Source organism: Rhinolophus sinicus, linkage group LG07 (assembly GCF_036562045.2).
Source record: "Rhinolophus sinicus isolate RSC01 linkage group LG07, ASM3656204v1, whole genome shotgun sequence".
NCBI lineage: Eukaryota > Metazoa > Chordata > Mammalia > Chiroptera > Rhinolophidae > Rhinolophus > Rhinolophus sinicus.
In genome coordinates, this window is record NC_133757.1 from 83,244,563 (window position 1) to 83,354,927 (window position 110,365).

At 39.2% G+C, this 110,365-nt stretch overlaps 4 protein-coding genes and 1 pseudogene across 6 annotated transcripts; 2 read left to right on the forward strand and 3 right to left on the reverse strand.

The window, feature by feature from the left end:
• Positions 1–1,486: 1,486 nt before the first annotated feature.
• On the reverse strand, positions 1,487–17,670 carry LOC109454324 (uncharacterized). The gene is made up of 5 exons (XM_074338128.1): positions 17,486–17,670; positions 17,129–17,413; positions 8,010–8,136; positions 7,753–7,813; positions 1,487–7,357 (listed from the first exon to the last, which is right to left on the reverse strand). The coding sequence occupies exons 2-5, from the start codon at positions 17,129–17,131 to the stop codon at positions 6,601–6,603; spliced, it is 948 nt and encodes a 315-aa protein (XP_074194229.1). The 5' UTR covers positions 17,132–17,413; positions 17,486–17,670; the 3' UTR covers positions 1,487–6,600.
• Positions 17,671–27,830: 10,160 nt separating this feature from the next.
• LOC109454323 (putative methyl-CpG-binding domain protein 3-like 3) lies at positions 27,831–28,427 on the reverse strand. Its single transcript, XM_019744821.2, has one exon. The coding sequence runs from the start codon at positions 28,425–28,427 to the stop codon at positions 27,831–27,833; it is 597 nt and encodes a 198-aa protein (XP_019600380.2).
• Positions 28,428–38,897: 10,470 nt separating this feature from the next.
• On the reverse strand, positions 38,898–39,472 carry LOC109454338 (WASH complex subunit 3; annotated as a pseudogene).
• A 3,067-nt stretch (positions 39,473–42,539) lies between these two features.
• On the forward strand, positions 42,540–57,876 carry LOC109454329 (uncharacterized). The gene is given in 5 exon segments (XM_019744830.2): positions 42,540–42,700; positions 53,361–53,487; positions 53,704–53,764; positions 54,149–56,146; positions 56,148–57,876. Coding segments are annotated over 5 exon segments (2,319 nt in total). The 5' UTR covers positions 42,540–42,697; the 3' UTR covers positions 56,278–57,876.
• A 30,483-nt stretch (positions 57,877–88,359) lies between these two features.
• On the forward strand, positions 88,360–105,924 carry LOC109454330 (uncharacterized). Of its 3 annotated transcripts, none has more exons than XM_019744832.2 (5): positions 88,360–88,545; positions 102,033–102,098; positions 103,041–103,167; positions 103,366–103,423; positions 103,802–105,924. In XM_019744832.2, exons 1-5 carry the CDS (start codon positions 88,543–88,545, stop codon positions 105,462–105,464), a joined length of 1,917 nt encoding a protein of 638 aa, XP_019600391.2. In that variant the 5' UTR covers positions 88,360–88,542; the 3' UTR covers positions 105,465–105,924. The 3 variants fall into 3 exon arrangements, with proteins under 3 accessions (XP_019600391.2, XP_074194231.1, XP_074194230.1); XM_074338130.1 differs by lacking the exon at positions 102,033–102,098 and adding an exon at positions 92,842–92,875 and having other exon boundaries at positions 88,361–88,545; XM_074338129.1 differs by lacking the exon at positions 102,033–102,098 and having other exon boundaries at positions 88,361–88,545.
• The last annotated feature ends 4,441 nt before the right edge of the window (positions 105,925–110,365 follow it).

The window sequence follows — 110,365 nt, forward strand, 5'->3', positions numbered from 1 at the left end:
ATTACTTTTGTTTCCCATTCTTATATGACATGTGCTGAAAGTCAAAGCATATGGAAATGAAACCTTTGAAAAGCAAAATGGGCTGTGGGCTGTGTGGATCAACATAAAAGACTTCCAGCCATTCCTGCAACAAAAACACTGAAAATCTCTCATATCTCCTTTTATACTCAGTTAGGATGTTACTCAAAATGACATCTTCTCTACAGCTCACCTCAATTATTCCTTGGATGACTGCTCTACACATCCATAGCTCCTTGTGGTGTTTCCACTGGGAAATCACAGTAGACTTGCATAGATGTCACCCTACTCATAGATTAAACTCAGGATGGGCTAGAATGGTGCATGTGAACTTAGGTGTTTCCATGAATGGGAGGAACTCCATGGTGTAATGAGAGATACACTGTGTCACTCAGTGTGTACAGCAGCAGAGTGAAAATGTCAAATACTGTAACATTTTTTAAATTTAAAGCTTGATGAAAATCCTGTCAGAAATGATGATACACTCTAAAAGACACAACAAATATCTTTGGTCCAGATCAATAGCAAATCCCAATCAAACATAACAATGCCCAAACTCTTTATTCTTTATACAAAATATTCTTAATACAAAATGTTTCACAATTGCAAAAATAAAGACAAACCAAATATATATCTCTATCTTTATGGGTAATCTTTACTGTTAATCACAGAAATGCAGGAATCTGTTGCTTTTTGTATTTACTTCCACACCCAAGCAGTTCCTAAAACAATGTTTAGATATATTACATGGTAAAAATTCTAATTATCAATAATCACCAAGGCCCATACCCTGATAGCAAGGATATATACACACACAGCCTCCCTATTGATGTCACATCAATTTTTACTTTCCTTCAATGCCCTTATTTCCAACCTATCAACTAGAGCTTTACCACCTGTTAACCATCTCTTTTCCCACAAAAATATAAGCACCAGGACTGCAAGAACAAGTTCGTCTTCATGTCACTACATCCAAATACTGCAGTGCCTTGATTATTTCTGCTAAATTGGGTTCAATGACTATAAAGTGTCTGGGAATGAGGGGCGTTGAAATATTAGCATCAAGAGCATAATCTCGAAGCAGGAAATGCTTGATTGGACCTGTGGTCCTGTCTTTCTCCCTTGCTAGGCTTGTGTTCTCTCACAATTTACTAAACATATAAACCTCAGTTGAGTCAAATAGAAGATATTAAAAATATAATTTAGTATATTAAGAAGCAACTTTATATATTTTAACTGAGGTACTTTATGGTAAACTGTGTCACCATAGGAAACACACCATAAGGTGGAAATGCAAACGCTTTTCCAAAGGACCAGGAGCTGGCCTTGCACTCATTGCAAGGTCAACTCTTTTCCTGTTGAAGAAAAAAATGTCACACACCTCCTTCATTAAAAATAAGCAGTGACCATAATGAACTAAGATATTTATAGGGGTATTTTTTAACCATATATTTAAAAATGATTTAAAAAAAAGTTCTAAATTATAAAAATGACCAATATTCCCCTCTTCTTGATAATATGACTAACTGGGGCTTCATACTAATTAAGTTTAGCTCCAGAAGGCAAAATCATGTAAGTCATTTTCAGCACCCTGTTAACTGTTACACACAGTTTGTGGTCATTCTTATTAGAATTCATTATTTCCCACTTTTTGAGTACAGGCTGTGGGTCACTGGCACAGGGCAATGATGAAAACCATGAATTGAGTTTTTGGTATTAATGAATGAGAAATGAAATTCATGACAAAATTGTAACTATAAAAGAATACAAAATAAAATTTGCCTGAAAAAAACCACCTGAACTTGTATGCATGTAATACTGACTCATCATATACGATGATTAAATGAAGAAAACTGCAAAGTTTATCTCAGAATTCATAATTATAATGGAACGTTTTCATATATCCTTCCAACATGTGAAAACACAATATTAGTTAGCATTTGATCACTTACTGTGTCTCCCAGCAAATAAGACCTAGCCAGACCATCATCTCTAATGCGTTTTTTGGAGCAAAAATTAATATAAGACCCGGTCTTATTTTAATATAAGACCGGATCAATATAATGTAATATAATAATAGGACAGGACAGGACAGGACAGGACAGAATACCTGGTCTTATATAATGTAATATAAGACCAGGTCTTATATTAATTTTTGCTCCAAAAGACGCATTAGAGGTGATAGTCCAGCTAGGTCTTATTTTTGGGGAAACATGGTAGAAAACAATTAAAAATATTTCTATGAAATAACTGGAAAAGTTTTCCTTTGACAGAAAAATGTACATTTAATCACATACAATCAAACAAGTGAAAACATACTGAGGGATTACATTCGGCTACAAGTAACAGGAAACACCCACAGGCTTCCGACAGGAGGAAGGTGCTTGTTCTCACATGCAAATACCAGACAAAGGCAGCCAGGATACAATGCACCACAGAAACAACCTCCCATGTTCTTTTTGAATGAATCGTTGTAGATGTCAAGAAAACCTACTGAAACTATTAACAGCATAAGGCATTTCCTGCACAAATTTGACCTTATATGGATCTATTAACAATTTAGAAAAGAAGGGGATCAGACAGTACTTCCAAGGAAGAAAGTCTGAATCAGTTTCCTGGTGGACACAAGAGACCTTATAGAAAAATCCAAACTCTGATGGATCTTTGATGTGGATCTTTTGAAGACATCAGTGAAAACACACACCTCTAAAAAGATGGAAATCAAAAACTTGGTGGTGGTTTTGAGGATACTTTTGATAAGAAAAGCAAAGAATCTGGAAAATGGGCTGAAAGATGATTTCCTCAAAGCTCCTATGTATCTATCTGTCGCCTGGTTTGGTGGCTTCAAAATCTGACTAATGCTTTTATTTTTTAAGATTTTTATTAAAATGCAGCTAACATACAATATTATATTAGTTTCAGGTGTACATGATAGTTATTCAAAAGTACGCACATAGTTATTACCATATTATTGATTATATTCCCTATGCTAAAGAAGTGATCACCATGGTAAGTCCAGCAACCATACCACGCTATCACCATGTTATTGACTGTATTTCCTATGCTGTATATTATATCCCCAAGACTTATTTGCTTTATATCTGGAGTTTTGAACCTCTTATTCCCCTTTATCTCCACCCCCATTTTAATTTTTAAATTATAGTTGACATTCAATGTTATTTTACATTAATTTGAGGTGTACAGCATAGTGGTTAGACATTTGTATAATTTATGATTTCCCCTGACTAGTCTAGTACCCACCTGGCACTATAGTTATTATATTATTATTTATATTCCCTATGCTTTATTTTACATCTCCATGACTATTTTATAACTACCAATTTGTATTCCTTAATCCCTTCAACATTTATCACCCTGCAGCCAACCCCCCTCCCATCTATCACCCTGCTTAATTTAGTACCTATCTGATACCATATGTAGTCATTACAATATGATTGACTGTATTCCTTATGCTAGACCCTACATCTCTATAACTACTGTGTAACAACCAATTTGTACTTCTTAATTCCTTCCTCTTTTTCACCCACCCTCAACACTTCTCCCATCTGGCAACCATCAAAATGTTCTCTGTATCTATGCCTTTGTTTCTTTTGTTCTTTAGATTCCACTTCTAAGTGAAATATGACATTTGCTTTTGCTGACTTAATACACTCAGCACCTTACCGTCCAGATCCATCCATGTTGTCACAGATGGCAAGATTTTATTCTTTTTTTCATTGTATACACTCGTATGTACCACCTCTTCTTTATCCATTCATCCACTCAGGGACACCAAGGTTGCCTTCATGTCTGGGCTATTGTAAATAATGCTACATTGAACGCGTGGATCAGCACATGCCCCTCAAAGTAGTGTTTTAGATTTCTGTGAAATAATACCCAGAAGTAGGATTACTAGGTCTTTCTTTGTCTCTTGTTATACTCTTTGTTTTAAAGTCTATTTTGCCTGGTATTTGTACCCTAGCTTTTTGTTTGTTTCAATTTTCGTATCTTTTTGTATCCTTTTACTTTCAGTCTGTATGGGTCTTTCAATCTGAAGTGAGTCTCTTGTAGGCAGCATATATAAGGGTCTTGTTTTCTAATCCATTCAGCCACCTATCTTTTGATTGGAGCATTTAACCCATTTATATTGAAAGTAATTGTTGATAGGTATGTAGTTTGCCATTTCATTATTCATATATATATTTTTTTCTATCTTGAAGTAATCCCTCTAAGATTCCTTGTAATACTGGTTTGGTGGTGAAAAACTCCTTTAGCTTTTTCTTGTCTGGGAAGCTCTTTATCTGTCCTTTGATTCTAAATGATAGCCTTGCTGGGTAGATTAATCTTGGTTGCAGGTTCTTGTTTTCCATCACTTTGAATATTTCCTGCCATCACTTTGAATATTTCCTGCCAATTCCTTCTGGCCTGCAAAGTTTCTATTGAGAAATCAGCTGGTACTCTTATGGGAGTTCCCTTGTAGGTAACTACATTTCTCTTGCTGCTTTTAAGATTCTTCCTTTTCTTTAACCTATGGCATTTTAATTATGATGTGTCTTGGTGTGGGCCTATTGGGATCATCTTGTTTGGGACTCTTTGTGTTTTCTGGGCTTGTATATTTCCTTCACCCGTTTAGGCAAGTTTTCCGTCACTGAGTCTTTAAATAAGTTTTTAATTCCTTTCTCTCGCTCTTCTCCTTCTGGTATGCCTACGATGTGAATGTTGTTATACTTGATGTTGTTGCAGAGGCCCCATAAATTCTCATTTTAGGGGATTTTTTTTTCCCCGCTGTTCTGATTGGGTGTTTTCTACTACATTATCTTCTAAATCACTGATTCAATCCTCTGCTTCATCTAATTTACTGTTGATTCCCGCTAATGTATTCTTCATTTCAGTTATTGCAGTCTTTATTTCTGATTGGTTCTTTTTTATGTTTTGTATCTCCATTTTTATGTTTCCTATCTCTTTGTTAAAGTTCTCCCTGAGATTAGTGAGCATCCTTATAACCGGTGTTTCGAAGTCTGCATCTTGTCTCCATTTTGTTTGGTTCTTTTTCTGGAGCTTTGTTCTGTTCTTTCATTTGGGACATGTTTCTTTGTCTCCCCATGACTAATGCTTTCTTAACTTCTGCCTTCCAAATGCATGCAAGGCTATTGGTGAATTCTAACATGACACCATAAAGGGAATGGTTCTGAAAAACCTAATTCCTAATATTACCCATGAGGGGGGATATCTACAACTCTAGTTTTATCCTATGACAAGTCTCTTTTCTTAAAGTCTATTCACCATATCTAGGCAAAAGGAAAACAAACAATAAAGGCCCACATAGGAAAACAATAATTTACCTGACAGTATATTCTTTATATTATACAAAATAGTCTATTCCAACTAATTATTAACATGGAAAATAAAAAAATGTTCTTATACTTGCCACCCCCCTATGTCCCCCCCTCCCAAAAAAATACTTTTTCAGTAAGAAAGTTAGGATATATACAATGAACTAGACATATCCAGGAACTGTCACTAGACTAGTAGGAAAACCCCAACAAATAACCAAACTGTCATTTTTTAAATAATGCCTTAACATATAACAAATAAAATTTTATACAAAAATTAACTTCATATTACAAATGCACATCAATTAATTTCTGGATCCAACAGTTCAAAATGGATAGAGAAAATATTTTTAACTGATTTAAGGAAAAAGCACTACCTATTAATCTTGTGTACTATTGTTGAAAGATGACTCACAAAATCATCTCATCATAATATTCGTTTCATAAATTAGTAAAACTCCACATCCCAATGATGTACTTTTGGAAAGAAGCTTGATAAACACAATATATTTACAAATTTAATAACAACTCTTTCCTGTGGAAAGTTTTTTGGAACATTATACATGGTTTAATTTCCATGAAGCTTTCTCATGATACTCCATTTATATCTGTTTTGGTAAAAGTTTTCACTTGTAAGGAAGGATATGAACCAATTGAAGTCTTTCACACACTGTTTACATTCAAGAGATTTTATCCAGTGAGCACTTTCATACCTTCAGAAAAAACGGGGATTAAAGGCTTTCCCACGTTGTGAATATTCATATAGTGTTTCTACAATGTGTATTCTCCTGTGTCTTCAAATGGTTTTGTGACAAATGAAGGCTATACTAATGTTCATATTCATCTGATTCTCTCCAGTGTGTTCTTTAATGTATTCCAAAGTAACTGGGATAAATGAATGCATCACTACTTTTTTTTTGCACTCAGTTTTTCTCCACTGAGATTTCTTTCATGAATTTGGAAACTTAGAAGTGAAAGCTTTACCACATTTTTTATCTTCACAGGGTCTCTTCTGTGTGAGTCCTTGTGTGTGTGTGTTTAGTAAGAAACTGTAACATCCTCAGACTTTATTGCATTCTTTACATTAATAGTCTTTCTCTCCAGCACGAGTTCTTTTGGGTGTTTGTAAGCAACAGTAATCTCTATAGGTTTTACCACTTTTTTCTTCATTTATAGAATCTCTCTAGTGTGATTTTGCATGTTTCTGAAAATAGCTAAAACATTTGACTGTTTTATTACATTTTTACATTCACAGGGTTTCTGTCCTGTGAGTCATTTTGTGTCTTCGTAAGGAACTCTGATCTGTGTAGGCTTTCCTACATTGCTTACATTCATAGGGCTTCTCTCTAGTATGGATACTTTCATGTCTTTGAAGATGTCTGAGACAACCGAAAGCTTTTCCACATTCCTTACATTTATAGGATTTCTCTCCTTCTTGAGTCCTTTCATGTGCTTTCAAATTTTTATAATATCTGAAAGTTTTACCACATTGTTCACATTCATAAGGTTTCTCTCCAGTGTGAGTCCTTTCATGTATTCGAAATGAACTGGGAGAAAGGAATGCTTTCTCACATGCCTTACATTTATAAGGTCCTTCTCCAGTGTGAGTGATCATGTGTGCTCGAAGGCTTGAGAGTTCACATAAGGCTTTCCCACATTCCTTACATTTGTAGGGTTTTCCCCTAGTATGAGTTCTTTCATGTCTTCGAAGATAATGAAGACAACTGAAGGCTTTACTACATTTTTTACATTCATAGCGTTTCTCTCCAGTGTGAGGCCTTTCATGTATTTGAAATGAACTGGGATAAATGTATGCTTTCCCACATTTCTTACATTCATGTGGCTTCTCTCCATATTTCTGATACTCACAGGGATTGTGCCCAGTGTGACATCTGATGTACCTCTCACCAGATGACTGCTGCATGAAGACTCTTCCACTCATACTGTATTCCCATGGTTTTACTCCACTTTCTTCACTTTCACAGATTTTCTCTTCCATGTGACTTCTGTAAAAACCAAGATGCATATTAGTAATGATTTATTTACTAATAATTTTATATTTTGTAGTATATTTGAACTATATTTTTATGATTTATAGCAACAGTGTAAGTTTTCTGCTTTGTTTAAATTGTTTGGATTAAAGATACTGAATTTTCCACAAGAGAACTTCACCTTTACTGTTATCAAAACAGTGATATCACATATAGAGATTATTAATATTGTTTCCTAGTGAACTATTTTGTAAACACTGACCATCTATGTCATATATAAGTAATTTGGTAAAAATTTTCTAAGAAGTAATAAATTTGAAGAAGGGGTACTTTTATTTTCTTCTTTTTAAAATTTGGAACATAGCAGGATTCTCAAGTGTAAACTGCTTTCTATTGTGAGTGTGACTCACCCCGGTTTTCTCCCCTGGTTTTTGTACTGATCTTCAATGTCATAATCTTCCAATTCTTTCCCTAAAAGCAGACCCCAAAAGATAATTCCGAAGTATTAGAAAGTATAGAAAAATTATTAGATTCTAGTTCTATGATGAGCTGTGACTATCCCCAGTTTATTTATCAATGTCCTTCCTCCATTTCCACCATTCTTGCTGATGGGCAAGAAACACCTGGCCTCTAATTAACAAGGTGAAGATTAAGTTGTCATCCTTACCTACTGAGGCCAGGTCCCTGAAGATTTCCCACATCACATCTCTATAGAATTTCTTCTGTGAAGAATCCAGTAAGGCCAACTCCTCCAAGGTGAAGGTCACAGCTACATCCTCAACGGCCACTGAGTCCTAAAACATCCCAATATATGTGATTCATGGGACTGACAGCACTGGGCATCTAGACTCCATTTGTAGGAAGGTTACACATGATTCTGTCATCACCAAACATTTATCCTATGATTTGATCATCAGAAACTTACTCTCAGCCCACACTTCCTCATTAATTTAATAGCATCATGAACATAGGGAAATTATACATTTTTACTGTGATCACATTATATCCTGTTTTTTCCTAATGGCAGGGTGCTTAGCATGTTGAGAAATGACAGAAATGCTATATAGATGAAACAAATATTATCATTTTAAGACCGTCATTCCGTGTGATAAAAATTATTTCATCTCTTTCCATATTCCTTACTATTTACAGCACTCCATGAAGCAGTGGGTCACATCTACATGAGATTTCAGTGAATAAAAACATAGTGAAGGCCGGCCTGGTGGCTCAGGTGGTTGAGCTGTGTGCTCCTAACTCTGAAGGCTGCCAGTTCGATTCCCACATGGCCCAGTGGGCTCTCAACCACAAGGTTGCCAGTTCGATTCCTCGAGTCCCCAAGGGATGGTGTGCTCGGCCCCCTGCAACTAAGATTGAACACGGCACCTTGAGCTGAGCTCCCTCCCAGATGGCTCAGTTGGTTGGAGCACGTACTCTCAACCACAAGGTTGCCAGTTCGACTCCCGCAAGGGATGGTGTGCCGTGCCCCCTGCAACTAGCAACGGCAACTGGACCTGGAGCTGAGCTGCGCCCTCCACAACTAAGATTGAAAGAACAACAACTTGAAGCTGAACAGCACCCTCCAAAACTAAGACTGAAAGGACAACAACTTGACTTGGGGGAAAAAAAAGTTAAAAAAAAAAATATATAGTGAAGAACTGGAAGCTTTTTCTTCTATTCCTATCACCAAACATGAGAGTCCAGGAGGCCTGTGGAAATCCAACTTTTAATCAACTCCAGCTGACTATATCATCTTACAGTCATCTACACCGTTAGAAATATAACCATACTTTGTATTATTTTGCTTAGTTTTATAGTGCCGCAGATATTGCATTTTCATCAATATAGAGACAAGATCCTCCACCAGAAAAAGATTATGACTTATTGAAGTCTCAGGTGATGGTTAGCATTTTTTAGTAGTAAAGTATTTTTAAGTAAGGTATACACATTTGTTGTTTAAACATAATGCTATCTCACACTTAATAGACTGCAGTAGAGCATAAACATAACATTTATATACACTGGAAATCCAAAATATTGATGTGACTTGCTTTATTAATATTCGCTTTATTGTGATGGTCTGAAACCAAACCCACAATATCTCTGAGGTACGCCTGTAATCAGATGCAGCTGGCTGATGAAAATATTCTTGTGGGGAAGCACTGCTTTTACCTTGTGTAATATTTATCAGACTCAGTTCTTCCTTTTTCTCTCTGTCCAATTTGGTGGGCTAGAAAGTTATTTGGCACTTAGAACTCAGATATGAGGAAGAAGGCATGACACCTTAGACCACAAAATTCCTGTCTTCATGTGTCTCAGGGCTGCTGCCAATCCATTTTTGGTACATACAGACATGCACTGAGATAATAGTAAGCCAGAAGAGCTCTTTCCAACATAACCGTAACAGTTTATCCTGGATCATGCTGACAGTGAGGAACAAGTTAATCGCTGCAGAGTACAAGAAAGTTCATTGTTGTCCACAGTGGGTGGATGGTGAATGTGCTCATGATTATAAAATACATAAAGATGTCAGCAGTGCTTTCCTCCAAAAGGACATTAAAATGTTCACTCTCTAATCAGCTAAAAGTGTTTCCTGACCAGGCACCCTAGAGGCTGCCCGCCCTTCTTCTGTCATGTCCCAGCTCTCCCGTGGTGTAAAGGAGCATGAGAGCTCAGCCCCTGCGCATGGGAGGGCAGATGATGACACCACACTTGGCCACTAGGGTATGAAAGGGGTTACAGCTTCCATAACTGAGGTCTCTGGGGAGAGGAAGGCAGGCCTCTCAAGCAGGCATGAAATAGCCCGTGAGAGGAAGGAAAGGTGCATGGACTCTTTTTTTTTTTTTTTTAATTGAGGCTAGTGGGTGGGTTAGGGTGAGCATTCACACACAAGGGCAGGAGCTTGTGTGGTTTCCATCTCTGCTACCACAAAGGCAGGAGCACCAAGGTTTTCTTATCACCTGGGTGCACAAGAGGAAAGAGGGATGAGGCTTAAAAGCTGTCAGCAGTCAACGATGGAAAAATGGAGTCAGAGACTGCTGGTTTCTGGCTGGCATTTAAGTAACTTAGAAGCTGTCAATACCGACCCCACTAAAAAAAAAAGTGAAAAAAAACACTTATTTTCTTAGATCCATCAGATAATTCTGATCACAGGATAACCCACTATCTCCATAATTAAGAAAGAGAAAACAAACATGGCATTCTGAATTATGCCCCAGATATTCAATTCTTAACATGGCCTATATACAACCAAAAAATCTATTTCAGCAGTCTCATTGAAAAAAGAACAAAGACAGAACACAATATCCATGAACCCTAGGAAAACCTGCTTTACATAGAAGATTTAAATATACTTTATGGGAATACCTGAAGGAAAAGACAAAAAAGAACGGAAGAAAGCAGTGAAGTAACAATGACTAAGATTTTCCTAAAATTAATGCTAGATGGCACACTGTAGATGCAGGAAGCTCAGAGAACACTAAATATTAGAAACAAAAGTCCAGAACCAAGTATATCATATTCAAACTAGACAAACATCCAAGAGAAAGAATATATTGAAATAAGTGAGAAGAAAAAAACACCTTAGTCATTAAAAATCAAAGATTACAATTAAATCAGACTTTTTTCAGAAACCATGGAAACATGAAGAGTAAAGCGAAACATTTAAAGTTCTGAAAGATAAAACTACTTTCCTAGAATTCTATGTCAAGCAAAACTTTCCTTCAAAAATGAAGAAATAAAAACTTTCTGAGACAAAAATTGAATTTTTCATTAGTACACATACTTGGAAGACCATTCAAAAATTCATCAGAAAGAATGTAAATGGTAAAGGGGATTACAAGAAAAGGAAGGTAAAATATCTTTTGTATTTCTTAAAGTTAATATAATAGATGACACTTTGTTAAAAAATAACATTATCAACAATTTGGCAAATATAAGCTATGGACACGTGAAATAAATGACAACAATGTGACAGGTACAAAGAGGAGGAAATTGGGAATAGTGTGGTCTGAGGTACTTGTATGACCAGTGATGTGGTACAGACAGTGTTACTTGACAGAGGCAGTAGATTAGTTGTAAATGTATACTGCAAACTCAAGGGCAACCACCAAAATAGTTTTAAAATATGTGTAATTAATATCCTAAGGGGAGAAAAAAAGAACCAGGTGAAATGCTCAATTAAAGCCAAAGAAGGCAGAAAAAGGAGGAAAACAAAAAGAAAAAAAGAACAAGGCCAACATACAGAAACAGTAAAACGTATGGTAGATATTAATCCAACTGAATCAATTACCACTTTAATCACATTGTCTAGGAGAAAGTCACTTTAAATATAAGACAGAGATAGATGAAAGGTAAAGAGATTAAAAAAATGTACCATGCCAACACTAATGAAAAAAACATGCCATAGGTATATGTATTTCAGACAATGCAGATTTCAGACCAAGGAAAACTCAGAGATAAAGAGGTACATTACACAGTGATAAAAGGGACCATTCTTCAAAAAGGCATAACATCCTTCGTGTGTGTGCATAAAAGGAGGGGCAAAATACATGAGGTAAAACTGATAGAATGCAAAAAGAAACAGATGAATCCACTACTATCATTATACACTTCAATACCCCTTATCACGAATTATAAATTCCAGCAGGCAGAAAATCACCAAGGACAGAGGAACTCAACAGCCCGATACAACAACGGGATTTAATTGTAATCTATGAAACTTCATGAAACAAGAGCAGACTATACATTCTTCTCAAGTTTACATGGAACCTTCACCAACAAAGAACGTATTCTGGGACAAAAAGCACCCCTTAAAAATTTTGAAAGAACAGATATACAAAATCCCGTATGCTCTCACACCACATAGGCATTAATCTAGAAATCACTAACAGGATGATAGTTGGTAAAACCCCAAATATGTGGACATTCAACAACACATTTTTAATAGCACATGGGATCGAAAAAGTTTCAAGAGAAAGGAAAATTATTTTAACTACATGAAATGAAAATTAAATTTATCAATTGTTGTGAGATGCAGCAAAAGTAATGCCTACATAGAAATTTATGCCATCGAACATATATATAGTAGAAAAAAGTCTGTAATCAATAAAGTAGGCATCCATTTTAGGAAACATTTAGAGAGCAAATTAAACCTGAAGTAAGCAGAATAAAAGAAGTAATAAGAATTTTAAAAGAATTCAATGTAGTTATGAAAAATCAATGGATAAAAGTAAAACAAAAAAAGCTGGTTGTTGACAAGATTAATAAAATTGATAAACATCTAGTCAACATAATCAAGAGACAGAAATTACATCTTAAGGCCATCATGGGTAACTCCAGGTGTGAGAGATGGTCAATGAAGCCTCTATGGTGAAGACACTACCAGGTATACCCATTAACTGGCAATTTTAAGTCTAGAGACATTTATGGCAGGAGTGCCCATTCAAGGTGGGCCAATTTGCAAGTAACAGCATAAAGCAAAGTTTGTAAACAAGGAATATGTTGCCTCCCAAACATGAAAAGAATTTAGAGTGTTGTGGGTGTTGAGAAGGACTTGTAGCTATTTCTTCATGGTGTAAGGAAGGAAGTGACCTGTTTATTAAATAATTTTTTAAAATGTAACCAAGGTATCAGAGTCTTGTACTATGTCTGGGGCAATAGTTTGTCCACTTTTTGCGAGCCCCATTTTCCAATATATGTATGTCTTGAATGTCAAATGAGTGTCGAGCAAGAACATCATGAATGTCACGTCATACCTGTTCTCCTGGAGCAAGATAAACACAGCTCAGCCCCTGCCTGCAGAGACTGGGGGTGGTGGTAATGGTGCTGAGGTTCCCTGAGGGGAACCAGGTAAAGGCGTGTCATGTCCTTTCAGAGGTGAAGGTGAATGGCATTTGAGAGGCTGCTGACACAGGCACTGAGCAGACCAGACTTACCTAAATCTATGAGAGCAGAATGTGTACCCGTTGCTGAGTGGATGGAGTCCGTAGTTTCCATAATGTTGGGGACTGGGAATAGGGTTTTCCTTTGCTGTGACCACAGACTCAAGGTTGTGGAAATCCAGTGTGAGGTATCATTCATTTTTTCCAGGTTTAAGAACAGGTCACATTCAGATGTTCAAAGGACAAACACTGGGAGAATCACTTCTTCCTAATAGGTTTCTTATAATGGCTTTCAATCCTTCAGGGTCCTCTTTAATTTACACTAGACCATATTAACTAAATTAAGTCAGGAGTATAAACCATGGAGTCCCATTTTGTGAAGCCAATTTGGAAGTGAAAATTTAACTGAATTTTGAATTTCTGAATTATGGGTTCTGAACTTTCCTGCTCACTAGAGGATATTTTAGGAGAATGGGTGCTATGACTATGGGAAAAGGCAAGGATTTCTGATGGTTAAGGTGAAGTACACCCTATGTCCTCTATATTATATTCAGTAATTCCCCTAAGAACTTGGGGGACCTTGCTTTAATTTACCGAGATCCCAGGTAAACTGTAATTTGAGACTTAGCACTGAGTAATTGTGTGAGGGTTTGTCAATTACTGTTACAGGAGGTGGCAATATTCATTCAAAACCTGTTTTAGAGGCTCAAAAGCTAAGGAGTCCCCTTTTACCTTTTTTCATTATGTAAATTCCTTTAGTATATTTTGGATTTACCATTGGGTCAAATTGTGAACCCTTTTCAATACCCTTTTCCTTTTGTTCCCTCTCCTCGTGTCCTTTCCTATTTTGTATGTTAGGTCACTGGGTAAACATTGGCGGACTTTCTCAATGTGCACAAATTACACTGAGTGCACCTACACTGTGGATGTAAAACTCAAAAATAAGGTCTAAATATGTTGAGGCCTAAGAAGCCACAACCAGAACCTTAGGAAGGGCGGCATCATCATCATCATCATCATCATCGTCGTCGTCGTCGTCGTCGTCGTCCCCCACCCCCATGCAGGGGCCAGTCCACATTCCCAGGGCTCCGTAGTCTCTCACTATAAAGGGTACCCTCCACGGTTGGTGTGAGCAGGTAGGACACCTGCAGTTGAGGCTCCCCAGGAAGAACCACTGGGCCTTCAAGTACAGTTGACCTTTCATTGATGCAGAGCTTAGGAGCGCTGTGCAGCTGAAAATACTGTTAACTTTGACTTCCCAAAAACTTAACTGCTAATAACCTACTGTTGACCAGAAGCCTTAGCAATAATATAAACAACTACACGTATTATGTATTATATACTGTTTTCTTACAGTAAAGTAAGCTAGAGAAAGAAAATGTTAAGAAAATCATATGGAAAATACATTTATAATATTGATCGAAAAAAGTGCTATATGAGAGCCCACACAGTTCAAACCACTGTTGTTCAAGGGTCAACTGTACTTCCCTTTGTCGGCTAAAGGCGGCCTTATCTTGAGTCACGGACCTCAGGCCTCTGCTTTGCACTGGAGTTGCTTTGGAACACAGTTGATATTCTAAATAACAAACCCAGTGTTTGAACAATCCAGCAAAATCATATGAACCCAGCATTTATGTAAAAAAGGAGGGAAGAAAATATTAAGACACCTTTACAAGTTCAACAAGAAAACCCCAAGTATCTATTACTTTCAGAAAAGAAGCTGTTAGTTTTTATTTCCAAGTAAAGAAATTGGTTTGTAAATAATTAATCTGCTTGAAAACTTCTGCTCTGCAAGGCTAACCCAGGAATGTTAAGACGGAGGGATTGTAATAGTGGCACTAAATCTTCTATTTTTGAGATTGGGACCTCTGGTATAATTCAAATTAATAAGTGCAATTAGCTTGGGAATTTTTGAAAGCTTTCTTTTCTTTGGCTCTTAATGATTCTGCTTGCTATACGTTTACTACGCCGTTTCAATGTTTCTATTTACTTAGGCCCATTGCTAGCCAAGTGAGTTGGGAGAGGTTTTGCATCTGTATGGGACCCACTCTCCTGGCTCCAACTTAAATCTACATAACCTATGCAAAGGCTGTGATAACCAGCTTTATCACACCTCCCCCTACCCCCAACTACAGGAAAACATAAAACTTGAGACCAAACAAAGACTCAACGCAGTAGTTTGCAGCAGACTGCCCAGCCGACCCTCCTCTTACTTGAACAAATCTTCTATATTTCTGCCTGACTCGTGAATTCTTTCACGGCCCACGAGCCAGCAAACACAAGGAATTTTATTTGAAACCACCCAAAAGTAAAGAACAGGCCTCAGAAACTTACTACACCTCCTCAGGGGAAGAAAAGAGTGCAAGAATTCTATCCAAACGAATGTACTACGGGAATATTTTATTTCTTCTGAAATTTACTGCATTCTTGCCTGTCTGGAACTATTTACACTGTATTTTAACTTCTACTGATTACACACATTTTACTCCTATTGAGAAATTGAGATTTAAGTCAATAAATCTTTTCAAAGGTGACAAACCCAGGGAGGGACAGTGCTGACAGGAGAGATCACCCAGGAAAGGTTCCAAAGTGGAGGACTTCCCATAGGATGTCTGTGCCCAAGGCAGGTTCTGGGGGAGAGGAACTCGGATTTCATAAAGCGTATTCCAGGTGGTTATTCCGGCTTTCCTCTCCCGTAAAATATTTGCAAATGTAAATCTTTAAAAAAAAGAGTAGTGCTTTGAGGAGACAGGGGTATTGTAATGATGGCACTAAATCTTCTGAGATTTGGATCTCTGGTATAATTAACAAATGGAATTTAGCTTGGGACTTTTTGAAAGCTTTCTTTTCTTTCTTCGCTTCCTTTCCGCCAACTGTTAATGATTCTGCTTCCTATACATTTACTACGCATAGCAGTTTTAATGTTTTCATTTATTTCAGCTCAGTGTTAGCCCTGTGACTTGGGAAAGGTTTTGGCATCTGTGTGGGATCCACTCCTGACTCCAACTTAAACCTACATAACATATGCAAAGGTGGCGATAAGCGGCTTGGCTTAACTGCACCTTCCCCCACCCCAACGGACAAAGCCCAACTCAATAGAAAATTCCACTACAGGCGGAAGAAATTTATATCCTGATTAGAAAATATAAAACTTGAGACGAAACGAAGACTCGAGGCAGCAGTATCCAGCAGACTCTGCCCAGCCGACCCTTCTCGTACTTCAATAAATCTTCCTTTTATATTTCTACCTGACTCCTCCTCACCGCCTACAAGCCAAGCAGCCACAGCATGCATGGTTCTGCCGGGAAGAGATAAATAATTAAAATATTGGGTCTGTTTGAAATGCACCCAGAGGATAAAGAGTCAATAATGATGCTGTGAATTGGAGAGGGGAAGTTGGCTTTGGGAATGGAAGGAGTAATCTGTAAAATTTAGGGACCTATTGCCAGTCCCAGGAAGAGCTGGGGGGGAGCGGGGAGGGTGTCAAGGTCGTAGGTTTGAGACCCTGCTGCACGCCCTCTCCCCCCGAGAAAGGACGGATTGGGGACGCCACAGACCACAGCTCCTCCCAGGCACGAACTGCGGAGACCCAGTCAACATTCTACCCTGACATCCCTCCCCATGGTCACCGCACAATCTGGGGAGACTCGGGGCTGCCCAGAAAGTCTCCCGTCCGGGCGAAGTCGCCGCGCTCAGTGATTGGACAGGATGCCCAGGTTCCAGCTGCCTGCCCAGCCCCAATGCTGCATGTCAGAGGGGACCGAGGTAAAGCGGCGCCCCCTGGGGACTCGGGTCAACTCCGGAGTTGACCATGGGGGGTGGGGGGGACAGGTCGCAGCACAGCCGGTTCCAGCCGATTCCAACCAATCCCTCGTCGCAGTCTCCGCTCCCAGCCCGGCACACTCACCATTTCTAGGTTTCCTGGGTCTCTTGGAGTCCTGCCTATCCTCAGGACCAGTGCAGATCACAGCGAGACAGAGGCTGTGGCAGAGCCACCTGGGACTGTTTACAGCTAGTGATCCTGAGCTCCCCAGAAGCGATAAGGTACGTCCACACAAGTGTGATGCTTTGCCTCACCCACCTGCCCCAGTGGCGCTTCTGATTGGACCCTTTGTGCCTGATGGTCAGCTGGTGTGGGGAGGCGTGGCTCAGCCGAATCAGCTTCAGTCATCCCGCCGGAACTTGTCCCTGCCTAGGACATTTACATTTAGTTAGTTAGTTAGTTAGTTAGTTAGTTAGTTAGTTATTACATCCAAGTACTAACCAGGGACATTTGCATTTAAACATAACTTTTTTTCTAGCTTATGTCTGATTCCTTAGTCTTCCCGCAGCTTTTTTGGAAGGCGTGGTCACAGGGTACACAGGAAATTCCTGATTCAGTTTCCAGGCAAAAGAGTGGCCCAGGACAGGCCACACTGGAACAAGCGGATCTTATGTCCTGTAAGAGTCAAGTGCTTGGTGTGAGGCTGCGAGGCCACTCATGGAATTCTGATACTAGTTTAGAAACTCAAGACACTTAATATGTGACCTCACCATCAGTAATACAGAGTCTGCTGCATTTTGCTCTTTCATCCTTGCCAGCACTGAACTTTCCACCCATCCCTTCCACACCCCTCCTCACTTGGTCTTTAAAACAAAGAATCCAGAGCACTTGGCTTTGGTGGGACGTTGGAACCCTACTGCCCTAGCTGGGCTCAGGGACGCTTCTCAGACCAATCACAAGCTAAGACACGTGTCCATTAAATTCTCAAGTGTACGTTTTACAGCAGAAGAAAATTTATTTTACGTCCGTTTTTGCCTGTGTCCCTTATCAAAATAATATAAATGGAGCCACTTTAAAATAGAGCCGAAGCTGCCGTGCCAGAGGAACCACCTTGCGAGTCATACCTTAAACCTTACAAGGTGAAAAACGGCAAAATAATCTTTGGACTGAGCCTAGGGCAACATTATGTCTCGAAGAACTCTTTGTAAACGTAACAAGAAAGCATTTATTATGACTACAGGTCTGATGACTACCAGACTAAAAATTAACATTGTTTAGAATTAGCATCACGAGGTGTGTGAGCTTATCTGCACCAGTAGAAATGCCTTCCTTCTATTGATCTAATTGTTCCCCTTCCCTTTCTCATAAATACCCATTGCGTTTGTCTTGTAATCAGAATATTATTTGGGATTCTGCTTGAATTAATGATTCCTGAACAGCTATTCTTATTGATCTCAATAAATATTTGTTGCCTCTCACTTTTTCTTCTTCTTTTTTCTTTTTTTTAATTTATCTTTTTTTTTTTTTTTTGTCATTGCCTCTCATTTTGAAAGACACTTTTACTTTTAGGATAGCACCCTAGAGAACTTTGAAAGGTAAATGGCTACCATATCACTAGGGCAATTGATTCCTATTTTTCACTGATATAAGAAAAACAATAAATTGTTATGTAAATATGGGATGTACCTGGAAACTCCCTCCCTCAGCTTTATGGAGGTATAACTGATTTAAAAAATTGTGATATTTAAAGATTACTACGTGATGATTTGATACACACACGCACACGAAGATCTGACAATTAAGTTCGCAAACTCATCCTAGAAAAGGTGCTACATACCTCATTGCTGAATATCACTACAGCCACCTTCAGTTTTGACCTAACTTGTTAATGGTCCTATAATCTTTTTACTTGACTTTCTTTGAATATTTCATGATTCCCTTGCTCCTACTATAAACTTGCTAGTTATACATAAATTTCTGTGTAGTTGCATTAATGATTGAATCATGCATCTTTTGCTTAATATAGCTTAATACAAATAATTACTTTTATCACCTCCCCCCAAAAGCTAATAGATTAGAACATCTTTAATTGTTTTCACCTTTCCTGACTTTTGTATTACTGTTGTCATGTATTTTAATCTCCATGAAACATTTCTAGTGTAATTTCATAAAATAATACTCTTTAATATTTATCAATACATTAGCTTTTCCGTTGCTCTTCATTCTTTTCTGAATTTCCAGTTTTCTTTTTTTCCCCCCTTTCTTCCACCTCCCCCCACCCCCACACTCCGGTTCAAGCCGTAGTTTCTCAGTCTAGTGTAGGACAGCTCCCTGGCCCATGCTGGTATTATGAGCCTTGCACTCCCCCCAGGTGAGGCAGTCAGTTGCCAGTCTTCGGTTGGCAGCTCACAGCAGGAATTTCCATTTTTCAGTCTGGGATTATTTTACTTTGGACTGAAGAACTCACTCTAGTATTTTCTCTAACTCAGGACTGCTAACAATGTTTCAAAACATTTCAGTTTCTTTCTTAAGCATCTTTATTTGGGGGCAATATTGCTGCTCAGTATGGAAATCTACTTTGACAGGAGATTTCTTTAACACTTAAAAATTGTCTCCATTAATGTCTATCTCATTTTACTTATATTGAGATGTCAGTGGTCAAACATTTTCTTGCTTATTTGGCCTCAGTGTTCTCTAGAATCTTTCTCATTCTCTTTGGCTTTGAGATAGTGGTATGTAGCTGGCTATTCTTTTTTCTGTATTGACTTTGCTTAGGGGATGTTGGGTTAATTGAATCTGTGAATTGATGTCTTTCATCAAATTGAAACATACTTGTGTATTTTCACTTTTGATTTCATTTCCTCCCCAAGTTCTCTCTGCTTCCCTTTTGATCACATCCCACTTGTCTTTTAATTCTGTCCTGAGTTTTCCTATATGGTTCACCCTGTGCTTTTGTTGGGATATTTGCTGTAAACTGTCTTTCAGCTTAGTAACTTAGCCTTTTGCTGGATTCAATCTTGTCTTAACTTCTTATGCTTCAAATTTCAGATCTAAATATAAAACAATAGCTTTGATTTAAAAATATAGAAGAGCATCTTCACAATTGGTGAGAAATTTTTTCTTATGATACAATAAAACTTAAAATAGAAGAGAGAACATTATACCTTGGCGCATATTAAGATATACTAGGATCTAAGTTCATCAAAATTCATCAGTAAGAGAGAAGCATAGGAGAACCATAGAGTGGAATAGGAGATTTGCACTATTCAGCTGATAAAGTACAGCAAGCCAGAAAATATAACTTGTAATAAAAATATATATATTCAAAACCCAATAGAAAAATGTGTAAAAAACAAAACAACAACAAAAATAACTTGAATAGGCACTAAACAGAAGAAGATAAACAAATGGAAATAAAAAATGAAAAAAATATTTTTAACCTCTTTAACTTTAGAAAAATGCTAATAAAAATCACAATAAGAAACTATTATATACACACGACTTTGGGGAAGAGCTAGAAGTTGAATGGTGCCAGATCTGATGAATAAGGAGATGGGGACACACCTTAATGTTTTTATTTGACAGAAATTACCATATACCAGAAGTGATGTGTGACACAGAGCTTTGTCATGATGGAGGATGATTTATGGCACACTTTAAAACACACCTTCTCTCAACCATAGCTCACACCTAACTGACTGCACCAAACAAGTTGAAACTTGTCACAAACTATTCAACATGATGCTCCCCCTATTAAAGATCCCTACCTTTCTGTTGGATGTGACTCGGCAGCAGCATTCACCGTATTTTGTGATCACAATGGAACGGCTCTGTGTCACACATTGCTTCCAGTACAGCAATTTCTGTCAAATAAAAACATTATGGTGTGTCCTCATCCACCTTATTCAGTGGATCTGGCACTGTGCGACTTCTGGCTCTTCCCCCAAGTCAAAATGACCATGAAAGGTAAATGTTTTAAATTGATTCAGGGCATCGAGGCAGCCACGAGAGCACAACTAAAGAGACTCATGAAAGAGGACTTCCAGAACTGCTTCAGAAAGAGGCAAGAATGATGGGATAAGTATATTTAAAGCGTGGGGGAGTATTTTGAGGAGAATTAATGGCAATATGTCTTTTACTGTAATAATTTTTTTTATTTAAACATTCACCCTATGTTTTGATCATACTGCATAGCTCCATGCTGGAAACTAATCAAATGGTCTTCAGTGGAGAGTGGACAAATCCTATGCTCTCCGCACCCAGTGGAACAACAATCAGAATTCACAAATAACAACTGACACAAACTTAAGGAGTCACCCTACAAAGCTAATAGTAATGCACTCCCAACACAGTGAATCCACTCCCAACACTATGTGGTTCCCTTCCATGCATGTAAAACACTAAAACTGGTGTAATAACGAGTGGGGAAAAGAAAAAGGAGCACATGCTAGAGAGGGACTAATTAATTCATTTAGCTATAGCCAATCAATTTTTTTCAGCAATACACAGTAGCAAAAGACAAAGGCACTTAAAGGAATGTGTGAATGACAGAAAATAAAGGTGGTTAAGAGTAAACTATATACATTGATAGCAATGTCATGTCAAAAGGAGTATACATACATACAAGTTTAAGAGATCCCAACATATGTTTACTATTGATCAAAAATCACTTGGCTAAATACACAAATAACATCAATAAGGAGTATCTAAAAGCAGTAATAAATTTTATAGGATAGTAACTATTACAGTAGATGCCAAAAGTTCACCAAACTGTGGGGAAACAACAGTGAAAAGGTCCGGAATCAAAACCTTGCCAGGTCCACGGCTGGAAGTCAGGGCATCTCCTGATGTTGTAAGCTCCATGTTGTACACAAGTTTTCAAAATATTAGAATGATGAAGAATGACCAATGACAAAATGATGAAAATTACACTGCCAACTGAGGTCTGTCTTATATATTTTTTCAGATGTACCTTAGAACTAAGCTCCTTGTTCCAGTTCCGGAGGGTTCGACAGTTACTGTGATAAAAATATTGCTTATCCAGCTAAAGGGCCAGTTCCATTCGGACAAACAATACTTACTGTTCTCGCCTGGGACCATTGGCCCAAGGCCTTCTAAAGCCTGGCAACGTGCCTGTCATGTCATTCTTATATAACTTAGTTACTTCATCTCATCTGTTGATGTGGGTGAAACAGACAAAAAGACTCTTCATCACCTCATATCTCCCCCGCTGGAAATGAGACAAGGGAGAATTTTCTTAACCCTAAGCTAACCATCACCTCACATGCAGTCTCTCATGTGAGGGAACAAAAAGCTAACCAGCACCTCACATGCAGTCTCTCAGGTGAGGGACAAGGGAACAAAAAAGTTAACAGACAAAAGCTAAAATTATCCAATGAAGGCACATTTTCCTAACATCTTTCCCACAACTGGCAAAACTTCTCTGTGGTCCTGTTACAGCAGAGGAGGCCATTTTGGCAGCCAGAGCAGGATGGCAGCAGAAAGCACCTCTGGGAGGAAGCTGACAATCTGTTCATTGATTTCAGTGCTGGCACATGAGTGTGTTTAGTTTGTGAAAGTTCATGGTGATGTGTCTGACTTGTACTTTTCTCTATGTAAGTTATATTTCAATAGTAATTTAGAAAAAACCTGAGGTAGAAATATATACCATGATCTAGCATGCATCCATCAGCAAACAATATTGTTAAGCATAAAGGAAGAGCAGAATCATGTCTGTGATAATAATCACGTATTTGTTAAAAATTTGCAATTACATACATTAAAATTAGGAATAATAGAAAAGTTTTAGGTGGCTACACACCAAAATATATATTAAAGTTTGGAAAGGAATATATGATAGGAGGATTGAAACACAAATGTTACATTTGATTATACATACTTGTCTTTCTGGAATACTTCATCGAATGTGTATTTACTTGAAATTACATGGCCAAATATACTTAAAAAAATGTGTGCACTGTTTTTAAAAAAATGTATATTTCAAGTGATTCACTTCTGCCAATAGCTTATAGCATTTTTAAAGCTGATTTTCAACATTTTTACTCCTTAGGGTGCCATTCTGAGTGACTTTTTAAATATTGTATAAACATTTCATTTTAAAAGTAATTATGTGAATTTTTAAAACAATACATATAAAGACTTATTAACAAATATTTTAATAGAAACTGTCATTTGATCTTTGCAAACCCCCCTGAGTTCCATGGTATGAGCAACCCTAGTCTGTGGATCACAGAGCAATTCAGAATGATTATGCCATTTCTTCTAATACATCAATCACCTCTCCTACACACTCTACTGTGTTTCCCTGAAAATAAGACCTAGCCAATCAGCTCTAATGCGTCTTTTGGAGCAAAAATTAATATAAGACCCAGTCTTATTTTACTATAATATAAGACCAGGTCTTGTCTAACATAATAGAATATGAGACTGGGTCTTATATTAACTTTTGATGCATTAGAGCTGATGGTCCGGCCAGATCCTATTTTCGGGGAAACACGATACTAATACTTACCTAATGGGTTTGTCTACTTCAGGCCCATATAATCATTCTGCACAATGCAAACATTCTTCCTTAAAGATATCAATGAAACACTACAAATATGTCGTGTCTAGTGCAACACGGGCAGTGAGGGAATGAGAAGGTGCGGTGAAGGGTTAAGAAAGAAACAGAAATCAAGAAAATTATGCACTAGGAGCCAAGGGTCTCACAGCCACAAAGGACTGAGAGCCCCGAATCAGGCCACCTTGTGGCTTTTATTGATGTACACACAAGGAAGTAGCATTGCTTTCTCCACGGTCTGTGAGTCTCATACATCGTACCAGAAAACTGATTCAAACCAATCACCCTTGCCTGCAAGCAGCCAGAACCGAAAGTCCCATGATGTCTTAATAATTGTGGTATGTGCCTCCCAAGGGACAAAATCTTTATGCTGAAACTTATTGATAAGAATAGAAGGAGAACTGATGTTATCACATCACTGAATCACTTCCCAAGCGGTTGTGGGAAGGAATATATCCACAAAGGCAGAAGCTCTCCTTAGACGGGGGAAGGTGGAGGGCTGTGCCCACCTCTATCGACCCCGTGAGTTCTCCAGGGGGTCCCCACGTGACTGTGCCTGGTTTAAGTCATTCCCCCTGTGGGGAGTCTTACCCGTCATTGACTATCCAGCCATCTTTTGGGGCCAAACAGGGAGACATAAGGTGTAAGCTCAAAGGTGAAGCAAAGTCCCTGAGAGGATCAGTCTCACAGACTCTTCTTTCTTTAGGGATAGGCAAGAGGGGACAGACGCTTAGGCTGCTGCATGACAACACAAATATAATTATCCCCTTCCCAACTTCAGATATACTGATTAGTGCTTAACACCTAAGGCAAAAATGAAACTCCTTTTCCTTATGCTCACAAGTCTGGTTAGCATTTGTCGGTTTAACTACACAGCCTCACCAGGCAATCCCAGGAATTAAGCGAGTGCAAAGGCTGTGTTTTCAACCAGCAAGCAAAGAGGTGAGGAGAGACTTCCTCTCTGGTCTCAGGCAGCTAAAGGGGGCGCACAAGATGAGGCTGCCCAGAGACTCCCCCAACTTTACCTGAGACACGTGGAGTAAAGCAGGGGAATGGGATTCCTTAGATAATATCTGTGCTGGTTCTGATAATCTAAAGAACTCTGCATCACGGCTTTGAGAATCCAGGGGCCAGCAGCAACCTTACTAGAAGTGGAGGGCCCCAGAAGCCTACATACCCAGGGGGTTTTCTCAGAGCTCCCTCTGCCTCCCTTTTATGTGGGAGGCAGGATAGATAGCCTAGTAAATTGACAACCCCCTTCAGGGTACAAGTGAGGTGCCTCGCTGGTTACACAAGTAACAAGTGACTGTATCCAGTACCTACAGCTGGAGAAAAACAAGAACCAGTTTCTTCTAGGTAGGCTGATGCCTAGGACCAGGACCTGACCTTTAGCAAATTATAATGCAATTATAATCTCATTTGCATTGTGGTTACTGGGACTCCCATCATGCATCTGACACCATGACAGTTCCAGAGGAACCAAATAAGGAATAAAAAGTTGAAAAAGGAGGGTACCGCCCAGGGGGAGGATATGAACGAACGACATCAGTGGGACATCACCGGTTTCCTGCCCAGGAAGGGATAAAAACTCCTGATCATGATTTCCTCTGGCACAACTAAGTTCTCTGAGTTTGCCTGCACGTTCCTCTCAAGTGTCTACTTTAATTTTAAATAAATCATTTTCGCTTTCCTGCATCTACCTCACTTCTGAATTATTTTGTGCTTGGAGACAAGAACCCAGTCACTGCTGCTCCAGGTTGAGTCCTCTCTTGGACATCCCAGTGAGCCTCCTGCGACAGGAGAACGACTACTGTGCTCTGCATTCATGGTACTTACTTTCTGATCTCTGAACCTGTTCTCCAGAATTCCTCTTCCCTCCAAAAACAGCCCCAATGCCTGGGTGTACACTGCTTTACCCGGAGGTAAAACAAACTTCGTGACTGTTGCAGACCAATGCCCCAGAGGAAGAGGGGGAATCCAGAGTTAGCATCTGGCATCACCAGATTTCAATTGTGATTAAAGTCAGGCAATTCTACTTGAATTGTTCTCAACCTGGATGTACACTGGAATCACCTGGAGAATTTTAAAAACTACTAATGGCTGTGTCCAGACGCAGAAATTCTTACCTACTGACATGGGGGCATCCTGGTGTACAGGAATTTCACAACTCCCCAGAATCTGAAGAACAGCCGAGGGTGTCCTCTAGCTGTTTTGGAGGCTGTGATTCTGGATCTTTGTTTGCAGGAAACACACCAGGGGAGCTTTTAACAACTGTGAGGCCTGGGCACATTCTCACCAAGTGCATCACAATGGCTGTGGGAGGAGCCAGGACATCAGAATTTATTTTGTAAGAACTCAAAGATTTTTATTTTTATTTTTAAGATTTTATTGGGGAAGGGGAACAGGACTTTATTGGGGAACAGTGTGTATTTCCAGGCCTTTTTTCCAAGTCAAGTTGTTGTCCTTTCAGTCTTAGTTGTGGAGGGCGCAGCTCAGCTCCAGGTCCAGTTGCTGTTTTCTAGTTGCAGGGGGCACAGCCCACCATCCCTTGCGGGAGTCGAACCGGCAACCTTGTGGTTGAGAGGACGCATTCCAACCAACTGAGCCATCCAGGAGCTCAGCGGCAGCTCAACTCAAGGTGCCGTGTTCAATCTTAGTTGCAGGGCGAACACTTACAATTTTTAATGTAACTCATTGAAATCATGGTCTACATCTGGGAATCAGTCAGAAATTATTTAAATACATGAGATAGAAAACCCAATTAAAATTAACATAAGATAAAATAATGTAACAGATTACAGGAAGAGGGAAGAAAAGATTACTGAGAAGAAGTCCGCTCATGTTAGCAGGACTTGAGCACTAGATGTGTCCAGGCACAGACACATGCAGTATTCAAATGAGGGGGCAGGTCTTGTCGGGACCATCTCCACACCCACCCACTATGCTCTCCTCCCAGGTGGGTCAAACCCTGTCAGCTGCTCCTACACTGTGACTTCACACAGCCCTATTCCCCAGATAAAGCCCCAGGTCTCACAGGTAAGAGCCCTGTGTATACCCAGCTCTACCTCCTGTTCCATAAAGGGGCCTGTGCCTGAATCCTGTAGGACCAGAGAGGGCCATGTGACACTCCCTGTCCCAGGACTGGGATGTGGGGTTATGCAGATTAGCTCACATTCAAGAGTTAGAACCCCCTAGTCCTGGGGTGGAGTCAGCCTCACATCAAAGTTGTGGGCTCTGGGAGGGAGCCATCATGTTAAGTCCAGAGACCTTTATCAGGAGGTACACGTCATAGCTGTACACCTCAGAGCACTCTACACTTGTGTTTCTCAGTTTGACCCTCTGAAATCAGCCTTCCTTCCACCTCTGCTAGAACTGCTCTATCAAAAATTAAAAGAAGTCCAGAAAATGCCCTATCATTCCAAACTCACACCACTCCTTTTCCATCTTGACCTAGTGAAAGAATCCCCTACTCATGTCTGTGACTTGACACTTTTTTCCACCAAATATTGTTCATCACATGTTGACTGAATAATTACGATGTGCCAACGCTGTAAGCAGGTGGGCAAGTTCCCTCCACTCGGGACTATGAGCGATAAGCCTGCTGCCAAGTTTCTCTCCGTGTAGAATGTTCCTAAACAACATTTCCTTGTTAGGATTCTAAGGTTAACTCCATTAAAGACTCACCCAGGTAATTTTTAGGTAACAGATAAGGATGTAACAGGTGGCATAAGTGCTAATTAAATTGTAAGAAAATGTCTCGTTTGAGTTAGCATTTGGCCCAAAAAATAATAATAAAATTTATGTTAGAATGAAATGTAAAAGCAAACTCAATAAAATTGGAATTTATGGAATCAAATTAATTTACCATTAAAAAAATAATTACCTAGAGTGTCATCTTTTCCTTGGGTGTAAATATTATAAGAAACTATTATGGCTAAGCACACTAAACCATTCCTCAGGCTGAGTTACCTCTGTAGAATTTACTATAACAGTGAATGAAAGTCACGGTAAAGAGAAAGGTGTAAAGACAAGATCTCCTTTCTTGTCACATGAAACCCAATCTCTCACCCACAAAACCACCTACTCTTCATATTTTTGTCTCTCAAAAGAGTTTAATAAAGTACAATTTTACTATAACACAGCATCACAGTCCAGAGCAAGAAACTGACGTTAAAGGAGGCAGGTAAAACCAAGCGCGCTCTCACGGTGAACCACTTCCCGAGGGCCACACCACTCAGCTTCTTCAGCACGATCTTCTGCTGTTTTTCATCCAGTTTTCACATCATTCTGGCTCTCTGCTTCCTTGGCCAGCCTGTCTGCCCTCAAGGCCATGGCCAGCCTCTCTCTTGCTTTTTTCACTTTCCGGGTCTGTCTCCGGATGTCTCCAGGTGTTACCGGTTGTCTGCGGAGAAGCTGTGGGAGACAGAGACCTGCTCCTGGGATCATCTCTGCCCAGTCTGATGACTGTGCAGCGTTGGGCTCAGGGCTGGTGTGCAGAGACCCCGCACTGGCACTGCCCGGCGCAATTATTTTTTCGGTGTTTGTGATATGCAAAGGACTCATAAGTCCTTCCCTGCTGGGGGCCTGGAGTCCCTGCAGTCTCCTGTATGCACAGACTTGCTGGGGCTTCTCCAGGGTCTCCTCCTGGCGCCTGCGCCAGACCTCCTGGCCAGGATGGGAAGTTATCCTTGTGACCGGCCTGTGGAAAATGCAGCTGGTCAGCCTCATAGGAAGTGCAGACTTTTCACCACGTCTCCGCTTGGTCTTTGATAAATAAACTTGTCTTTCCTTCTCTAAAGTCTGCGGCATCATATTTCTTTTGAGCTTCTCCTTTGAAAACAAAAGGAAATGTGAACTTGGCATAATGGGAGATGAAGCCTTTCAGTTCATTTGGATCTTCCACCCTCCTCTGTCCCCGGAGAAATGTGTCTCAGAGGGCACCGCGCATCAGTCATCTGGAGGGTTGTTAAAACTCAGTTCTCTGAACCTCAACCCAAGTAGGCCGGGGGTGGGGCCAAGAATTTGCATTTCTAAGTGTTCCCAGATGATGCTGTTAGCACAGGCACCACACATTGAGAACCCGATCCTGGGACACCAAGCACATGAGTCAAGGACAGAAAACTCAAGGTCACTACCCAGTGTCAGTTCCAGACAGTTTCCCTCCACCATCCTCCTCTGAGGATGCTTCCCTCTTCCCATCCTTGTCAATCTCAACTCCCACATGCTGGTTCTCCTAACCCACCCTCCTTTGGGCACAGCGATCACAGGTTTCATTGTATCCCAAGTCTTCAGGTGTTGCTTCACCTCTTTTTTACTATGCTGCAGGACACACTAGTTTCCAGTCCTTTAGTGCCTCATCTCCAGCGAAGTCAGGTACCTTTCACCCCTAGATAGCCACTTCCACTTGCACACCCAAGTCCCATCTTTATTCAGATATTCTCCGGTTCATAAATAAATAATTCCATATTCCCATCACAGCTTCTTTTTTACACACATACCTCCACTGTAAATAACCATTTTTACGCCCCTCTCTTCCTTCTCTCCTCCTACTCCTCCCTATTAATCTTGTCGCCTCTGTTTGATTTAACACAACAATTGATGCTTCTTAGAAGTCAATCCTGCTCTCACATTTGTTCTACATCTACACCCTTTCTAGGCAACTCCATCCATTTCCCTGGCTTCAAATACCATTTTAATGAACTAGGATCAGCGCAATGTGACTTCAACCCTGAGACTTAAATATCCATCCATCTGTCCACTCAACACATCAGTGATCATATTCATGACTCAACTCACAGTGACCAGGTGCCATGTTGAACCAACCAGTTTCCCAAATAATTCATCACTATCTCAATGTCTCCTGAAGTCAATTGTTAGTGCTAACACCCTATCACCCCACACTCATATCAATGATCCATCTACCCACCCTCCCGAATCCATGTAAAGATCCTGAAATTTTTTAATTCTTGGGTATATTTCAGATTTCCTACAAAATACCATTTCCACAGAGTGACATTTCCCGATCCAGCAATCAAAATTAATATTACGTTTTCTTTGTGTTTATTTTTCCATTTTTATTTGTATGTGCATTATTATCTATTTCTTTCACATTGTTTTTCTCACTAAATTGGATACTCCATGTCTAATGTGGATTTTAATGTTTAATATTGCCACATTCTCTTATTGCTCTGCCCTCAGATAGTGCTCAGGTTTCTTTATTGAAAGAAACTATTTGAATTCCAAAAACCGCTTTTAAACACTTCAAACAAATTCACTCAACCACAATCATACAATGACATAATCTCTTGAGTGTTATCACTGCCTAAGACTTCAAATCCTTTCCCTCTGTAATCCGTTATAAAACTAGTCGTAATGATCTATTGAAAATGTAAATCTAATCAGTGCGCCTTTCCTTTTAAATCCATCATGTCTTCAGAAGGTATTTTTTTAAAGAGAAACCAAGATCTCACTTTATTCCTGTTATGCTGCCATAATTATTACTACTACCCCTATTATATGCCAAGTTGTATGTAAAACCTGTGATTCCGAATGTAATTTAAAGCCAGTGCCCCTGTTTACTTTAATCTGGGTGAGAGGTAAGAGTTAATAGACCAATGAGTGTCCAATGTAGTGTTAGGTATAAGTAAGTGACGTGAGAAACAGTAAGGCCAACACAGAGACAGAGAAAGTGGGAGGGGTGGAGGAAGAGAGGTTAGGAGGGATAAAGAGAAAGAAAACAACTACAATTATTGATGATGAAGAGATTAGGGAAGGACTAACTAATGACGTATATTTGATTACAGAACTGAATTTAAAAAAAGCACATTGTGGGTAAAAAAATTTCCAGAGAACAATTTAAACAGTGCAGAGCCAAATACTATTTCCACTTTTTAGTGATAGTGTTGGTTAAAAAAAAAAAGAAAAAAACAAAAACATCTGACCTATTATCCCAAGAAACCTTCATATACAACGAAAGTACAATATCCTGAACATTATTTAATAAGCATTAACATCTTATTGAAATAAGATACCTTCTTGTTTTAAGAGCTATTGTCTGCTAATTTAAAGAGGTAAGACAGAAGAAAAAAGTATAAAAAAGGACACTTTTGCAGTCAATATGGATTCTGTACTCACCAGGAAAGGCTGGTTTGTAATCCAGGTGGATGCACGTTCCCCCATGGCTGCAGCGTTCGTTGTCCAGTTGACCCACTCCTGAGATGCACACAGTCTGTGGTTCCTGGAAAATGCAGTGGCTTCCTCCTCTGATTCCCCTTTTATAGTGGAAGGGAGTGGATAATTCAATCAGCAGAGGAGACATCCTGTCTCATGTCAATGGGATTTGACAGATTCCTAAATCTTTATACAGAAACACAAAAATACGAAGCTATTGACACTGTCTGACACTGTTGCAGATTTAAAAAAAAATTAATACATTTGTGGGTAGGGGTGATATTTGCAGTTTCTGTCAACATTTTAATGTTGTTTTTTTCTCCCACTATGGCTACATTCTATAAAAATGGGAATGGAAGTTTCTATGCACAAAAATGTCCACACAATTTATGTTTTAATAGGAAAAAAATTAGACTGTTTAAACATTTGTCAGTAAAATAATGTCCAAGATATTTATTAACAATTCTATAGAATATATCACTCAGCCATTAAAAATAAATTAATGTTTTGTACATTTGCATTTCATCTAATTAGCAGTAAATTTGAGATTATTTCAACAATCTTGCTCTTTCCTTTCCCTTTGACCTAGCTAGTATTAATGACTTTGATATTTCATTATTCCATTGTTCCCTCTATAAACTTGTTAGTTGCAATCATGTACAAATCTTTGCAAAACTATACTAATGATTACATCATGAGTCCTTTACTTAATGTAATCTAATAAAAATACTTCTATCACCTCCCCCAAATGCTAATATCTTAGAACACTTTCAATTTTATTTTTAACCTTCCTGACTTTTGCATGATTGCTGTTATGCATTCTATTTTATTTATTTATTTATTTTTTTCAATTACAGCTGTGCTGCCCTGTGTTGTATTGTGGACATACCGAGCCTGGGATCTATATACAAAGGACTCCTAGAAGGCAGTTTTAATCATTCCTTGTCCTTTGGGAGCAGGAGTATGGGAAGGGGGCCCTCCTTAAAGTGGTCCTGGGTAGATGTCTTGGCTGGAACCTCTCTGTGTCTTTAGCATGAAGATGTGACTAGACTGAGTTCTTTCCCACAGTAGGATGGGCCTATGGAAGAAGGAGGATGATTGTACCCCGTGAATGAGGTGAGCCCATCAGATGCCCACTCCTTAAAGAGCAGATATTTCAGAGAGAAAGAGAAGAGACAGGGAAGGCAGCCAGAGCTGGTTGGCTGAGTCCACTCTCCTGATACCAGAGGGCTCCCTGGGTTCTTTCAGTGCCCCTGCTGCTGCTGCCCCTGCCTCTACTGCAGCCCAGATCCTGACCCTCCGGGCTGTTGGGGACAACACCCATGGCTTCACCGGGGCACAGCGAAGGGGTTAGTTCAAACAGGACTTAAGCCCACGGTCCTTAAATCCTACACAGCAGCCATTTCCATGGGGGAGGCCTGTAACCCAGATGGCGCTGATTTGGGGCCCTCTATAGGAAGAAAATTATAAATACCAGGGTAGGAAGGACACCCACTCCTCAAAAGTTTACCCAGTGACCTAACATACAAATCAGGGATGGACACAAGAGAAAGAACAAGAGAAAAAAGGTATTGAAAAAGTTCCACAATTTGACCCAATGGGAAATAAAAAATATCCTAAAAGTATTTATATAACAAAAAATATAAAAGGGTGCTCTTTGGCTTTTCAGGCTCTGAAATATAAGTTTTGAATTAATGTTGCCAACTCCGAAACTTAGTAATTCACAAACTTTTGAGTAATTACTCAATGCTAGGTTAAATTACAGTTATACCTGGGATCTCAGTAAATTTAAGCAAGGTACCCAATGATCTTAGGGGACTTACAGAATATAATTTAGAGGACAAATTTTATACTTCACCTTAACCATCAGAAATCTTTGCCTTTTCTCACAGTCATAACACCCATTGTCCTAAAATACCCCATACTGAGCAGGACAGCTCTGAACCCATAATTCGTGAATATAAATTAAGTCTTTACCACTTCCTAATTGGCTTTATGAAATGTGATTCCATGGTCCCTACCTCTTATTTAAATTATAACTAATATAGCCCAGTAAATTAAACAGGGCCTTCAAGGATTGAAAACTATTATAAGAAACCTTTTAGGAAGAAGTGATTATTCCCATTGCTTCTCCTTTGAACATCTGAATGTGGCCTGTTTTTAAACCTGGAAAGAATAAGTGACACGTCACACTGGATTACTACAACCTTGAGGCTGTGGTCACACCAAACATATTCCTACACCCAGTCCCCAACATTATGGAACTTACTGCGTCCATCCACTCAGCAATGGGTACACATTCTGCTCTCATAGATTTAGGTAAGTCTGGTCTGCTCAGTGCCTATGTCAGCAGCCTCTCAGCTGCAGTTGGCTTCCCCTCTGAAGGGACAGGACACACCTTTACCTGGTTCCCCTCAGGGAACCTCAGCACCATTACCACCGCCCACAGTCTCTGCAGGCAGGGGCTGAGCTGCGTTTACCTTGCTCCAGGAGAACAGGTATGACATGACATTTATGACATTCTCCATGTGGACATTTGTTTGACATTCAGGACATACATATATTGGAAAAAGGAGCTTGCAGAAATGCATGCCTCAGATATATTATGAGGCCCTAAGATCTTGGATACATTTTTAAAAAAATTATTTAATAAACTGAAGGCCACTTCCTTCCTGAAACCATGAAGAAATAGCTAGAAATACCTCTCAGCACCCACAACATTGTCTGGATTCTTTTGTGTTTGGGAGGCAACATAGTCCTGGTTTACAAATTTTACTTGATTCCATTTATGCTGTTACTTGCACACCGCCCTACCTTGAATATTCACCCCTACGATAGAAGGTTATAGACTCTTTAATTGCCATACTACAGGCACACCTGGTAGTGTCCTCAGAGACTACTTCACTATAGAGGCTTCACTGACCACCTCCCAGAGTTACCCACAATGACTTTACATTGTGCTTCCTTACTTGGAAACTTCTGTAAAATTCCATGCGTACCCCAGTGTGGAAAATTTCTCTGAGCAGGGGGCTGTGAGCTGAGAGGGTGACAGCAGCAGATGGCAGAATCTCTGTCATAAGCACACTCCATCAGCCACAGCAACCAGAGCCATCGCATATTTTTATGAGACCTTCTTGCTTACTTTCACACAGTATTTAAAAATTTACTAAGTTTGGGGCCGGCCCGGTGGCTCAGGCAGTTAGAGCTCCACGGTCCTAACTCGGAAGGCTGCCGGTTCGATTCCCACATGGGCCAGTGGGCTCTCAACCACAAGGTTGCCGGTTCAACTCCTCGAGTCCCGTAAGGGATGGTGGGCTGTGCCCCCTGCAACTATAAAACGGCAACTGGACCTGGAGTTGAGCTGCACCCTCCACAACTAAGACTGAAAGGACAACAACTTGACTTGGAAAAAAGGCCTGGAAGTACATACTGTTCCCCAATAAAGTCCTGTTCCCCTTCCCCAATAAAATCTTATAAAAAAAAAAAAATTTACTGAATTTGAATGGGGAAACAAATCGCTCAAGAACTTGTGCAAGTAACAGTCACTCCCTTTTCGTCTCCTCCCTACACCCCTTTTTTATAGACGCTTTGGCAGCCTCCTATTATACATCCCAGTATCTTCAAACCACCCATGGTGGACTAAATTACCCAAGGCTTTCTTGTACCAGAGACTATTTTACTAAGCTGGTGCTCACACACACAATCAGAGAAGTGCTGCTGGCAACCGATAAAATCTTTTTGGAAGTGGAGGCCCTTCCACGGCCTGAGATGCTGACCCTCCACAGCCAACTTCCCATTTTGTTTTGGATCATGAATGCAAGACCCCTCAGGTTTGGAACAAGAGGTTCCTCATTGAAAAGGTATGGGTGCTTGTAGGATAGAGCATAATTGTGCCCTCTGGCATGTTCATCTTACAGGAGGGAGTGTGTTCCCCTCACATTGATGCAATCTGTTCTAGAAGAGGTCACCTCCTTTCTAGACACTTCGGCCTCTTCAGGTCACTTGGGAGCACATGAATGACCAGGGAGTTCATACACTTTGTAGACCGTGTGCCATCCCCACACCTGATGGAGTCCGTGGCACAGATGCTGCGTTCTGTCCCTAGATCAAGCAGGCCATCCCTGATCAAAGACTGGACCCAAGCATCAGATTGATTAGTTATTCTGCATGTAATCATGCCAGGATTAGAGAATTCCCTGGCCAAGAATAGAACCCATGTGCACATTTTTACAGATCCTTTGGCCAGTGACAATGATCTAGCTGTGTGGTCCCACCCATAGCAACAACCTCTTATCCAAAGTTGCCCCTTTGGCTAAAATATAACTTGCCTCACAATACCCAAGTACAAATCAAGGACAGTCCTTACTCTGCACATAATAACCTTAATCTGCAGAGGCTCATTTCATTGCTCAGGGAGATAAATTGAGTCAAATTTCTGACCACACACTCCACCTGAGATCTGATGATATTAGCCATGGCCCTGTGAGCCCTCACAATCTGTAATCATTTAGAGTCACTAAAGGTTAGGCAAAATTTAAGGGACATTTCCTTCCTCTGCCATGAATAACTTAGTGACAGATGAGTGCACCTGATGTGAAATAACTGGTCACTAGTAATACAGTCAATGGACATGTGTTCCATAGCAAGAAACCTGTTTCTACAGTAGATGGGAAACAAACATTTTAGGGCGCCTTATCCCCTCTGCTGGATACTTCCTATACTCTGAACATGGCAGACACTTATATAGAGAAATTACTCATCCTGTCATAATGAGCCTGCTGAAACCGTTATGCAGGGACTCACCAAGACAATGTAGAAATTATTGCTATTACCAACTCAGTTTTGAAAATACAAAGCATTAGGCCCTTTAAAAGGTCATTTGATGGATGTTCTACTTCTTTTGACCCAGTCTACAGCTTCCATAAGATGTCTTAATGGATTATTCAAAACTTGTTTTCATGGATACTTCTTCCAACTGTTCAAGTCATTAGTTAGATTCAATCTCCAGTCTTTAGGGTCCATTACTTTGCTCTGATCATCAGGTTTACTGACTTCTTGTAACTAGAGGCCTTTCTATACTGGACATTTCTGTCGGAATGGTCATTCTACAGTCTTTGGTGTATTGGAATAGTGCACCCAGCCACGACCCTTACATCCCACGCCTGGGTCTTCCTTGTAACATCACCTGTAGTGTGTATACCCTGTATGTCAATATTTCATTTTAGGCATTTTCTGTCATAACCCCTCCGCCCACCCAAAACAAATGTGGTTTTTCCTACCAATTGCGCTCATGCACTCATTGTCCTGGGAGTCACTAGTGCTGACCTGGTCACGTGATGTCATTCAACAAACATCATTAATTGCAATCAGGAAATGTCCAAAACACTCACATACATGTAGCACACTGCGAATGCTTCAAATGTTTTCCTTGAAGGAAAACCCTGCAGCCATGGGAGCTGATGACCACTTGGCTTTGGACTATTTATTAGCAGCCAGGGAGAGTCCTGTTCCTCTAAAGGAGCTGCTTGCTGCATGTGGGTAGGCTACACTGGCAAGGTACCACCAATAACACAACAAATGAGACAACAAATAAAAATAAACAGTAACATTACTAAAATATTTTAACAGAGTTCCAAAATCATACTGACACTTTCCTGAATCTCTCCCATACCGTGGCATGACTAAATTTAAATACTTTTGTGAGACTTTTTCATCTTAATTATAATACATTGCTTGTGCTTCTCACATAACTTTTTACTTAATGTTCAAATTTAAATTCATTTATTATGAGACGTGGCATCATTCACTCAACAAATCTAAAGGATGAATTTAATAAAGATACTGACCTCATTTTTGGTATTTAACTCATAATCAGCTTCATATATCTGCTCACCCTGCCTGGCCCACAATAGGTAACAAAGTTACAAAGGTTGACACATGTCTCTTTTTGTGTGTCAGCAGGTAAGAGGGTCAGACCTTGAAACCTAAACTTTTACCTCTACACGCCTGGAAGGGTGAACACATTCTCCTTTGCACAAGCCACCTGGACAAGCTTACCCTTTCCCTATTCTTCTTAGAAAGCACCTTTGATTAATAAACATTTGTTATTAATTTGATGAATGTGGTGACATCAATCTTGATATCAGATCCCTTTTTTTGGGGGGGGGGGGGGGAATGTTAATCCTGCCCACAAAAGGGCTTTGACAAAACAGAAGGTAATCCATCAAAATGTCTTTTGGGTGACAAACAGGTGTTCAGGGTAGGGAATTTTTATAAGGTGAGGGCAAGATTCGAATGCAGAAATCCCAGTATGATAATGTTTTTAGGTGCATTGGTCAGGAAAGAAAATCTTTGAAACCACCCACATGGTCCCTAGCAGTAGAATCAATAAGTGATGATGGTTTAGGTCACAAGGAAAAATACACAGCAACAGAAGTGAACGGATGGTTTCTGTTCCAATACGTAAACAGCTCTAAGTGATTATTCTCATCTTCACAACAAGAAAAATACTGAAAACCTGAAAAACTACAACTCTTCATAGATCATGAGATATTTGAGGTCACATGGCAAAGCAATGCCTACAGAACCAGAGACAGACAAATACATATAGGGAAATACCGCCGACCTGGAGGAGAAACGAGAGGAGCCAGAAACCTCTAGGAACACATAAACTGTTGATGACAAATTAGCTGGAGACACCATGTGGACTAGCTTGAATGTTTAAAGTTTTAGGGGGATCCAGTCTTGGGGTAACCCCCCCAAATTCATGAATTTTTCCTAGAGGAGCCCAAGTAGGTTCTCGCTGTGAAGACTAGAAAAGACTGCCTCATGCTCCATGTAGCAAACAAGAGGAAACATTTTGACATATACTCAAAGCACTCTGTTGTCTGTAACTTAGGCCATCCCTCAAAGAAAAACCATTTTGCCAAAACCTTATCTGATTGTGGAGAGAGCAGTCAGACATCTCCCAGACTCTTCTGGCTTCCCTCTAACGAAAGAGGCGGAATCAATGCTAAGAACCTGTTCTGCAGTTGACAGTCCACGGGTTCTGTCCCGGAAAATGCGACAGGCTTCATCATGACATAAGAACATTTTCCCACTCAAATACCTTCCTACCGTGTTCTAGATGAGAAACACAAATATCACATCTCTAGGTGAGAAACACATGTTTCCAGGTGTTCTCCCCAAACAAGTGGAAAAAAGTACAAGAACACTAGAGGATATTAAAGCCTCTGACACCTGTAGCTAAAGCACACATTAATAGTAATCTAATGCCTATTCAAGATCACATATAATCTCATACTAAAGGCTTATTTAGCTCAAGTCTTACTGAGAAAATTTTACAAATACGTGGAAATTAAATGAAATACTCTTGGACAACCACGGGATCAAATAGGAAATCAAAGGGAATTTTAAAAATATCTTCAGACAATAAAAAAATTAAAGCACAAAATATAAAAACTCGTTGAAGCAACATAAGGAGTAGTAAAAGGGAAGTTTATACTATAAACATCTATATTAAGAAATAAAGATATCAAAATAACAACTTAAAGTTACACCTCAAGGAACTACAAAACATCAAACAAAACTTAAGGTAGCAAAAATTTTTGAAATAATAAAGAGTAGAGCACAAATAAAGCAGAGTATAGAAAAACAATAGAAAAATATAAAAACTGTCTTGGTTTTTTGAAAAAACAAAATCAACAAACCCTTACCTGTCTAACTGAAAGGAAAACAGAAGACTCAAGTACATAAAATCAGAAATGAAAGAGAATGCATTACAACAAATATCTCAAAAAAAAAAAAAAAGGACCAATAGGGAATATTACGAAGGTTTATATTCAAACAAATTGGACAACCCAGAAGAAATGGTAACTTCTTAGAAACATACAGCTTGCCAAGAAGAATAAAAAACTAGAAATCCTGAGCAGATCAACAAGAAATAGCAATCATAAATTCAAAGAATTAACACCAATCTTTCTTCTTTTTTAAAAATACATGCTTTATTTATTTATTTTTAACATAAAAGAAGCTTAGTAGTGGATACATTTGGCCATTTGATGTTTTTATGACTAAGAGTTCAAGTTCAAGTTCTCTTTCTGATAGAATGTAAATGTACACCTACACATGTATACAAGTATGTCATCGTTAACAAAATCAACTTTAGTCACTAAAAGATTTACTGTCTGAACTTTCTTTTGTGTTTTTTTCATCTTCGCCATCAGGCACTGGAGCATCTGGCCTCTCAAGAAGATCCGGGTCTAGTCCTTCCCATGTCATTTTGTTTCTTATTTCCATTACTGGAACACCCGCTTGAGCCATTTTGAGATATCTGGCATATCTTGGATCCTTGGCTACAGTTAAGATATTTTCTGCTGTTACTTCACTTTCCTGTGGTCCAGTCTTGTAAATTTTTCTGCTGTGACTGAGCTGAAGTGGTTTCAGAACGTGATTCATTTGTGACATTAGTGACACCTCCAGGAGATAATTCAAATGTGACATCAACTAGGCCTGGGATAGATGATAACTTTGCATCTAAAATATTGACACTTGTTTCAATTTGTTGGATATGAAGAGAAAAGTCTGCCAGTTTTTCCTCACAAACTGTAGAAAAACAGTTGAGGAACTGTACCGTGAGTACCGTGGTTTAGAAATGACACCATTCTTTTCTGTTGAATAGCTGGCACCTCGGTCAGGTCTATCCCTGACTCCATGACAGGAAGCCCATCTTCATCCATCTCCTCAGCAAGCGGGGGACTCAGGGATCATCCCAATACCAATCTTTCTTAAACTACCCCCAAAACTGGAAGTAGAAAGAAATCTTCCAAACTTATTTTATGAGGCCAGCATCTCCCTGATACCAAAGCTGGACAAAGACACCACAAGGAGAGAAAACTCCAAGTCAATGTCTCTGTGTCAACTGCTCAGCAATAGTGTCCAGACATTTAACCAAATATTCTACTATACGTTTCTGTGCAGGTTTTTTCCATGAGATTTCCATTTCAATGGGTGGAGTTTTTTAATGGGTATAGAGTTTCAGTTTGGGAAGAGGAAATAAGTTCTGGAAATTGCTTTCACAATGTCAATGTACTTAACACTGAGCTATACACTTAAAAAGGTTGAAAATATAAATTTTGTGGCAGGCTCATATTGCCATTATTAATAAAAACTATAAAACAAAGGAGTAAAACACAATCCACAGAATGGAGGAGAATTTTGCAATTCATACAAGGTCTGACGATTAAGTTTGCGAACTTGTTGCAACGATGTTGCTAACCTTTTTTGATATTAGAGGGATTATTCATTATGAATTTGTACCAATTGGACAAACAGTTAACCAACTTGACTATTTGGAAGTTCTGAACATGCTACATGAAAAAATTAGACGGAAACAACCTGAACTTTTTGCCAACAGTTCATGGCTCTTGCATCACGACAATGCGCCAGCTCACATGGCACTGTCTGTAAGGGAGTTTTTAGTCAGTAAACAAATAACTGTATTGGAACACCCTCCCTACTCACCTGATCTGGCCCCCAATGACTTCTTTCTTTACCCAAAGATACAGGAAATATTGAAAGGAAGACATTTTGATGACATTCAGGACATCAAGGGTAATACGACACAGCTCTGATGGCCATTCCAGAAAGAGTTCCAAAATTGCTTTGAAGGGTGGACTAGGCACTGGCATTGGTGCACAGCTTCCCAACGGGAGTACTTCAAAGGTGACCATAGTAATATTCAGCAATGAGGTATGTAACACTTTTTCTAGGATGAGTTCGCGAACTTAATTGTCTGACCTTCGTATATCTGATAGGAAACTTGTAATGAATAGATCCAAAAGTCTCCTAAAACTAAAGTACTGAAAAATCAAATAAATCAACTTTAAAATAGCAAAAGATTGAATACACATAATCTTTAAATACGGACATTTTAAATGTTTATATTTAAATCTATAATTTTCCAAGAAAGATATGCAAATGACCAAGAGCACATGAAAAAGTGCTGGACATTATTAGTCATAAAGGAAATGCAAATCAAAACCCCAGTGAGACATGATTTCATAACCACCAAAATGGCTAAAATCAGTGAGATAAGAACAAACGTTGTCAAGGACATATGGAGAAATTTGAACCCTCGTACATGGGTGGTGCAAATATAAAATGGTGGAGCCACTCTGGAAACCAGTCTAGGAGTTCTTCAAAAACTAAACCTAGAATTATCATATGATTCATCAATTCTTCTCATAGCTACGTGTGTAAACACATATTCGAACAGAAATTTGTACTAATGTTATTCATATAGCCAAAAGATGGAAACAAGCCATATGTCCATGAACAGATCAACAAAACATAGTTTATGCATGCAATGGAATATTATCCATCCATGAAAACGAATGAAGTATGTGCTACAACATGGAAATCTTTAAAAAATTATGTTACGTCAGTGAAGTCAATCACAAAGACCATATATCATAGAATTCCTTTCTATTATGAAAAGGAATGAAAGCTCCAAGTAAAGAAATCTATAGAGACAGAAAGTAAATTAAGGGTTGCCAGAACTGAGGATTGGAGGAGGAAGATGGATAGATTGGGAGTTAGGGGTAAAAGCGGGAGAGTTTTTTTGTTTTTGTTTTTGAGGTGGACAAAATGTTCAAAAATGTACTGTGGTGATGACTGCACATATGTGTAAATACATCAAAAACTATTGAAACTTTGGTGAGGTGCAGAGTGTAGCAGGTGAATTGTATCTCAGTAAAGTTGTTCATATAAGTAAATGCATCAAGAATTAGTAGTGCAATTACAGGCATATCAGAGTTTCCCAGTTGATGAACACATCCATCACCTCACAGTTACTTTTTGTTTGTGTGTGTCGTGAGAATCCTTAACCCACTGCTTTAGCAAATTTCAAGTATACAATACAGTATAGGTGTCATGTTATAATCTTTAAATACAGACAAGCTTTTTTGTCAATTATACCTCGGTAAAACTGGTGGGAGAAAAGTTTCCAGGTGCATCCAATATTTACACAATTTTTTTTTTATGTCATTAAACATAGGAGTCAATTGCCTTAGGGATATTATAGTCATGTACATTTCAAAATTCTCTAGGGATGCAGAAGTGATGCTCTAAATTAAATTTCCTTCTAGTGTAAAATGTACACAAGAGAATGTAATGAACACATCTCACACTCTGTGGTTTGACTGAGAGGAGTCCTTGTACCCAGGCTGGGTCTGCGGGGTTCCACCTTCCTGCCAGATCCAAGTGCTCAGGAATTCTTTCCCTTAAGGACCAAAGGAGAGGGGGTGGGGAAGGGATGAGTGGAAGGTCAAGACGTGCAAAGATTAAAAGAGAGCCAGACTCTATTTCTGATGGTCAGGTCACATTTACGTGTATGCGTTTCTAAGTAAGGGTCACAGTTCCATGAGTGGACTCAGCATTATCTACCAACCCCTTGACCCGTAGAGGACCTAAAACCCTCTTGTTCCAGTCAGGCCTGGCCTGGGTCACCGTCTTGTCTGTATCTGCTCCATCTGGAAACTAAATCAGGAATTCCCAGTTCATAACGGTGCCCTTCAGTACACAAAGAGCTGGGGGGAAACAACAAAGGCAGCCCCGGAACTAGAAAAGAAATCCTCTTTATGCAAATATTCCAGGCTGGGTGGATTACCAGCCCACAGGCCTACGGGTTTCAGCTGAACCACGCGTCCTCCCCGTAGCTGTCATTCAGGCCCGAGGGGGCGCGGCCTTGTGAACTATCCACTCAGGGGCGCCGCTGGGGCAGGTGGGTGGGGTGACGCACAGCGATGGTGTAGACGTCACTACTCATTCCTGGGGCGCTCAGGATACTGTCTCGCCTTCACTTCGCCGTCACTGGTGGCTGTATCACAACCTCTGTCGCTTTGTGACCTGTACTGGTCGTGGGAGTCCTAGGAAGGGTTCAGGGACACCCAGGAAACCTAAAAATGGTGAGTGTGCTGCCCCGGGATGTGGAGACGGTGAGGAGGGGCTGGTTAGAACCGGCTGGAACCTGCCAGGGCGGGACTGGGCCTCCGTCCTCCCCGTGACCCCCCACCGCCACCCAAGCATGGAGTTTGCGGACCCGAGTCTCCGAGGGCGCCTCTGAGGACCTCAGTCCCCTCCGACACACAGCGTAGGGACTGGGCGGGCTGCCGGGTCCCCGGGCGTCCTGTCCCATCACTACTCTGCAGCGACTTCGGCCGGGGCCCCGAGCCTCTCAGGGCAGCTCTGCGCACGCAGCCCCGCTTCTCCCCGGATTGTGCAGTGACCATGGGAAGGGTCATCGGGACAGTCGTGACTCCGACTCTGGGGTTCGTGCGTGGAGGAGCTGTGGTCTGTGGGGTCCCCAGTCCCTCATTTTTCCCGAAGGGCAGCCGTTTTCTCCTGAGTTTTCCAATGTTGGGGGAGTAGGGAGTAAAATCCACCACGCTATCCTCCCAGCCTCGCTATTCCTGGCAATAAGTCCCTCAATTTCCAGATCCGTCCCTTTCTTCCCAAATGGCACTTCTCCTGCCTGAGTCGCAGCATCATTATCCACTATTTGTCATCCGTGTGCATCTGAAACACTCCCAATATTTTGCTTGTTTTTCCTTTTTTTCACATTACCATGGATGGCTATTTCTTAAAGATATTTTTTTGTCTATGAATAGTTTACGTGAGAGGAAAGCCGAGAATAACCACCTGGAAAACGTTGTATGAAATCCCCGTTCCTCTCCCCTGGGACCTTCCTGGGCACAGACGTCCTATGGAAAGTCCTTTGGGTGGAGGCTCCTCTTTGGAAATTTTCCTGGGTTATCTGTCCTGTCAACACTGCCCCTCCCTGGGTTTGTCACCCTGAAAAGATTTATTGACTTATTTAAGTTTCCGTTTTTCAATAGAGGTGAATAGTATTTAATCAATAGAGCTTGAAAGACACTATAAAATAGTTCCAGAGAGGCACGAGAGTGATGAATTTGGGGGGGAAAAATTCCAACATTGCGAATTCAATTGTTAAAAATTCTGGTTTCATTATTTGCTTCAGCATGTGTAGCAAGTTTCTGAGATCAGTTCTTTACTTTTGGGTGTTTTCAAATGAAATTCTAGAGCTTAGACTTGCAAACTCATCCAAGTGTGATTAATTTTTACAAAACAATGACTTGGCATGGAAAGAGTAATTAACAGACACTCTTTTTTCTGAATGGAACCCATACTTGGGCCTTTCTGGTTGAACTAGTAAAAGTGAGTTAAAGGTTTTTTTACCCTCTTTCCACATCATCACTGGGTTTCAGTGATTTTGCTGGGTTGTTCAAACGTTTAATTTATGTCGTTTAAATCAATGGTGGTACCAGGCTTCTAGAGGCGGTGGGGAAGGAATCCTGTGGTCAGTGACCCAGGCTAAGGCCCGTGAGCTGCAAAGGGAAGTACTTGAAGGCCCAGTGGTTCTTCCTGGGGAGCCTCCCCTGCAGGTGTCCTACCTGCTCACACCCACCGTGGAGGGGCCTTTACACTGAGAGAAGTCACAGACCTAGAAAGCTGGGGGTGCACATGTTGAGGGGGAGGAGGTGACAACCCCTCTGAGGTTGTGGTTTCTTAAATCTAGATATTTTCAGACTTACGTTTGAGTTTTGCATCCACAGTGTAGGTGCACTCAGTATAATTTATGAACATCAAGAAAGTCTGACGATCAGGTGTTCTGTCTTGTGGACGAAGGGTTTGTGAATTGGGGAGTTCATTTGGGTCAGAACCTTAACCTAAGTCAGGCTGCGAGTTTCCTCACTGTGAGAATGGAAGCCTGGGGGAGGGAGCGCTTCCATGCTTACAGGAGTTGGGGGGCTGTGTGTGGAGCTCCCAGAGTCCAATCCTGGGGCTGCTCAGGTGTTCCCTTCCCCCCACCTCCAGGGACTAACCCACTCCAGGGGTTGTGTCTCAATTGGAAGAGACTAGATCCTAAGTTTGGGAACATACTCAACTTTCTGAGTGTGGGTTTTCTTCTGAACTGTAGGGAAGCGAGCTGTGTAACTGTTTTCATTCCAATATTTGTGGGTACTTTTTCTTGAATTCCGTTCTCCATTGAATTGCCGCCCTTTGATTCTAGTTCCCATTAGCACTTGGGCTTTTAATACGTAGCTGAATGAGTGATACGATGTGAGTAAGGCAAGAAAATTGTGGAACCAAATAAATGTTTGTTTTATTTAAGCAAGAGAACATCAAGATCTGAGATGGGTGTATTTTAAGTTCTCTGGTACCTTTTTCATTTTTAGGTCAGTGTTTGTGAGTTTATGTCTCTAGAAAACTTTCCTATTTAGAAGCCTATACCATTCCTAATGCAAACAAATTCCTATTTTAATTGATATGAGGAAAACTCCTCCAGACTTATGGAAATCTCTCAAATTCCTTAATTACAAACAGCGTAATTACAAACATCTACCACATTATAATACCCTACTCCTTCCTGAAAACATTACCAGTGAGAAATACAGTGGAGGGACAGACTATAAACCCCTTGTCCTATTAGTTAGAAAGGGATTTGTAAATTTTGATGGTTTACAGTTATATCCGTTACGTTTAAAGGATTAAATCTTGGAATAGCTCCTATATGGAAAAGTTAAAATTAAGATTTTTCAATTGTATGGATATACCACATTTTGTTTATCCATTTATCTTTCCTTTTTTGTTTTTTAATTTTCCTTTTTTTTTAAAAAAAAGGGTGCATGGGCCGGCCCGGTGGCAGTTAGAGCTCTATGCTCCTAACTCCGAAGGCTGCCAGTTCGAGTCCCACATGGGCCAGTGGGCTCTCAACCACAAGGTTGCCGGTTCAACTCCTCGAGTCCCGCAAGGGATGGTGGGCTGTGCCCCCTGCAACTAGAAAATGGCAACTGGACCTGGAGCTGAGCTGCGCCCTACACAACTAAGACTGAAAGGACAACAACTTGAAGCTGAACGTGATTGAAAGGACAACAACTTGACTTGGAAAAAAGGCCTGGAAGTACCCACTGTTCCCCAATAAAGTCCTGTTCCCCTTCCCCAATTAAAAAAAAAAAAAAAGGGCACAGCTCTCAAGGGCCCATGGGGGGATCGAACCGGCAATTTTGGTGTTAGTAGCAACGCGCTCTAACCCACTGAGTTAACCGGCCACCCAAAATTAAGATTTTTATAAAACAAAAGTTAATTAAAAGTAACAGTTAAGCATAGGAAAATGTGATGTATGTAAGTTTCCACCTTTATTTTAAGTAAATAATACATGGAAAGGTTAAAAACATTCCTAAGCTAGGAAACTAACTTCAGAAGATGCCCTATCTGCATGTCCTGCTCCACTCCTGTGCTCTAATGCCCTCCACTGTCAGATGACCGGGTTTGATCACTCTGTTAGCGTTTCTTTATAAAAAAGCCAGTACAAATACATATGTTGCTTACCTGTTTGTTCTTGTCATGAGTGGACCCAAACATTCATTGCTTCCCAGCAGTTGTCCTCAGTTTGGCTCAAATAAAATCTTTAAAAAGTTCTCTACGGGTTTGGACATTTTTTATGTTGACAACACGTCCTTGTGATATGATGGAGCCAAACCATAGCTTTCTGGTTTATGCCACCTGTTTGTACACATCCACCCAGGGAAAAGCTCCAAGACTGAAAATCTACCTCCATAAGCAGCCAGCAGGGAAAGACCAAGGAAAGAGGCCACTTCAATCTGGCAATTAACAGAGTTTATTAGGGAAACTGACATAGGAGGTGCATCTTGAGGGGTTGCAAGACAAGGTGAATATCCTCCTCACCATTTGACAGGCTCTGAAGGATTATATAGAACAGGGCAGGGTGGAGAGAGTACTGGTGCTTGCTTAGTCCCAGATATGGAAAAATGCCTTACATGCTTGAGTGGGTCCTGATGACGGCCTGTTCCAGTGACCAGCATGCTGTGTGTGATACACAGAAGAGGTACTGATTTATGTCCAAAGGAAAACATTGATTATGAATAAGAAAGTCTCCGAGGGGCTTTACGGGGAACAACTCCGTCCTGGTCTAGGTCTAGCTCAAGGGTCCAGCAGGAGTCACATCATGGAACAGTCATTCTCCTTCCACATCGCCCACAGGAGGGATGACCTGCCTTACTCCTGTCCCTTGAAAGAAGCTCAAATGGGTGCTGGAGGAGGTCACCCATCTGCCAGACTTCTTGGTTCCCTGGGCTGTTCCCTGGGAGTCACTGAATGCACAGCGTGGGCAGCGCAGGCTTTCAGGAGGACAGTGCACATTCGTACATGATGGAGCTCCGTGGAGAGTTGCTGCTCTTCATCCCTGAATTGGGACGTTTCTGATGAAGGCCCAAGCCCAAGGGCCACAGCTCACCCAGCATCAGGCAATTGTCGTGCTGCCAGCCCGCAGTTGTCCCCGCCTGCATACGTTCACAGGCTCTTGGACTGTTGTCTAAGAGTTGCCACTTTGTGGTAAAAGAACTCTGGGAATCTCTTGACTCAGATCCCCAGAATATAAATGTAGGTGACACTTGTCTGTCCATTACTAAGTCTACATACCAGGACTCACCAGGACATGCCTCATCTACTTGGAGTTCCAGACACTGACAGTGACCATGGCACTTCTCAGAATATAGATGGCACGCTCTCCAACTTGGCGTTCCATGGACGTTCCACCTCCTTCCTGCTCTCAGGCTCCTAGAGCAGCAGGCTGGCTTATTGGTGTAAGGTCAGATCGGGTGAATGACACATGGCCTGTTTCACCCATCAGTCAGTCATTGGGGTGAATTATGTGAGTCTGCCTTCATCTTTTTTGGTTTTTGGTAGACTTCAGTATTTTAAAAGCTGTTTTAGGTTTACAGAAAAAACTGGGTTTCAGAGAGTACAGAGTTCCCACATAACCCCTGTGTATCCACACAGTTTGCACTATTTTTTACATCTTGTATGACTGTGGTACATTTATTACAATTGCTGAGCCAATATTGCTGCATTCAAGTGCACAATCTACCTTAGCATTGAGTTTGTGTCATAGGATCTGTGTGTTTGGGCAAATGTATGATGATATATACAGTGGTACCTCGATTTTCAAATGTAATCCGTCCGGAAGACCGTTCAAGTTCTGAAATGTTTGAAAACCGAGGCCCACTTTCCCCATAGAAAGTAATGCAAAATGGATTAATCTGTTCCAGACCTTTAAAATCAACCCCTAAAACTGCAAATTTAGCATGAATTTTACTATCTAATCATACCACAGATCCATAAAATTTACAACATTCGTAAACTGAAATGTTCGTCAACGGAGACGTTCGAAAACCAAGGTACCACTGTATGTATCATTTTTAATCATATATTGTAGTTTTATTTCCCGGATAACTTCTGTTCTCCACCTATTGATACATCCCTTCAACCCCTAAATCTTTCAAACCCGAAGATCTTTTATTGGCTCATGGTTTTGTCTGTTGCATGTTGTCATTACTTGGAATCATACCATGCGTAGCCTTGTCAGATTGGCTTCTTTGTCTTTGCAATGTACTTACTTGTTCCTCCGTGTGTTTTCATGGCTTAATCCCTCATTTCTTTTGATTGCTGCGAAGTATTTTGTCACATAGGTTTATCAATTGTCATTTGTCACTGATTGTCTGTTTGCCTCTTGAAGGACCTCCTGCTCAACTCTAACTCTTGGTGATTATGAATAAAGCACCAACAAGTATTCATGTATATGTTTGTATGTGAACATAAGGTTTTTAGTTCATTTAGGTCTATATCAAGGAGTGTGATTGCTGGATTCTACTATATGTAGTAAGAGTATATTTTATATTGAAAGAAAGGTGTGGTCTCCAATGTGGGCGTGCCCGATTCCATTCCCACAGCAATGAATGAAGATTGCCTGTACTTTAACATCACCAATATTTGGTCTTCTGAGTGTTTTGCGTTTTAACCATTTAATAAGTGGAGTAGTGATACCTCGTTGTTTTATTTGCACTTATGTTTTCTCATAGTTATCTTGGAGGGATTAGTTTTCATTTTACATTTAGATCTATGATGTGTTTTGAATTAATTCTTGTGAAATGTGTAAGGTTTATGTCTCCATTAGGGTTAGTTATCTTTTCTAGATGTTAACCAAATTTTACTCATAGTCACAAAAGCAGCTTTTTAAAAATTTGTTCTCTGTTGATTTTCCACAATATTTCTTTTCTAATTTTTATTTGTTTCATCTGCTTACTTTCAGTTTAATTTATTCTTTTTAAATTCTTATGGTAGATGCTTACTTACATTCTTGATTATATATAGATTTTTCATTTTTTAGTATCTCTGTCCAATGCCTTAAGTTTCCCTCTACGTATTGCTTTTGCCGCATCCCACAAACTTTGATACATTGTGTTTTTATTTTATTTACTTTAAAATAACTTTTTATTTTGCTTGAGACTTCTTTTGTAATCCCGTGTTTTTGAATCTCCACATATATTTGGGGGTTTTCGATTTATCTTCCTGTAACTGATTTCTAGGTGATCTAAGAGCATATTTTGTATCATTTCTGTTCTTTCACATTTTTAAGGTGTGCTTTATGTCCCAGGATAAGTTTTGTCTTGGTGAATGTTCTATGTGAACTTGAGAAGAATGTGTATTCTGTTGTTGCATGAAGTATTGCAGATTACAATTAAATGCAGTTGTTTCATAGTGCGCTCAATCCCACTCTGTCCTTTCTGATTTTCTGCTATGGAATTTATAATTCATGATAAGGGGATGTTGACCTCTCCAGCCATAGTAGTGGATTCATCCCTTTCTCCTTGCAGTCTATCAGCCCTTGACTTAGATATTTTGCCCCTGTGTTGCTGTGCACATACACCTAAAGGACTGCTAGACTTTCTTGCAGAATGGACCCCTTTATTTCCATGCCTCTCTTTATCTCTGAGTTTTCCTTAGTTTGAAATCTTTATTGTCTGTAAGTCATACACCTATGCCAGCTTTCCTTTGATTACTGTTAGTATGGTATATTTTCTTTCATCTGTTTACCTTTCATCTATCTACATCTTTATAGTTAAAGTGGGTTTCTTCTCGGGGCCGGCCCGGTGGCTCAGGCGGTTAGAACATAGTGGCTCCATGCTCCTAACTCCAAAGGCTGCTGGTTCGATTCCCACATGGGCCAGTGGGCTCTCAACCACAAGGTTGCCGGTTCAACTCCTCGAGTCCCACAAGGGATGGTGGGCAGCGCCCCCTGCAACTAAGATTGAACATGGCACCTTGAGCTGAGCTGCAGCTGAGCTCCCGGATGACTCAGTTAGTTGGAGTGCGTCCTCTCAACCACAAGGTTGCCAGTTCAACTCCCTCAAGGATGGTGGGCTGTGCCCCCTGCAACTGGACCTGGAGCTGAGCTGCACCCTCCACGACTAAGACTGAAAGGACAACAAGCTGAGCTGCACCCTCCACAACTAAGACTGAAAGGACAACAACTTGAAGCTGAACAGCACCCTCCACAACTAAGATTGAAAGGACAACAACTTGACTTAGAAAAAAGGCCTGGAAGTACACACTGTTCCCCAATAAAGTCCTGTTCCCCTTCCCTGATAAAATCTTTAAAAATAATAATAGTAAATAAAAATAAAGTGTGTTTTTTCTAGACAACATGTAAGTGTGATTTTTAAAAACCTGATACTGTTGTATCTGAATTGCATTGAGACAATTGATGATTAAAGTAATTATTGATACTGATAGATTAATATTTACCAAACCTTTTTAGTTTTCTATTTTTGCCATTGTTCTTTGTTCCTTTTTGTCTTCAACCTTTTCTTCTTCCTTTTTTGGCTTTAATTCAACATTTTACCTATTTTTAAAAATTTTTTATAGCATATCAGCCACACATTTTAAAAAGGAACTTTTTTCGTTTCCCTTGAATTTTGAGTATACAATTACAACTAATCCACATCTGTCAATTAACACAATATCACTTCGCTGTTTGTGCAAATACTTCATATCACACTATTCTCAGTCTCCCCCACTGTCCCTTGTCACATTGCTATCATTTATTTCAATTGCCTGTCAGCACTTTTACTAATATTATTATTGCTAATTTCAAACAAAGTGTCATGTGTTATATAAAAAATACGAAAGTTGTTTTACCTTTATTCCTTTTCTAATTCTCTACCTTTGTCATTTACATTCTTTCTGGTGTATTTTTGAACATTTCAAAATAGGTGTACTAAGGGAAATTTCCTTTATTTGTGTCTCAGTCCTTATTTCTCGTTTATTATTTTTTTCCCCTTTATTTCTAGCACTAGTGGTATCCTCATAGAGCATCCCAACTAGCTTTCTCATTTACAGGTGATGTAAGTGAGGCCCACAGAGGGGTAGTGGTTTCCCCAACATCAAAGAGAAAGTTAATATGCCATGATTAACCCCAAATTTCTTGCCTCTTTAATGCTTTCCCTTTGTATAATGGGGTGTCTTGTAAGCATAGAAAGAAGTGAGAATGGAAATTTAAATATAAACAGTTAAGAGTGGAAATTTGAACATAAATAGCTAAGAGAAAAGAACAAAAGAAAGGATATGGTTAAGATAGGGTGAAAGAGAAAAGAATACAAAGTAGGTACAGCTTAGCTTATATGTACTAAAACATATTCCAGCAAAGTATATTGAATGTTTAAAGAAAACTCTTGTCAGACTTAGATGAGCATAACAAAGAAGGGAAGAATTGAAACAGGAAAAGAATGCCAAATAGCACATGGTATTCCAAAAAAAGATGAAGACACAAAAGAGTACATGAAAAACTTACAGATATTATGGTGGGCCTCCTTTATTTTTAAGGATAATTTTGCTTGACATATAATTCTACAACTGTATTTTTTAAATTTCAAAATGTTTATTATTTCACTCCAGTCTGTTCTTCCTTTAATGTTTTTTCTTCTGAAAAGTTTGATTTAATTCAAATCTTTATTTCTGTATACCTGATGTCTGTTTTCCCTTCTGACTCTTTTAATAAATTCTGTCTTTGATTTTTGTCTAATTTGAATATGATGTACTTGAATATGCATTTTTGGTGTTTTGTGTTTTAGAGGTTTCTCTCTCTATGGTGTGCTGCATCTTATTAATTTTAGGAAATTTTAGTGATCATTCCTTCACTTATCTCTCCTGTTTATTTCTGTCTCTTATTTTTTTTTAGGTATTCCTATTATATGTATTTCAAACCTCATGTTAAAGAAGGTTGTCCTAGGATTCATGGATACTGTGTTCTGTCTGTTTTTGTTCTTTATCATCTTTGCATTAGACTCTGGTGAAATATTTTTTTTAGTACAGGCCTTGTGAAGAACCCAATGTTTGGGCCATATTTCAAAATACCTTCTCCCCCTCCACCTTTTTTTCCTATTGCAGAGATGCCAGTTTTCCCTGTGACCTCAAGACTCTGGTCTCAGAGTGGTTCATGTTTTTTTGTTTGGTTGTTTTTTTGTGGGATGGGGTTGTGTTTTTTGTGATCTGCTGTGTGTGTGTTTATGAGAGAGAGAGAGAGAGAGAGAGAGAGAGAGAGAGAGAGAGAAAGGGAGAGAGGGAGAGAGGGCGAGAGGAAGAGATTGAGAATGACAGCTCCTAAGTTTTTAAGTGCCACACTAGAAGTTGGCAGGGTAACCTCTAGAGTGACTTGGTGAACCCTTCTTCTGAAATTGGAGAGTGGAAATTCTGTGTTCTTTTGGAGGAAAGCACTGTTGAGTCTTTTATGTATTCTATACTCACGGGCAAACTCACCATTAACCCAATGTGGACTTCAGTGAACTTCCTTGCAAGCTGCAGCTCTTAACTTGTTCCTCAAGAGCAGTGAGGCCCAGGGTACCCTGTTACGGTTTGACCAGAAAGAGTTCTTCTGGCATAGTCTCTCACTATATGCTCTAACATTTGACTGGAAGCAGCCCTGAGCACATGAGTGAGTACAGAGTTCTTGTGGTCTCACTTGTCATGTCTTCTTCCTCGTGTCTGAGCTCTGAGTTCCAAATAACTTTCTATTTTTAAATTGGACAGAGAGAGAAAGGAAGAATTCAGTCTCTGATCAATATTACACAAGTTAAAAACAATGTTTCTCCACAAGCGTATTATCATTCAGCCAGCTGTACCTGATCACTGACTGATAGAGGCCTGGAGGACTTAAGGACGACATGGTCAGCTGGCTCTGTTGAAAGTTTGATTTCCACAGGCCTCCTGGACTCTTACATGTTTGGCGATGGGAATAGAAGGAAAAGCTTCCAGTTTTTCACTATATTTTATTCATTAAAACTTTATGAAGATTTTACCCTCTGCCTCCTTAAGTGCTGTAAATGGTGGTTAATAAGAATGAAGATGAAAAATATTGGTTTTTACAAAGAATTGATCATCTTAAATGATAATACATGTTACATCTCTACAGCATTTCAGTTATTTTCCTACGTGCTCAGGACCCTGACATTGGAGATAAATATGATGTAAAATGGTCATGGTAAAGATGTGTACCTAATTTCCATGTGTTAATGATGGTATTAGATTTATGAGAAAGTAAGTGTGGACAGAGTAAGTTTTTGATGATCAAATCATAGATGAGATGTTTGGAGATGAAAGAATCATATGTAACCTTCCTATAAATGGAGTCTAGATGCCACTACTGTCAGTTTCACTCATCCTACTGTACACATATTTGGGGTGTTGTAGGACTCAGTAGCCTTTGAGGATGTGGCTGTGACCTTCACCCTGGAGGAGTGGGCTCTGCTGGATCCTTCACAGAAGAAACTCTACAGAGATGTGATGCGGGAAACCTTAAGGAACCTGGCCTCAGTAGGTAAGGATGACGACATTCTTTCAATTAGAAAATACCTTGTTGATTAGAAAATAAGTGCTTATTTCTCATCAATATTGTTTAAAGATGTGGAACATGGAAAGGGAGGACAATGCTTAATAAATTATGCATAGTCACAGCTCATCATGGATCTAGAATTTAATAATTTTTCTATAATTCTAATGCTTTCAAATAATTTTTTCTGGATCTGCATTTTAGGAATAAAATGGGAAGATCCAGACATTGAAGATAAGTACAAAAATCGGGGGAGAAAACTAAGGTGAGTTACACAGTAGAAAGCAGTGTCTCATGTGAAGATTCTAATATGTTATGAAATTTTAAAAAACAAACAAAACTAATAAACTCCACTAAAAATGTCTTTCTTCTTAGAAAATGTTTGCCAAAAATACTTTCCTAAATGTACCATATATGATCGGTTTTTGCAAAATAGTTCATTTGGAAACAGTATTAATAAACTCTATATATGAATATCACAATTTGATAATAGAAAGATTGAAGTCTTTTTGAATAGCATTCAGTATATTTAATTTCAGACAACTTAGGCAAGAGAGAATACCTATGCTTTTTCTGTAAACAATAATAAATATAATGAATGTGAAGTCATTAATAAAGAAATAATATTGTGTTTCTCGTTTTTTTACAGAAGTCCAACAGTAGAGAGACTCTCTGAAAGTAAAGAGGTTGGTCAGTGTGGCGAAAACTTCAACTTTATTTCAAATTTCAATCTGAAGAAAACTACTGGAGTGAAACCCCGTGAGCGCAGTGCACGTGGAAAAGTCTTTGTGTATCATTCATCTTTTGATGGAAATATCAGATGTCACCCTGGACACAATCCGTCTGAGTATCCGAAATGTGGAGAGAAGCCATATAAATGTAAGGTATGTGGGAAAGCCTTTAGTTATCTCCAGTGTTTTAAACAACATGAAAGAAATCATAATGGGGAGAAAACTTATAAATGTAAAAAACGTGGGAAAGTCTTCATGTACCACAAAACCCTTCGAAAACACATGATGAAACACACTAGATATTCTCCTTATAAATGTAAGGGATGTGGGAAAGTCTTCAGTTGTTCAAATTCACTTCAGTTACATGAAAGAATGCACATTAGAGAGAAACCCTATGAATGTAAACAATGTGGAAAAGCCTTTAGAGGTTATCAAAGTCTGCAAATACATGAAAGAAGTCACAATGGAGCAAAACCCTATTCATGTAAAAAATGTAGGAAAGCGTTCAGGTGTCTCAGTTATCTTCAAAATCATGAAAAAAATCACAATGGAGAGAAGTCCTATGAATGTAAAATATGTAGTAAAGCATTTAAGTATCCCAGTCGTCTTAAAATACATGAAAGAACTCACACTGCAGAGAAACCGTATGGATGTAAGGAATGTGGAAAAACCTTTAGATATTATCAAAGTCTTCAAACACATGAAAGAAGTCACACTGGAGAAAAACCCTATGTATGTAAAACATGTAGTAAAGCATTCAGTTGTCTTGGTAATCTTCGAAAACATGAAAGAAATCACACTGGAGAGAAACCCTATGTATGTAAAAAATGTAATAAAGCATTTATTTGTCTCAGTTCTCTTCGAAATCATGAAAAAAATCACACTGGAGAGAAGCCCTATGAATGTAAAGAGTGTAGAAAAACCTTTAGATGTTATCAAAGTCTTCAAGTACATGAAAGAAATCACACTGGAGAGAAACCCTATATATGTAAAAAATGTAGTAAAGCATTCAGTTGTCTCCCTTATCTTCGAATACATGAAAGAACTCATACTGGAGAGAAACCATATCAATGTAAGGAATGTGGAAGAGCCTTCAGATATCATCAAAGTTTTCGTAAACATGAAAGAAAATTCATTGGAGAGAAACCCTATGAATGTAAGGAATGTGGAAAAGCTTTCAGATGTTATAAAAGTTTTCGAAGCCATGAAAGAACTCACACTGCAGAGAAACCCTATGAATGTAAAATATGTGGTAAAGCTTTTAGGTATCCCAGTCGCCTTCAAGAACATGAAAGAACTCACACTGCAGAGAAGCCCTATGAATGTAAGGAATGTAGAAAAGCCTTTAGATATTATCAAAGTCTTCAAACACATGAAAGAAGTCACACTGGAGAGAAACCCTATGTATGTAAAACATGTAGTAAAGCATTCAGTCGTCTCCGCTCTCTTAAAACACATGAAAGAAATCACACTGGAGAGAAACCCTATGTATGTAAAAAATGTAGTAAAGCATTTATTTGTCTCAGTTATCTTCGAAATCATGAGAAAAATCACACTGGGGAGAAGCCCTATGAGTGTAAGGAATGTAGAAAAGCCTTTAGATGTTATCAAAGTCTTCAAATACATGAAAGAAATCACACTGGAGAGAAACCATATGTATGTAAAAAATGTAGTAAAGCATTCAGTTGTGTCTCTTATCTTCGAAGTCATGAAAAAATTCACACTGTAGAGAAACCCTATGAATGTAAGGATTGTGGAAAAGCTTTCAGATATTATCGTAATTACCGAATACATGAAAGAAAATTCACTGGAGAGGAACCCTATGAATGTAAAGAATGTGGGAAAGCCTTTAGATGTTATAAAAGTTTTCGAAGACACAAAAGGACTCACACTGGAGAGAAACCCTATGAATGTAAAATGTAGTAAAGCATTTAGATATCCCAGTTATCTTCAATTGCATGAAAGAACTCATACTGAAGAGAAGCCCTATGAATATAAGGAATGTGGAAAAGCCCTTCAGACATTATCAAAGTCTTCAAACACATAAAATAACTCAAACTTGAGAGAAACCCTATGAATGTAAAACAAGTAATAAAGCATTTAAGTATTCCCATTATTTCCAAAGACATGAAGAAAATGACAGTGGAGAGAAACTATGAATGTAAATGGAAAACCCTTCAGATATTATAAAAGTTTTTGAAGACACAAAGGAGCCACTGGAGAGAAACCTTGGGAATGTAAACAATGCGGCAAAGCCTTCAAAGATTACTCTTGCTTGCAACCACATGAAAGAAGTTGTACTGGAGAGAAACCCTATGAATGCAAAGAATGTGGTAAAGCATGCAGAGATTACAGTTTCTTAGGAAAGCACAAAAGAACTTAGAAGCCCTATAAATGTAAGAAAGTTGAAAATCCTTCAAATGTTATCAAAGTGTCAAAAACAAAATCCAACAAAGTAAATCTGAAGACCTAATTGGCTTTCATTCAGAAATTTATGAATTTGGCAGCATCCCATCTAGCAACTAGAAGGATGCTCTGAGAGGTTGCACTAAATGGAATATTTTTATAGAGCGGGGCAAGGGGGCTATTGACAAGGAAAGAAAGGGTTATTTGGGGTCAGGATATCTTTCCTTTGGGAGAAGAGAATTATTATAATGCAGATTGCCTCTTTCTATGGGGGATGGGTAGGGCCCTTGTGACAGATCACCTTACAAGTGCTTGATCAGAATATTACATACTGGTTGATTATGTTTCTGAGAGGGGCTGAAACTGCTATTAGATCATGTGATATGAAAATCAAGATTTGGGGAGGGCAGGGTCAGTGCCTAGGAAACCTGTCCCCAGGTAACAGGTATGCAGTCCTTGGTGAGCCACTGATGATGGGAACAGGGCCAGGTTTCATGTCTCCTGGGGACTCTGAATTTCTCCTGCAGGAGAAGCCATTTGAACTTTTTCAACTGTATCAGTAGCACAGTTTTTTTTGTATGAAAAGTGAGAGACTTCTGAACCGTGCCTCATCTAATTGCAATATTTTGAAATAAAAAAATAAAAATCAAGGTTTGGTATCAAGAACTATTACTATGAGTGATACCATTTTGGGCCTGTGGTTTTTTAACATCTTTTTGAAGACATGAAAGGAAATCACACAGGAGAGATACCCAATGAATGTAAACTGTGGTAAAGCCTGCAGATACTACAGTTCCTTACAAACACACACAAAAAAGAGGAGAGAAACACCATGAATGTAAGCAATGTGGTAGAACTTTCATTTCTCATCTAGGTTTTTAAATACATGAAAGAACTCACACTGTAAAGATTCTATGGATGTAAACATTGTGGTAAAGCCTTCATTTGAAGATACATGAGAGTGCACACTAGAGAGACATTACATAAATGTAAAGATTGTGGAAAGACTTGAATTATACCAGTTCCTTCCAAAGGACTGAAAGGATTCACTGGGGAAAACTTCTTGAATGTAAACTATAGGAAGGACTTCAATTGGCTCACATTTTTTACTTGTGAAAACTTCCATGAAAAATAAATATAAATGTAACATGAGAAAGCTTGATGGAAATTGACTCATGTATATTGTCCCACTAAACTTTCAACATGAAAGAGTTGTTAATAAAGTTTTAAAAATATTGTTTATCAAGCCTCTTTTCTGAAAGTACATAATTGGAAAGTGGATTTCTAATTACTCAGAAATGAATATTGAGGTGAGATAATTCTGGGAGTCATCTTCACCCATAATAGCTAAGATTAATAGGTATTATTCTTTTTTCTTAAATCAGTTAATAGCATTTTTATAGTAAATATTTTAAATTAAATTTCAAACACCGAAGTATAAACATTAATATTTGATTGCTGGGAAATACAGTATTTTCCCCCTTGTGTTACCATATATTTGGCTTACCGAAATAATAACCAGTTAAGATGAAATCTTTTAGGCATTTAGGTGTAGAAAGTGCTAGATAATAAAACACAATTTTACTTTATTACTATTTATGAGAGAGCAACCAAAATTATGTTCAATTAAATATTCTTTTTTCAACACTGTTAGCATTACTGACCTCAGAAAAAATACTGTGACTGAATATATCCACATAACATTTTAAGTTCCAGTATATTTTAAATGGGAAGAATTTCACTGATGTTAGTTCTTAAGATTTCAAATTCCTTTTATTCTGTTCACTGAGAAGTTTCAGTAGACAGAATCCAAAGAAAGAATGAAATTTCTTTATATTTCCTTGGGCTTTGTTTTTTTTTAAACGGTCAAGAACTTTCTTGGTGGACATAGATAATAGTATTTTATTTTTCCATTTTGAAGCCTGTTGGATCCATGGGTGAGTTGAAGTGTATTTCTAATATGCAATTAGATTTAAATTTTTTAAGTGTGTGTGTGTGTGTGTGTGTTACAGGGCCATTGAAAAAAGACAGTGTTGTATTTGTTAGAATTTTCCTACTGGTCTTGTGGCAGTTCCTGTAAATCCTTAGTTCATTATATATATTCTACCTTTCTTACTGACAAAGCTCTTTTTTTAGATGCCAGGTAAAACAGCCTTTTCCCAATTTTCATACCTATAAACGGTGGGAATAATTGTTTTGTATGGGAAGATTATGAAAATATAGTTTCTTGTAAATTATTGTTTTCATATTTTGGGCCTTTGCATTTTTTTCTGACTGGTATTTGCTGAATAGACTTAGATTTAAGAGCCTTGTGATAAGGCAACAAAATCTAGAGCTGGAGATACTCCCCTAGGTGTAATTTTAGGAAGTAGATTTTCCAGAATCCACCCCCTTTATAGCGCTATGTTAGAATTCACGAGTAGCCTCACTTCCATGTGATTTGGGAGGCAGAAGGGAAAAAGGCATTAGTGAGATTTTGAAGCCACCACCATACAGCGGGAGAGAGATACATAGCGTCTTCGGGGGCACCATCTTCCAGCCCACTTTCCTCATTCTTTGCACTTCTAATCAAGAGTATCCTCACAGTCACCACCAACTGTTTTGAGAAGTGTAGATGTTCTCTGATGTCTTCACAAGATCCACACCAAAGATTGAACAGATTTGGATTTTTATATAAGCCCTCTTGTTTCCACCAGGAAACTGATTCAGATTTTCCTGCTTGGGAATATTGTCTGCTTCCCTCTTCTCTAGGATACCTGTATAGTGTCTAATTCATATAGGACGTGCCTTAAGCTGGTAAAAGTGCTGCTGAGTATGTTTTCTTGATTCCCCATAACATCTACAATGGTGCCACTGAAAAGAACAACATGGGAGTTTGTTTCTCTACTGCATTGTACACTGGCTGCCTTGACCCGGTCCTTCCATGTGAGAAAAACCACCTTCATGTCAGGAAGACTGGGTGTTTGCTGTTACTTGTAGCCGAATGTATTCCTTTAATGTGTTTTCAATTATGTTTGATTATATGTGATTAAAAGTATGTGCATTTTTTTGTCAAAGGAATGCTTCTGTTGTTCAATGGAAATATTAACTGTTTCTAAGTTATCACATGCTGCTTAATGATGGATACATTCTGAGAAATGCATCATAGGTGATTTTGTCATTTGTGTGAACATCATAGAGTGTGCTTACACAAAGCTAGATGGTGTTGCCTGCTACACACCTAAGTATAGCCTACTATATCTAAACCTATGTGCTGTAGCCTGTTAATCCTGGGCTACAAATCTGTACAGTATGTTACTGTACTGAATACTGTAGGCAATTTAACAACAATGGTAAGTATTTATATATCTAAACGTAGAAAAGGTACAATAAAAATACAGTACAAAAGAAAAAGTGGTACACGTATACAGAGCACTTAGCATGAATGGAGCTTTCAGGACTGGAAGGTGCTCTGGGTGAGTCAGTGAGTGAGTGGTGAGCGACTGGGAAGGCCTAGGACATACTGTACGTGGCTGGAAACTATAAACACTGGACACTTAGGCTACACTAAATTTATTTAAAATTTTTCTTAATACTAAATTAACTTTAGCTTACTGTAACCTTTTTAGTTTATAAACTTAGATTTTTTTAACTTTCAACTCTTACAACAAGAGCTTAAAACACAAACACATTGTGCAGTTCTACAGAAATACTTTTATTTATATCTTTGTTCTGTGAGCTCTTTTCTGTTTTATTAAAAAGTAAGCACACATTAGCCCAGGCCTTCACAGGGTCAGGATCACCAATATCACTGTCCCCACCTCCACATCCTGTCTCCCCAGAAGGTCTTCAGTGGCACTAACACGCATGGAGCTGTCGTCTCCTGTGATAACACTGCTTTCCTCTGGAACACGTGAAGGACCTGCCTGAAGCTCTTGAGAAGGTGTGAATCTTTTCACAAATATGTCCGTGGTGGTTTGCTTGGTTGGTTTTTGTTTTTTGTTTTCGGGTATTTTTTTTTAATCATAGTTTTGCTTATAAGCAAGTAACACACCATGAACAGTTTTCTCTGTTACTGAAAAACTCGTTGTTTGGAGTCATGTTTTCAAATTTTTTAAGAAGCTTGTTGCAACCTGAAAAAGCCTCTGCTAAATCCTTTGTGAATTTTCTTGGAAGCTCTTTGTTTTCTGCAGTTTTTCTCTCTTGCCTCTTTAGCTATGTATTTCAGTTCCAGTTCCAACACCCCAGTCAATTCCTCAGGCACCCGCTCTGGGAGCTCCTCAGTGTCATCCTCACCCACACCCACGTTCAAGTTTGTCAGCCACTGCTATGTTGATTTTTGTAACTTCCTCATCCTTGGCAAGTCGTTTGAAGTCATGGGTGAACCACTTTTTTTTTTTTAATGAAAATTTATTTAAAAATACAGTACAAAAACTAAAAACAGGCATAAAAAGGGTGAGCTTTTGATACAAGTTAGTAAAAAATGAAAACTCCAGGAAAAATAAATTGGACAAAAGAAACACACAGGAGGAATATACATTATTAATGAAAAGAGAATAATAAAGAAAAAACTATTAGAACGGAACAGAAGTAGAACTATTGCTAGTGAAAATATAAGTTCATTCAACCACTTGAAGAGCAATTTGGCAATTCCTAGAAAGTCCAAAGGTGTGCAGGGCCCAATAATTACACTAGATGTCAACACTACAAGATTCACACTTGCACATAAAGAGACATGGACAAGAATGCTCATTCCAGTACTATTTGTAATACCGAGACACTGAAGACAACCGTCTGGCCAATAGGGAATGAATGCATATTATTTCATGATTTATATAGCACAATTCAACATTTTAAATTGATGAATTAGATCTATATGAATCAGATAAGTCTTTAAAACATACTAAGTGAATACAGGAAGCTGAAAAGGTACAAAATAGCAAAGTAGTGTAATGAATAAATTTTCACATAATCTAAATACTGTATACAGATACTTGTAATAAAAACATTCACAGGTACTGTATACACCAACTTTAAGAATGTAAGGGGAAGAAGAGGAGCAAAGCATGAATGTGTGCTTTAGCTTATCTTTAAAAAAATAAAAAATGTTCAAGACCTGAAACAAATATGCTAACATCTATTAGCTCCATGATGAATGTATAACTACCTTTTATATTCTGTGCTTTTCACTTGAAATGGTCCATAGTTTTAAATTTATTTTTTTTTTTTAAAGTTGAGGTAGCCAAGTTGTCTTTCAAGTATAAAGCATAGCATCCATGAGTCCTTGGAACAAAAACTACATGAAAACCAGGCAATCAGATAGACAAACCTCTCGAGTGTCTTCTTCCAGATGCCATTCATACACTCCTTAGTGACATCACCCCCAAGCCCATGTAAGACTCTTGATGCAGTCATAGGTGTAATTCTTACAGAATTGCGTCAGTGTCTTCCTCGGTTGTGGCAATAACTTGGGCAAAGGCCCTCAGCAGTAGGCCTTAAAAGTTGCTATAACTCCTTGATACAGTGGTTGCATCAAAGAGGTGTTTGGAGGGAAAAAAACACCAGTTTGATATTGAAGTGAAGATCACCGGTTTAAATATATATATCCAGGAGCATTATCAACAATAACCAAATACTTGTATGTTATTCTCCAAAGAGTACTTCATTTTACTGCCATAGTAATTCAGGAGGGCATCTTGGAAGAGGAGCTGGGTCATCCATGACTTCTTATTCCTGGGGTTCACGGGCACTGTGTGCCTACTGATATGCTTGAAGGCCCTGGGCTTCTCACTGCCAGCTCCCAAGGGGTTTCAGTTTGTAGTCTGCAACATTGCCCCAAGCTAGACTGTTACCCTGACCTTAAAAACCTTGAAACCTGGCTCTGATTTGTCTTCCTATGGATGGCAGATCTTTCAGTCACCCATTACCAGAATTGGGAGGTTTCATCCATATTGAATATATGCTCTGTAAAGTAATTTTCCTCCACAACTTATCTAGAGTTTCCAAAAATTCTTCAGCTGTGTTAGCATCAGCACAGACTCACCACTCACTTTCACTTCATGTAATGAATAACAATTCTGGAATAATTTAAGCCACTGAGAGCAGTACATTTAACACTGCAAACAAACTTTGTGCCCTGGCCACGATTGTCATGGTGCTGAGGGGGATCAGGCTTCTGCGTCTGATCTTCAGTCCAGGTCATTAGAAGTTCCTCCAGGTCTGATACAGGCCCTTCTCAAATTGTTGTTACTTGTTGCCTTCAATGAAGCAGATCCTTTCACAGCTTCTGTCATTTAGTTCTGTTCTTCATGATTGTAGCTCTGGTGGAATGGAACATCCTGACTGGATGCAATAACCACCAGTGATTTTCCACATTCATAGTGACCAGCTTACTACAGGCTTAGCTGGGTGGCCCAATGAGAGGCTTCTGATTTGTTAATAAAAGAACAGTGAATATAGCAAGAGCACACTCCAACTGAAAGAATTGGCTGAACCCATTGGGAAGACAGTGCAGGCATAAACTTGAAGCAATAGCTGAAGGAATAACTTCACAAAAATAACAAAACCTCAAAGATGTATTAGAACAGTAGTATTTCAAAATAATACTTTTAAACCAAATGTATTATCAATAATACAGCCTGTAAAGTTACAAATTCAAAGACCATAAATTTTGACAAGAATTCAGAGACAGTGAATAATCCAGATAAAAGAAAGACTTCTGTGAATTCAGAACCTTCTAACTCTTCAAAAAAGCAAGTGAAAAGATTAGTTTGTCATGGGATCATGGTGAGGCTGTTTCCAAAAGGCCAGAGACAAAAAGAGGTTTCCCCTTTTGCAACGGATTAGGAAATGCAGACAAGCATTGTCCAAGGAAGAGAGGGAAAGCATAAAGTAAGCAACAGTTAAAAAAGTGTATATAGGCCTGGTCCAGACATCTTGGGAAAGCTGTCTCATCAGATGTTGTCTGCTACAATTCCAGGAAATCTTTACTTTTAGGTCACCAGATGGTGTGCAGGTCTAGTCAGGGATTGGTGCTTTCTTTTGATATAACACGTGAATCTAAGAGTCTATTCCCTGGAGTTGAGCGACACAGGGTTGATTAACAGTACCTGATAGGGGCCTTTCCAGTGAGGTTGAAGAGAGTTTGGAGGTATCTTTTCCAATACATGGAATATCTGGATTGCAAGATGTGATGCTAATGTCTTCATCTCCTGGGAGTGTGCTGTAAAAAGATCGTTCTACCAAAGCATGGTTATTTTTAATAGAAGCTGTTAGGCCTTTACAGTATTGAAGGATATCTTTTATCAGCTGGGGATCAAGAGAGGCAGGGGCCAGGTGCATTGGGTGTCCTCTGATTATTTCAAAGGCTGAGAGTTTATGAGTTCCAAAGGTGATGGATTAGAGATTTAGAAGAACCACTGTCAATGCTTTTGGTCAAGATATTGGAGGGTCTTTAGAGATTTTGCAAATTGAGTCATAATAGTGCCATTAGTGTGTTTGACTAACCCTGCCGATTGAAGATGGTAAGCACAGTGAGAGTGTCAAACAGCCAGACAGCACTGACTTGTCAAAGTACATGACCACTTACGTGGGTTCCCTGGTTGCTGTGTAGCTACTACTACATTGAAGGGACTGTTGCAGTGTAGTGTGCTACTTATTCCTGCAACTACCCCTGATGTGAGTTATAGGGGATGGAGAATGATGCCACGTGTTCTTTTAGTTAGAGATTCGAAACATTCTGCTTTGTATGTTTTACACTTTTGTAACTATTAGTATTTAAAGGAATTAAATCTTAGTATGGTTTCCTGTGCACAAAAGTTAAAATTAAAGACTGTTAATAGTGAAATATACATAAATTGTGGTTTATTTTAAATAAACCTGTAAGAGAGAAATGTCTAAATTAAGGAGACTCACTGCCCACAGTCCTCATGCCCTTCAGCGCTGTTCCTCAGCCACCCACAGATACAGTTTTGATCATTTCTTGAACCTCCTGTTGGTGTTTCTTTATATAGACGAAACAATTACACATGAATTTTTTTACCCATGTTTGTCCTCGTAGGTCTCAAATTAGTTATACCTAGGATCCCACTAAATTTAAGTAAGATATCCCTGATAATCTTAGGCACATTAATGTATATAATATAGAGGACAGAAGATTAGTGACATAAGCAGCATGGCAGGGTGAGAGGACCTCCAGTTCTCTCCCCTTGGAGTTATTTGAACAGCTATAATTCAACAAAGGATTCCCTGCTCATCACTCAAACATACGTGAGATCCCCACATTGAAACATCTAAAGGTGGGCGTATCTGAACAACAGAGGAGGAGGGAAGAGGGAAGGATTGAGACGGGTGCTGAGGACGCAGCCAGGAACCCACTGTCCCCTAGCAGGAGAAGTGTCAGGTTACAGTGTGCACACCCTGCAGTCCTAAGGAACAGATGGGTAGAATCAACATTCCTGCCTGAGTGGTCAGCACACACTGCGTCTAAACCAAGTGACAGGCAGAGACAGAATATAAAGGTGTGGTGGCTATCGTCTAGCAGCTGCCATTACCAGACAGAAAACAAAGCCACAAATGTGTAGCTGCCTCCACTAACCCTACTAGAACTCACAGCACCCGGCAGAGGCTGTAGCAGTGGTGGTGTCGGATTACAGTGCGCACATGCAGTAGCCCTGAGGACAAGGAAACATTTCTCCCTGAGGGACAGGTACACACTGCGGCTAAACCCAGGAATGGGCAGAGATACAGAGGTGTGTCAGCTGAGGCCTGGCAGCCGTCATTACTAGGATAAGAGCAAAACCACAGACATACAAACTGGCCTCCCCTGGCCCACCCCGCACCTTCCCATTGCAGCATAGCTTGGTAGATGCACCTGGGATGTCTCAGGTAGTACAGAACTGCTGCCAGCATCTAGTTATAGGAGGCAGTGCCAGGATCTCACAGGCACAGAGCCCCATCGCCCACCACATTACCCCATGGCATGGTGTCCTGAGACAGGTGACCTGGTCACAGAGGAGATGCTCACCTCACCAGGAAATATTGGGTATTTGCCACGGCAGAGGCAACACCTCCCTACAGAGATCCCTGAAGTCCCATCAGTGCTGGGAAGAGGAGCCTTCACAACATCTGGCTGTGAAAATCAGTGAGGATTCCATCTGTCCAGGTGAGAGGAAGGCTGATGGAAACCTAGGTGTTCTTGTAAAAGGCCCACACAGAGATTCTCTTACACACAGTCACCCTGGGCTCTGGTGGAGGGATGGCATGTTGGGAGGCACTAGAGACATACAGGGAGAGGATGAGTTGTGTGACTTCAGGGCAAGGGCTGCCATTGTTCCTGTGTTGAGTCTTTACCCCACGTGGCCAAATCTGAATTTGTATTGGCCTGGAGAGCTCCACCCTGGTGACTTACTGGGACTTCACCCCACCCAATTCATGCACCACCTGAGGCTCTTTCAGCAGCAGGCAGCCGATGTCAGCCTGTTCTGAACTCTCTTGGACAACTCTACAGTGTCCATAGACCCCAGGTGGGTGACAAAGGGCCTCAGTGTGGTCTGTGCTTGGGGGAGAGCGTCTGTGCTGGAGTTTCAGCGGGGGTGGGGGGTTGGAAAGCGCAAGGCTCATAATACCAGCATGGGCCAGGGAGCTGTGTCCTACAAAACTAGACTGAGAAATAATGGCTTCAACTGGAGTGGGGGGTGAGACAGAAGAAAGGGGGGGAAACTATTAGAACTGATCAATGAAATAAGTAAAATAGAATACAAAATTAATATTAAAAAATCAGTTGCATTTTTGTAGACCAATAATAAGCTATCAATAAGAGAAATTAATCCAATTTATAATTGTATCACACACAAAAATAAAATACCTAGAAATAAATTTAACCAAGGAGTTAAAAGGCCTGTAATCAGAAAATTATAAGACATTGATAAAAGAAATTAAAGAAGATACAAATAAATGAAAGTATATACCATGCTCATGTATAGGAAGAATTAACGTCATTGAACTGTCCATATCACCCAAAGCAATTTACAGATTTCAATGCAATCCCCATCAAAATACAAATGGCATTTTTTGCAGAACCAGAAGAAATAATTTTAAAATTTGTATGGAACCACAAAATACCCCAAATGGCCAAAGCAATCTTGAGAGAGAAGAACAAAGTTGGAGGTATCATGCTACCTCATATCAAATAGTACAAGACTATAGTAATCAAAACAGCATGGTACTGGCATAAAAACAGACACCTAGATCAATGGAACAGAATTGAGAGCCCAGAAATAAACCCACACCTATATGGTCATTTAACCTATGACAAAGGAGGAAAGAATATACAATGGGGTAAAAAAAAAGTCTATTATATAAATGGTGTTGGGAAAACTGGACAGATACATGCAAAAAAAAATGAAACTAGGTCACTTTCTTACACCATATACAAGACTAAAATCAAAATGAATTAAAAACTTAACTGTAAGACCCAAAACCATAGAACATTTAGAAGGAAACAAAGGCAGCAAACTCTCTGACATTTGTCTTAGTAATATTTTTTCTGATATAGCTCTGAGGGCAACGGAAACAAAAGAAATAATAAACAAATAGGACTACATCAAACTAAAAAGTTTTGCACAGCAAAGGAAACTACAAACAAAACAAAACAAAACAAAAAGCTACAGAATGGAAGATATTCACCAATGATACATCCAATACAGGATTAATATTCAAAATTTATTATAAAAAATTCATACAACCCAACATAAAAAAAAATCCAATTAAAACATGGGCAAGGACCTGAATAGACATTTCTCCAAAGAAAACAAACAGATGTTTATTGAAACATATGAAAAGATGCTCAACCTCACTAATCAGAGAAATGCAAATGAAAACCACAATGAGGTATCACCTCACACCTGTCAGAATGGCTATCATCAATAAATTAACAAACAACAAGTGTTGGCAAGGATGTGGAGAAAAGGGAACCCTCATGCATTCTTGGTGGAATTGCAAACTGGTGCAGCCATTAATGGCAAATAGTGTGGAGGTTCCTCAAAAAAATAGAAATAGAACTACCTGATGATCCAGCAATTCCACTCTGGGTTTTTATCCAAAGAAATTCAAAACTATTTGAAAATATATATGCACCCCCTATGTTCACTACAGTAATATTTACAATAGCCAAGATGTGGAAGCAACCTAACTGCCCATCAATATACAATTGGATAAAGATGTACATATGTACAATAGAATATTATTCTGCCATAAAAACGAATGAAATCTTACTATTTGCGACAACATAGATGGACCTAGAGAGTATTATGCTAAGTGAAATAAGTCAGACAGAGAAAGACAGGTAGCATATTATCTCACTTATATGTGGACTCTAAAGAACAAAATAAATGAAGAAACAAAACAGAAACAGACTCAAACTGATGGGGGGACTTGATGAAAAAGATGAAGGGATTAAGAAGTGCAAATTGAAAAAAAAAGTGCAAATTGGTAGTTATAAAATCGTCACAGGAATGTAAAATACAGTATAGGGAATATAATCAATAATATTGTAATAGAGCCAGGTGGGTACTAGACTAATTGGTGGATCACTTTATAAATTATATAAATATCTAACCACAAGCTGTACACTGGAAATTAATATAAAATAATATTGAATGTCAACTATAATTGAAAAATAAAAATAAAACCTTTAAGAAATAAAGAATCATTATTCAGAAATTAATAATTATAAAAGCAGATTTCATTCTCATATATCCCCAGGCAGAGAAATAATCCATCAACTACCATGCATAACCAAGATAACAACGTAGTTCATAAAGAAAATGAAAAATCTCTAAGAAATATACTTAAAGACATTGAGGACTGTGATATAATTAAGAGATTATTCAAGATTGCAGTTTGGGAAAAAACTCAATGAAATACAAGAAACCTCAAAAAGGCAGTTTAATGAACTCAGAAATAAAATAAAAAAACAAAAGGAGCATTTTGCCAAAGAGATTGAAACTATTAATATAAAAAAGAACCAAACAGAAATACTGCAGCTGAAGAACTCAAAGATATACAGAATGAACTAGCAAACATAGGATGTAAAGCAGACCAGATGAAGGAAAGGAGTGATACCAAAAATAGAAATCTAGACATGACTCAGGAAAAAAAAAAAAAAAAAGAACTCTGAGAACAGACTCCATCAGAAAAAGTAATATAAGAATAATGGGTATTCCAGAAGGAGAAGAGAGGGAGAAGGGAACAGGGAGCTTATTCAAACAAATAATTGATGAAAACTTCCCAAACCTATGGAGAGAACTGGGTCCTCGAATCCAAGAAGCTAACAGAATACCTAATTATCTCAATCCAAAAAGGCCTCCAAGGGACATTATGTTAAAACTGTCAAAAATGAATGACAAGGAATTCTCAAGGCAGCCAGGAAAAAGAAGACAGTAACCTATAAAGGAAATACCATTAGATTATCATTGGATTTTTTTTTTTTTTTTTTTTTTTTTTAGCAGAAACCCTACAAGCTAGGAAAGAGTGGAATCAAATACTCAAATAATTCAAAGAGAAAAATCACCAGCCAAGAATAATTTTTCCAGCAAAGTTATCCTTTAGATATGAAGGAGAAATAAAGGCTATTTCAGACATACAGAAGCTGAGGGAATTTACCACCACAAGACCTGTATTACAGGAAATACGGAAGGGTGTTCTTCTACCTGAAACAAAAAGACAAAAGGATACAAAACTATGAGTAAGATGATTGACAAACAAAGCAGGAAATTGTAACATTTGTTCAGAATAGGGTATTAAACACTTGAATGTAACATAGATTAAAGGATGTAAAAATATTTTAAAACAAAGAAGAGAAGTACAATAGCTACTGTAATTTGGAAATGAACTCACAACATAAAAAGGGATAATTTGTGACTACAAAAACATAAAAGGGGAGGGGGCAAAGGACTGAATTTTTACAGCTGAATGGAGATAAGAAGCAATCAAAAGAAAAAGGATTACTGTATATATGAAACTTTGTTTTGCATAAATCTACTGGTACCCAATCAAAAAAATTAGAACTGAGATAGTACTGTAATGCAAGGTCTCAGCTCCTGCTCCCCGCACAAGAACGCAGGATATGATGAGGCCAAAAAGGAACAACAATGGAATCATACATAGGGGAATCATACCACTATATTATCGATAGTGGCTGGTCAAGACAGAAAAGCAAACATCTGCCAGTACCCCAATGAGGGGTCTTCCTGCACCCCAGTCTCACTGGTGGCCGGGCGAGACACAGGAAATAGGATCAACACGATCCACAATCCACAATCCACTTGCTAACCGCACTTGCCAGCCGCAATCCACTGTCCGCTTCTCTGCCAACCCCCTTGCCAGGGTGGCCACGGCAGTTATATTAGTGGCTAATGTCTAACTGGTTATAGCTGATGGCCAACTAGTTCCAGCTGATGGCCATCTGATTACAACTGATGGCCATCTAATAACTGAGCCAGCACCTTTCCACATGAGGCCGAGAGCCTGGAAACTGCTCTCTGGGACTCCATCCCTACAGATACATAACACAAAAAAGAGAAAACAGAGGGGAAAAATCATAGAATACCACCAAACTAAAATAACACAGAGAAACACAAGGAAAAAGAAACAGTGGAGACATAGAGCTACCAAAAGAAAAAAATAAATAAAATGGCTATATGAAATCCTCACATATCAATAATCACCCTAAATGTACATGGACAGAACTTACCAATTAAAAGGCACTGTAGAGGTTGGATCAATAAACAAAATCCAACTATATGCTGCCTGCAGGAGACACATCTCCGTTGCAAGAACAAGCATAGATTCAAAGTGAAGATATGCAAAATGAGACTCCAAGCAAATAGCAACCAGAGAAAAGTGGGTGTAGTCATTCTTATATCTCACAAAATAGATTTCAAGATAAAAAGGGTAACACAAGACAAAAATGGGCATTTTATAATGATAAAGTTGACAAGGCATCAAGAAGACATAACACTTATTAGTATATATACACTCAACCTGACAGCACCAAAATACGTAAAGCAACTACTAACAGAACTAATGGGAGAAACTGACAGAACACAACTATATTAGAGAACCTAAATACCTCATTGACAGCAATGGATAGATTGTCCAAACAGAAAATCAATAAGGAAATATCAGCCTTAAATGACACATTGGACGAAATGGACATAATCGATATTTACAGAGGTTTTCATCACAGAACACCTGATTATATTCTTCTCTAGTGGACATGGAACATTCTCAAGACTATATGTTGGGACACAAAACTAGCCTCAACAAATTTCAGAGGACTGAAATCATACCAAGCATATTCTCTGACCACAATCCTTTAAAATTGGAAATGAACTGTTAAAAAAAAAAAAAAAGTAAGAAAACCCAGAAATAGCTGGAGATTGAATCACGTGCTAGTAAACAACCAATGGATCAAAGAAGAAATAAAAAAAGAGATCAAAAGATATATAGAGACAAATGAAAATCACAATATGACATATCAAAATTTGGGGGGTACAGCAAAAGTGATAATAGAAGGGAAGTTTATATCATTGTAGGCCTACCTCAAAAAAACAAGAAAAATCTCAAGTAAACAACCTAACATTTCACCTTAAAGAACTAGAAAAAGAAAAACAAATTAAGCCCAAAGTCAGTAGAAGAAGGAGAATTAAATGAAAACAAAAAGACAATAGAAAAAAATTAGTGCCACAAATTTTTTTGTTCTTTGAAAAGATTAGCTGGTTCTTTGAAAAGATTAATAAAATTGACAAATCTCCGGCTACATTCATTAAAAAGAGAAGACTCAAGTAATCAAAGTCAGAAATGAAAGAGAAGTTACAATACACACTATAGAAATACAAAGCACTATACAAGAATACTGTGAAAGTCTATATGCCATCAAATTTGATAAAATAGAAGAAACGGACAAGTTCTTAGAAATATATAAACTTCCTTGACTGAATCATGAAGAACTGGAAAATCTAAATACAAATCAAAGCTAAGGAAATTGCAAGAGTCATCAGAAACCTCCCAGAAAACAAAAAGTCCATGATGAGATGGCGTCACTAGTGAATTCTACCAAACATTCAAAGAAGATTTAATACCAGTTCTTCTCAAACTCTTCCAAAAAATTGAAGAAGAGGCAATAATACTTCCTAATGCATTTTATGAGGCCAACATTACCCTGATACCAAAACGTGCCAAGGACAACACACACAAAAAAAATTACAGACCAATATCTCTGATGAATATAGATGCAAAAATACTAAACAAAATATATCAGCAAATCAAATACAACAATCCATTAAAAAGAAAATACATCACAATCAAGTGAGGATCATTCCAGGGATGCAAGGATGGTTCAACATATGCAAATCTATCAGGGTGATAAACCACATTAACAAAATGAAAGACAAAAATCATGTGATCATCTGACTAGATGCAGAAAAGCACTAGCCAAGATACAACATCCACTTATGATTAAAACACTCAATAAAATAGGTATAGAAGAAAAGTACCTCAACCTAATAAAGGCCATATATGACAAATGCTCAGCTAATGTCATATTCATTTGTGAGAAACTGAAAGCTTTTCCTCTAAGCTCACAAACAAGAGAAGGATTCCCCTTCTCACCACTGCTGTTCAAAATAGTATTGGAAGTCCTAGCCAGAGCAATCAGGCAAGAGAAAGAAATAAAATGCATCCAAGTTGGGAATGAAGAAATAAAACTGTCACATTTTGTAGGTGATGATTCTATATGTAGAAAGCTCTAAAGATTCCACCAAAAAATGATTAGAAACAATAAACAAATACAGTAAAGTTGCAGGATACAAAATCAGTGTGCAAAACCATTGTGTTCCTGTATACTAACAATGAAATTTCAGAAAAAGAAATTTAAAAAAAAATTCCATATGCAATTGCAACAAAAAGAATAAAATACCTAGGAATTAACAAAGGGTGTTAAGGACCTTTAATCTGAAAACTATAAAACATTGTTGAAAGAAATTAAAGAAGACACAAAGAAATGAAAAGATATTCTGTGCTTATGGACTGGAAGAACCACCATAGTTAAAATGGCCATATTACCCAAAGCAATATACAGATTTAATGCAATCCCCATCAAAATCCCAATGTCATTTCAAAGAAATAAAACAAAAAAAAAAACTCATCAAATTTGTATGGAACCACAAAAGACCCCAAGTATTAGGTTGGTGCAAAAGTAATTGCAGTTTAAAAGGTTTAAAAAAAAAATTTTGCAAAAACCGCAATTACTTTTGCACCAGCCTGATAGCCAAAGCAATCCTGAAAATAAAGAACAAAGCTTGAGGTATCACACACCCTGACTTAAAATTATAGTACAAAACTACAATAATAAAAGCAGAATGGTGTTGGAAGAAAAATAAACACACAGACCAATGGAACAGAAGTGAGAGCCCAGAAATAAACCCACATGCATATGGGTAACTAATTTTCAACAAAGGAGCCAAAAAAATACAGGGAAAAAAGTAAGGCTCTTCAATATATGGTGCTGGGAAAATTGGAAAGCCACATGCAAAAGAATGAAACTAGACTTTAATTTGTCACAATATACAAAAATTTACTCAAAATGGATCAAAGATGTAAATATAAGACATGAAACAATAAAATACATAGAAGAAAATGTAGGTACTAAGTGTATGGACCTTGGTCTCGGAGAGGATTTTATTAATTTGACCCCAAAGTAAAAGGAAGTAAAAGCAAAAGTAAATGAAGGGGACCATGTCAAACTAAAAGGCTTCTGCACAGCCAAAGAAACCGTCAACAAAAGAAAAAGGCAACCATCTGACTGGAAGAAAATATTTGCAAACAGTACCTCTGATAAGGGGCTAATATTCAAAATATGTGTATATAAAGAACTCATACAACTCAAAAGAAAAAAAAATCCTGTTTAAAAAAAAATGACAGGGGACCTAAACAGACACTTCTCCCAAGAAGACATACAAATGTCCAACAGTTACATGAAAAGATGCTCAGCTTCACTAGTTATAAGGGCCACTCAAAACTACAGTAAGATACTGCCTCACACCTGGTAGAGTGGCTGTTATCAACAAGACAAGAAATAACAAATGTTGGAGAGGCTGTGGAGAAAAAGGAACCCTTACACACTGCTGATGGGAATGTAAAGTCTTATAGCCACTACGGAAAATAATATGGAATTTCCTCAAAAAATTAAGACTAGAGCTACTATACGACCCACCGATTCCTGCTCTGAACATTGACCTCAAAAATTTGAAAAAAAAATTATTCATAAAGATATGTATCCCTATGTTCATTGCAGCATTATTCACAGTAGCCAAAACATGGAAATATGTCCTTCAGTGGATGACTGGACAAAGAAGAGGTGGCACATATACACAATGGAATATTACTCAGCCATAAAAAGGATGAAATACTGACATTTGCAATAACAGGGATGGATCTTGAGAGTAACATGCTAAGCAAAATAAGTCAGATGGGAAAAGACAAGAGCCATATGTGAGGTATAAAACAGAAAGCCACAAATGAACAAATAAAACAAACAAAAACCTTGTAGACACAGGCAACAGTATAGTGGTTACCAGAGGGTAAGCAGGTTGGGGGAGGTTGAAGTGGGTAACGGGGTCAAATATACGGTGACAGGAGACTTGACTTTGGGTGGTGAGTACACAATACACTATACAGATGATGTATTATAGAATTGTACACTTGAAACTTATCTAATCTTATTAACCAATATCAGCCCAATAGATTTAATAAAAATTTTAAAATAATAATATAAAGGACAAATATTATAACCATTCCTCCTTCACCATCAGAACTCTGGTCTTGCCTAAATTCTCCATGTGTTAAAATATCCCACACTGAGGAGGGAGGCTCTGAACCAATGATTCATGACTTAAAATTAAAGGAAGTCTTTGCCACTTACAGATTGGCTAGACAAAATGGGACCCCACAGACCTTACTTCTGAAATAAATTAGTTAATATGGCCCAGTGTAAATTACACAGGGTCTTGAAAGATTGAAGGATTGAAAGCTGTATGCAAAAACCTAGTTAGTGAAGGGTTGGTTACTCCAGTGCTCGTTTTCACAGCCCAATTTGTCCTGTTTCTAAACCTGGAAAGAATGAAGGACACCTCAGTGGTTTGTCACAACCTTGAGGCTATGGTTGCACCAAACAACTCTATATTCAGTTCCCAACACTATGAAAATTATTCTACCCAATCAGCAATTGATAAATATCCCACTGTCCCAGACTTGGCGCGGTCTGTTCTATTCAGTGCCTATGTCAACAGCCTCTCAGCTGCACTTGGCTGTCACCTCTGAAGGGACATGATACACCTTTAGTGGGTTATCCTCACGGGTCTTCACCAGCTTTGCCATCCCACACAGTCATTGCAGGCAAGATCCGAACTGCATCCTGGCTTCTCCAAGAATACAGGTAGGACATTACATTAATGTCACCTCCTCTTAGGACACTCAGGGCAGACAAATATTGAAGAAAAGGAGCTAGTAGAAAGTGGATGGGACATTGCGATGTATATCATGTGAGGTCCTGACAACTCTGTTATATTTTTAGGTATTTGATAATCTGAGACCCGCTCCCTCCCTGACATCATAAAGAAATAGCTGTTGTTCCCTCAGCACCCACAACATCTAGGTTCTTTTGCTGTTCTGGAGACAACATATTCCTTGTTTACAAGTTTTACTCGAGCCCATTTATGCTCTTACTTGCAAATTTGCCACCGTGAATGGGCACCCCTGCCACAAAAGGCTGGAGACTCTCTTCAAATTGCCGTCCAATCAGCACTCCTGTTAGTGCCCTAAGACGCTCCTTCTTCATGGAAGCTACACCGACCTCCTCTCGTGCCTCCCCGGTGGCCCATGACCACCTGGAGTTGCCCATAGGCTTGTGGTGCAAGAACCTGCACTAGGCCCTAGATTGTATGTCATTAGAGCTGCAGTCACCTCTACTTACGGGCTGTCTTGAAAGTAGATAGCCCTGAGCACCTATCCAGCAGTGGGACCTGGAAACAGCACCTCAATGGCTCGGCATGGCTACCAAGACCCCCTTGAGACATGATAGAGCCAAACCTGGACCCTCTGGAATATCCTGTCTGCAGGAGGGAGTGGCCTTCCCTCTCCTCAGCCTCTTACAAGGTGCCAAGGTGCTGAAGGAGGTCACCCCTTTCCCAGACCGCGAGGCTCCCTGGGGAGCTCATTAGAGTTACCTGACTTTAAAGCAATGGGAGTTCATAGACTTTAGGGATAACATCACCACATTCGTACATGATGGATCTCGGGCAGAGTTGCTGCTTTCCTGTCTTAATGAGACATCTCTGATGAAGGACCGGACCCAGGGGTCATCACAACTGATGACATATCAAGTAGTCATCTTAGCACCGACCAATAATTGGCCCTATCTCCAAGTGTCCCTTTGTGGTAAAAGAACTCCAGGAATCTCTTGCCTCAGTTACTACCTTCAATATATGTTACAAGTAAATTAAAGTAACACTTGTCTCTACACTCCAGGACACTCCTCCACATGGGAGTTCCAGACACTACTGATAGTAAGAAAGGGACTCAATGGACTCCTCAGATTATACAGGGCTGGGCTCTCATTCAAGGAAGTTTCTCCTCTCTTCCAAGTCTCAGGTGCAGGCCTCATGGAACCATAATGGTTTATTGAAATAAGTTAAAGTTAACTGAATGGAAGATGGTCTGTTTCTGTTATCAGTCATCAAGGATGAGTAGTAATGCATCTGTCTTCATCTTTTTTTTTCTTGGTAGACTACTTTTTTAAGAGCAGTTTTAGATTTGCAGAAAACTTGGTAAGTAAGTGTGGAGACTTTCCACACAACCCCTCTGCCTCCACACTATGTACTCTACATTCTGTATCCCATGGTCCTGTGGTATTTTTGTTACATTTGATGAGCCAACATTGAGGCATAAAATTCCATTGTTTACATTACGATTGATTGTGTTATACAATCTCTGGGTTTTGGCTGATATAAAATGACACATAGCCATCATTTCTGTGTCATATGGAATACTTTCAATATCCTAAAATCCACTGTGCTCTACCTATTCATTCATCCCTCCCTCCCACCCCTAAATCTCTGACAACCAAAGATCTTTTAGTATTTTATACTTTCACCTTCTCCAGAATGTCATGTGCTTGGAATCATACACCGTGTACACTTGTCATAGTGGCTTCTTTCCCTTAGCAATATGATTTTGAGGTTTCTTCATGTCTTGACTTGATAACCTCATTTCTTTTCATTATGTAAGAATATGTTATCCTATGGATGTACCAGTGATTATTTATTAGTTTATTGAAATTATCCTTGTTACCTCTCAGTCTTGAAAATTATGCATAAAGCTCCTATAAACATGCATATGCAGGGGGTTTTTAATGAACATAAGTTTTCAACTCATTTGGGTAAATTTGAGGAAGCATGATTGCTGCTTCGTATGGTAAGAGTAGGCTTCGTTTTAAGAAACTGCCTTTCTTCCAGTGTAGGCGGACCATTTTCCATTCCTGCTAGCAATGAGTGAGGGTTCCTGTTGCTCTCCATCTTTGCCATCATTTGGTGTCCTTGGTGTTTTTAATTTTAACCATTTTAATATTAATAAATGTCTGGTGATATCTAATTCTTCTTTGATTTGCAATTTCCTACTGACATATGATTTTGAGCATCTTTTCCTGTGCTTATTTAACATCTGTATATCATTGGTGAAGTGTGTGTTCAGATCTTTTACCCATTTTAATTGGGTTGTTTATCTTCTTTTTGTTGAGATCTAAGCGTCCTTTGGATGTTTTGGATACCAGTTCTTTATCAGGAAATCTTTGTGATTTCCAAAGATCTTCTGCTAGTCTGTGGCTTGTGTTTTCATTCTCTTAAGACTGTGTTCGACTGGGCAGGAGTTTTTAATTTTAATGAAGTCAAACTTATTTTTTTCTTTCTTGAATCTTGCTTTTATTGTTCTATCTAAAAATTAATCACCTAACTCAAGGTCACCTAGATTTTCTCCTATGTTATTTTTTTAGAGTATTATAGTTTTACATCCTACGTTAAGATCTATGATCCATTTTGAGTTAATTTTTGTGAAAAATGTTGTCTGTCTCCATTTTTATTTTCAATACAGCTGTCCAGTTTTTCCACAATTATTTACTGAAAGAACTATGTTTTTCCATTGAATTGCCTTTGGCCCTTCATCAAAGATCAGTTTAGTGTATTTGTGGGATTCTGTAGAAAGCAATTGCTTTTTGTATATGAACCTTTCATCCTTCAGCCTTCCTCTACTGTCTTATCAGTTCAAGTGGTTTTCCTTGTTATTGTGGATTCTTTGAGAGTTTCTCCTTAGAAAATCCTGCCATATGCCACAAAAACAGTTTTATTTCTTTATTCCCATCAGTATATCTTTTATTTCCTTTTCTTGTCTAACTGCATTAACTAAGAATTCCAGTACTTTGTAGACTAGGGGAGGTGAGAGGACATTTTGCCTTCTTCCTGATGTTATCAGAAAGGATCTAGTTATTTCAGTGGATTCTACTTGTATAAACAATAGTCCATTTGATGCAGAGGTAGGTGTGGGCAGAGGGGAGCATTCTCTATTTCAGTGATTTGGTCTCAGACGTTGAAGAGCCTGTGTTCCTGGGCTTGACCTTCTATGAGAGAAGAGAGATATTTAGTCTTTGTCCCCAGTTCCTAGCAAAAACTCCTTGAAGTCCTTGGAATTACTTGAGTGATAAGAGTGACAACATGTCTTTTGTTTTAATGAGGCAACTCTTGGCCAGCTCCTAGATAGCTTCAGGATGAAGGATGGATATAGAAACACCGAGCCTTGATTAGTGGGTTGGATCTTTCAGCACCAGCTCCCAGCCTCTGAAGAGAGGAGAAGGGCTGGAGAGTGACTTCATCACCAATAGCCAATGCTTTAATAAATTGTGCCCATGTAATGAAACATCCATCAAACCCTTAAAGACGGGAGTTTCTGGGTTGAACACAACCAGGTGCCAGGAGGGTGACGTGTCCTTGGAGGGTGTGTAAAGTCTGCAGCAACCCCTCCATCTCCACTCCCCTCACCCATACCATCACCCCATATTGCCCTATGCATCTCTCTCTGCCTTTTGTCTGATCCTGAGTTGTATCCTTTATAGGAAAACAGTAATAGTAAGTACAGTAGTCCCTCTATCTGTGGGGGATGTTTCAAGCATTCACATTCACATTTAGGAATGTTTCAAGCATTCACATTCCTAAACCTGAAGTGAATGCTTGAAACCACAGATAGTAGTAAACCCTATACAGTATGATTTTTTTCTTTCCTTATTAAGTTGACAATTCTCACCTATTCTTTTTAAAGGAAGCACTTTATGGCTCCTCTTTGGCATATCTGAATTGCCAGTATCGCTACTCTTGCAGTTTGGGGCCATTTTTAAGTAATATAAGAGTTACTTGAACACAAGTACTGCCATATCTTGATAGTTGATCTGACAACTGAGACAGCTGCTAAGTGACTGTTGGGTGAGGAGCGTATATTGTGTGGAGACGCTGGACAAAAGCATGATTCACATCCTGGGCTGGAGATTTTATTATGCTATTCAGAATGGTGCACAATTAAAACTTATGAAATGCTTATTTCTAGAATTTGCCATTTAATATTTTTGGACCACTGTTGACCACAGGTAATTGAAGCCGCAGAAAACAAAACTATGGACAAGGGGCACTACTGTAAAACACTTTGTTGAGTTCTCAGAATCATTTCAGTAAATTACCAAGGAATGTTGAACGAACCTATGAATTTGTAGACAGCTGAGTAGAAATGTCAGTAGCACGGGCGCCTGATTTGTGGCTGGCATCTGAAGTAGGGACAGTGTGTGGCACTGAGCTCTTAATCTATAGAATCTGTTGTGAACTCTGGGTAGTTATTGTTAGAATTGAAGTGAACTGTTGGACACTTATTTGGTGATAAATAGTTGGGAAGAAGTGTTGGAATAGACACCATATATTTGGTGTCAGGAGGGGGAGAAAACTGTATCATCCTCACAAGGAGAGCAGAAAAGGCTAGAAGAAACTGAAGTTGGCTGTTTCCCTCTCACCAGGTCAGTTAGGCTCTGGGGAAATCCCAGTCAGTTATACACTTGTGAAATACATTGTTTCGAGAACATGCCTTGTTTAGAACAGAATATTCTGTGCACATTTTTAAATGGTTATATTTTGGTCACTCTTTCTAATTTTGGAGACAGCAATTTACCCTACAACTTCTATCCTCTGAATGAAGAGTTGTTGATTTTTAAGTTTCTTGGGATTTTTCCTCTGAGGACTGGAAGGCTGGCTTCTAAGCATCTCACACAACAAAGCAGAGACCAGGGTCTCTGACTCCTTTTTTGATATTTGCTGACAGCTTCATCCCTCCTTCATCCCCCTGTGCCCCACGTCTGTACATGCTGATAAGAAAGCCGGGGTGCCCCTTCCTTTGTTTCTGGCAAGTGATCCATGGAAGGCCCTGCCCCTGTACTGAACCCTCACCCTCGCCCACCCCCTAACCTCCATAAAAAACCCAGGCCAGGCTCCTTTCCTTGCTCTCCAAAGGCATTTCCCACCTACTTGGGGGGTCTACACTGCCCTCCCCAGACACTTCCATTATGGAAGTAACAAACACTTTTCGTTTCTAGGCATGTGTGTGTTGTCGTCCATGTAGACATCTGAACCACATCTCAGTGGGGGTTCACCTGCCTGTTCTAGTTACCATAACAGTTACAGAATAGGTAACATGGTGCATATTTTACAACACTTTATGTGTTATTGTCCATTGATAAGTCCTCCAGATTTTTTGATATCAGTACATGCCACCCTTGTATCAGTCTTCAAGTGTAAATACACAATAAATTCTGTGAAAATTGTTGAGAAATTGGTGGGATGTAGATAGTGATCAAGTTCAAATTTATAGGAATTTGCAACAGAGTGCACGCCTAACCCTTCCTCCATTCGTGCATAATTTATTCATTTGTTCACAATGGTCTTCAACACTTAGGACTATTAAATTGACTAATTTTTGTTCTAATCATTGTGAAATGGGATCTACTGGACATTTTCTATTACCTCATTTCCAAACTGATGGACATTTTTTTTCACATATGATGTTTCATTTTCTGTTAAATATGTTTTACTTCTTTTTCCATTTTTAAATTGTGTTTTTGTCCATTTTTACTCTGCAAACTTTTTATGGCTGCTTGCAGGTTGTGAAAGGATTCACAAGGCACAAAGGAATAGAAGTTAGAAAGTTTATTCAAGAAGAAAAGCTCAGGCAGAGAAGCCACCAGGGGCAGAGTCTAGATAGAGCAGACAACTGCACTGCTCTTTTTTTTTTCTAATTGGGAAGTATTGGGGAACAGTGTGTTTCTCCAGGACCCATCAGCTCCAAGTCATTGTCCTTCAATCTAGTTGTGGAGGGCGCAGCTCAGCTCCAAGTCCAGTCGCCGTTTTCAATCTTTAGTTGCAGGTGGCGCAGCCCACCATCCCATGCGGACATTGAACCAGCAACCTTGTTGTTAAGAGTTCACATTCTAACCAACTGAGCTATCCAGCCTCTCCTGCACTGCTCTTTAGGTTAGCTTTTCTTATACAGGAAAGCACAGGTATTTTTCTTATAGTAGAGGATGTGACATGTAGACTGAGGTCATTTGATTGATATGCACAGGTTATATAACTGGTTTCTTTCCACTCATGCTCTTACCCAGGATGCATACAGAAAAACCCACGGGGTGGGAGGAGGGCAAGTCATAATGTTCATTTTATTCTAACTGTATTATAATGAGGCAGGCTCCAGCAGTCTGAGCAAGCACTAAAAGCTAGATATTCTGGTCAGGGTCTTATATCCTTCTTCTAGGGGTGTTTCAACAGAACAATTTATCTCTAGGGGCTGAGCCTGGGCAGTCCTTGGGGAGTGGATGCAGGCGTGGGAGTGGGTGTGGGTGGTGCAAAGTATTATATTGATCAGGTTACTTTCTGATAATCCCCCTAGGGCTCACTTTTTGTTAACTCTTTTTCTGCCTCATCAAAACTAGCCATTTTATATTGTGTAGCGGTAAGAAACATCCAAACCTGTAGAGAATTTTAATAAGTTTATTTGAACCAAACTGATAATTGCTGGGAAGCAAAATCTCAATGGATTAAGAAAATGCTTCAGAAAATGGCAGTTTTGCAGTTTATTTTATACATTGGAATCAAAGGAGGAGACATAAGATTACATGAAATCCATTGGTGGTGGATTAAGAGGGTGGGAGAAAGCAAAGCAGGGAAAGCTCTGGGCTTGGATAAAAAGCAAAATGAAAAGACAGATACTTCTTTTCTGTTGGTGGACAGAATAGTTAACATTTTACAGCACATAGAGATGGTATTCAGGGAACAAGATAACAAGGAGAGTTTCTGTGGTCTCAAGCTCTGGTGGGTAAGCTGTGCCCTGAGGTGTCCAGAAAAAGGGATTACTCTGACATTCCAAGGGTATGTTATCTTAGAAGCAAAATAGACAAGCTCACTTAAGGTAAAGATTGACCTTTGTCAAGGAAGCTACAGGCCAAGGACTTGACTACTTGCCATGACCTGCTTTTAGTTAGGAATTTTTATGTTCAGGCCATCCTATGCAGTAGAAGCTCTCCTGAATTCTCATCACACCCAGCATCTTTCAGTTAGTTCCCTTATTTCCTATGAAATCCTTTTGTTAACTGCTGCCCATATAACCCTTTCACATGGTAATAACCTTTAGCCAGCTACTCTTCTCCCTTCTCAGACTGATAAAGCCCCTCCTGACTGCCTGATACTGACGGATCACCTCCTGACTCCTCGTGATGATTTGCAGGGGACGCCTCTAAGTAAAGCTGATTTCTCATGGTTTACAGATGGTTCATAATTTTAAAATGTAAATGGTAAGTACTGTGCTAGTTATGCTATTGTTACCCCTTTTGAAGTCAGTGAGTTGGCACCTTTGCCTCTGGCCACTTCAGCACAGCAGGCTGAATTATATGCCCTCGCTAGAGCTTGCATTTCAGCAAAGGGTAAAACTGTTATACTGACAGTAGATGTTTCATGACTTTGGAATGTTAATGGAAACAACATGGTTTCCTTACCTCCAATGGAGATAAAATTAAAAAGTGCCCATATGTTCAGGAATTATTGGATACTATATTTTACCTGATGCTTATTAAGATTCCAGGATATTCTAAACTTGATTCCCTGGAAGAGAAAGAAAATCACCTGGCTGACATTTCTGCTAAGAATGCTGCCCTTAAAAACATCAACTGCAGTTAAACCTCTGTCATGGTCTAAAGGGTATTTCCCCAGCTGATAATTTAGAAAAGCTGGCCAGAGAAGCCCAATATTTGACTTCAGAAAAAGAAAAACAAAATTGAAAATCCAAAAATTACTGGTTTGATTAAAAAAAAAAAAAGTAAAAGAAAGCTTGGGTTCAGACAAAATAACAACCCAGTCCTACCAGAGCCTCTAGAATTTTCACTCCTGACCACTGTACATGCATTTAACCATTGGCTCACTCACAACATGATAGCGTTCATGAATCAACATTGGTGGGAAATATTAATAAGGCCACGAAAAGCACCTACCTTAAGTGACCCACCTGTCCAAAGCACAACTCAGGAAAGCCTGTGTGCACTGCCCCTGGACAGTTTAAATAGCCTAATTGTATAGAGAATTATGAGCACAAAATGGGCTGTAATAATTCCGATAGCTACGTCAGTCACAAAGCGACAGCCATGCCACAGCATCACGTGAAAGGCGTACCCAGGGAACGCCCTAACCAGATAACTCCAGATGCAGGGTGGACTGTGACCACGTGGACAGCTTTATCGGACTGCAGATGGGTGCACCGCACCCAGTCTTGAGCATAAGATCAGAGCTCTGTGACGGCTGCTTGCTCAGGCCTCAACTGACGAGCCGACAACCGCATCCGCATCTGCACTCATCCCAGATGGAGCGCTTGAAGCCTCACCTCCTGACCATCCCACCAGCCTGGCCTGACACCTAACACTACGCACCCCAGCACCATAGGGACTCTTGCTGAACACCGGACTCTCACTCATCCTTCTTTTGTAAGGCTCTGTTTGCTTTGCCTAACCCTGTTGCTTACAAACCTATGTGACCCCCTTGTGAGAAACAACTCTATCTCGACAATTGGAGACTATCTGACCAGAACCTTGGTTAATGCCCATGGTAAACTGAGTCAGTAGGACTAGATCCATGGCTTTATTCTAATAAAGTCTGACATTGTGGAAAGACACAAATGTGTGTGAGACATCTACTCTGATAGCCACATCCCACTCATACCACTAATAGATCATTTAAGGTTTGGCAAATAGATTTTATTCAACTTCCCTCATCTCATGGATACAAATATATTTTAGTTATGATATGTATGTGTTCTCACTGGACTGAAGCTTTCCCTTGCAGACAAGCTAATGCCTGCACAGTGGCTAAAGTCCTGTTAGAAGAGTATTCCTACTTGGGAGCCCCTCTGGAACTCCACAGGGATTAAGGAACCCATTTCGCTGCTCAGGTGCTCCAACAAGTTTCTGCTACTTGGCTAATTTTACATTTTCACTGTACTTAATTACCACCTTCAATCCTCAGGTTTGGTTGAACATTATTGAGATTCAATTGGCAAAATGTTCAGGAACTCTCCAAATACCTTGGCCAAAAGTATTGTTGTTGGTCCTCTTAAATGTCAGATCCACCCCTTTTGGGACTCAAAAGCTCTAACCATTCAAGATAATTACAGGACGCCCCATGCATTTGGCTACTGCCCCTTTTGATCCACAGTTGGTAAAAGGAGACATACTTCGGCATTGCAAAGGCTTAATTGCTTATATTGAAAGCAATCATGCTTTGATAGCACAATCTTTTCACAGCACACTTCAAGGAAATGAAAAACTCGAAATCCACATTCTACAACCTACAGATTTATTTCCTGGAAAAGACATCTTTAAAACAATTCCCTCCAGCCTTGCTGGAAGGGCCCCTATTGAAGGGCCTCTATCAGCTACTATTGACTAACCCCTGTGCTGCTAAACACCAGGGAGTAGACTCCTGGATACACGGGTCACACCTAAAGAAAGCACGCAACACTGACTGGAACTGCACACACTCTGGTGGCCTGAAGCTAAAGCAGTCAAAATTTAAAGCAGGTGGCCTCTGAAGGAAATGACTTTCCCCAGATGACTGGATCAGACCTGCACAAACCTTTTTCTTTACTATTAATTCTTCGTTTTTCCCTTTTCCTTGGAAGAAATGAGCACTTGTTTACATTCCCTAATCTACTGTGAAAGCAGGGAACTTTTCTGGTTATTGAATCTGTCACCAAGAACTTTGATCTATCCAAGATAATCATGATCTTTGTTCTGTTACCTACAGGTTTGAGCTCCTGATTTAAATTAATCATATAGACTAAGTTTGTTGCGTTGTTCTAATTCTGTTTTGAATTATTCTTATTATTAAGCTCTGTACCTGTTGCTTGTTAACCCTGGACACAAGTTGTTTGTGATCCATATACCTTCCCTCTGAGTGAGAGATGACACCCAGAAGAGGTCTTTCCTAATATCAAGGGACAAAAGGCTGCTGAAGTTGAAAGACCTGACTATTGATCAGTAATGCTTTCAGAGAAAGATCTTGATCAAAGTGGGAAGTGAGGAAGATTATGATGAGACTTTAAAGGAACATGATCAGTCTAGAGGGTCTGTGGGAGGAGCTAGGGCTTATAAGAGGAATTTTCATACTCTATGGCATCCCTAGAATCCTATAGGAAGAAGTCTATATTTATAACAAAGCTCTATGCTTGTAACTGCCTCTCCCCTTAACTTCTTTTTTCCCTTTGATAAATACTTCTCCTCTTGACACACTGGGCAGTGTGTGCACATGGCTTGCCATGTCTGCACACACTGGATTGCGTTCCTTTCTTTTCCCCAAATAAATCCTTTTTGATGATGAAGCGCCTAGTTGATACTGTTTTTCAGTTGACACAATGAAATATTCAACCATAAAGACAAATTAAGTACTGACACATGCTACAACAGAGATGTGCCTTGAAAAATTATGCTAAGTGAATGAAGTCAATCATGAAGACCAAATATTATATAATGCCATGCCTATGAAAGACCTGAATTAGGTAAATCTATAGAGAAAAAAGTAAATTAGTGGTTGGCTAATTGAGGATTGGAGGAGGAAGATGGGCAGACTGAGAATGATAGATAAATTATATAATACCATATATGTATATTAAATCATCATGTTGCAATCTTTAAATACAATTTTATTAGTCAATTATACCACAATCAAACTGGGAAAGAAGTTTCCAAGTGTATCCCAAAGTTACATAATGATTTATAGTTTTGCTTATATCAGTGAAAATAGGAATTCAGCCTTAGGGGTATGTGGATGAAAAAAAGGCCACATACTAAACCTGACAAGCTCAGGGGAGGCCAGCATGGCAGGCCCTACAAACTCAGAGACTGAAATTGACCACATAGGATGGTCTGAACATAAAAATTCCTAAATAAAAGCAGGTGATGGCTGGTAGTCACATCCTTGGCCTGTAGCTTCCCTGACAAAGGTCAATCTTTACCTTAAATGAGACTATTGTCTTTTTGCATTTAAGATAACATACCCTTAGAATGTCAGAGTAATCCCTTTTTCTGGATACCCAGGGCATACTCCTCCCCACCAGGACACCAGACTACAGAATCCCTCATTGTTATCTTGTTCCCTGATACGGGGACAGTCCCAGAGAGCAGTTTCCAGGCTCTCGGCCTAACATGGAAAGGTGCTGGCTCGGGTAGTAGATGGCCATCAGCTGTGACTAGTTGGTCATCAGCTGTTACTGGTTAGCCATTAGCCACTAATATAACTGCCATGGCTACATTGGTTGGTTAGTTGGTTGGTTGGTTGGTTGGCAGAGAAGCAGACAGGCGGATTGTGGCTGTGCTTCCTGTGTCTTCAACCCAGCTGCCAGCGAGACTATAGTGGTATGTTTCCCCTATCCATGGATCCATTGGTGTTCCTTTTTGGCCTCACCATATCCTGTGTTCTTGTGCAGGGAGCGGGACCAGAGTCCCTGCATGACACCTCAATGTTATCTCTCTGTGCTGTAAAATGTTAATTGTTAGCTATCCTGTGTCCACCAATGTAAAAGAAGTGTTTCTCCATTTTGCCTCTTTATCCAAAACCAGAGATTTCCACACTTTGCTTTCTCCCACCCTTAATCTACCACCAATGGATTTCAGGTAACCCTTCTTACATTTCCTCCTTTTGAAACTGGAGTCCAAACAAGTCCCGCGGCTCATGCTGCCTGCGCCACTCAGCCAATAGATTGACACAGGAGTTGGGTTGTAGAATAAGTGTTTATTATCAGAGCAGCAGTGGTCTGAGAAGGCAGCGGGTTAACCTCTCCAAAAACTGCTACTATAACATTCTCAGTCAGGCATAGGGTATTTAAAAAAAATCTGGGCGTTTCCCCAGAGGCTACGTGATAGTTCTAGGGGCCTGTATGAAGCCTTCCCTCTGGCCACATGATTCTCTGGTGGAGTCAGACACCCAGCAACAATGATGGGATTAGCCTGGAAAGAATGCCATAGACCATAGAGATTGTGGCCAGTAAGCCTAAGGGTATTAATCATAAGGGTAATTTTCAAAAACAGGGAACTGGATGGGACAGGAGACACTCCCAGCTCAAGCCGCAGGGGATTGATCTAATGTTAAGCTATAGGTAAGTCAAGTAAAGGTGAGGCCACAGATGTGGCAAGGCCTCTCCTGTGGGGCTCCCAACGGAGCCCTGCTTCACTTTGATTCTACTGTATAAAATAAGCTAAGAAACTGCCGTTTTCTGAAGCATTTTCTTAATCCGTTGAGATTTTGCTTCCCAGCAATTGTCAGTTTGGCTCAAATAAACTCCCATAAGCTTTCTCTGAGGCTGGATGTTTTTCATCAACAAACCCATTTACATTTTTAAGTTTTCTAGGGACACAGGGAGAAACTGACCTAAAATGAATTTCCTTTATTGTACCTGAGAATGTAATGAACACATCTCATACCCTGTGGTTAGACTGAGAAGAGTCCTTGCTTCCAGGATAGGGCTAGGGGTTCCAACTTCCCACCACAGCCAAGTGCCCTGGGATTCTTTCTCTTAAGTTCCAAAGGGGGTGGGGGGGCACAAGGGATGGGTGCAAGGCTCAATCCTGGCAAGCTTAAAGATTAAAATGGAGTCAGGCTCTATTACAGATGATGAGGTCATATTAAATATCTGTGTTTCTAAACAAGGCTCACAGATCCAGGAGTGAGGGCTCAGCCTTAAACGCAAAATCCACGACACCCTAACAGGTATAAGACCCTCTTGTTCAAGGGTGGCCTGCCTTGGCCCACCCTCGTGTCTGTACTTCCTCCATCTTGAAACGGAATCGGGAATACCCTGTGCACACCTCTGACCACGCCTTACGAGGAAGCTGCGGAAAAGACAAAGGAGTCAGCCCCAGGCCAGAAAAAAGTTCTCTTTAGATGTTGGGGGCTGGGGGAGACAGATTACAGCCTTCTGGCAGAAGCTAGTTCTGCAGAGCCACAGGGTCTCGCTGCGGTTGTCACTCAGGCACGAGGGGGCGCGGCCTTATGAACTGTCCAATCAGCGGCGCCGCTGGGGCGGATAGGGGTGACGCCGGCACAGGCGTGAACGTCTTTCTCAGCCAACGTTCTAGATCGCTTGTCATCTGCCCTTAGAGGTCCCTGGTGGCTTTGCTGCATCTTCTGTCGCGCTGTAAGCTGCAGCGGTGGTGGGCGTCATAGGCAGGACTTACGAAGACCCAGGAAAACTAGAAATGGTGAGTGTGCGGGGCGAGTGCGGAGATGGCGACGGAGGGCTCGCAGAGTGGGGGCTGGGCCAGCAGCCCGGACCTCGGCGTCTTGTCCCGTCACTGCGCGCGGCGAATTCGGACCCGGAGCCTCTGTGGGCAGCTCTGCGACCCCAGCCCCGCGTCTCCCCAGATTGTACGGTGATCACGGGGAGGGTCATCAGGGGACAGTCGTGACTCTTGACTCCGGAGTTAGTGCGAGGGTGGAGCTGCGATGTGTGGCATCCCCAGTCTCTTCTTTCTGCACAGTGGCACCTGTTTTCTCGTGAGTTTTCCAATGTTGGGGGAGGAAGGTGTAAAATCCACCACGCTGTCCTCCCAGCCTCGCTCTCCCTGGCAATAAGTCTTTCAATTTCCAGATCCGTCCCTTCCTTCCCAAACGGCACTTCCCCTCCCTGAGTCACAGAATCATTATCTACTATTTTGTCATCGTGTGCATTTGAAACAGCCCAATATTTTACTTGCTTATCCTTTTTAAATTTTGCCACGAATGGTTATTTCTTAAAGATATATTTTTTTGTTTGTGAATATACGTGAGAGGAAAGCCGAGAAGAACCACCTGGAAAACGTATGAAATCCCCGTTCCTCTCCCCCCAGGACCTGCCCTGGGCACAGACGTCCTATGGGAAGTCCTTTGGGTGGAGGCTCCTCTTTGGAACCTTTCCTGGGTGTTGTCTCCTGCCTGCACGTCCCCTCCCTGGGTTTGTCACCCTGAAAAAATTTACTGATTTAGTTAAGTTTGTTTTCAATAGAGGTGAAATGTATTTAATAAATAGAGTTTGAAAGACAGTATAAAATAGTTCCAAAGAGGCATGAGAGGTGAATCTCAGGAAAAAAGAAGTTCCAGTATTACCCATTCATTCGTTAAGAATTCTGGTGTCACTATTGTCTTCACTTCAGTGTATGTAGTAAGTTTTTTAGTTCTGTTATTTACTTTTGGGTGTTTTCAAATGAAATTCTACAACTCAGACTTGCAGAGCAGACTGGTCCAAGTGTGATTATTACAAAACAATGACTTGGCATGGAAATAGTAATTAGCAGACACCCGTTTTTTCTGAATGGAACCCATACTTGGGTCTTTCTGGTTGAACTAGTAAAAGTGAGTTAAAGATTCCCCCCCTCCCCCCCTTCCACATTGTCACTGGGTTTCAGTGATTTTGCTGCATTCTTCAGACACTGGGTTTGCGCCATTTAAAATATCCACGTGATCCATAGCAGTGTGACTGGGAGCAGAAGCCTGTACTCAGTGACCCAGGTTAAGGCCCTTGAGCTGCAAAGGGAAGTACTTGAAGGCCCAGTGGTTCTTCCTGGGGAGCCTCCCCTGCAGGTGTCCTACCTGCTCACACCCACCGTGGAGGGGCCTTTACACTGAAAGAAGGCACAGACCTAGAAAGCTGGGGGTGCACATGATGAGGGGGAGGAGGTGACAACCCTTCTGAGGTTGTGCTTTCTTGTCTAGACATTTTTAGACTTACGTTTGAATTTTGCATCCACAGCATAGGTGCACTCAGTATAATTTGTGAACATGGAGAAAGTCTGACGATCAGGTGTTCTGTCTTGTGGACGAAGGGCTTGTGAATTGGGGAGTTCATTTGGGTCCGAACCTTAAACTGAATCGGGCTGAGAGTTTCTTCACTGTGAGAATGGAAGCCTGGGGGAGGGAGCGCTTCCATGTTTACCGGAGTGGGGGGGCTGTGTGTGGAGCTCCCAGAGTTCGTTACTGGCGCTTCTCAGAGGTTCCCCCCCCACCCCCTCCAGGGACTAACCCACTCCAGGGTTGTGTCTCAATTGGGAGAGACTAGATCCTAAATTTGGAAACATATTCAGCTTTCTGAGTGTGGGTTTCCTTCTGAACTGTACGGAAGCTGGCTGCGTAACTTTTCATTCCAATATTTGTGTGGGTGAGTTTTCCATTGATTTCTTTTCTCCATTGAATTGCTGCCCTTTAATTCTAGTTCCCATTAGCATTTGGGCTTTTAATATGCAGTTGAATGAGTGATACGATGTGAGTAAGACGAGAACATTGTGGAACCAAATAAATGTTTGTTTTATTTAGGCAAGAGAACATCAAGATCTGAGATGGGTGTATTTTAAGTTCTCTGGTACCTTTTTCATTTTTAGGTCAGTGTGTGTGAGTTTATGTCTCTAGAGAACTTTCCTATTTAGAAGCCTATACTATTCCTAATGCAAATTCCTATTTTAATTGATATGAGGAAAACTCCAGGCTTAATGAAATCTCAAATTAAAGAGGTGGTACATACAAGGTACATTACCACATTATATACCCTACTCCTTCCTGAAAACATTCCCAGTGAGAAATCTAGTGGAGGGACGGACTATAAACCCCTTGTCCTTTTAGTTAGAAAGTGATTTGTAAATTTTGATGGTTTACAGTTATATGGTTTCCTCTATAGAAAAGTTAAAATTAAGTTTTTTATAAAGCGGAAGTTAATTAAAGATAACGGTTAAGCATAGGAAAATGTGATGTATGTAAGTTTCCACTATATTTTAAGTAAATAATGCGTGGGAAGGTTGAAAACATTCCTAAGCTAGAAAACTAACTCAGAAGATGCCCTGCTCTGCATGTCCTGCTCCACTCCTGTGCTCTAACGCCATCCACCCTCAAATGACCACTTCTTGATCATCTGTTAGTGTTTCTGTTTATAAGAACAAGCCAATTTGAATGCCTGTTTTTCTTACTCATATTTGTTCTTGTCATGAGTAGTCTGCAGCCACATGTTTGATGTTTGACTACTGAAAACTTCTGCCTGTTAAACAAAATTGAACCCAGTTAATTTGAAAATCTAATTGGTTTTAATTAAGTGATTTGTGAATCCAGTAGCAACTACCTAAAAGGTGCAAAAGGTTTTTATAGGGAGAAAGGGGGGGGGGGGGGCAAGGGAGCTATTAACAATAGAAAAGAAAAGGTTATTTTAAGACCAGGACATCTTTTTTGTTTGGGAGGGGGAGAAGGGGACATGTGTTTATCACACAGATTTCCTCTTTCTGTGGGGGATGGAGAGGGTCCCATTGACAGATTACCTTCCCTGTGCTTGACCAGAAAATTCAACTGATTGATTAAGATTACATTTGTGGGAGATAAAGGAAATATTGAAAGGAAGACATTTTGATGACATTCAGGACATCAAGGATAATAATGACACAACTCTGATGGCCATTCTAGAAAAAGAGTTCCAAAATTGTTTTGAAGGGTGGACTAGGCACTGGCATCGGTGTATAGCTTCCCAAGGGGCGTACTTCAAAGGTAACCGTAGTGATATTCAGTAATGAGGTATGTAGCACTTTTTCTAGGATGAGTTTGTGAATTGTCTGACCTTGTATGTACCACCTCTTTAATCATCCATTAAAGGACACTTAGGTAGTTTCTATGTCTTGGCTACTGTGAATAATACTGCAATGAACATGAGTACATATATCTTTAAACTAAATGTTTTCAAATTTTTCAGGTAGATACCCAGCTGCGTCATATGGTTGCTATAAAATTTTTAAGGAACCTCCATATTGTTTTCCATAGTGGCTGCATCAATTTACATGCCCACCAGGGGTGTACACGAGTTCTTTTCTCCACATCCTTTCCAACACTTATTATTTCTTGTCTTGTTGATAATAACTATTCAAACAGATGTGAGGTGATACCTCATTGTATTTTGATTTGTATTTCCCTTAGAGCCAGTGAGGTTGAGCATCTTTTCACATGTCTGTTGGCCATTTGTATGTTTTCTTGGGAGAAGTGTCTGTTCAGGTCCTCGGCCAATTTTTCAGTTGGATTGTTTGTTTTTTTGTTGTTGAGTTGTATGAGTTCTTTATGTATTTTGGGCATTAGCCCCTTATCGGAAGTATTGTTTGCAAATATCTTATCCCTTTTGGTTGGTTGCCTTTTTGTTTTGTTGATAGTTTTTTTTGCTGTGCAGAAGCTTTTTATGTTTTTATTTTATTTATTTATTTAAAATAATTTTTTTTAATTTGGGAATTTTGGGGAACAGTGTGTTTTTCCAGGACCCATCCGTTGTCCTTCAATCTAGCTGTGAAGGGCGCAGCTCAACTCCAAGTCCAGTCACCATTTTCAATCTTAGTTGCAAGGGGCGCAGCCCACCATCCCATGCAGGAATTGAACCAGCAACCTTGTTGTTAAGAGCACGTGTTCTAACCAGCAGAGCCATCCAGCCGCCCCCAGCTGTACAGAAGCGTTTTAGTTTGATTTAGTCCCATTCATTTATTTTTGCTTTTACTTCCCTTACTTTTTAGGTCAAATTCTCAAAAGCTTCTCTCTGAGACCAAGGTCCGTAAGTTTAGTACCTACCATATGTTGTCTTCTATCTGTTTTACTGTTTTAGTTCTTGTATTTAGGTCTTTGATTCATTTTGAGTAAATTTCTGTATGTGGTGTCAAATAGCACTCTTGTTTCATTCCTTTTCATGTGGCTTTCCAATTTTCCCAACACCATTTTTATTGAAGAGACTGTCTTTACCCCATTGTGTATGCTTGCCACCTTTGGCATAGATAAGTTAATCATATAAGCATGGGTTTATTTCTGGGCTAGTCTTTTTAATGTATTGCTGAATTCAGTTTGCATATGTTTTGTTGCGGATTTTTGCATCTATGTTCACCAGTGATATTGGCCTATAATTTCTTTTGTGTGTTTTGTGTTCTCCTTGCCAGGTTCTTAGTATCAGGTTAATGTTGGCCTCATAAAATGAATTAGGAAGTGCTGTCTCTTCAGTTTTTTGGAAGAATTTGAGAAGGATAGGTATTAAAACTTTTTTAATATTTGGTTGAATTCAATTAGTGCAGCCATCTGTGCTGGACTTTTGTTTTTTGGGAGATTTTTGATGCCTTTCAATTTCCTTACTGTTGATCGGTCTACCGTGTTTCCCCAAAAATAAGACCTAACCGGAAAATAAGCCCTAGCATGATTTTTCAGGGCTGAACATAAGCCCTAATGCATCTTTGGAGCAAAAATTAATATAAGACCCAGTCTTATTTTGGGGAAAACACGGTATTTAGATTTTCCAATTCTTTATGCTTCAGTCTGGGAAGGTTATATTTATTTCTAAGAATTTGTCCATTTCTTTTAGGTTATTTAATTTGGTGGCATACAGCCTTTCATATTCTTGTATAGTCCTTTGTATTTCTATGATGTCTGTTGTTAACTTCTCTTTCATTTCTGATTTTCTTTTTTTTATTTAGTAATTTTAGCCAGAAGTTTGTCAATTTTATTTACCTTTTCAAAGAACCTGCTCTTTGTTGCATTAATTTTTTCTATTGTCTTTTTTCTCTGTTTTGTTTAATTCTGCTTATTTCACTATTTCCTTCCTTCTGACTTCGAGTTTCATGTGTTCTTGTCTCATTATTTAAGGTAAAATGTTAAGTTGTTTGAGATTTTTCTTGTTTCTTGAGGTAGGCCTCTAATGCTACAAATTTCCCTTAGTACCACTTTTGCTGCACCCCAAAATTTTTGATATATTGTCATTCTCATTTGTCTTTATATATTTTAGCTCTTTATTTCTCCTTTGACCCAGTAGTTGGTCAGTAGCACATTGTAAATATTTACATATTTGTGATTTTTCCAGCTTTCTTTTTGTAGTTGACTTCCAGTTTCAAAGTGTTGTGGTTGGAGAATATGCTTGGTGTAATGTCAATCTTAAATTTATTGAGACTAGTTTTGTGCCCCAATATATGGCCTATTGTGAGAATGTTCCATGTGCACTAGAGAAGAATGTATATTCTTGTGTTCTGGTGTAAAAAGCTGTAAGTATCAATTATGTTCATTTGGTCTAATGTGTCATTTAAAGCCTATATTTCCTTATTGATTTTCTGTTTGGATGATTGTTCATTGCTGTCAATGGGGTGTCTAAGTCCCTTACTATAATTGTATTTTTGTCAGTTTTTTCTATTAGTAATTGTTTTATATATTTTGGTGCTCTCAGGTTGGGTGCATATATGTTAAAAAGTGTTATGTCTTCTTAATGTATTGTCCCCTTTATCATAATAAAGTGTCCATCTTTGTATCTTATTATCCTTTTTAATACCCTATTTGAGCAAGAGTTGCAATTTCCTACTTCTGTCTGTCATCTTACAGTGTTGTATCCTTTTGTCTTTGTGTTTCAGGTAGAAGAGCTCCTTTCAGAATTTCCTGTAGGTCTTGTGGTAAATTCCCTCAGTTTCTGTTTGACTATAAAAGCCTTTGTTTCTCCTCCATGTCCAAAAGATAACTTTTATTCTTGGCTGGTAATTTCTCTCCTTCAACATTTTGAATATTGGTTCCACTCTGTCCTAGCTTGTAAGGTTTCTGCTGAAAAATCTGATGATAATCTAATGGGGTTTTCTTTATAGGTTACAGGCTTCTTTTCCCTGGCTGGCTGGGGAATTCTTTCTTTGTCATTAACTTTTGACAGCTTTAGTACAATGTGCTTTGTAGAAAGTCTTTTTGCATTGAGATAATTAGGTATTCTCTTAGCTTCTTGGGTTCAAGAGTCCAGTTCTTTCTATAGGTTTGGGATGTTCTCATCAATTTTTTTTTAATAGGCTCTGTTCCCTTCTCCCTCTATTTTCCTTCTGGTACACCCGTTATTCTTATATTATTCTTTCTTTTTATATATATATATATTATTTTTTCTAATGGAGTCAGATGGTACTCATAGAGGTCTTTCTTTTCTTTTTTTTCTTTTTTTTATTGTTGATTTTCTTCTTCCACCTGAATAATTTCTAGACTTATACCTTCAATACCACTAATTCTTTCCTGTATCTGGTGTGTTCTATTTCCTAAACTCTAATTCATTTTTTTATATTTTATTGAGCTCTTCAGCTGCAGTATTTTTGCACGGTTCTTTTTTATAGTTTTAATCCCTTTTGTTTGTTGATTTTATTCTTGAGCTCATTGAACTGACATTCTGAGTTTTCTTGTATCTCACTGAGTTTTTTTTAGAACTGCAATCTTGAATTTTCTTGTCATTTAAATCACAGTCTTCCGTGTCTAAGTTTTTCTGGAGATTTTTCATTTTCTTCCTGACCTACCTTGTTACTTTGGGTATTCATGATACTTGATGGCTTATTTCTCTGCCTGGGCATTTGATGGAATGAAACTTTTTAAGTAGTTGTCTCTTTTTTAACCATTTAGCAGATTGACAAGTAGAGGTCTTTGTTTTGTTTTTCAGTAGGTGATGCTGTAGTGCAAATTTTTGTTTTCACCTATCTGCACTACTGGGATTTCTAGGATATTTGTAGGGCAGTGTCACCTCAGCAGTGGAAAATGCCCCATGTTTCCTGGGGAGGTCGGTGTCCTCTTTAAATCCAGTTTGCCTTGGTGTCAGACACCATTCCAGTGGTGGACAATGGGGTTATGTCTGTGTATTCCCAGGGCTAATTTCCTGCAACCAGAGAAGCTGCATGCTGCTTCTGCATTGTATGATGTGTCACAGCTCCCTCTGCCAGGATCCACCATGATGGCTGCGGGGAGGGGAAGGTGAAGGGAAGCAGGTTTGAGTTTCTGGGGCTCTGTTTCCATGGCGTTCAACTGCAGTGAGTTCACACCACTTTGTTGTATCTGGTGCTTTGCAATTTGCCATCTGAGGGTTATTATGCTGCAGGGAAGGCGGGCACAGGAGGGTGAGTAGGGACAAATTCCTATGTCTGTGGCTTTGTTTGCCTGGTAGTAGCAGCTGGCCCACTGCTGCCACCCTTTGCACCACTTCTGTGTCTCTGACCGTGGAGTCAGCCCCAATGTGCACCCCACCACTCAGGCTGGATTGCTGCCTGTGCCCCTCCGGTCTGCCCAGTGGAGGTGGCACCTCAACCCTTCACTGTGCTTGCATCCTCTGGGGCTGCAGCAAGCCCTTGACTGCACTGTGGCTCCCGTTTTGTTGTTCCCCTGTGTGGCCTCCCCTGCTTGCCTCCCATACATTCACTTTCAGATGTCTCGACTTGTAGCTCTTTTAGTTGTGTTTATGTGTTGAGCAGGGAATCCTTTGTTGATTTACAGCTGTCCAATTTGTAACTTCCAGGGGAGAGACCTAGAGGTCTTCTCATTGCCATGATGTTGTGTGGGTTTTTTATTTCTGGGCTCTCTATTTTATTCCACTGATCTGTGTGTGTGTGTGTGTGTGTGTGTGTGTGTGTGTGTGTGTGTGTGTTTGCCAGTACCAGGCTGTTTTGATTATTATAGTTTTGTAGTATAGCTTGATATCAATTAGTATGATACTTCCAACTTTGTTCTTTCTCAAGATTGCTTTGGCTATTTGAGGTCTTTTGCAGTTCTATGTAAATGTTAGGATTATTTGTTCTAGTTCTGTGAAAAATGTCATTGGTATTTCTATAGAGATTGCATTGAACCTGTAGATTGCTTTGGGTAATGTGGACATTTTGACAATATTGATCCTTCCAATGCATAAGCACAGTGTGTCCTCCCATTAATTTGTGTCACTATCAATTTCTTTCATCAGTCTTACACTTTTCAGAATACAGGTCTTTCACCTTGATTACATTTATTCCTAGGTAATTTATTATTGTTGATACAATTGTAAATGTAGTATTCATGGGCTTCTGATGCAAGAAACTGCCCTAGTTCCCATACTATATGCCATTAGAACTTCAGTCACTATACTATCACCTACTTAGCTCTCTTGAAACTAGAGGCTATCGTGAGCACTGAGCATGTGATGCTCTGCTGAGCTGCCATTGTGCTTTTGGCCCTAGAAACAGCACCCTACCAGGTCAGCACGCCTACCAACACCTCCATGTTACAAGATGGAACCAAACCGTGGCCCTCTGGTTTATGCCACCTGTAGGAGAGTGCTTTCTTCTCTGTTCAGTCCATTGAAAGATGCTATAGTGTTGGAGGAGGTCACCACTCCACAGACAGAGTTTCCTCAGAAGTTCCCTGGGAGTCACTGAATGCACAGCCCTGGGCAGCACAGGCTTTCAGGAGGACAGAGCACATTTGTACGTGATGGAGCTCTGTGGAGAGTTGCTGCTCTTCATCCCTGAATTGGGATATTGCTGATAAAGAACCAAACCCAAGGGTCACCACTACTAACCAAACATCAGGCAGTCATCTTATGACTGGCCAAAAATTGGCCCCATCTACATGTATTCACAGATGTTTGGATAATTGTCTAAGAGTTGCCACTTTGTGTTAAAAGAACTCTGGGAATCTCTTGACTTAGATCCCCAGAATATAAATGTAGGTGACACTTGCCTGTCCATTACTAAGTCTACATACCAGGACTCACTAGGACACGCCTCATCCACTTGGAGTTCCAGACACTGACAGTGACCATGGCGCTTCTCAGAATATAGATGGCACTCTCTCCAACACGGCGTTCCATGGAAGTTTCTCCTCCTTTTCTGGTCTCATTCTCATAGAGTACCAGGCTGGCTTATTGAAATCATTTCAAATCAGTTGGGTGAAATTGTCCTATTTCAGTCATAGTCATCAGAGTGAAGTGTAATGAGTCTGTTCTCATCTTTTTTTTTTTCCTACTATACTTCCATTTTTATAAGAGCAATTTTAGGTTTACAGAAAAACTTATCAAAGTTTCCACATAACCCCTGTGGATTCACACAGTTTGCACTATTTTTTATATCTTGTATGACTGGTACCTTTTTAACAATTGCTCAGCGAATATTGATAAAGTGTAAAGTTTACATTAACATTGACTCTTGTGTTATAGGATCTTTGGGTTTGGGCAGATGTTTAATGACATGTACATTCATTTCTGTGCCATATAGTTTCACTTCCTTAAAAATCCCTTATGCCCACCTGTTGTTTTATCCTTCCATCCAACTTCAAGTCCTTTACAGAAACCTTTTCATTGGTTCATAGTTTTGTCTTTTTCAGACTGTCCTGTACTTGGAATCATACAGTGCATAGCCTTGTGAGATTGTTCCTTTCACTTAGCAAAGTACTTTTTAAGGTTCATCTGTGTGTTTTCATGGCTTGATACTTCTTTTCTTGTTATCACTGAATAGTATTTCATCATATGGATTTACCACTGATTATTTATCCACTCAGCTCTTGAAGGACATCTTGTTTGACTCTAACTCATGCCAATTAGGAGTAAAGCACCTACAAATATTCACAAGTAGGCTGGATCTTACTCTATGTGGTAAGAGTATATTTAGTTTTGACAAAAAATTTCTGTCTCCAATGTAGTCATGCCAAATTCCATTCTCACCAGCAGTGAATGAGGATTACCCATAGCTTCACATCTGCACCAGTATCTGCTGTTCTGAGAGTTGAATTTTCAGAATTTGATAAGTACATGGTTATTTATAATTTCCAATGACATATGTTGAGCATGGTTTCATATTGTTTATTTCCCATCTGTACTTTTCTTTGGGTGACTAGTCTGTTCAGATCTTTTGTCCATTTTTAATTGGCTTATTTGTCTTTTCATTGTTCAGTTTTAAGAGTTCTATGAATATTTTTGATACGAGTCATTTATCAAGTAAGTGTTCAATAAAAGATCTACCATGTTTTCCCAAAAATAAGACCTAGTCGGACAATCAGCTCTAATGCGTCTTTTTGGAGCAAAAATTAAATAAGACCCAGTCTTATTTTACTATAATATAAAACTGGGTCTTAATATGATATGATATAATATAATATAATTAATATACAATAATTAATATAATATAATACCAGCTCTTATATTAATTTTTGGTCCAAAAGATGCATTAGAGCTGATTGTCCGACTAGGTCTTATTTTCAGGGAAAAATGGTACTCTGTAACTTATCTTTTCATTCTCTTAACACTTTCCCAACACAGGATCTTTCATTTTAAAAGTGAAACTTATTTTTTCCCCTTCTTGGATTTTTTTTGGTGTCTTATCTAAAACTTTATCACTAACAAAAGATCACATAGATTTTCTTATATGTTACCTTCTAGGAATTTTTTTCTTTTGCAGTTTATATTTAGATGTATAATCTATATTTTGAGTAAATTTTGGGGCTGAGTTTAAGTTCTGTTTCCACATTCATTTTTTTTGTGTCTGTGTATGTTTTGTATATGGATATCTATTATTTCCAGCATGGTTTGTGTTTAAAAGACTTATTTTTTTCTTATAATTGTCTTTGCTCATTTGTCAAAGATCAGTTCACTATATTTGTGTATGTCTATAGGGAACCAGTTGACTTGTGCATACTTCAACCTGTTAATTCCAGATGTTATTTCTGTTACTGAGAGTTTTTTCAGGTGTTTTATATAGACAGTTACATCATGTGGAACAAAGACATTCTAATTTCTTGCTTCCCAATCTCTGTACTTTTATGTCCTTTTCTTATTACATCGTTAGGACTTCCAGTACAGTGTTAAATGGGAGTGGTGAAAGGAAACCTTGCCCTTCTCATGTTATCAGAAAAGCATCCAGTTTCTCATCATTAAGTATGATGTTAGCCATAAGTATTGTGATGTTCTTTCTCAAGAAGAGGGAGTTCCCCTCTATTACTAGATTATTATCATAAATGAATCTTGGATGGTATCAAACCCTTTTCTTGTTCATTTGCCCTTCCTTTCACTTGTGATATTAGTGATTTTTACCTTCCCTCTTTCCTCAATTATGTTGAGTAGATGTTTATCAAGTTGATTAAATTAAATTTTTTCAGGGGACCAGTTTTTGGTTTTCCAAACTAGCAGAGTGGTTTTTTCTTTCACACTTTAAACATTTGATTTAACTTTATTCCTGCTTGCATCATTTCTGAGACGTCTGATTAATTCTAATCTTTTTTTCTCTATAACTGAAGTGTTTCCTCCTCTTGCTTTTTTTAGTGTATTTATATTTTCATCTTTGATTTTTCACTAGTTTGAACATGATATATTTGCTGTGCATTTCTGGTGTTTTTCATGTTTAGTGTTCTCTGAGCTTCTTGATTGTACGACTTGCCATCTATGATTAATTTTAGGAAAATCCCAGTGATTACTGCTTACCTTATTTCTTCTATTCCTTTCTGTCTTTTCCTTCAGGTTTTCTCATTATCTGTGTTTAAACCTATATCATGGCTCTAGAGTTCATGGCTATTTTGTTCTGTGATGTTTGTTCTTTTGTCTTTGCATTAACCTCTGGTGAAAGACTTTTCAGTACAGGCCTTGTTAAAAACAGAATATTTGGGGCATATTTTTAAATGCTGTTTTATTTTCTCTTTTGCAATGCTGGAAAGAATGATTTGATTGTTACCTCAGTGCTCTGATGGATCTAAGAAGAGTTGTTCATTTTAAGTTTTCTTGCTTTTTCTATGAAGCTCCAAGTTTCTTAAAGGCACGACCATAAATCGGAATTCTCTACCCCAGTTGATGATTGATAGATGACAGCCTTACAGTCTCATCCCTCATTCTCATGTCTCATTCCCCTGTGACCTACATCTATGCAAAGTGATGAGAGTGCCTTCGTGCTTCTACTTTTGGAGATGGCAAGAGATTGTCCTTGTAAGATCCTGCTCTTGTGTGTGAACCCTCACCCTAACGTCAATTTTACAAAAAGTCCAGGCATCTTTGCTTGCTCTCTCAAGCCATTTCATGTCTGTTGGAGAGGCCTGCCTTGCTTTCACTCACAGACCTCAATTATGAATTAATAAACCCTTAACACACTCTTGGCCATGTCTGGTGTCATCAGCTAAGGGATCTGTAACCATAGGGCTTGAGGTATCACGCTCCATTACTCCACGGGGGAGTTTGGGAATTAGAGAAGTTGGGAGTGCAGCCTCAGGTGACTGGTCGGAAAACACTTCCTCCTGCAATTTGAAGGTGGAGATTTTACGTTCTTTTGAAGGACAGCATTGCTGAGTCCTTCATGTGTGTTGTGCTCGTGGGTAAATTCACCATCAAACCACTGTGGCTTTCAGTGAACACAGTTGCAATTGGCAGCTCTCAACCTATTCGTCAAGGTCACCAGGGCACAGAGCACAGTGTTGTTTCTTCCATAAAGAGCAGTACTGGTATATTTGTCACTTTGTGTGACTCTATGTGCCAAAAATTGGCTCCAAGCAGCCGTGAGGCACTTGAGTACAGGGATTTTGTGTTCTAAGTTGTCGTGCATTTTTCCTAGTGTCTGAACTCTTAAGTTCCAAATAACTTTCTAGCCCATCAAATTGGACAGATAGAGAAAGGAACAACTGAGTCTAATAAATATTATGCAAGGCAAAAACCATGCTTCTTCACAAAAATATTTTGATTTCACCAGCTGCATCTGACTACTTCTAAAGACCTTTAGTACTTTAGGGACAATATAGACAGCTGGACCTTATTAAAAGTTGGATTTCCACTTCACGCTAGGCGTTTGCATCTCCGCTGAGGTACCTGGAGCTGGGGTCGCTCCTCTGAGGGGACGTGAGCTGTTTCCCCTCAGAGGCCTGGGGTCCGGCCTGTCCCTCCTGGCTCAGCGACCCCCAGTGCGTCTGTGCCGCCATCATGGATCTGAATTTAAACCGAGCAGATTATTTACAGGTGGGACTGACCTCTCAGAAGATCATGAAGCTACTTCCTGCTTCAAGACATAGAGCTACACAAAAGGTAGTTATTGGAGATCATAATGGTGTAGTTACTTGCTTTGGCATGAAGAAAGGAGAAGCAGTGGCAGTGTTCAAGACTTTACCCGGGCAGAAGATTGCAAGACTGGAACTAAGAGGGGTTCTTAACACACCACAGGAGAAAATTTTTATTGCTGCAGGATCTGAGATTAGAGGATTCACAAAGAGGAAAACAGTTCCTCTCTTTTGAAACAAACCTCACTGAAAGCATTAAAGCTATGTATGTTTGTTCTGTTTTTATTTTTACTTACCCATTTGCAATATTTTGGACAGGTGACAAACATTTGATTAAGTATCATATCTTAATAGGTTTTCTGGGAGATAAAATTGACTAAAAGTACTTTGTTAGTCAGAAATTAAATTTGACCTACAATCAGTATACAATAAAAAGAAAAAGAAAAAGTTGGATTTCCACTGAACTCTAACATTTGGTGACGGGAATAGAAGAAAAAACTTCGAATTCTTTATTTTGTTTTTATTCATTAAAATTTTATGCAGATTTGACTCTCTACCTCACAGAGAGCTGTAAATGGTGAGTAATAAGGAAGGAGATGAAAGTTTTTCTCACAAGGTATTGATGGTTTTAAAATATTTGTTTTATTTGTATAGCATTTCTGTCACTTCTCAACATGGTCTGAATCTGCCATTAGGGAGAAATAAGATGTAATGTGGTCACAGTAAAAGTGTGTAAATAATTTCCATGTGTTCATTATGCTGTTAAATTTATGAGGAAGTAAGTGTGGACAGTAAGTTTCTAATGGTCAAGTCATAGAATAAATGGAGATGACAGTCATAGGTAACCTTCCTATAAATGGAGTATAGATGTCTAGTGCTGTTAGTCTCACATCCTGCTATAGGATGTGCGTCTACAGCATCCTGTGATTAGTCTCAGCATCCTACTGTACACATATTTGGGGTGTTTTAGGACTCAGTGGCCTTTGAGGATGTGAGTGTGAACTTCACCCTGGAGGAATGGGCCTTACTGGATCCTTCACAGAAGAAACTCTACAGAGATGTGATGCAAGAAACTTTCAGGAACCTGGACTCACTAGGTAAGGATGATGACCTTCCTTCATTTGCTCAATTAGAGAACAAGTATTTCTTGCTCATCGTTGTTTTTCCAAGATGTAGAATGTGTAAAAGGAGGACCTTAGTAAATAAACGAGGCATGGTCACAGTGGACATAGAATATAACAGTTTTCTTATAACTTCTAATATTTGGGAATCATTTTTCTTGATCTACATTTTAGGCAAAAAATGGGAAGATGATGTTGAAGAGCCGTACAAAAACCAGGGGAGAAAAATAAGGTGAGTCACAATCACAATAGGAAGTAGAGTCTCATGTGAGAATCGTGGTATGTATGTTATGAATTTTTAAAAGAAGGAAACAAACAACTGCTGCTTCAAATGTAGTTATTCTTAGAAAATTTTCAAGAATTTGAAATACTTTATATGTGACATAGACATCCAGTGTTTGCAAAATTGTTTACTTAGAAACAGTATTAATAAACCTTATATATGAATATCACTGTTTTGACAATTGCACGGGTGAAGTACTTTTGGAGAGCATTCAGTATGTTCAACTGCAGAGAATTCAGACAAGACAGAAAACTTACACCCTTTCCTATGAATCCTGATAAGTACTTTGAAAAAATCAATAATAATGTGCTTCTCATTTTTTTACAGAAGTCAAATGGTAGAAAGACTCTGTGAAAGTAAGGAGGCTAGTCATTGTGGAGAAAATTCCAGCGTTATCCCAAATCTCAGTCTGAACAAGAAAATTACTGGAGTGAAACCACATGAATGCAGTGCATGTGGAAAAGTCTTCACACATCTCTTATCCCTTAATAGGCACATGAGCTGTCATACTGCACACAAACCGTATGAGTATCTGAGTTATGGAGAGAAGCCATATAAGTGTAAGGTATGTGGAAAAGCTTATATTTCTTCAAGTTCATTTAAAATACATCAAAGGATGCACACTGAAGAGAAAGCCTATACTTGTAAGGAATGTGGAAAAGCCTTCCATTTTCGCCCGTCTTTTGAAACACATAAGAGGATTCACACAGGAGAAAAGCAATACAAATGTGAGGAATGTGGAAAAGCCTTCATGTGGCTCACAAGCTTTCGAAGACACATTGCAATGCATACTGGAGGTGGACCTTATAAATGTAAACAATGTGGAATAGTCTTTAGATATCATCGTACTTTTCAATCACATGAAAGGACTCACACAGGAGAGAACGCCTATGAATGTAAGGAATGTGGTAGAGCTTTCAATTCTCAACGAGGTTTCCAAGTACATCAAAGATACCACAAAGGAGAAAACCCCTTTGAATGTAAACAGTGTCGGAAAGTCTTCAGATATCATCGTACTTTTCAAGCACATGAAAGGACTCACACAGGAGAGAAACTGTATGAATGTAAGCAATGTGGTAAAGCTTTCAGTTCTCATCGAGGTTTCCAAATACATGAAAGATATCACAAAGGAGAGAAACCATATGAATGTAAGAAATGTGGTAAAGCTTTCAGTTCTCATAAAAGTTTCCAAATACATGTAAGAAGTCACAAGGGAGAGAAACCCTATGAATGTAAGCAATGTGGTAAGGGTTTCAATTGTTACCGCGGTTTCCAGATTCATGAAAGAAATCACAAAGGAGAGAAATCCTATGAGTGTAAATGTGGTAAAGCCTTCATTTATTACTATTCCTTACTCTTACACAGAGGAACTCATACTGGAGAGAAACCCTATGAATGCAAGGAATGTGGGAAAGCCCTCTCCAGTCACCAAGGCTTAAAGATACACAAGAGGCTGCACACAGGAGAGAAACCCTATGAATGTAAACAGTGTGGGAAAGCCTTCATGTATCCGTCTGGATTTCGGGCACACCTGAAAATACATGCTGGAAATCGACCTTATCAATGTAAGGAATGTGGGAAAGCTTTCATTTATCCATCAGGTGTTCGAGCACACATGAAAATACATACTGGAAATAGACCATACCAATGTAAAGAATGTGGGTCCGCATTTTATATTCTCAGTTCATTACGCAAGCATGAAATGATTCATACTGGAGAGAAACCCCATGAATGTACACAATGTGGTAAAGCCTTTAGAGATTACAGTTACTTGCAAATACACAAAAGAACTCATACTGGAGAGAAACCTTATGAATGTAAACAATGTGGTAAAGCTTTTGTTTCTCAGGTAAGTTTCCAAACACATGAAAGAAGCCACACTGGAGAGAAACCATATGAGTGCAAAGAATGTGGGAAAGCCTTTAGTTCTCCCAGTTCCTTCCGAAGGCATAAAAAGATTCACTGGACAAGTCTTGTTGAATGTAAATAGAATAGGAAAAACTTCAGTTGATCCCACGTTCTTACATGTGAGAGAAAACAAAAACAATTCTGAAAAAGAGATAAATGTGAGCAGCATGAGAAAGCTTGATGGGAATTAATCCATGTATGTTCCAGAAAACTTTTAACACGAAAGAGTTATTATTGTAAATGTTGTAAATATATTGTTTATTTAGCCTCCTTCTCGAAGTGCATTGTTGGACTGTGGATTTCTACAATTTTCAGAGCTGAATATTGAGATTATTCCGTGAATCATTCAATAATACTGAGATTATAGGTAGTGCTTTTTCTCTTAGTTAATAATATCTTATTTTTTCCAATTTGAAGCCTGTTTATTCATAGCTGAAGTATATTTTTAATATGCAATTAGGTTTAATTTTTTGATAATGTTCTATTTGTTGTGTGTTAAGGGGACATTGAAAAATAAAAGTTTGATTATTGTTGCGATTTTCCTACTGGCTTTGTGTCAGTTCCTGGATATCTTTAGTAGATTATATACTACCTATCTTACTGAGAGCACTTTTTTGAGGGTGTGGGGTGGGGGTGGGGGCGTATAGGAACCTATTTCCATTTTCCACACTAATAAATGATTGGAATAAGTTATGTATGGCAAGTGTATGAAAGAATATAGTTTCGTGTGAGTAATTATTTTCATATTGATTTCTCCTAGACAACACTAGGGGGCTGTGAACTGAAAGGATGACAGAGTCAATGGCAGGACATATATGATGGGCTGATTCCCCTGAGCCACAGCAGTCCCACCTTGTCACAATTTTAACAGCCCTGTTTTCTTATTCCCAGAATACTTAAAATTTGACTGACTTTGGATGAGAAAAATGGCTCTAGCATTTGTGGAAATAACAGTCACTCCATTAGTGTCTTTCTCTCCTTTACTTACATCCCTTTACTATGGTGTCCCAGTATATTCCACCTACAGGAGTAAGTGTGCTTCCTTCACATTAATGTAATCCATTTTGGAGGAGGTCACTTTTCTAGACTTATTGGCCACTTAGGGAGTCTCTTGGGAGCACATGAATGACCAAGGTGTTCATATACTTTAGAGAGAGAATATGGACTCCACCACACCTGATGGAGTCCATGGCACAGATGCTGTGTTCTGTCCCTAGATCAAACAGGCCATTCCTGATAAATAAATAAAAAATCGGACATAAACAGATCTGTTAGTCAAACTATAAGCAATTGTGTTAGCATGAGGGAATTCCTTGGCCAAAAATTGAATTTATTTACACATTTTTATAGATCCTTTGTCTTTTTCCAATGTCCAGCTGTCTCATCCCACCAATAGCAACAACTCCTTATCCAGTATTACCCCATTTGGCATAACAAACTCGGGGAATATCTTGTTTCACAATAACCAGGTATAAATCAAGGTCACTCGTAACTGCACATATTAAACTGCAATCTGCAAAGACTCATTTCATTGCTCAGGGAGATAAACTGAGTCAAACCTCTGAGATACATACTTACACCTCAGACTTGATGCTATTAACCTTGGCTTAATATTGAAACATTTACTGAAACGTAATACTGAAACATTTAGAGGCCTCTAACCTAAAGGTCTAGGCAAAACTGAAGGGAATTTCTTCCTCTGCCATGGCTAATTCAGTGATTGACTAATGCACCCAATGTGAAAAAAAATGCACCACTGGTGATATAATCAATTCACATACTTTTCAAACCGAAGAAAGGGTTCTTACAGCTAATGGCAAATGCACTTTTCAGGGCCTCTCACACCTTCTGCTGGGCTACTTGCTATGTTCACACCACGGTAGAAACTCAGGCAAATTACTCATATTAGCCTACATGACTCTACTGAAGCCAAAATGCAAGGACTTACGAAGACCTTCTAGAAACTAATATTATCAACTAGTTTATCAAAATAGAAAACACTGGGCTCTTGACAAAGGCATTCCATGGACCTTGTACCTCTCATGACCCTCTAGAACTCTCATAGATTGCCTTTATGGCTTATTAAGAGAAATCTTGCTTGCTTCTAAGTGGATCTTCCTGCTATTTGAGTTAGTATTTAGATTCGGTGCCCAGTCATTGGGGCCTATTACAATATGTCTGATCATCAGGCTTTAATAACACCTTATAAATAGAGATTTTCTCTTGTGTCAGCAGATAGGAGGGTCAAACCTTGAAAACTTGCATCCTCTAACCTTACACAGCTTAAAGGGCCAACACATTCTTTGTAGAATCTAATTATATCTCAACTTACCCTTTCCCTCTTCTTAGGAAGTACCTTTGAGTAATAATTATTTTTCTCTTCACTTGACGCATGTGGTGACATAGTCTTGACATTGGATCCCATTTTACATAGAGTGTGATTCCAGCCCCCAGAGGGGCAGTGATAAAACAAGATAATCAATGAAAAAGGTTTTTCATGTGGCAAGCAGCTGTTCAGTATGGGGAATTTTTCAGAAGACAATATGAAATCTAAAAGCAGAGATCCCAGTATGATAATGTTTCTAGATGCATTTGTCACCAAAGAAAAACTTTGAAACCACCCACAGGGGATCTAGCGGTAGAATCAATAATTGAAAATGGTGTAGTCTCATTAAGGGAAATATTCAGAGCAATACAAGTGAATGGATGGTTTATGTCCCGACATGTAAAGACCTTGGAGTGTTCATTCTTGTCTTCACGAGAAAAAACTGAAAACTAAGAAATTGAAAAAGCAACACCGCTTCTTAGATCTGTGAGACATTTGAGGTCATATGACAAAGGAATGCCCCCAAAACGAGAGGCTGGTGAATATGGCGAATTGCCGCTTACTGAGACCAGAGGCCAGTGGAGCCAGCTCTTCTAGGAACATGTAAACTGCAGATGAATCGCTGGAGATGCAGTAAGAACTAGCTTAAGATTTACAAACTAGTGGGGATCTGTGTTAGGGTGCTTCCCACAGTTCATGAATTTTTCTTGCAGGAGCCCAAACAGGTTCTCACAGTGAAGATTGGAAAAAATTGCCTCGTGTTTCTTGCAAAAAATGGGGAAACATTTTGATGCATACACAAAGCATTCTGTCCTCTGTGTAATTTAGGCCATCCCTCAAAGAAAACTGCCAAAACTTTATCTCATAGTGAAAGCCATCAGAACTTGCAGGTTTACTCTGAAAAAAGGGGAGGGATCAATGCTAAGAACCTGTTCTGAAGTTCAATATCCAGGGATTCTGTCCCACCAAAACATGACAGGCTTAACATAAAAGAGCATTTTCCCACCCAAATACCTGATCACCATATCACCAAGGCTCCAGTATAAAAACGGGATTAAAATAAAGATGCAGAGTATACTTAAGATTGATTTTCAAGGAATATACAAACAGATATACAAGGACACTAGAGGATAGTGAAGCCCCTGACATCTGCAGCAAACATTAAACATAATTGGACGCCTATTCTAGAAATCATAAAATGCCACACTAAAGTTCTAGTTACCTCAAATCTTATTGTGAAAATTCACAAGTATGTGGAAACAGCAAATGTGCTCCCTGGTTTCACTTCTTGGTTAAAACTGTTTTGGTTTCATTTTTACATAAGCCATAAACAGTTTGGGTGTTTTTTATGGGTGAAAGAGCCACCAGACAACTGCCAGACCCTTCAGGTTTCCCTCTGACAAAAGAGCAGGACTCAATGTTAAGAACCTGTTCTGAAGTTCATAGTCCAAGGATTCTGTCCCAGAAAACATGACAGGTTTAATCATAACATAAGAGAACATTTTCGCATCCAAATACCTGAGCATCATAGCACCAGGGCTCCAGTGAAAACAGTGTATTAAAGCTGAGCTGCAAGAAACTGACTGACACAAAATGAGTTTCTAGGGAAACCCAAACACACCAGGAGAGATAAAGACAAGGACATGAGAGGATATTGAAGTCCCTGACACTTGAAGGTACAGTGAACGTGAAACATAGTGTACCTCCTATTGAAGAAAACAAAAAGTTACACTAAAGGCCTATTTCCAACATTATTGTTAAAATTCACAGATGTGCGGAAATTAACATGCTTCCTGATTTTGCTTCTTGGTTAAAATTGTTTTGTGTTTGTTTTTATAAACAAGAGTTTTGGGGTATTTTCTGGTCGGGTATTCGCCAAACCTTGGGAATTTCAAGGCAAAACAGGTAAAGTGTTGGATTTGAGAGCATGAAGGACACATGTTTTATGTCTACATCCACATCAAAGAGAAAATATATATTTTAAACACTATGAGCAGATAAACTAAAAAAATAAAAACCTGGGGCAAAATTCAAAATCTTAAGAATACTTAAATTTACCTCTGGTATTGCAAAAACCTATAATTTTTGTCAAACACTTATGTGGATATTTCTTAGAAATACAGCTGTGTTTTCAAATGACTGCTTTAGTAATGAATATTATTGTCTTTATTTTCCATTTACTGAGAGCACATATTAAAATGTTCCTTTTCAGTTTTGGATTTTTCAGATCCACTTTAATTTTCTCCATTTAATACATTCTGAGTTAATATTAGAATGTCATACAAGTTCAGAAAATTTCAGGCAAATTTAATTTTGATTCTTAACATATTTTAAATTTTTGTCATTAAACTAACTTATCATTAACTTATAATACCAAAAACTTAAATCATGTTTCTTTCAGTACCCTCTTACCAAAGACAACCAGGACACACATGCAGTAATAGTGGTGTATTGACTTGTAGTAATAAGCACGACTGCAAACAATAAATGACTGTGCACATATCAGTAAGAGGGTGCTCAAAAGGTCTTCTTAGAGAATTTGGACTGGTGTTAGGTGATTTCATTGATATTCAATGAAGCAAAACATTACTCTCTTTTATTTATTTATTTGGGAACACTGTGTTTCTCCAGGGCCCATCCGCTCCAAGTTGTTGTTC

Excerpts from the sequence above, each read along its gene's own strand:
- LOC109454324 (XM_074338128.1), bottom strand. Across the intron at positions 7,814-8,009 it reads CAGGGACCTGGCCTCAGTAG|GGAAAGAATTGGAAGATTAT; the intron begins GTAAGGATGACA and ends GTCTGCTTTTAG. Across the intron at positions 7,358-7,752 it reads AACCAGGGGAGAAAACCGGG|AAGTCACATGGAAGAGAAAA; the intron begins GTGAGTCACACT and ends TGGTTTTTACAG.
- LOC109454323 (XM_019744821.2), bottom strand. The coding sequence starts at position 28,427 with ATGCCAAGTTCACATTTCCTTTTGTTTTCAAAGGAGAAGCTCAAAAGA.
- LOC109454330 (XM_019744832.2), top strand. Across the intron at positions 103,168-103,365 it reads CAGGAACCTGGACTCACTAG|GCAAAAAATGGGAAGATGAT; the intron begins GTAAGGATGATG and ends TCTACATTTTAG. Across the intron at positions 103,424-103,801 it reads AACCAGGGGAGAAAAATAAG|AAGTCAAATGGTAGAAAGAC; the intron begins GTGAGTCACAAT and ends ATTTTTTTACAG.